This window comes from Chenopodium album, chromosome 22, assembly GCF_948465745.1.
Source record: "Chenopodium album chromosome 22, dcCheAlbu1.1, whole genome shotgun sequence".
Taxonomy (NCBI): Eukaryota; Viridiplantae; Streptophyta; class Magnoliopsida; order Caryophyllales; family Amaranthaceae; genus Chenopodium; species Chenopodium album.
In genome coordinates this window covers 39,482,278-39,626,456 of record NC_137855.1, presented here as the reverse complement: position 1 = coordinate 39,626,456, position 144,179 = coordinate 39,482,278, and the positions used below count along the sequence as shown (strand labels likewise).

The window sequence follows — 144,179 nt, the reverse complement described above, 5'->3', positions numbered from 1 at the left end:
GAAATTCCAAACAAGTTCCATAAATAATTTATAACACAACTAATTGATCTTGTGTAGATCTGAAACATACTTAATAATACCATACCATGTAGATTCAAAAGACTTGATCGAGTTTTTAATACTTTATGGTTAATAACTTGACTTTATTTGATGGCATATCTTTAATCCTCGTTCAACTTAAACAATTTTAGATCTGTACCGTAAGAGAGGTACACGTGCACACAACAAATTATGGTATTTTTAAAGAGCATTAGTTAGCTTGATCTATCTAATGGTAAGAATTGAGCTTTTTAACTCTGAGACTGGGGTCTAATTCCCACTAGTAACACTAGTGGCGGATCTAGAATTTGGGGATTGGGGTATATATTAAATTAAGCTAATAAAAAAATTTACAGAATATAAAGTAGTATTTGGAGTGTAATAATTTTTGTCTAACTAAATTTTGAGTTAATAAACCATTTCACTACTATATTAGTATTTGTGTGTACTATACACCGGCAACAATACTTATATATTTAAATATGTTTGTGATAGGCGTGTCGCGTACCTAACAAAAATAAACCTAACTAGACCACTACTATGTAGACGGGCAAGCAAGGGTCGGATCCCAAGAGACTTATGGTTCAACTAATTAAATAGACTCAAGCAATTACTAAGCAAGTAACCAAATCAAACGAATGACAATCAGTAACTAAAGAACTAATTAAAGCAATTAAACTAAATAATGTGATAAATCAATGCTAAAAACATCCAAGATCAAGCATCACCACAAATACAATTAATGCAATAGTCGTTCTACGTACCCCAAACATATAATTCAATTGATTAATGAGGAAAAGTAATCCCTATATAATACCAATGATCTCTCCCAAGTTATCAATGGCTTCTCTAATCACAATCAAGCCTACTTCCGTGGAATAATGCAAATTAAAGACTTTGAGCACATTACTCTAACTTCCTAATCATCCGTTCACCTACTTCCGTGATGAACTTCAAACCCTTAATTGATTTATTCAAATCCGTCAAAACCCAACTCCCGTTGTGATTAAAACAATGGATTATTAACAATACTAATTATCCCTAATCTAATATCGGCATGAGCACAATCAATTAAGCATATCAATTGCAATTATCATTAGAGAATTTAAAGAATTAAATCATGCATCAATCATATTCGGGTTCCGCTAGATCTTGGAATAAAGAAACTACTCACACATATTAACGAAAGCAAAAACAATATTCAATAAAGTAAACATAATTAATAAGCAATGAAAAGTAAAATATGGAATAAGGATGAATACCAATTACTTGAATGAAGAAAAGTACCAATCGTTGATGAATAAAGATTAAAACTTGAAAATCAAATATAATCTAGAGCTAGAGAGAATATTAGGGTTCTAAAAGTGTTTAAAAGCTGCTAAGATAATAACTAAGTGTTTTAATCGGGGTTTACAAAGGGGTATTTATATCCCTTAAAATAAGAAACCCGAAAAAATGCTGAAAATAGGTTCCGCGAAACTCCGCCCGGTCAGACCGGGCAAAGCCGCCCGGTCGGGCGCGACAACCAACTCGGCACTTCACACGCAATCTTGCTCGCCCGGTCTGCCAGGGCAATGCCGCCCGGTCCGGGCAGACGGAGGCTGAACTTTCCACTTCTTTTCTTCTTCGCTCTGGCTGCCAGGGCAATGTTGCCCTACAGGGCGGACACGGGAAAAATCTCTTCCATCCTACTAGGCTCTCGTGGCAATCCAAAATGCGTCCAAATCATCCGAAAATCTTCATATGCCTGTAAAATCAATCAAATAGACCAAGCCACACTAGAGAAGAGGATATTAGCGAGAAATAGCTCCGTAGAGCTTAGAAATCACACAAAAATAGCTAAAACCGAGGGTAAAATATAGTATAGAATGTGTATATCAGTTTGTTAGTGTAAAAAAAAAAACTAAGAAACCAGTTATTTTTAACAATAGATCTCTTCGATCAAAGTACTAATCTACCGTAGAAAAAACTTAACAATATCACCTAAGAGATTATGTACTTATAATAATAGTTCTCTTTGATAAGTATCAGTCTGGCATGAAAAATATTAAAACCATCACCTGAGAGACTAGTTTTAAAATAGGTGGGTTGATTAGTCGATGTGGCAAAATACATAACATTACCTGAGAGACCGCCTATTAGATACATGTAATCTCTTTTGTTATGAATTTTTTTTTCCGCTTGCTGGGGATATAGTTGTACCTCTGTTGTCCCCCGAGATCCGCTTGAGTAACACTTTGAGGGAAGGAATTTTCTTTAACATGGTCATCCCCCCTATTTTTAAAGTGTCTAGCCATAATTAAGCTTGAATGTTTGACCTATTTATTGGGGTTCAAATCCCCACTAGTGAAACTTTGAGGGTAGAAATTTCCCTTGGCTCGATGTTACTTGTCAGGTTATTTTGTTTTCTTAGGTCATTCTCCTGTTTCATGGAAGACTAAGAAACAACCTACATTAGCCACATCTTCGGCTGAAGCCGAATACATGTCTATGGCTCTCACTACTCGTGAGTTGAAATGGTTGAAGCAGTTATTTTTTGTCCTTGGTGTGAATCATTCAAAGCCTATGCAGTTGTTTTGTGATAGTCAGTCGGCTTTGCATATAACCAAGAATCCAGTGTTTTATGAACGTATGAAGCATATTGAGGTAGACTATCATTTTGTTCGTGATGAGTTGATAAACGATAATATCTCTACCTCCTCTGTTTCGACAGGTAATCAGTTGGCAGATATTATGACCAACGCTCTTGGACGACAGCAGTTTGGTTTTTCTGTTACGCAAGTTGTGCGTTCGCAATTTGCATGCGCCAACTGGAGGGGGAGTATTAGAGTTGGTTTGGTTATATTTATGTTAATATATATTGTACTTATGTTAAGTTTATCTTGTTAGGAGTTTTCGGCTAATTAGGTCCTCTAATGTATTGTGTATATATATATGTGTGTGTGTGTGTGTGTGTGTGTGTGTGTGTGTGTTTATCATCAATGCAAAGGGTAAGCCGTTTTTTCCATATTTCCTTGAGTTTAACAATTATAACAGTTTCACGCATATGGATCCATGTCTACAATAATATTATTGTGTACCAGATGCACAAAAGTTTTTACTACAATTATTATTTGTAACTCAATGTATGAATATATATTTACATTTACTAAAACTTATATAACTCAGAAAATTCTTTTTCAAGGGTGAAATGAGGCACTTAGAAGACATCAGAGTAGAAGATCGTGAAAAAAAACGAATCCAATGCTTGTCGTGGGCAATCCTATCTGCAAATCTACCAACCAAAACCTAATGAGGAATTATAATTAAGAGAGTATAACATATATTTTAGATCTTACAAAAATATAACAAAGACTTATTACAAAAATATGACTTAGATCTTAATACTTAATTGCCTCGCTTATTATTTAGAGTAAGTCACGGATCTTGTCTACCCAAATTCATACAAAAATTTAAATACAGAAATAAACAAACAATTATTTTACGACTTTATAAAATAATTTTAAAAGGATAGTGGGTAATAAATAAAATGGAAAATTAAAATATTTTATATTGTAAATTCTTTTTTTTTTTTTAATTTTATATTGTAAATTCTAATGTATATATACTAAAGAAATGCGACGAAGTAGAGTATATCCAAATAAAGTACCGATTGACGCAATTGAGTGTTCTACCACAAGATGACTGGCCAGAAATACGATGATGATGAGCAAGTCAGTGTTGATCAAGATAACACAGGTACATGTTTTTCTTATTTACAAATTTTTTATGTGGCTGGTTATATGGTGTAGTCGAGGTTACTAGGGTATGTTTTTAGTGTTTTGACGTTATCACCTTGCTGCACAGTATGATTAACCACATCATGAAAGTGTTGTTTGCTTTAATTACTAGTTAAAAAATTTTATTTTATTTTATTCATTTTTTTCCGTTGAAAGATTAATACTAGTAATTGAGGTAAAACTCAAGCTACGTACTCATTGAGAAAATCGGCTCTTTCAGTCTCATACTCTCATGACTCATGTAGTCACGTATATGCACCTTTGACTGAGGAGTCCTGAGTCAGCTCTTGTTTTTGCGAAGTACTAAAGACTTGGAGTTTATACGAGCTAACACAATTTACATACATACATACTATATGCGCGTTTAAATTAGAAATTGTATAAGTAGAAATAATTTTTAAAAAATAATAATTTGGAATGTTGGAAGTTATTTGGAGGTTAATTAAAAAAGAAAAAAAAAACCCCTAGATTTTGAGAATTTCATCATATTGTGGTTTGAAAGCTTAAAATTGAAAACTAGGAAAAAAATTGTTGAATTAATAGATAGATCGCAATACAAACATGAACTTTTGTACTCAATGAGCATAGTAAATCAGTAATCTTCGTTCCTACTTTTAGACTTGCAAAAACTGTTACTCCCACTCTCCCAAAAAAACAAATGTATATACTACCATCATTTTTTTTTATTAGTTTCAATAATGGAACTTCTTATTGTAACTAATAAGAAATGAAGATAATATACTCCCTCCGTTATAAGTTAGTCACAACAAAGGACACTTTTGCGGCTCCAAGTCAAAAGATGTTAAACTTAATTAATGAAAAATAAGGGCATGTACTTAAGCATTAATCTAACCCAAAAAAAAAAAAAAAAAAAATCCAAAATTCATACCATCACAAACCGTCAACCAAGCACCATGAATTCATGAACTACCACCACCTAGCAGCACGAAACCACCCAGCACCACCACCCAGCAACGCGAACCCACCACCACAAGATTCGAACCACAATCCACCACCACCAGATTTGAACCACAATCCATCACCCACAAACCCAAAACAGTACAAACCACAACCCATGAACCCAAATTCAAACCCACAAACCCATAACCTTATACCCACCACCCACAAACCCAGATTCAAACCCAAAAACCCAAAACCAAAACCCCACAAGTCCACAACCCACAAACCTAGAACCCTAACCCACGAACCAGCGAACCCACAGATCTGGAAAACTATGACAATGGGGTTAGAGGAGGAGAGAGAAAAATAATGGGGATGAGGAAGAAGACGGATAAATTTAATGCTGAAGAAAGAAAGAGAAAAATAATGGGGATGAGGAAGAAGATGAATAAATTTAATGATGATGATGAAATTTAACGATGAAGGTGGTTGGGAACTTGGGATGATGATGAATATACAGGGAGCATGAATTCTTTTGGTGGAAATGACTAAGTTAATCAATGTTTGGGTTTAAGTTAATAAGATAAAATCAGTATTTTAATTAGGATGTTTAAAAAAAATTAAGGGTAATTTGGTCAATTTACACACAAAAAACTTACCTAAAAAGGAAAGAAAAAAGTTTGTTGCAAGTAATGTTTATCGGCCATTTTTTAGTAATTGTTGCGAGTAATAAAAAATTTGCACCATTAGGCTATGGTGTTTTTTTTTTTTTTTGGAATAGAATAGAGGCTATGATGTTATTTGTAACTGAATTAGTCACAAATATTAGACTATAATCAATTGACTATGTTTCACTATGCATATTCTTTAATACTCACATATTGATACAAAATTCGGGAAATGGTTGCTAGTTGTCGTAGGTAGTGCAAATGATGTTGGAAAGGTGCCATTGAAATTCGACAATGCAGAACTACCACTTGAAGAAACCAACTACAAATTATTATTGGAGTTTTCGGGACGAGGAGCGAGCAACAGTAGACTAGGAGCTGATATTGTGATGGTGTTAGATGTTAGCGGGAGCATGGCGGGAACAAAGTTGGTAGAAATGAAGCGAGCAATGCAGTTCGTGATCAGGAAACTTAGCCCATCCGAGTATCCGACCGTCTATCGGTTGTAACCTTCGCATCGAATTCTGAAAGGAAATGTAAGTTGCGTCAATTGACTCCAAATGCTCGAGAAGAAATCGATTTTCTTGTCCAGAATCTTGAAGCAAATGGCGGCACAAACATCAGTGCCGGCCTTCAGACGGCTATAAAAATTCTTGGCGATCGTAAGTTTACAACTGGGCGCTCCGGGGCCGTTATGCTGATGTCTGATGGTATGCAAAACGAAGGTGGTGATGCCACCCTCATATCTGTTGATCAATTTCCCATCTTCACTTTCGGTTTTGGATCTGGTGGGGAGTATGACTCAAGGGTACGTTATCCACCTATCTACGAGTAATATTTTTGTAGGATTTTGTGTCAATAACTATGAAAATATAATTTAGATTTTGTGAGAAAAACTACCTATAAAAAAATATGGTAAGAAATTACCTATTAAAATAAAAAAAAAATTTATAAAAGAATATTCTTCGCTGTACACCATTGACTAATTTCACCAGCATTGACTACCCACTTGCCAGTCACTCACAATGACACACATATTCTTTTTATGGTTTAACATACATATAAACTAATAAACATAGTCTTACTAATTGTTTTTTTTTTTTTTTTTTTTTTTTTTTTTTTTTTTTTTTGAAAGGATGCAAGAAAAGAAAAATCAATTATTTTGCATTGCATATTGCGGTTGTTATTAAGTTACTATTGACATGGAATGAATAACTCTGTTATTAAGATATGGATATTGTTTATTTGTTGGATAGGTACTCAACGAAATAGCTAAGAAAAGTAACGGGGGGACATTCTCTTTGGCAAATCCAGGAGATTTGAGCCTTGTGTTCTCCCAATGTGTGGGTGGGCTAGTCAGTGTACTAGTTCAAGATGTGAAGTTGATCCTCATTCCACGCGAAGATAAAGTGAGTAGAAGAGAGAAGGTCAAAACTATAATCAACAAGGTTTATGCAGGAAACTACCCACAATCAACAGATGATTCTACCGGCTCTGTAACTGTCTCATTCGGTGATCTCTACCAAAATGAGATACGCACAGTGTTGGTCGACCTTCTTTCTCCCCAAAGTTAGTAAGGAGGCTGATCTCGATGCACTTGAGATCGTACGTACATACAGGTTTGTCGTAGCATAAATTTCTAATTTTTCTTTAACATGCATATGATACATGAGTTTTATCCCTCGTGAGGTGGGCATCCTGAATTTATTATTATTTTTTAGGATTTTTTTGCAATTTTAAATAATCGATTTTAGGCGAATTTTCTAATTTGAAAACAACAAATGTAGGGGAGAAACTGGGAATTTAACAAGCACCAGTCCGTCTGTGTTCCGTGTAATCCGTTCTAGCACACCAGTAACAAAACAAACCGACGCAACTAAAGCCGAGATAAAACGTGTGGAAATACTGGAATTGATGAAAGAAGCAAGAGCCCTAGCTGACCAAAACAAGTTGGAAGAAGCTTTGAAATAAGGCTGTTAAAGCTAGAAATATGCTCGAGGATATCGACCTTCAAAAGCCGAACTCGGTGATTGAGACACTGAAAAATGAGTTGGATGAAATGGTGAAGTTCCTACAATCAAAAGAAACCTACGACAACAAGGGTCGTTCTTTCACTTATTGCTCTGAGACTTGCCATGAACGACAACGTTTTGCTTCAAGAGGTAGCGCTGAAAATATACGTCCATATGCAACTCCACGTATGGATGCATACTTTGAGCAAGCCAAGGAGTTCGAGAAGGATCCTAGCAAGCCACTTCCAACTGCTGCTGATGATGAGAAGCAAGAGCTCATTGCTGATCCCCTTGCTGGCATCGCGCCTTCTCTTAGCCACTACCTCGAGGTTGCTATTGATGCTCTAAAAAACATCCAGAAAATTGTTAACCAAAGGCCCTAAATTAAATCTACAATGCCCACTTCTCCTTTTGTTCAAGTTACAACATGTTTGTTTGATCTTTTGAAATAAAAAATATCTTATTGCATTTGCATGTATGTGTTTCCATCACATTTACAGACATACACGTACTATATGATCTAATTGTATTCATTCCTGAAATTTATGTACGGGTTAATCCTTCTTATGATCTTTATATAAATATCTATTAATGTTTTCTGTTAATATAATTATTGGTCGCATTTGCATGTTTCTATTTATTTGATTACTCTAATTTTTTCCTCAAATTGATTGTCAAATCATTGAAAAAAATAATTATTATTTTTATCTTTTTTTTTTTTGAAACCTAGAAAAAAAAAATTATTGGTTGAATCATATCAATATCTGATGTACTCTTGTTTTGAATTAGTTTATGGTGTATTATAATATTATATAATTGTTAGACATAAATAACTGAAACCAGAGTGTTGTCCTAATTTTCTGGATAGTTTGATCTATTTCATCATATTATTGAGATGTAAATTTAATTTATTGTGGAAATTAAAATAATTGTTCAAAAATGTTCATTTTCGTTATGATAGATGTTCATTAGCATATTAGTAAATGATCATTCGCATATAGATCCGCCCCTAAATCTGCTTATATCTTACAATAAAATGACACCAAAATCCTTAGAAACTGGTTCGAAGAGAACCACCTTTTGATATGAATTAACCTCATAATTTACAAGCTAATCTATTGTACGATTTGGGAAAATTTCTCTAGAAGGGACTTATATATTCACTACTTTGTCTGCAAGGACCATATATGTTTAAAGTGGTCTAAAAGGACCTTATAAGTTTGTTTTAATTTGTTGTCTAGAGGCTAGGGAGCTTGATGCCGGATTCCGACGTTTGACTTTTTTACTCCGGCGTAGACTAGTCACGTGACTCTCAAATGACTTAAAAATTACCCTCCCTCTTATTTTTTTCTTTTTTCCTCCATTTCCCCTTATTTGCCCAGAATTTTTCCCCAAATTGCTCTCATCTATCTAATTGAATTCAAAAGTGTGAAAATTATGTCCATAATTCATTGCTCTCATCTACCTAATTGAATTCGAATTAGAGAAGAGAGGACTTACTTGGCCCAGGTTTGATACAATGTAGTCAACTTTGTTTAGGATTTAGTCATGAATTTGTCTACTACTATATATGTTTCCAGTTTCATGAATTTGTATACTGTGAATTTGTCTATTGCTATAATAATGTTACAAAATAAAAAACACAACAAATACAAAGCAAATTAATCTTCATTGATTCATTCAAATATTGGAATTATTACATCACATTTTCATTCACTCCCTACTGCAATACAATTACAGAGTCCATGAAGTCCTTTGCGCAAGAGGAAGGCCACAATTGCACTTTGATAACTTCCGTTTAGTCGAAAACATGCTTCAACAGCCAAAACAACATGATTTCAGAACCAATTGAATTATAAACCCTAATTTTGCAAACAACTTAATTTAATCTTTAAAAATTGGGATTGGGGAATAAAACCCGTAAGCAATGCTCTTACCTAATGCGAAAAGGAATTAATTGAAAGATGCTTGCTTGAATTTCTTCAAAAACTTAGGGAACACAATGGATTAAATTGATGAACCCCAGTTCGTAAGGAGTGAGAAGCAATTTGGGGAAAAAATCTAGGCAAATAAGGGGAAATGGAGGGAAAAAGGGGGGGGAAAAATAAGAGGGAGGGTAAGTTTTTAAGTCACGTGAGAGTCACATGACTAGTCAACGCCGGAGTAAAAACAAATCAAACGTCAGAATCTGGCGTCAAGGTCCATCTAGACAACAAAACAAACTTATAAGGTCCTTTTAGACCACTTTGAACATATTAGATCCTTCCAGACAAAATAGTGAATATATAAGTCCCTTCTAGACAAATTTTCCAACGATTTGCTTCTCTAAAACAGCGGTACATAGCAATCTCTCATTCTGGTTCAAAAATAAAAGACTTACATCTACGGCTAATATAAATATATGGAGAGTTAGCAACGAATAGTACAAGCTAAGGCGATTAGTGAAAGATAACAACAATAATCATTGAATTTATCAACCAGCAAAGTCCTCAACAAAAATACATACTAGCTTAGAACAAAAAATAATTGGTACATTAAAGCTTTTATTTTTGATAAAACGGTACTCATTAACAACAATGCTGATCAGGAATGCAAAGGTGTCCATCATGTGAAAGCTTTCAGCCCCGCCTTTATGTATATACGGGCATTCTGGCTTATATCTCTTGGCATCGTCGTTACCGGCTAATTGGACGTTCCATTTTGCAAGCAAGTCCTTAGTCGAGGCCATGGGCCAAGTCGCAGTTGAGTTCTCATATCTACTATGTGTAACGCGGGTGAATTTTTTCAAATTCTCATTTTTATGTATGTCAGTTGGATCGATATCAACAATAAATATATCGCCATAGGGTCTTACAGAGTGAAGAAATATAGGCATCGAAACCGGATCACACGACACAGCAGCAAGATCAGCAGCCACAATGAGACTCTTTCCATCCGGGCTGAAAAATGGATGGTTCACATGTCCTGGAAATAATCCTCCTAAATAAGTATTTCCACTATCTATCACTTTTATGACCACATTGCTATCATTAGCCTTCACCATGTACACCCCAAAGTACCCCGGATCAGGTAGATCATCAGGCTTTTTGGCTGTTGGATTCGAACGATTCGATGAGAATACTATCCAATCTTGTGTAGGAGACCATTGACAATGTGTGTCGGTCCAATCTCCTTCGGTTAGTCTTGTTACTTTAGCTCCGTCGAATTCTCCTAGATTTGCATTTTCCATTATGTATAGATTCTTCGACCCATTCTTTGTAGATCGATAGACTAGTTTTGTCCCTGATTTGAAGTATTTATGTTAGTCTGTTATTGCTATCTATCAAAAAAATTATTAGTTGGTATTAAGATCATATGGTCTTGATATCATATGTTTGTGAGCTGAAACATATAATTTCGATATTATATATCAAGCCTTCTTAACTACGAGTAGTTTCTTTAATATGATATTGTGTTGTGTACAATAGAATTACTACATCCGATAAATATTACTTGCAACTTTGAAATATTTTATATCTCACAAACAATACTTAGAGTTACAACTACTACTTAACGGAGGTAGGATTAGAATATACTAAGTTGTGAGCGTTAGGATTAAGAGCGCAAGCGGAAGCACAAAATGATATAGAGAAATAAATAGATAAGAGATGGACAAGAAGAGTAATAAGAGACACACAAGTTTAATGTGGAAAAACCCTCAAATGAGGTAAACAACCCACCAACAACGAGTACTAATTATACAACATATGAAAAAGGGTATGAGAGTACAACCCCGAAGGGTACAAGAGTATGGTATGACTCTCTAGATTATATTGGATCTAATTCTCAAAGAGAGCTAAGAAACTCACTAATGAGCTAGTAGTTGTGTGTCTTGTGTCATGTCCTCAAAACAAGAGGAATATGATGGATATATATACTACAAATGTAAGCGTTGACCTTGGAGAGCAATTATAATAACCTTGGAGGCCAAGGGTCATCATGCCTTGGAGACCAAGGGTCTTTATGTCTTGGAGACCAAGGATATAGTAAGTAGTAATTATAACTTGCTTGAGACTTAATTTGTGACATGTACCCAACAATGAGTACTTACTGTCTCCATTGGTAGAGGGGAAAGCACTATTGCATCCATTTCCAATTAGAAATTTGAACTTTTTTTAAGATTTTGTGACATTGATAATCGCCAATATTTGATTAGGGTTACATTTGTTTATGGTGAGGGAGAATGGTTTCTAGGGTTCATTCGTGGCTGAGGTAAGTTATACGGGGCTTGAGGGAGGATTTGCGAGGGCGGGGAGAGTTGTGCGAAGGGCGGGGACGGCCGACGAAGGGAGGCGCACGGTGAGGGAGCAGCGGCGGGAGGTTTGGTGGCTGGAAACGGTGGAGAGTGAAAGTGTAGGTGGTTGTATGGTGGTGGGGCTCATTCTCTTTGTTGTAAAACAAACAACATACACAATTTTAGGTGATTTCATTCCATTCCTTATCTTTCCCTTTGTTCATTCCATTCCGATTACCCTGTGCGAACCAAACGGCCGCTTATTAATTTTATATCCACTCTCCTAATTCTCTCTACTCCTTTTGTTTTTTTTTACAATATTTTTATTCTTTCACCTATCCCACTACCTCCATATTTTATAACTTTCTCCAATTTCTCCTAAACCCCACACATGGAAAAATGAAACAAGTACTTAAAAACAATGAGAGTACGACTTAACTTTAGTAGTTAAGGATAATGATTGACCATGTTTCCAGTTTAATTTGCCCAGCTCCAATTTTTGATAGAGAGCTTTCTTTTTTTACCTTGACGTAGCTCCAATTTTTTTTTTTTTTTTTAGAGAGAGCTCCTTTTTTGAGCTCTATCAAAAAAAAAAGAAAAAAAAAGGAACTCTCCAATCTTCATGGCTTCGCGAGCCACAACTCAAGCTCGAGCCTCGAACCCAAACTCACGAGCTTGAGCCGAGCCTATCAGTATTCGGACTTAGCTCGGCTCATTAACAACTCTATATGACACCACGAGAGGTGAGTATTTGGATTATGGATCATTCATCACAATTATGATATTTTCAAATAATAATATAGATTAGAAACTTTGTTTTGCTGAACTCAACTATATTTACTAATATTATTTGGTGAAATGAATGCAAATTTAGCTATTTAAAATACAATAATCTTTCACATTTTAAAATCATGTGTTGACTCGAATGAATAATACAAGAGGGGGGCTGAATTGTATTGTAGAGGAATTTGGGTAATTTTTGCGGATTTCACAAATAAACTAAAACAAAAACTTAAAAGTGCATTTTACGTGAAAAACTTCTTGGCCCTAATCAAGAAGAAAAACCCCGACCATGAGGGATTTTAAACTCAACTCTTAATTATAATAGGGCAAACAACCTATTACAAATTAAGACTATAATCTTAAGTTCCTCAACGAACTTAAATTCCCTTCAACTGATCCCTCAACCAGTTGAACTCTCTAATCTCTCTCTTTCAGTCTTTCTCCTTGCTTCACTTAAAGCAATAAACACTCTTAGAGTTTCCCCAAACTCTAACCCAATACAACTCAAGATTAAACTCTAAATGTAAAGTACTAAGACACTCAAGGATTTAAGTGGATTATGACTCTTTTTCAAAAGCTAGAAGATTGTAAAGCTCAAGTGTGTTTCTATCAACAGAAAACCAAGTCTATTTATAAGAGGAGAAGGAAGTTAAAAATTGTCGTTTTTCTAACCTCCACTAAGCCACAACTTCCATAAAGCTAGGAAGTGCAATTCGTGGGAGCTTGGGAAGCAAACTAAAACGTTTTATCAGGAAGTGGTTTTACTGCTTCCTGATTTTTCTCAACCTCATTGACTAAGTAAAACACGCGTTTGAAAGAATATTTTCCCAAGTCAGATTTTCCAAAAGATAGACTTAGATAAAAATAGAAAATATTTTTAACAAAAAGATATTTTAACTTACAAGATATTTTTCGAAAATAAACAAGTTAAAATATGGAAAATAAAATCTTTATCATATAAAATTAAATCCACTTAAATCCTATCAATTATCATTGTACTTAACATAAATACAAGAAGCCTAAAAATCGAGACATAATAAATTAGAATCCTTGAGAATCTGTGAAGCTTTGACTTTGGAGCTTCAGTTCCTCACTCAAGGAACTGTTGAAGCAATATAATATAGTAGAAAGCAAAAGATGATTTGATTAACTTGAATTGAAAGAAGCAAATTACATCTGTTTAAATAGTGCAGCTTACTAATAAACTAAAAAATAGGAAGCATAATCTCACTTCCTAACTTTACTGCATAAACTTACTAACCCACTAACAACCTCTAAAACAACTTTATTAGCATCCTAAGTTACTGCTAACATTAAACTTAGCTAAATAATAGCAACTAACTTTGAATTAGTCATTTGACAGGAACTTTTCTTTTGATTGTCTTCTTTATCCTTCCATAGCAGATCTTTAGACATTGTTCCATGCTCCATTATTCTTACTCCAGAATTTTGTTGCATAAACCTGTCATCAATCAAAGCTAAAACGAAAGTTAAACTTATTTGGTTTTGCTTAGGTTCCTTGAGTCATCATCAAAGGTCAACATCATGTAATGTGTACAAGAGTTGCCTACCCCAATTAATTTTTGTTACTCTACAAATTTTAGTTTATTATTAAGTACTCTCGTCATGTGCTTACCAGGTCAACTATTCAACTACTTTTTTTTTAAGCTACTATAGAGTATATTAGAGACATTAATTACTAAAATTGTTGTTGTTGTATTAGATTAATTGATTACTTTATAGAGAAGAAATTAAAAAAACGTCACTCGATTTAAATATTTGGAATAAAAGTCTACCAGTGATGTGATGAACAGCTAAATGTATGCAATTCTTATCTGTAGCTTGCATCACAAGTTCCTTATATAAAGCCATCATTTTAAGTTGCAAAGGCCTCACATTATCTCATCATTTTATATAATAATCTTTTTGGGCAAATTAAAATTGCTAAAAATCAAGAAATGGTTGTGGCAAAAAACAAGGCCATGGATGACCTTTTTTCTCCATACCAATTGGGCTCATGCAAGCTCTCCCACAGGTTAGTTCCTTTATATTCAATTCGCGGTAATATAGTAGAGTTTCATAATTGAATTCACTAATGAAGTATGACAAACTATCTCTATTACATAAGACTACAATTTTATGATCGATTTAATTTGGTGTCATGCCAAAACTTTTTACTCTCTCTTTAAAAATGATTGTGGTGTACTCTCTTCATTTCATAATAATTATCACATTTTGATCAAACACACATGTCAATGCATAATAAATGCTAAGCATGTGATTATATAAAAGAGAAAATTTTGAAAAATGACCTTTTAAATGGTCGACTTTTTGGAAAAGGACCTTTCAAGTGAAAACTTGTGAAAAAGGACCTTTTAAGTTTTATTTTGTTTGTATGGGGTACTTGTGTGAACTTGTGAAATGTTCAATGCCGGAGTTCCGGCGTTGACTATCATATGTTAGTCACATGACTTATTTTTCAAAAAATAAATAAATATTTCCCCCTTTCCCGACCTCCGTGAGAATATTATATGAACGGGTTACGTCGAGAAATGAGGGAAATTTGGGGAAGTTTTTTAATCGCGACTAATACGTGATAGTCAATTCCGAAGCTCCGGCGTTGACCACCATGCAAGCTCACCCAAGTACCCCATACAAGCAAAATATAACGTATGGTCATATTTCACAAATTTTCACTTAAAAGGTCCTTATCAAAAAGTCGACCACTTAAAAAGTCCTTTTTCACAATTTCTCTATATAAAATGTACTAATCAGATGATGAACTACTTTTATTATAGGATAGTTTTGCCGTCGATGAGTAGATGTCGGGCCATAAACGGAATACCAAATGAATCACTTGAGAAATATTACACCCAACGATCCACTCCTGGTGGTTTGCTCATTACCGAAGGCACCCTCATCGCCCCAGTACCTGCACGGTAATTACATTAAATTACATGATGATATGCCTACTTCTTTTTTTTTTCGGTTGAATTGCTACATATAAGCTTCGTTTTGTTTTTCATAGATAATCTTGTTGGATTATGAAGCGTAGCGGAAACAAATTAATAGGGAAAAAATAAAGGCATGTAAGATAAATAATAAAAATAAAAAAAAAAAAAGGTACATAATACTTCATATTAAACATGGGAATAATCTTCAATAAAAACAAAAAACTCACAGACGACAAGCAACCTGAAATAATCCACTATATGAATAATAGGGATTTGTATTACAAATACTAACTTTCGCTATATTAGGTAAAAGCTCACAAGGTTGAAATGTATAGGGACTTTTTGTGAAAAACTAGCTTATATATTTTAGTTTTTGTGAATATAATACCTTGTCAAAGTTTCTTATAACATTTTTTTAAGGAAATTTTGACAATTACCACCTTCTGTTATGTCCATTTTAGCAATTACCACCTTCTATTTTTTTATTTGAAAATTACCACCTTCTATTTTCAAAAACATCAAAAATTACCACCTTCTTGCCCCCCAACTACCACGTGACGTCATTTTGGGCCCATTCTTTCCTTTTTCTCCCTATTTCCCTCACATTTCTCATTCTTAACTCGATTCTCATCCCCCCCTCACTTTTTTCCCCCCAAACAATCAAAAACACTTCAATCCACTTCTCCAAATCAAAATTGACGAACAATTATTGGTGGTTTGGGGTAAAAAAAAGTGAGAGGGGAGATGAGAATCCAAATAGGAATGAGAAATGTGAGGGAAATAGGGAGAAAAAGGAAAGAATGGGCCCAAAATGACGTCACGTGGTAGTGGGGGGGGCAAGAAGGTGGTAATTTTTGATGTTTTTGAAAATAGAAGGTGGTAATTTTCAAATAAAAAAATAGAAGGTGGTAATTGCTAAAATGGACATAACAGAAGGTGATAATTGTCAAAATTTCCTTTTTTTAATAAAATAGTTTTTATACAAAATTTGATTTATTAAATAGAACAATAATAGTGGATATATGGATCGTGTGTATTTTAAAATCTTTGATCAATCGAGATCTTTGAGTAAATGATTTTCAAAATGGAATTGAAAAATATTAACTCTCATACATGTCATAGGAAAAAATCTCTATAAAGCCAAAATATTAAGGGTAAAAGAAAAATTAATCATAGAGTGTGTGAGATCATCTCTAATGGTGAGACTTAACTTTGAGTATTGAAATACAAAATGATTTTTTGTTTTTTTTTTTTTTTTGTTTTTTTTTTTTATACTCATTCCATTTCTCAATTTAGACTCATGTGAAGTCTAATTTTCCAATGGTGAGACTCTTTAAAGTATATTAATGTCACTTTCAATTTATGGCCCATCAAATCCATATTGTAAGAACTTAAATAAATTATAAAATATATTATAATATTAATAAAGTTGTTAAGTTTAGATAATCAACTTAATGTTATCCTTTGCAAAAAATACTCTCTCTTCTAAAAAAAACTCCCCCAAATCTCACCATTGGAGATGATCTAAGAGGATTTGAGGTGAGTGAATTACATGCTCCTAAATGATGCTCGACATCTTAATTATATTATATGTGATTGATGAAGTGGTGTAAAATCATCTACACACATGCCTTTTAGATTCCAGATAAATCTTGAATCCTTACGAACTTTCATGATGTTGAATCCCATTGTAACCCACTTATGAGTGTTCCACATTGGAGAAACAGGAGACAAGGTTTCACTTTATAAGGAAGAGAGGTACCTCTTACTATTGCCAATTGGTTTTATTATGGAAGCTCCAAAGCCTTGTTTGTGGGCCTAACTCTCCTCCTCCTTGTTCGGGTTGCCCAAGCCCATTTCACATTGTTTCGAAATTTAATATGGTATCACAGCCCAGGTTACGGGTCTCTTCTACACTGGGTATTTAATCGCTACTGGATAAGGATTTACCTCGACAGGATGTCCAGCCTCTAAGAGGATTATTGATCTGGCCTTATCCAGTTAGCTCTGAAGTTCTAAGGACACTCATAAGTGAGGGGGAGTAGTGTTGAATCCCATTGTGACCCACTTATGAGTGTCCCACATTGAGAAAGAAGATAGAAGGTTTCACTTTATAAGGAAGAGGGGTACCTCCTACTATTGCCAATTGGTTTTAGTATGGAAGCTCCAAAGCCTTGTTTGTGGGCCTAACTCTCCTCCTACTTGTTCAGTTTACCCAGGCCCATTTCACATTGTTTCGAAATTTAACACATGATTTTGTAGTAGGTTCCACATTTTTTTTTGTTAAAATGGCTAGAATTATTGAGACCTACTCCGCATATATGTATGTAGAAACCTTGATAAAATCTACTCGTATCATGAGCAATGGATCCGGATCCGGACCCGGTCCAGATTGGGCAGATCCAGATCCATTTTTATAGGGTGTTGATCTAGATTGATCCAAACTTGTTTTTGACAATTAAATCTGAATCCTATGTAATTTTAAGATTTAGATCAAGTCTAAATCCGACCCGTGAATCATTCTTTTTTTTTTTTATGTAAAATTTGTACACTATTTCATTTGACTTTCCTCACTTCAAAAATAAAACTATTACCTTTATTTCTTTTTTTTTGCAATGAAGTTGAGCCCGGCCTGATTTTTCACGGGCTTTGGACAACTTTTTTCGGCCCGAAATCGGATCGGTTCGGCTCAATTTTTTAAAAAATTTTGGACGGGCTTGTAAAATCAATTTTATGCAATTTTCGTTGATTTTTTTAGCCTGGCCCAAAATTGACTCAAAAAGCCGTATGGCCCACCTAGTTTGGACACACTTTTTCCAGCCAAAAGTTTGGCCCGACCCAACCCGATATATGGGCTAATTTTTTTATCTTGGCCCACCCCGGCCCGCCCATTGATCACCTCTAAAGGTAAATTTTTAGTATTAGGCCCTGTTCTTTCATCTTAAGAAATAATATTAAGTAAAAATAATTTCAGTTTAGTAAAATTAAGTTCAGTTCAGTAAAAAGAATTTCAGTTTATTGAAAATAAGTTCATTTCAGTAATATTCAATTTTCTTAAAGAAAAATTATAATAGAAAATCAGTATAAATAATTTTTATTCAACAAAAAACATTTTTAGTTCAGTAAAATTAATTTAAGTTCAGTAAAAATAATTTAAGTTCAGCAAATATAATTTTGTTTCACTAAAAATAATTTCAGTTCAGCAAATATTAGGTGAAGAGAACGGGGCCTTACTCATGTTGTATATAAACGCGAAATTAATTCTGTTTCAATTATCATTATTTTTTTTTATTTTTTTTATTTGTGATTTACTGCCATTTCGAATAATAAACATGTATGATGAATAAATTTATTTAAAATATTTTTATTTATCGTTTTTTTAAAGTATCAAAAATTCAAATCATATAACTAATATATAAAGTTAAACTATTGTCAGATCACGAGGTAGCGACACTTGGCATTTCAACTTTTTGCCAAGTGTCGTGCCACGTTAGATATATTTAAATAGATTTCATAAGATAAAAAATTTATCTTAGAACTTTATTTGGATATAATTTTAGGATAAATGATTAGTTTAGAATTTTAATTTCGATAAAATACCAATATTTCAGATGTACAAATTGAATTATAATTTTATTCAAAAAAATTATTAGATTATAATTCTCACAAATTCTCATATAAATTTCTTTTATATATCATAATATTTTTTGGAACAAAGGAAGTAGTTCAAGCGTAAAACATACATTTATAATTTATATACTAATCGGTCAAAATAATATACTTCACAATCTAAAAGAATTTTATTACTATGGTCACTTCAGGTTACGAGTAAAAAAATGTTCAACCCTTGCTCAAAGTTTTGGGTTAGGGTCAATGCAACAAATTTGAACATTTATTTTATTTGATTTATTTTTTGCTAATTTTTTATTTTTTAATTTAGTAAATCAAACATTTCCACCAACATTATTATTAGTCATTACATGTCTATTAGATAGTAAATCGTCACAAAAGCATATTAATTCCTAACTAATTTTGTATCAATAATATATTTTTAAATTTGATATATAGATTAAAGATTTATCTTAAAATTAAATAAACGACTCGAGCATCGCACAGGCACAAAACTAATTATTATTTAAAGGTAAATAAAGTTTCACGTGGATCTGAGTTTAAGTCCATATCCACTAATTAAAAACGGATCATGATCTAATAGGATCCGTCTAGAGCCGACTTAGGGCATGTTCGCTTTACCTTAATTTCAGTTCAGTTCAATTCCTAATTTTCTTCTCTTATAAACAATTTAGTTCAGTTCAATTCAATAAATGTGATGAACATACCCTTATTACCGTCTTTACTTATTACAATAACTAAATAATATTTCACTTTGTAAAGAGAGGATATGGATGATATAGATATATTGATTATTAGCATTAAATCAATATTTATTAGTTCAATGTTATTTTAAATTCTTTATTTTCTTTCAATAGATACTCTAAAATGGTTGATATTAAGGGTCGTCAAGCATTATTTTTTATCCTCAATAAATTTGTTCCTCCTCATTGCCCTGGAATCTACACAAACAAACAAGTGGAATCATGGAAGAAAGTGGTAGACTCAGTTCATGGTAAAGGTGCTATCATATTTTGTCAATTGTGGCACGTTGGTCAGGTTTTTAATCAAGGTTCGTATTCAAACCAATAATAGTATTAGGTCATGTTACTATGGATTTATATTTCAGAATTTAAACTCGGTTTAAATTCAGCTCTATATATTACAAGTATAGTTTAGTTCAGCTCAACTCACTTCCATTTATATCATCTCAAATCATAATCATCATCATCATTCAATTTAGTTCATCTTTGTTTAGTTCTGCTTCATCCAATCCAAAAAAAAGCATGTACTTTGTATTATTTACAATATTTTAGCTGTTATATATCAACAACGTACAATGTTAAAGCCTTTGACTATTAATATCTGTAATTATATACTTTCTCCGTTTTTATTTACATGCATCACTTTATATTTTTGGAAGTTTTGATTCAGATGCATCACTTTCCTTTTTGATTATTATGTTATATTATATTTCTCTCTATCATATCACGGGGGCCAACTTTTTTTTCTTTCTCTCTATCTCTTTCCATGATTTTAAAAGTGATGCATCTAATAAAAAACGGATGAAGTATATAGCGTATTAATAATAAATATTTGAAAACATTACTCAACTACTATAAGGGATACAATGTCTAGCTTTACAAATTTCATAGTGAGTACTATATGTAAGACGAATTGTATCAAAAAAATAATAAAAAAATCATAGTTATTACATTAAATAGTACATGAAGATCTTACATTAATGTTGTTAACAATTACGATTGAAGCAGGGAAATGGAGTCCAGAAGATAAAGGCGGCGAACCTGAAACATTATTAGAGGTTATAGAAAATTATCGACAAGCAACTCTCAATGCCATTCGTGCTGGTATGCATATATGCTTTTTTTTTTTTTTTTTTTGAGCGGAGGTATGTAAATATGCTTAATGCTTTACCACTACTAGAAAACAGCTTAATTCCGACGGGAATTTTTCGTCGAAAACACCCTGTTTTCCGTCGGAAATCGGGTTTCCGACGGAATTCCGTCGGAAAGTGTCGTCGGAAAAGTGCTTGTCGGAAAATCGACCCTTTCTGACGGAATTTCCGTCGGAAATACTATTCCGACGGAAATTCCGACGGGTTTCCTGCATCGGAAGAAGTTTTCTGGTACAAAAAAAGTCCGTCGGAAATTTCCGACGGAAAATGATTCCGTCGAAACTTCCGACGGAAAATCCGTTGGAAAATGCTTTAAAAAAAACAAAAAAAAAAGCTACCCCGACCACCAGCCACCACTGCCCCACACCAGCCCACCTAACCCGTACCACCACCCCACCACCAGATCTACAACCCAATTACCTAGCCCGTATCTAACCACCCCACCACCCACCTAAAACCACCAGTGGCCACCGAAAACCACCGTCGCCACCAAAAATTAACAGCCTCCCCCCTCAAACACCAACATCACCATATTCAAACAGAAAAATTAACAGCCCCTTCCCACCTTCTAACACCACCACCACACCAATAAATCCCCCCAAAAACAAAAAACTTAGTAAAAAAAAACCAAAAACTAACCCAAATAATCGAAAATCAACACAAAAATACGAAAATTAAGATAAAAAAAATTGACAAATACCACACAAATAAATAAACCACTAGATCTACATATTTAACAAGAATTTCATAAAGAAAATTGAAAAGAAAAGATAAATAAACAACAAAAATTAGAGGAAGTATATAATTACACAATAATCTAATAAAATTACAAAATAAACATTAGAATTACATAAAAACTAACTAGATCTACAATCTAACCTAAATTAAAACTAGATACAATTGATGTTGGGCGATGTCGGTGTTGTTGCACGGTTGTGGTCGCCGTTGTTGTTGTGGTGTTGTTGTTGTTGTGGTGTTGTTGCACGGTTGTGGTGTTGTTGTTGTGTTGTTGTTGTTGTTGTTGTTGTTGTTGTGGTGTTGTTGTTGGTGGCGGGGATGTTGGTTCTTGATGGCAGAGATATTGGTCGTGGTGGTGATAGAAGAACAAGGGGAAGAAAATGAAGAGGAGAGAAGAAAGAGAAGAAGAAGAAGAAAAGAGAGGAATGGAGTAGTGAAGGGTCGTGGAATAGCAGAAGAAAGGAAAGGAGAAGGAGGAGAGAGAGAGGAGAGAGAAGAGAGAGAATAAGAAAAGGGGCGGAAGAGAAGGGGGGATTAGGGTTAGGAAGTTAACAATTTTTTTTTTCTTTTTTATATGTATATATGCTCCGACGGAAAAATTCGTCGAAAATTTCCGGTCGGAAAAGACCTTTTTCGACGGAAAATTCCGTCGGAAAGTCCAATTATTCCGACGGAATTATTTTCCGTCGGAAATTTCCGACGGAATGTTTTTTTTCGTCGGAAATATCCGATGCAATTTCCGACGGATTTTCAGGTCCGTCGGAACCGTTCCGTCGGTATTTGAGATGATTCTTATAGTGTACTATTTATACGAAGCTAACATTTGTATGCATCTTTCATTGATAATTATATTGTTAGCCCAATTTAGTGTAACTTTTTTGGGATATTAGCCTTGGGAGTTGAGAGTCAAGTTTGAGTAACACACGAGTATTTTTTTTTCAACTTTAATCAACAAACTAAGCAATTAAGCATAACTGGTGGAAGTGTTGGGAAATTCTTTCCTTGTAACGTTGAGGTCACAAGTTTGAATCTCACTATATCCATATTTTCTTTGAAATTGGGGATTCTCTTACCTTCGGAAATTGAAAAAAAACAAAAAAAAAAAAGGGGGGGGGGGGGGGGGGGGGGGAGGACATTTTTGTTTAAAGGAAAATTTGACAATTACCACCTTCTGTTATGTCCATTTTAGAAATTACCACCTTCTATTTTTTTTTTTGAAAATTACCACCTTCTATTTTCAAAAACATCAAAAGTTACCACCTTCTTGCCCCTCTACTACCACGTGACGTCATTTTGGGCTCGTTCTTTTCCTTTCCTCCCTATTTTCCTCACATTTCTCATTCCTAACTCGATTCTCATCCCCCCTTTCGCTTCTTTTCCCCCAAACAATCAAAAACACTTCAATTTACTCCTCCAAATCAAAATTGACGAACAATTATTTGTGGTTTGGGGGAAAATAAGTGAAAGGGGAGATGAGAATCCAAATAGGAATGAGAAATGTGAGGGAAATAGGGAGGAAAGGGAAAGAATGGGCCCAAAATGACGTCACATGGTAGTTGGGGGGCAAGAAGGTGGTAACTTTTGATGTTTGTAAAAATAGAAGGTGGTAATTTTCAAAAAAAAAAAAATAGAAGGTGGTAATTGCTAAAATGAGCATAATAGAAGGTGGTAATTGTCAAAATTTCCTTGTTTAAACTATGAAATACGCTCAACTAGAAAGATCATCTATCCTATGTGTTGAATTCTTAGCTAACTTCTTTTTACAAATCAAATTTATAGGTTTTGATGGAGTGGAGATACATGCGGCTGATGGATACCTAATTGACCAATTTATGAATGCTACATTAAATGATCAATCCGAAAAGCCGAATAAATCATCACTCGAAAGCATAACCAAGTTTCTAATGCAAGTGGTTCAAGCCGTTGTTGGTACCATAGGAGCTGACAAAGTAGGCGTGAGAATCTCTCCTTCCATCGATCGATTTGAAGCCACTGATTTCAACTCACTAGATTTGGGTCTAGCCATCATTGAAGGGCTTAACAAACTACAATTCGACTTGGGATCAAAGCTCGCTTACCTCCATGCTACTCGACCTAGCTTAGCCCTAGGAGTTGCTGAGGAAAAAGCCAAGGATGATGCTCAAATCTCGAAAAAATTGAGGGATGCATATGAAGGGACTTTTATGAGTAGTGGTGGCTATACTAAAGATCAAGGAATGAAAGCTGTGGCTCAAGGGGAGGCTGATTTGGTTGCTTACGGGCGGTCTTTTTTAGCTAATCCTGATTTAGTCCAAAGGTTTAAGGTTAATGCACCTACAAATGACTATGTTAGGGCTACATTCTATACCCAAGATCCTATTTTGGGTTATACTGATTATCCTATCATGGGAAAGGAAGCAATCAAGGGTTACTAAATTTAGCAATAATGACTTACGAAGTATTGGAAGTGTGTGAAATTGTTGTCAATAAAAGAAGAAAGATGGAAGTGTGAAATTGTTGTCAATAAAAGAAGAATGATGGAAGTGTGTGAAACAAAAAAGGAGTGGTAGAAGGTACTCCATGTATGTTTAATTTGTATGTATGTATCGGTGCTCATGTAAAATGTGAAATTTCAAAATTCTCTATTTTTATTTAATTTGATGTATCTATCTGTTATTTCACATATACTTGTTCAACATCAATATATTTAATTTTGTCATATTAAAAAATTATGAAAATTACGCTTTAGGAGTTACATTTTGGGACAAATTTAACAAGACTACCCCACACGATCAACTATGCTTTTCAATTCCTTGCATATTATGGGAATTTATTGTCAAACTTTGAACTCTTTGACCGGTACTATAGTATATAAAATATTGGTTAACTATCAGAATAGTTTAGACATTTGTTTAAAGTTGTAAACATAGAGGTGAACATATCAATACTTAAGTTTATGTTGGTAGCCAGTATCATTCCATATAATATGTATTATACTTTGATAATCAAACCTCAATATCTACTAACATGTTTTTATCTTGAAAGATTAAACAAAGTCAGGAAAGTCTTATCTAGCAGATCAATCAAGACTAATAAAACCTTACTTAACACCTACTAAATAGCAACTAAATATGAAGTATATTGAAATTATGCTTTGGGAGTCGCAGGGAAGGTAAGTAAAGATATAAAACGAAAAATTATTTTAAAACATTTTATATTATATAATCCGTAGAAGTAACTTTTATAAATATATATGCATGATGTTTTGAATTAGTCTTGAGTCAAGGTTCGGTGTATGCTACACAAGAATTTAGAGCGCAAGTCAAAATGTTCACAACTGAGAATTGTGAGAGTAAGATTATTATATTGCTCTATGCATCATGAAAAAACTGTGGAAGGGTCATAGTAAATTATTTTAGAAAATCTATATCTTGGATTCTTATTGTCATAAACAAATACTTATTTCATCTGCTCGCCGGATAAATTCTTTGTTCATGAACAATAATCGTCTCACAAAATTAATTCAAATATTAACAATTTTTAGTGACAGAAGGAGTATGTAGATCTTTTTTTAAGGTTAAAGAGACGGACAAGCCCAAAGAAAAAAGAATAAATTAAAACAAAGACCAAAAGCAACAAAACAGATATAAAAAAATAAATAAATTAAAAAAAAAAATTAAAAAAAAAAACCCTACTCCAAACTCAACCTAAATATATCCAGGGCAACAGGAACAAGTTTAGCTAGAGCCACACCACTTAAATACTCCAATAAAATTGCCGAAAATTTTTTAAGGGCCGCCTCAAAAATAAATTAACCACCATCTAACCAGAGTTGACGTCGTAGTTAGCTATTTTTATTCACTTTTTTCTTGTATGTACTTATCTTTTACTTTGTCTCTCCTATCTATTACACTCACTTGCCATCTAATATAATTAAGTCTTAAACATTTTACTTGTATATGTACTCCATAATGGATTAACTAACATGTAAAAGGAGTTGGTTCAATCTTTAGGATCAATGGAACTATGTAATTGTTTATATGAAGTATAGATTCTTTCCCATTTTCCAAAATTCGTTTCAGGGTTTACTTTTGGAAAGTTGGTTTCCATCTACTCCAACTTGCCCCTTTGTTTTGTTTAAATAGAAATTCTAGAATAAATTTATTGTGCACCCAACAATTAACTATATATAATTTGAAATGTGATTATATCATACAAAATGTGATTATATCATCCAAAAATTGATTATCTAAATGTATTATTCCAAAGTGAATTTGTCATTGAAAAAAAGTATCAAATAGTTATCATTTGAAAAATAATTATTTCATTTGACTAAATTGTTTAAAATACAATTATATCATTTAATTCAAAATATGACTCATAATAAGATAATTATATCATTTAAAAAATTGGTTATATCATCCAGAATGTGACTATATTATTTAACAGTGTCAAATATTAGGTTTATAATAATTTATTGTAAACTGGATTCATACGAGACCTTCTGTTTAAAGAGACAACAAATGGGATAAAGTGTATATAAAGACTACAAGTCAACAACTCAAGGTAGAAAGCAAAAAAGTCAACACCCTCATAATTAAAGAGGAAAACCCAAATTATTGTTTTTATTATACAAGCTCGTTGTTAAATTAAAGGAGTTCGTCACATCATTTGCGCGTAAACGTAACTATCTATGATCAAGGAGTAATTTTTTACACCAATATATTTAATAACTATCTTATTTTTGTATTATTATACAAGCTAGTTGCATCTGCTTTGCCCTTGACTAAGCTAGTGAATTACATTTGGCACGTTGGTATATAAACTAGCCTTCTAGCCCGTGCAATGCACGGGTTGTTTATAGAAAGTTGTATTGAAAGGTAGTGATCGAGGAAATACCAATAAATCATTATGGGGTGTAATGTGTAATCTAAAATATAATTAAAGAAATTAGATTTTTAGGCTCTAATTCAAAACGAGGCTTTAAAAAAAAGAAGGTAAAGGGACTAAAATTAAAGAGAGAAAAGGATGGAAAAGGTTTAATTGAATAGGAGAGATGAATATGAAGCGTGTATGAGAGAGATGAAAAGATAAGTTTAATGAAATAATTAAGATAGTGTAATAAAAAATTTAAAAAAAAAAAAATTAAGAAGACATGTGGCACATCTGGTGTAAAAGAAGCTAGAAAAGTGTAATAGAATGGAGACATTTGTATTTTCCGGTTAGAGTTTTTAAATACGTAGTACTAAGTATAGATATAGATAGATGAAGAGTGCAACTCATCTAAACATCGTAGTCTCACTAGATTTTTTTAAGGTAAAAAAATAGAGAAAAAATGGATCTGAAAATTGTTGTAAAAGAAGAGTTGAAAAAAGGATGGGAAGCAACAAGTCAACTAAGAAGCTTACTTAGTCAACCAGATCAACTAATTAGTGAGGAAGCTAGAAACAAGTAAATTCAAAAATGAAACAAATGTGGCGTGTATGAAAAATTGTTTGATCGCCATTGCTAATTCATTTGATACTTCTATTTCCATTAAATAAGATTGTTCGATCTATGGAAATGGATGCATCATTTGTTGAACAAACAAGTCAACAACCCAACACAAGGTACGTATAATTTTATCATTTTAGCACATTTTGTTGTTATATTATACTATCTCTGATTTTTTTTAGTTGCAACTTTGAGGTATTATTTGTGAGATATAAAATATTCCAAAGTTACAACTAAAAACAAATTGGAGGTAGTATAGATTTAACTAGATCTATTCATTCTATTGCTCTAGTTAGTTGATCGTATTGAGTAAATAGATCTAGCAGGATAGGATATATCTTATATGTATTAATGTATATACAAATTAAACTTCTTAAAGAAAGGACCTCATAATTTATATAGTTTTTTCTTTTAGTACATTTGATAATATTTTTATCCAAACCATAACAAATGTTTGAAAACATACTACTGTACTATATAATGTTAAAATAGGAAAATGTTATACGGGTACATAAATATAAGCGCCATATATTTTGTCATTATTTACACTGGCTTACATGTATTTTGTCATGCATTCATAAATTAATACAAGTATTAAATTAGAAAAGATATTAAATAGAGTACTTATTGTAGTCATTTAGCATTATTCTTAGTATGTAAAACTAACATGAGAACAAAGGGAAGGCGGCTGTTAATGTAATTAATAAAATACACCTGAGTATCATTGATGATTAGGATAAAACGTTGTTAAATCGAACGAGTTTGTCGTTCAGTCATTTGCGCATCTTAATTTAGGCTCACTGACTTATTATCTAATTCTTTAAACCTCTTTTTTTTTATTCATATTAATTTTCTTACTCCGTAGTATTTTTAAATTATTATCATACAATCTAGCTGTATATAATTTGCCAATAATGTTTTTATAATTTATATATACGTCATACACGACGTTTTATTTTTTTGAAACAATATTTATATGTAGATCGATTCATCTCTTCAAATAAATTTCAATCGCACCCTCACTTCCCTCAAAAAAAAAAAAATTTAAAAAAAAAGGTTTTAAGAAACAAAGAAAGAAAATGGATCTAAAAATGGTCGAGGAAGAATTGAAAAAAGGATGGAAAGCAGCAAGTCAACTACGAAGCTTACTTAGTCAACCAGATCAACTAATTACTGAGGAAGAAAAAGAAACAAAAATGGCAAGTATGAAAAATTATTCGACGGATATCATTAATTCATTTAACACTTGTATTTCCACAGTAAAAAAGATTGTTCAATCCGTAGAAAAGGGTGCAAAATCTGTTGAACAAACAGTGATTCCACAAGAGATAAGGTGCGTATAATTTCATCTTTTAGTTTGTCTTGACATGTAGTTAGTTACAAATTTAAAATCTCAACTTTTAATACGAGCTATTTCTAAATAAGTATGTTTATTGAAGATGTCAATGATCATTTATGTATAGAATGAAATTGTAGCAAAAAAATCTATAAATACAAACTAAAATAAACAAATGGGCTACTCAAAATAGCTTAGTTGGTTTGAAAAGATCTATAACTTTTTAATAAGGTGAGTTAAACATGACTTTAGTAGTGTGTGCGAGGTACTATATTGTCATACAGAGAATTGATATACATAATCCTTAGGGCAACATATAAAATGCTTAAAATAGAAAAACAACTGAAAAGTAAACATTAATTATACTGATTTGCGTTGATTATGTCGTACATTCCTAAGTTATTAGAATAGATAATATTAGGGTAAATGTTTTTTTTGTTTTTTTTTTTTTTTTTTTTTTTTTTTTGGTGTAACGCTTAGATTTATGTAAATTATTGATTATAAATTTGTTGGTTCTAATTAATGAAAATAAGTAGCTATTACTCCGTATGTATGATATAAGATAATGATGATTGTTGTGAATTGTGATTGAATGAATATAAATATGTATAGCTTATTACTCCTTCCATTCACAAAAGAAGGTTACATTTGGTGATTTTTACGATTAATGATAGTACTCCCTCCGTCCCCGAAAGAATGACCCATTTGGGTTGATTTCGCAGGTATTAAGAAACTTAATTTGCACGCAAGTACAAATGTATGGGAAAACACAAGTCATCAATAATTTGCAAGTACAAATGTATGGGTAAACCCAAGAAAAATTAACAATGGTAGGATAGAGGAAATAAGTTTAGAAATTAGACAGGAGATGGCACAAAGATCTGAAAAAATACAAGAGTAAAATAGGGAGAATGAGCTATATGAAAAAAAATATTTGAGGATATATTGGTAATTTTGTAATTTTAATAGATGTTGGGAAAAACAAATCGGTCATTCTTTTGGGACTAGAATTAAGCCAAATGGGTCATCCTTTCAGGGACGGAAGTACCAAAAAGAATGACCCAGTAGCATTAAATTACCCACCAATTTGCAACAATATTTGTGCAAAATTAGCTTCTCCATATACGGAGTACTATTTTGTTTTTACATGTACTTTTATTACTATCTCTCTCTAAATTTTTATAAAACTCATGTAAATTTATCTTTCCAATGTACTTTTACTTCTTTTTATTTAATTTTATTAATACACGCGAAATCAATCCAAATGGGTCGTTCTTTCGGGGATGGAGGGAGTATTAGATATCACATGTATAAAGTATTATACTCACTTTTGTATACACCCGGTTTTCAGTAATTCACTGTACATCGGGTTCACTTTTGTTAAATTTAGTGTCACTTTTATCAAATTTAGTGTCACTTTTGTCAAATTTATCAATGAAGCATAAATAACTCTTATATATGTCAGAGTAACTTTTGTGCGTTTTAGTGTAACTTTTTGCACATTTTAATTATTGTCACTTTATAATGGATGTTCTTTTTTTTTTTTTTTTTTTTTTTGCAAGATTATAATGAATGTTCAGTAATTTACTGAACATCTGTTTTATTTAAAAGTTTGTGAAAGTAATAAGTAATTAAATTAACTTTGAAAATTTTACATTGGAAGTACGTGAATATTTTCGTAAATAGGAATAATTGCATTGAAGTACGTAAATATCTTGATAAATGGGATAGTACATGTTGACATAGATATAGATTCATATAGCCTATATAAATATTACTCCGTAATTCATCAATGTGCTTGATTGCCACATTACTCAGTAGTGTTACACAACAAACAATAAAAAAAATAAAATAAAATAAAATAAAAATTAAATACAGAGTAGTAAGAATAATAATCATTATTATTATAAACTCAAACAAATTATTCTCCACGTGATTAAGATTCTTCAATTCATTATATGTTACTCGTATCAACAAACTCAAACCAATTATTAATTGTAAATTAACCTTAATCGTCATCATCTTGGATTCTTCTTGCATACATAAGCATCCTGCGTCATGCTGATGTCCAACTTTTTTTTTTTGTTAAATCGCTAAGGATGACCCTGGCCAGACCCAGTGGCGTATCCAGGAATTCCGAACTGTGGGTTCGAAATCTTAAAAAAAAATGATGATCATATATTGATTAAAAATTCAATACATAAATTCAAATTTTTATTACAAATGGATGGATTACACACTAAAAAAAAAATTAAAAAAAAAAAAAACACTACAAAAGCATTCTTCGAGTTTTCATACTTTGAAAGCGTGCTAATACATCATCATCACTAACTCTTGCAAATAAGTCTCTCTCAAGATAAGTAACTAAACTATCATTCAATAGTTGATCACCCATACTATTCCGCAACTTATTTTTTACATAAGTCATTGATGAAAACACTCGTTCCACGCTTGCAGTCGCCACCGGAAGGATCAATGCTAGTCTTATCAACAAGTAAACTAATTTGTAAGAAGTATGCTTATTTGTTTCAACAAGCATCATAGAAAGCTCATTAATACCCTTCAAGTCTCCAAACCTTGCATCTGTACGCATGTCATTAATATAGAAACCAAGTTCATGACGAAGAGCAGTCATTGTCATGTCATTAGTTGGAAACTCTTCGGGATATAACTCGGCAAGTCTCATCAACTTTTGCTTATCAAATGCCGCAAATGAATTTACCGGATTTAAGCATGACATACAAATAAGCAACTCCATATTTTTCTCATCAAATCTATTATTGAGCTCTTGGAGTTGTAAATCAATGACACTTAAATACATTTCTACCCGAAAACGATGAAGATTTGTCACTTTGGCAAAGAAGCGTTTTGATCTTCCACGAGGAACATACATATCATCCATATTAGGAGCTTCCACATTATGTTTAGCACAAAAAGAAAGCACAAGATGCAAAAATTCTTCCCACCCATGGTCCCTCATTTGTTGCAATTGTTCCTTAGTCAACGTAACAAATGACATGGCATTAACAATATCTTGGTCTCCTCTTTGCAAAGCTTGACACAATTTATCAGTTTGCCCAAATATTTCAGACATCAAATGTATCATGAAAACAAACTCAAAGGATTCAAATGTAGACATAACAGTGATAGCCTTTACACGATCATCCTTATAAAGCTTATTTGATCCAACCTTCTCAAGAACTTTGACAATAGTAGCATATAATGAGGTAACATTTGAAACAGTTTTGTAGTGTGACCCCCACCTAGTATCACCAGGCCTACCTAAACCAAGTTCTTGGTTTAAACCTTGCCCACTTTCAATTTCCCCTAGATCTAATGCTTCTAAAACATGTTGAGATTGTATTTCTCTTATCATTTCCCTTCTCTTACAAGAAACACCAATAATATTCAATAAAATAGCAAGTTGATCAAACAACCAAATACAATCATCATTATCCTTAGCAACAGCAACAAGGGTTAATTGAAGTTGGTGAGCAAAACAATGAATATAATAAGCTTGTTTTGTTTCATTCATGATCAAAGTCTTCAAACCGTTTATCTCACCCCTCATATTACTAGCACCATCGTAACCTTGTCCACGAACTCTAGACAAACTCAATGAATACTCCATAAGCAAAGACTCAATTGCACTCTTTAGTGACAAAGCAGTGGTATCCTTAACATGTACAATTCCAAGAAACCTCTCAGTTATCTTCCCTTTATTATTCACATAACGCAAACAAAGGGCCATTTGTTCCTTTTGAGATACATCACTAGATTCATCTGCTAGTATTCCAAAGTAGTCATCCCCAATATCATCAATGAGAAGTCTAGTGGTTTCTTTGGCACAACAATTAATGAGGTCCTTTTGAATTAAAGGAGAAGTCATTTGATTATTTCCCGGGGCATTACTTAGAACAACCTTTGCAACATCACTATTATTCTCTGAAAGCCATGTTAAGAGTGCAAGAAAATTACCCCTATTCCAAGAGTCTTCACTTTCATCATGCCCACGACAAGCTAAGCCTTGACTTAGAAGAAACTTAATACATTTTAATGAATAAGTCAATCGAGATTTGTATTGAAGTTTAGCTTCTGTGGTGTAAGTGGAAAAAGATTCAGCAACTGATGTTTTTGGGTTAATGAAAAAATTGTATTTTTCATAAGATTGATTATGCAAACTACCAAGACCTCCCACATGAAGATTAAATCTACCAATCTTATTCCATCCTCTAAACCCCCCTTTAATAAAGCAATCATTAGCAGCCATAGAATCAACTTTATCTTTGAACAAGTAGCACACAAAACAAAAAGCCGCATCTTTCTCCACACTATATTCAAGCCAATCATATTTATCAAACCAAGCAACATTAAATCGACGCATACCTCCTATTTGTCTTCGAGGGAAATTATGAGTGCGTGGATCACAACGTTTCATTGTAATATAACCTCTTCTCACAGCATCTCTGTCAGTAGCAGGATATTCCAAAATTGGAATTCTTTTTCCAGGATCATGTGGAAGAAGATGAACATCATAAATGCGAGTATCATCAGACTCAACATCATTATTAGGAGACACGACATTCACATCATCATTAGGAGACTCAATATCCGCATCATCAATAGGAGTTACAACATCTTCTTCTATTGGAGGATTCCTTGAACTAGGTGAAGAACAAGTAGAGGACTTTTGTGACTTCCCGGCGCGTTTCCAAAAAGACTCTAAACTCATGGTAACAAAAGCTCTACAATCTACAATAATACACAAAATACACAATTAATTATCAATTAAAATCACAAGTCCCCAATAAACACAAATTTGACAATATAAACTTCTTCTAATTATCAAATTTCAATTAACAGAACAAGTAAAAATTTATAATTTTAAGTTTCTAACTTCTAACTTTCTACAATTCAATTTCTCAAGTCTCAACAATTCAAGAATTCAACAATATATCAAAACCATAAACCAATTTAAAAAAAAAAAACAAGCAAACCAAGATTAACATTTAATAGGAATAGAGAAATAAGAGATTAAGAGGAGTAGAGGACTCACAATTCACAAAGTCACAAAGACAAAACAGTCGTGAGTCGTCCCTCACTCCCTCGTCCACAGTCCACTCGTCTGTGTCTCCGTGAGGTGGTTGCCGGTCGCCCAGTCGGTGTCTCAGTGTGCGGTGCCGGCGTGCCGCGGCGGCAGGGGCGGATCTTTATGTAAGGAGTTTTTTAAAGTTAGGGTTTTGGTGTTTGGGAATTTGGGGAAAAATGTCTGATGTTTGATTTCTGAAATATGACTTATTGAAATTTGAATGTAAGGAGTTTTTTTTTAAAAAATAAAATAAAAAAATAAAAGTACAAAAAAAGAGGGCAATAGGAGTCGAACCCAAGACCTAAGGTATTAAAGGGGCGTGCTGCTCTATTCTCCAGAGAATTACCAATGCTCCAACCTTACCCGTGTGATAATTGTTCTCACATAAATTTCTTTTAAACCTTTTTTTTTTTTTTTTTAAAAAAAAAAAAAAATTAAAACTTATAATTTTTTTCCAAAAAATCTGTGGGTTCAATGAACCCCCTTGAACCCCCCTAGATCCGCCCCTGGCCAGACCTCACGCTTACAGTTTTTTCTAAGACTGTCTAATTAAAAAAAAAAAATAACCTTATATTACACTATTTATAAGTAAAAAATAATGTATCAAGTCGAGTCTTGATAGATTCATAATGATATGTAATTTATTATTATATATGAAATAAAAAGTTAAAAATATTTAGTAACGAAAACCACGCTAATAAAACAATAAAACATGTCATAACTCATTTTTGTAGATCTGATATTTACTCCATACTTAATTTTTCTGATTCAATCTATCTAAAATAAGTAAAATTAAGATAAACTAAACAAGACCTTAAATAATTGCTTCTATGACGATAATTTGTATTTCTCTATTTTTTTTATGTCCTATATGTTTAAAATAGCTTTATGAGACAAAAAGCTTAAGTATGTATTGAAAAAGGAAAATAGAAGTATATAATTTGACTCTGATCTAATAATAATAATAATAATAATAATAATAATAATAATAATAATGAATATTACTTCACATCTATTCTTGTATGTAATCTCTATTAAAAAGCATTCTCAAAATTGTCTATATACTAGTAGTTCTCTTCATTACAGTGATTACACCGCGCCATACAATCAACTCTTCATTATGACATATCACCAACAGAATCAACAATACTCCATCTTGTCTCAACTATATTTAAAAAAATTATATATAGATAAGAAGGTTTGAACACTTAACCTCTTAAAAGAAACATTAGTGTCTAATTATTAATTATGCTCTAATTTTACATACAAATTAATACAATACAGAGTAATACAAATTGAAGAGTCTGGGCTAGCTACTCACTAGTATAGAATAAAATTTTGCTAGATTTTCCCAACTATAGCTATTGCCTATTGAGTATATAAATATGTACTCCCTCCGTCCCTAAATTATTACATTCCTCTTTCTAGCATTTATTCCTCACATAATAGAGAGAAAGAGGAATGTAATTTAGGGACGGAAGGAGTAATATTTTTCCATCTTGAACCTTATACACTCCAGAGTTATGACATATATGGAGTAATGTATGAACCTTGAATTAATGGTAATTATTAATTTCTATAATAAAAATAATATGAAAGCACTTAACTTTATTTTACTTGTAATTTATAGGTTTCGGACGATTATTGATGCCCCTAATCTTACACCTGATGGTTATACTTGGAGAAAATATGGGAAGAAATCAATTCTTAACACAAATTACCCCAGGTATATATATTTATATATGTCACTCCTTGTATTTTTTTTAGTTTTATTAATATATATATATATATATAGACAATATATGCATACTTATGTACCACGACTACTACCTTCATTTTATTTATGTTAACAGGGAATATTATAGATGTGCATACAAGGACGACCAAGATTGCCAAGCAACCAAACACGTTCAAAAGATAGCAAATAATCCAACAAAATACCGGATCACATACTATGATCGACATACATGCCAAACTATCTTTCACATTACAAACGCCTCAAGAGCTAATTATAAAAATGATTGTACCAATATCATAAGTTTTGAGTCCAAAACCCCTATCATTACTCCAAACCAAGAATACATAGATGATTGTGTTGCCCTTGGTTCGTCATCTTCGTTGGCTACTACCGATCATCTGCCTCTCAAACACGTTGATTCGGTGACAATAATGGAGCCATTACTACTTGATAACATCGCATCCATGGAAAATGACGCGTTGTTTTCACCAGTATTATTAATGAACCAAAATTACTTTGCTAGGGAAGCACAAGACTACAGTTTGATGGCGAGCGATTCTTTGGATTTGAGTAGCACTTTGGTAGATCTCCCTCTTTGGGAATAATCACGATCATTATTATTCCACCCGAAATATATCATCAAATAAAAAATTTTAACGTGCATAAGGTGCATGAAAAGTGAGCATGTGCATGAATTAAGAGAACGAAGGTGTTCTCGTGTGTTTCTAGAGTGAGTTTACTAGTCTCTATGTTTTGTTATTGGTAACACTTTTATCTAAAAGGAATTTTATGTGATTGACTTGAGGCTTTTTTTTTTTTTTTTTTTTTTTAAGGAAAGATTGACTTGAGTTGTTAAAATATTATGTAAGATTGTAAGTGGGTTAATGGGTTTGCTGGGGAATTTAAAATGATGATCGATCTGTTAATGGAAAAAAAAAATGATAGTATCTAAGTGAATAGTTTATGTAAAAGTAAGGTCATGTTCTTTTGGACTTCTCTGCAAAACTGTTCATTTAAGTACAAGTCATTTCAATTCAGTTTGTTTCTGTTCTATTCGATTTAATTTGTTTCAACTTTGTTTAGTTCCAAACGCATTGTAAATGTAAAAAATATGATGATGATCATCGTCATCATCAGATCATATTTATTACTACATCCGTTTCTTATTATGTGAAACAAATAAATAATTTAAATCTCACAAATAATACCCTTATTTTTTCGCAAAGCCGGGGGCAGGAAATTAGATTATAAAGTTTCAAAAGCTACAAGAGAGTTAGGGAGGTTTATCCTCCAAAATTACATCCCGAATAAAGTTTTGTGGATCATTAAAAATTACAAGAGTTATATCCTGATTCGGAGAAATCCTAAAATACTTTGATAATAGATCAACTGCCCTGTTTGCACTTCTGCCTTCAAAATAAAGCTTGACATTCTGCATATCCTCAAGCTGGACCCAGCAACATTTTAGAATATTAGTATTAACATCCTTGACAGTCGTGGCATCTGAGATGAGCTCAATAGCTTGCTTCGAGTCTGAGCACACATCCACTTTCTCCCAGCTTCTTTCTCTGATGAGTTCAAGGCCAGCAGAAATGGCAACCAACTCTCCCAAACAAGCAGACTTTACCTTGCACTTCTGACAGAAACCCTGCACCCAAGCACCTGAATAATCACGAACAACACCAGCTATCCTAGCCCAAGAATCAACATCACTAAATGAGGCATCACAGTTCAGCTTAAGAGAAGAGGCAGCAGGAGGGCTCCAGCTTACAAGGGGTGACAGAGGGAAGCAAACACGAAGAAATCTTCAAAGAGGATTCAAATTCCCTAGCTATAGATAGGGACTCTCTAAGGGATGAATTAGGGGGTTGGTTTGTTTGGTTAAAAATTAGGTCATTTCTCCTAAGCCAAAACTTCCAAATAACAAAAGAAAAAAGGGTCTGCCAAGGAAGTTGGACAAGGGTTGCAGCTGGTGGGTTAAGGGATAGATTAGTGAAGAGCCAAGATTAAAGGTCTTGAAAGTAGAAAGAACTAGGCATGTGGAGTAGATCCCATACCTCTTTTTCTTGGTCACAGTCCCTGAGAATGTGAAGAGCATTTTCAGGGGCATTGTGACAGGATGCACAATGCTCTGAGGTGATGATATTCCTCCTACACAAAGTGACTTTGTGAGGGAGTCTATCTAAGTAACAAAGCCAAATAAAAAACTTTATTTTGGGGGCTGTCTTAACAGACCAAATCCAATTCAAGTTTACATATTGATCAAGACTCACAACATTAGCACACCCCAACAATTAAACAGTTTTAGAAAAATCAAATTTGCCATTTGAACTAAGGGTAGAGAAGATGAAGTCATGACAGTTGCTGCTAGCTTTTGGGATAGGAACACTCAAGCATGCATTAATAATATGGTTAGGCAACTCAAAAGAAAGCTTGGAAAAATTCCATTTACAATTTGACACAAAATCCTCAAGCATGATATTCTCCTCCTCTCTCTGTAAAGGGCCATGGATTAAACTTCTAATGGACCCTATACCAAACCTATAATCTCCCCAAGTGAAAATATCTACACCATTACCTACCCCCACTGGATATTTGCCTTAAAAATATCCCAAACCCTTCCTAAACTCTTCCAAAGATGGGAACCAGCAAAAAAGGACCTAAACAAGTTATTTGGTTTAGAATACTTATCCTTTAAAACTAGAACAGCCAGATTGTGCTCATGGTTAAGCATTCTCCACCACAATTTTAACATGTGGGCTTTGTTAAGAGCTTTAAAACATCTTATTTCAAGCCCACCCTCACTCATAGGGGTGATCAGTTTCTCCCATCCCACAAGGCGTAAACCTCTAGTGTCATCCCTTTTCCCCCAAAGAAACTTTGCTAAATGGCTATTCAACTTGTTTAGAGTAGACATATGAAGCATCATACATTGGAAGTAGTAATTTGGGAGGGTGTTAAGAGTAGAGGTCACAAGGCATAATCTACCGGCTTTAGAGAGCATAGAAGATTTGCAAAGCTCTAGTTTCTGAGTGATTTTATCATAAATGAATCCCACCTTATTTTTGGAAGGCCTACTAGCAGAGATAGAAAAACCTAGGTAGGGACTAAGATCCTCAGTTTCACTAAAACCCACAAAACAAGTCTCACAAAACAAGTCTCTATCACTTTAGGAGGTATTCCTAGAGAAAAACACCTTACTCTTAGAAGCACTGATGGATTGACCCGAGAAGGAGCAAAAGGTATCAAGGGATTCCTTTAGGGAAAGGACATTCTCAATGGAGGTTTCACCAAAAAGGAGGATGTCATCGGCAAAAAAAAGGTGAGAAATTGGAACTTGTTTCCTACCCATGCTAAAAGGAACTCAAACCCCCTTCTCCACTTCCTTATGAATGAGTTGGGAATGGATTTCCATACAAATGATAAAAATGTAGGGGGAAAGGGGGTCACCTTGACGGATACTCCTCGAGGGCTTAAAGCTATCAGAAATAATACCCTTTTGTTGCACATAATAAGAAATAGAGGTAATATATTTACCATGCGTTTTCTGTGGGTTGTCCTCACCGTGTGAACAGATGACCAAGCCAGTAATCCCTGACAAGTGAGTAACATATGATGAAATATCCCTATCAAGTAACCCCTGATCGAGTATCATCTAAACGATCGAGTATCATCTAAAATATCCCTCCCTTAGCCCCGCGACTGTGCCCGCTCCCTTCCCCTAATCCAGGCCACCATATCCAAATTCTCACCCTTTCTCTCCACCTAAAACCCCTCCCATACTAGCCCTTCCACCTTAGCAAAAACCAAAACCCGAAACCCCGTTCCGGGGACCCAAAACACCCTTCCTTAGGTCGCTCGCCCCTGCCACTTTAGTTGAAAACAACCACTCCAAAATCAAAATTAGATTTCTGTTTTAGGGTTTCGGCGTGATAATTTAAGGGGAGAAAGAGGGTGGATGGACATAGTAGCAGATGGAGGGACTACTTGGTTTCGCCGGCACTAGAGAGAGAGTTTGCGGCGCACAAAAGAGAGTTTTGGCAGTCGACGATAGTGATTCATCTTGGGTTTCAAGGCAGGGAGGGGGTTTTAAGGTGAGGGGAGTGTGGTACATGGGAAGGGGAGGGGTGCTTGTAGGGGGTGGGGGTGGGAGTTGCCTGTGGCGGAGCCAAAATTTCTAAGTGAGGGGGGCCAAAATTATAAAAAAAATAATTAAAAAATAATAATAATAAAAAAAAAAAAAAAAACAAACAAACAAACAAACAATCAAACAAACAAATTTTGTTAGTTTCAAGATTTGACCCCTTGACACCTTACATACTATCACATGGAAAAAATCAACTCCTCTATACCAATATCAATGATAATTAAGAGTAAATATCTTGAGCCAAGGGAGAGGCCAAGGCCCCCACCAGCCCCCCTTGGCTCCGACCCTGGGAGTTGAGCTGAAATGTGAGTGGATAGGTGGGTTTTTAATTTATTTATTTTATTTATTTTTTAACCAAATAAGTGAAAGTTAAATAATTTGGAAGATGGCCAATGATATGTTGTCATATGGCATTATTAGCCTTAATTATTTATAGCAGAATTAATGTTTGTTTGTCATTTTTGCATTTGATGACATTTTTGTTAATCTCGTGGTATGAAAAATTTAGAAATCTTTATAATTATATAGTGAATAAAGTTAAAACTCAGGAATATACGGAGAAAAAAACGTTTTTCATATACTTCGTATATTACTCTTTTGATGTTTGAATGAACAATTTACTTTTGGCATTAATGCTTCATTTTCTAAAAGGGACCGACAATTATTGCAAGTGCCGAGTGGGTAGTTATAAATAGTACACTTGTATAAATAAATACGTATCTCGAATTATTCTATTAAGAATTTAAGATAACATTGTTTAGAAAGTAAAGAGTAGGCCGCCCCGCCAGCGGTAGCTGATTATAAATTTATAATCCTGTAAATTTATTTAATAATTAATTTTAAAATAGAAAGTTAATGTTTTATTTTAATTTCAATTTTGTTTACCAAATTAAGCAAGTTGCATGCCATTTGCTGTTACTTGCCTCGTTGACCATATTTTCGGAGAAAGAACGAGTACAGTCAACATATCTTTATTGTGAGATCTCAATACTTTCTCTTATTGGATATTTACATTGGATGGCTATATGTACCTCTTAGGATTAAGAATAAGCATTTAACTTTCTTTATAATATGATACGGATTACGAATTTAGAAATACATGATAAAATCATACGTAAATAGTGTAATTAATGTTATATTTTCATTTATTTTTCCCATTTTTAATTAACTCCTTAATTAAATAAAACCCTTAGGGCTATAACTTAGGTATAACATTTTTCATTACTCCGTAACATTTTCTATTATTGGATATTAGCATTTAATATCTTGATGATATCCATTATTCTCTTTGTTAAAATATTAGGCGTTCTTGTTAAATTGTTGTTGAGATATAAGTTACTGGTGTCAATTGGGTGTAGTGCTCCGGTTGTTATTAAAGTCGGATCGAGTCTATTTTAAGATTTGAGCCATGATAAATTACTGTGTCCAAATAAGTTGATATATAAACTTATTTTTTATAGGTTGGGTCAATCGAGTAGGTTTTAACACTTCTAGATAGATATAACTTTGGGTTATCTTAGCTAGAGTAACTTTATATATGACGTAAACTAATATTTTTGGGTCAGGTCAATAGAGTAGGTTCTTGGGAGTGAGTCTGGGCGCATAGCACCTATGGGCGAGCTATGTAAATAGGAGGGTAAGGAAGTAGTTTTTGCTGATTCAATTTTTGCTTCTAGAAAAAGCTGACTCTCTAGTGGTACATTATAATGTACCATTATGTACCATTATGCATGTATAATGTACCACTAAAATATAATTTGTTTGAATAGTATGGTTTGTGGACTATTACGAGAGTAGTGGTACTTTTTATCATCCTAAAAGTTTCAACTTCTGGAAAAAGCTGACTCTCTAATTATGCAGTGGCGGAGCCAGAATTTTTTTGTTAGGGGGGGCAAATCTTATATATTTATTTGAGGAAGCCCCAGTTTCTCACCGTGAGAAACGAATTCGTTTCTCATTGGGGCATTTTTGTGAATAAATCAACAACTTTTTCAACTTTATTCAACTGTGGAGCCCACAATATTGAAAAAGTTGTTGATTTATTCACGAAAATGCCATCATGAAAAACAAATTTTGTTTCTCACCATGAGAAACAGGGAATTTCCCTATTTACTCATATCTCATTTTCATACACACACAAAATATATTAGATGAGTAAACCCAATTATTTTTAATAAAGTAAAACTTTGAGTTAAATTTGGAAATAGTTAAGGGAGACAAGTGCCCAAAGACAAAGACCACAAACTAGACACCACTCTTATTTACTATAGCTACAACCTACAACTAGGCTACAAGTAGTGAGTGCACTAAAGCAAAAATAAACAAAAAATATGCAAGACATAGGACTCAAAGCAAAAATAAACAAAAAATATGCAAGACATAGGACTCGAACCCAGGATGAGGAAGAGAAAATGAATAATGCAACCTAACTAAACCATCTCCTCTACAACTTAACATATGAAAATTATTGCTACTGTTAATAATTATTTATAGCCATGGCGTAGGCCATGGCCCACGCCAGCCCCCCCTTGGCTCCGCCACTGTAATTATGCATGTATAATGTACCACTAAAGTATAAGTTATTTGAATAGTACTTTTTAATTTGTAAAATCGTCATCCTATATGCACTGAAATCAATAGGCGCTATGCGCCAAGACTTAACCGGTTCTTGGCACCTCTCGATAGATACAGATTGTAACTTTGGGTTATCTTAGAGTAACTTTATGTCTGATGTATGTACTAGTGCATTACTCCTTTCGTCCCAAAATATCTAACACGTTTGATTTTTTCACTATTCATATATTAATTTTGAAGATAGTTTTCTATTAACATAATAACATATTTTAATCATAAAATGTGTTGTTAAATATGTATTAATATAAAGTTTTATGATATAACCTTTCAAATAATTTTTATAGATATTTACTTATGTAAAAGTAAGGTTAAGCAATTTTTTGAAATTGCTACCCACCTATTGTAGGTGGGCAAGGTTAAGCTTATTGAATAGGAGTAATTAAGGATCCTGTTAACGACTTAAAATATAATATAAGGGTTGAATTTACTTATTATTTCACTTTAAGAAAGTAAGGAGATGTTCGCTTGCTTTTGGCTTCAAACCCGTCTTCTATAAATTTAGTTCTTTCTGTCTTATACAAAGTTAGTAATTTGTTTCAAAAAAAAAAAAGTTTGTAATTTAACAATACGTGCCAAAATTGCAAGGAAATTTAAATAATTAATGATTTATTTCGTTTAACCTTTTCATGTTTGACCTTAATTATTTCGAGCTCCATTGGCTGTATGTATCTTTTACCTTTTTTTTTTTCCTGACAAACAAAAATCTATATATATATAAGAACCCTCCTCTATATAAGAACCCAATCTTATATAAGAACCAATCTCAACCCTTTATTAGTTTTGATCTAACCATCTAAAATGATTCTTTAGTAATGGCATTTCTGTAATTTTGAGAATTTCGTATTTATAGAAAAAAAATTTAGAACATAGAAAAAAATTTAGAACATAGGTAAAATTTTAGAACATAAGCAGAAAAAATTTAGAACATAAATAGAATTTTAAAACATAAGAATAATAATTTAGAAGATAGCAAAAATTAAGGACGTAAGCAAACAAAAAATTTATAACATAAGATAGAAAAATAATTTAGAACATAACTTGGAAAAATAATTTGTAGCATATGTAAAAATTAATAACATAAGCAGAAAAAATAATTTAGAACATAGGAAAAAATTTAGAAGATAAGGTGATAAAATAATTTAGAACAAATGAACAAATTTGGAACATAATCTAAAAAAGAATTTAGAACATTGAAATAATTTGGAACATAAGTAGAAAAAATTTAGAATATAGGAAAAACTTTAGAACATAAGCTGAAAAAATAATTTTAAATATAGGAAAAAATTTTAGAACATAAGCAGAAAAAAATAATTTAGAACATAGGAACAAATTTAGAACATAATTAATCTAAAAAACAATTTAGAACATTGGAAAAAATTTTGGAACATAAGTTGAAAAATTTTAAAATATAGTACAAACTTTAGAACATAAGTAGAAAAAACTTTAGAACATAAGCAGAAAAAAATTTAAAATATAGGAAAAAGTTTAGAACATAAGGGGTTCTTATATAAGGAGGAGCTCTTATCGGATCCCTCCCCTATTACATTTTTTTAGTTTTTATTATAAATATATTTTTTTACATATAACCGTTAATACAAGTATTTATATGCGGCTTGCTGTATCGTACTACAAGGGGTTACTTGAGTTTCTCGATAAGGGGTTATTTGAGTTTTTGGGATTACTTGAGTTTCTCGATCAAGGATTATTTGAGTTTTCTAAGATTACTTGAGTTTCTCGGTCAGGGATTACTCGAGTTGCCGGGTTACTCGAGTTTCTCGGTCAGGGGCTACTCGATTCACAATTTTTTGTATGCGGCCTGACCGAGTAACTCGAGTAACTCCTGATTTTGAAACTTGAAAAAACCCTGACTGAGTAACCTTTAATCAAGTGAGCCCCTCGAATAACCCCTATCTGAACCCTTCAAATAATCCCTGATTGAGTAACTCAAGTAACGTAACCCCTGATTGAAAAACTCAGGTAATCCTTAGCAAATAAACTCGGTTAATCCCTGCCGCATGGTGTAACCTGCTGAACCAAAAAGTTCCTTAATCGTTAAATAGTTAATGAATTTGAGGCGGGGGAAGTTCGTCATTTGCGCGTAATATACAAATATATAATGCTTTAGCAAAGTATATATCTTTTCTAGTCTTATTAAATTAAATTCAAAAAGTCGCTTGCTTGCATCGTTCCATTAGATTGAACAACTTGCTAATTATGGCACGTTACGACCTACTCGATCCGACATATTCTATTTTCTATTTATAGATAGTAGCTCCTTTCTTCCCTTTCACCATCCCACTAGTTTTTTCAAATTAGGAATTGAGAGAGAATTGAAGATGAATTTGAAGGTTGTGGAAGAAGAATTGAGAAAAGGGTTAGAAGCTACAAGTCATTTTAGGAGTATGCTAATAGGGAAAGAGAGAGGTGATGAATTTAGTGAAGAGAAAAAGATTGAATTTTTGAATAATTATTCAACTACTATGCTCAATTCATTTGATAATTCTATTAACATCTTGAATAAGATTATTCATTCTAAGAAATGGGTAGCTTCTTCATCACTTGCCCAAACATCGGCAAATGTGGATCCTCCCAAAAATAGGTATTATCTCTGTCTCATTTAAGTTTTAGGTCATAAATTATACTCCCATGTGTCTAAGTAAGTGAAACGTTTTGATTTATTTATATTATTGAATTATACTTTGGGAAAAACATAGTCAAGTGGAGGTTTATTACATCCATCTCAATCAACATACACTTTCATTATTTTAACATTTATTTTTATTTTTTTCCAAAAAGCATGATTAAATATAATAATAGAATCAAATGTTCATTGACAAGCGTAATATTCAACCGTTACATCAAAAAAGAATATAGAATATTTAACTACCTTCATCAAATGTCATGTGCAACTTTAAAATATTTTATATCTTACAAATAATACCCCAAAATTACACATAATATTTAACGGAGGTAGTATAAAAAAATCTAAATGCCATCCGTTAAACTATGCACAATTTATTTCCGTTGTACAATACGAGTATCATTTGTATTCATGTCTTATAAAAGATTGAGCTATAACTTGTACTCCATCTGATACTTTTATCTTTAAAAAAATAAATAAATACACAAGATAGAGTTTTCTTGTATTCATGTTTGTCCATTCGATATATACATGATCAGAGTGGTCTAAATCTAAGTATTTTTATGTCAAATGATTAACAAAAAATCATACTCGATAATATAAATCTGCTGAAAGAAATGCTTTAATATGGCAGCTAATCACCTTTTGTTTCTTTGACTTTTCTAGTTGCATTTTTGTATAGCATGTGTATCGAGCATGCAATATAATGTTACCCCTATTCTTTATTTGCATTATTTGCTATTTTTATACTTGTACTTCGTATTACTTTGCAGTATTAATTTAATTTAATCTTCTTTATGCACTACTAGGACTACTATTATCATTTTTAATGTCTGTCAAAAATAATTAACAACCAAATATATACAGGTAAGATAGACTCGTTGTGTCTAACTACTACTCAATTCTTCGTATTACTTTAATCATTGAATTTTAAGTTGTATTCTTGTATTAATCTACTGATAAAAAAAATCACAAGGATTGATATCTGGTCATGATCCTTCATTTTCTTATCATTAGAAAAATAATATCTATCGATAACATGTTAATTTAATTTTCTGAAGTAATTAGGTTGAATTATATACTCCAATAATCCATATTTATTTACTCTGTAGGTTTCTAATCAGTTGTCTAACAATTTAATGCATTAACCTATTTACAATTCTGTAGCTGGGGCGTGAGAAAAGGGTGGTTTTGAGGGTGGGGGTGGGGAAGGCGATGGTTTCAAGGGCAGGGGTTTTGGTTAATAATGGCTAGGGGTGGGGGTTTTGTGGACGGGGGTTTGATTATGGGTTGTTTGGGGGTGGGGGTTGGCCACTGTGGTGGTTGTGGGCTGTGCTTTGAATATATTTTTTAATTTTTTTGAACCAATCATGCCAAAATACGTGTTACCGAGGTCGTTGACTTTTGTTGATCGATTCAGAATTAAAGAAAAGAAAAGGCAAGTGAAATATGAGGGAGCCCCCATTCATCTTGATGATAAACAAAATTTGTTTATCTAATGGCATTTTCGTAAATATATCAACAAATCATCCAAGTCAGTATGACATTTTCGTAAATAAGTGAACAACTTTTATTAATATGCGGTGTTGACTTATTTACGAAAATGTCATGCTGACTAGGATTTTTTGTTGATTTATTTACGAAAATGCCATTAGATAAACAAAATTTGTTTATCTTCAAAATGAACTTGTATTTTCTCGTGATATATAGGGTTATCGTAAAAGCTTATATTATTTAAAGTATATTTGATAAAGTTGAAATTATTAAAGTGTAATTTCATTTTTTTTTTTCCATATATATATTATTAACTCATTAGACTTTTTGGGTGTAAACACCCAAAATTATTAACTCATTAGACTTTTTGGGTGTAAACACCCAAAATTATTGATTTACGATTAGTTTTTTTGGTTGTAATTGAACCACCAAAATTATTCATTCTTGATTTTACAGGCAACGGAAGGTGATAGAAGCCTCTTCTCTAACACCGGATGGCCACACATGGAGAAAATATGGGCAGAAGTTGATTAGCAAAAATAAGCACCCTAGGTATGTACGTATTTCTTATGATAATTCGTTTTGGTAATACGTGATTTTTTTTGTTTTCTTTTTCTCTTTGGTAAACCATAACACACACACACACAAAAGTTATCTTTAGTAATCAACTATTATTGTTACTAAGGGCTTGTTCCGATTTACTGAAAACAACTTATTTGAAGTGATTGGGGCTGAATTGAATTGATTGGGGCTGAATTGAATTAAACTGAACTGAAGTGAATGTAGCTGAAATAAATTGTTTATGAGAGAAGGAAAATAGGAGCTGAAGGAAAGGATTTGATTGCTTTGTTTAGAAATAGAAATTACTTATTATAAACTTATTAAGGCTTTAATCTCTTTCTCTGATAAGGGGGTGGGTGGGGTTTTATAGGTTTATCAATCAATCAAAGCCTTAATCTCATAAGTTGGATCTGTTATATGAACCAAAAGCGATTATTTCATATAGTCATTGATAAAAACTTCATCCTCCATCCTTTACGGTCCAATGCCTTATCCTCATGCAATCTGTGTATATGTGGGGAAAATTGGATTAGGAGGGAAAGGAGCAGCAAAACTACAAAAGCTTCGAGAAATGATTTTTAAGGGTATTAATGTTAATCTACCTTTAGTTAACCATGATTTTTTGTTAGTCTTATAATTGCGTTATATTATCATTAATTAATGTCACCATTTGCTTAGTAATTATAAGGTATTTATTACCAATGATAATACTCGTATTTTCTTACATTTTACTAAAGAGAAAAAGGAAAAATAGAGTGTTATCAATGAGATTTTACTTCGTATTATAAAGCTAATCATTATAATTAATCACTAATAATGGTTTTTCTTTTCTAATGATCGTTCATAGGGAATATTATAGGTGTGCATATAGAGAAGAGCAGGATTGCCAAGCAACCAAACAAGTCCAAATGATATCAGATATTCCATCGAAATATAGGATCATTTACTTTGCTCACCATACATGCCAACCTCTTCTCAATAACAACTATATCATCACTAAATATCATATGTTGGATCCTGTTGAACAAGATTTAACCAATAACATATGCTTTGAGTTTAAAAAACCCGCCCCTCCCCCTAAACAAGACCTTAATAATCTTGTTATCCTTAATTCGTCGTCTTTTTCCAATAATCTTGTCCTAGATCCTTTATCTACATATACACATGAAGGTTGTAGTACTAGTCCTTCATTGTCTACAATGGCGATTTATCCTCCTATGACATCCCTTGATTTAACGACGGTGAAGGCATCATCACTTGCTAATGAAATTGCCTCTTTGAACCTTCAAGACGAGGTGTTGAATTCACCAAGAGTATTCATGAACCAAAATTACTTGGCTAGTTCGAATTTGGAGGCCAAAGATGACTACAATGTGATGATTTTGGATGATTCTTTTGATATGGAATATATGGATAATTCTTTGTTCGACCTTCCACTTTGGGATTGAGTCGAAGATATGAAAACATTAATTAAGCCAAGTGAAGTGTGTGAAATGTACGTAGTATAAGCGAAAAGGAGGTGGTTCATTTTATTTTCAAAAATATGTAGTCATTTAATTACGTGTTTTTCTTGTTGGTGTATCTAAAATTCTAAACAAATTAAAGTTTATAGCAATCAATTTCAAGCAAGGGAGATTTTTGTTTGTCCAAGGTTCTTTGATTCTTGATTAATTGATTCTTTCAAATATTTCACCAAATCAGCTAAAAAATCATTACTTGACCATGAGTGTTAAAAAACATTAGAGATACATATAAGTACATACACATTAGTATATAATTATACATGTAAATAGATAGTTTGCTTCATTACTTGATACAAAGTACAATATACATCCATTTGATTGTTTTATTCTTAGTTACTTGCACAGGATAAAACTTAAGTACTAGAAGAAATAAGATATACTAGTTACTACACAGGTACACACCATTGGTAACCATCTAAAACATATTATAATCTTAGTGGCCATTAGATTTACTAGTGGTTCCTTGTGCATTATTTTCAGTTTTTGGTGGGTTTTTTGGACCATGTTGTCCTCCATGATTATTTACATTCACAACATTCTTCTCTGCCTCGGCAGCATTCTTAATCGGAGGGTGAGGGTTGTTATATCCACCACGACCGTTGAGACCTACATCACCCTCCGTGTCGTGAGGTGGCCGGTGCTCTCCACCACGTCCACAACAACCTCCACCGTAACCATCGGTCTTTTGGAGTGATTCTTCTATTGGTGGCCAATGGCCGCCACCTCCACCTTTGCCACCCCAACCTCCTCCACCTTTGCCACCCCAGCCACCACCGCCGTATCCACCATGGCCACCCCAACCACCACCATAACCATCGGTCTTATGAAGAGAATCCTCTTCTGGTGGCCAATGGCCGTGACCTCCACCTTTGCCACCCCAACCACCACCGCCGTATCCACCATGGCCACCCCAACCACCACCACCGTATCCACCATGGCCACCCCAACCACCACCATAACCATCGGTCTTATGAAGAGATTCTTCATTTGGTGGCCAATGGCCGCGACCTCCACCTTTGCCACCCCAACCACCACCGCCATATCCTCCATGGCCACCCCAACCACCACCATAACCATCTGTTTTATGAAGAGATTCTTCTACCGGTGGCCAATGACCACCATGTCCACCACCTTTGCCTCCCCAACCTCCTCCACCATGTCCATAACCATCGGTCTTGTGAAGCGATTCTTCTTGTGGAGGCTTGTTATATCCTCCACGTCCATCTTGGCTAACGACGACCTTTTCTGCCTCTACAAAATCAATCCAATATCAAAATAGAGAATTGACATAACTTGTAAATATTATTTTTTTTGGGAAAAAACAAAATTTGTACATGTTAAAGGACATTATGCATGATAAAATTATTGCTAAAAAAATTAATTTAATCATCCATCAAGTATATTTGGCTAGACGATAGCTAAATTAATAAAGCTCGTATACTTATAATCGACACTATTATATTTTCTAACCTACGCTTGTATATTTCTTGGAAAAACTAATATAGATTAGTACAATTATAGAAATTTATCTAGACATATTTTCTAGCTATACTTACATTAATTTGTTTGATTCACTTGTTTACCGTTTAACCGTCAAATGAGGAAAAAAACGTAACATTTAGATCCAAAAATACACACTATCTAATGCTTTTAAGTTTTTTATATTGATATTTAAACATATTGTTAACAGCTCCAAATTCCAAAATAACACACTAGCTATTAAAAACATGTAAATTGGTAGTGTATGTATAGATGGTGAAAACTATGAAGTACTTCGTATACAGAATAAGAAACTTACGTGTTTGGTCACTTGCTATGTCACGAGCCGAGACAACAAGAACAAAGGTGGCCAAGAGTAGGCCAAGCATGCATAAGTGTTGTTTAGAGTACGCCATTATGATATATTGTAAGATTATGTAACTACCTAGTACAGTGAGTCCTGCCTATTCTTGTTGAGCCAAGGATCACTTATTTATAGGTCATATTTTGAGAGAAAAAGAAGATATTCCATTATTTTTTTAAAAGTGGTCCAATTTGTTCTGTATATTTGTCAATACGGAACTTTGACCAATAATATCATTAATTATCAATAAGTATAAACTATGAACACAAATTTTTGTATGCGGCTGGCCACATGGTGCGGCAGGGGTTACTTGTATGTAGGGGTGAGCATGGGACGGGTACCCGTACCGTTAGTACTAACGGTTCGGGTACCCGATAACCAAAATCACTAAAAGTGATACCCATAACCGGAACCGATAAGTTCGGGTACCCGGACTTCGGGTACCCGGATTTTCGGATCGGTTATCGGGTACCCAATAAGATATCCAATAATGATAATTATACTTAATTACGTAGTTACTATGATATAATTTACAACTAATTAACAACAATACCATATGATCTTGACTAAATTATTAATAATATTACTAATCATTGATATAATAAAGTGATTATGAAGTAAAGTGAAAATTTAGATTTATATTAATAGATTTAAGTAGGGACAACAAGCAAAAAAAAATGCTTATCGGATCGGATCGGGTAACCGTTAATTTTAAAATGATACCCATAACCATACCCGATAACAAATTATCGGAACGGGTACCCGAACCGTTATGGTTATTGGATCGGGTACCCTAATTTTCGGAACGGTTACGGGTCGGTTTTTCGGGTTTTCGGTTTTTTGGGTAGTTTTGCTCAGCCCTACTTGTATGGTGTTACTATAGGTGTTACTTGTTTCTGGGATTACTTGTATGGGTGTTACTGGTTTTGTCAGGAATTATTTGTAGGTGTTACCTGTATTCAGGGGTTACTTGTATGGGTGTTACTAGTTTTGGTCAGGAGTTACTTGTAGGTATTACTTGTATTATGGGGGTACTTGTATTGGTGTTACTAGTTTTGGTCAGGGGTTACTTGTAGGGTGTTATTGGTTTGGTACGAGATTTTGGTCTGGGGTTACTCAACCCATTCAAGTGTTCCATACAAGTAACCCCAGAATACAAGTAACATTCTACAAGTAACACCTACAAGTAATTCCAGAAACAAGTAACCCAGAATACAATTTTTTTCTCAAGAGTTACTTGTACGATGTTACTGGTTTTGGTCATGGGTTATTTGTAGGGTGTTACTAATTTTGGTCGGGGTTGCTTGTAGGGTGTTACTGGTTTGGTATAGGGCATACGTACAAGCAACCCTTGAACAAGTAACCTTGAATAAGTAACTCATACAAGTAACCCATGCATACAAGTAACCCTTAAATAAGCTAGTAACTCATATAAGTAACCCTTGAATAATTAATCATACAAGTAACTCTTGAATTAACTCATACAAGTAACCCCGGAATAAGTAATCCATACAAATAACCCCTTAAAAAAAACAAGTAACCCCTAAAAAATACAAGTAATCAGTAACTCATGAAAAAAATAAAACAAGTAACCCCTAAATAAGTAATCCATACAAGTAGCTCTTGAAAAAAAAAATATAAGTAACCCCTAAATAAGTAATCATACAAGTAACTCCTGAAAAAAAAAAATACAAGTAACACTTGAAAAATACAAGTAACCCAGACAATACCAGTAACTCCCATTATTTTTGCTGACTTGGCAGTAGGCCACACCATGTGGCCTGCTGCACCAAAAAGGCACTGAACTATGAAAGGCTGGTTTTTGAAACAATATATATTGGTGTTTAGAGAGCCACAAGGGCAGGGGTGAAAATCAATCCCATAATCTCCTGAAAACGGGATAAAAGCTCTTACCACTTGAGTTATCCATCACTCCCATATCAAGTACTTATATGACTTTATTTAATTTGATGCTATGTACTTCTAATTAATCATGCGAAAACATTAGTCTAAGTGATATATTTATATATATAATACTCCATACAAAACACAAAATATATACCCCAATCATGTGGGTTATTTGTTGTCAATGTGTAGTTTCCAAATATCAAGTCTTTAATATATATACTTATTTATAATTAAAGATATTATTGATTAAAAATCCTAATTGATTAAAAAAAAAAGTATTTGTTTTAAAATTAATTGAGTATTTAGAAGGGAGGAGCTCGTTAAAAGTTTATTAAGCCCTTTTTAGCAAAATATTCAAATATTAATATGGACATATATATTCATGATGTTGGATTGTTGTCATAAGGCTTTGGATAAGGTTTGAAGATACAAATTGATGGAACGTCGGTTGATATCTTCTTGTTGTTATTAAAGGGAGTAATATTATAAAGCAACATTTATTTATAGTACGGACCAAAATAAGTACAATAGGTCAATAGTAGTAATAGTGGAAGGCTAATTTGTCGAATTTTATTCGGCTCGAGCAACCCTTGTTTTACTCCTCGCATCGATTGATGAGAATGTGTGTGTGTGTCATTCCCTAATGTTATCTTTGTGTCATTCTTTGCATGTTTGTTTGACACATGCATACAAGAATACTAGATCGATACTACTCTCTCTGAAGATTTTAAGTTCAACTAAGTCAATTCTTGTTGAAATGTGCCGCCTTGAAGCAGTATGTTGTTTCGAGTGATCCAGCAGTCAACATAGGAGTCTCACTCTTCTATCATTGATACTGTCTCCACGTCTTATTATTTGCAACAAAAGAATATTTTATCGAGTAATTTAAAATTGTTCGCTACTGATTTAAATCAGTCCAACATAAACCGAATAAATTAAAACCCATCATCAGCCAACTTGGCCCAAAAGTCAAACTTACAAAATATACTACGTATGTAAGATCTTTAATGATCCATATCCAATTTTGAACCGAACCTTAACAACCCGACCCAAAACTAAACACCACCGATAATAATCTAACTGATGATTCTACCCATTTCAATCAAAGGAAAATCCATTCAATTTGGACCGCCGTTCCAACTCGCTACCCACTGTACTAGAAGAATTAACAACACACGGCCCGTTTGACCTGAATCATTTTAACTAGTGACTTTTTATGCCTAAATTGTTTACAACATGTAATCAATTTAACCTGAATTATTAATTTTCAACTTGTGACCTGTTTCAACGAACTGATCTAGTGATCTACTTACAACTCGTGAATTTACATTCTATTACTAGGATAAATCAATTTATACAACTTCTACTTCGTATTACATTCTCTCAAATATCGGAATATTGACACGTAAACTACCATATATTTTAAGGGACCATCATTAATCATTATACATATCATACTCACCGGCTTGGACTACAACTAATTAAAATATTGTACATAAGTACCCCACATGAAGGTTTATTTGTTTTTTTTAAAGTGACACACTAGCTTTCGCATGTTAACTACTTGATATTAAAAAGAAGATGAAATAAATTATTCAATAATTTATAATTTACACTTGTATATTTAAATAAGATAAAAATAAAATAAAAATTTATAATTTTTTTTGACAAGATAAATTCATCAATTTGAATAAGTTCCACAATATCATTTCTTAAAAAAAATAAATTACTCAATAAAAAATAAAGAGTTTTTTGTGTCCAAAAAAAATATAAAGAGTTTTATATGAACCAATAAATCAAACAGTTATCAAATTTTTAATAGATTGTACTCCGTAGTTTTTACCCCAACAAATTAAAACTTATTGAACCTTAATAATTTATATAGTTATGAATTGAGTTTATGGAAACTTATTTTAATATCTAATTAGAATTTATTTGCGAAGAACAATTAATTATTGAAATATTTTTCAATCACTTTGAGCGAACAATTTTTTATTTTTATTTTTTCATTTGCTTAATTCTTTTTAGGAATAAATTAGTCCAAAATTAAGATACTAGTGTTCAAATTTATCCAACATGTTATGCTTCATATATTACGTTACTTTACATCTTATTATATGTTACATGATGCAATGACATAAAGGAAATCATAGACATACATATAATTCACTTATTCTAGCTTAGCTACCAGCCAGAATTTCACATTCTGTTTACCTTATTTTAAGCTACTTTCTACTTGCTTAGGATACAAGTCGAACACTAGTACGTAGAAATAACAACGGTAGCATTGCATGTTGGACATACATTATCTAGTGGCCTTAGATTCACTTGTAGTCTTATGCATTTTCCTCTACCTTGACCACCTCTCTAGCTGGAGGACGAGGCTTGTTGTACCCTCCACGCCCATCTAGGCTTACATCACTTTCTTCTACCGGTGGATGGGGCTTGTTATACCCTCCACGCCCATCCAGGCTCACAAAGCTTTCTTCTACTGGTGGATGGGGCTTGTTATATCCTCCACGCCCATCCAGGCTCACAAAGCTTTCTTCTACTGGTGGATGAGGCTTGTTATAACCCCCACGCCCATCTAAGCTAACAAAGCTTTCTTCTAGTGGTGGATGAGGCTTGTTATAACCTCCACGCCCATCTAAGCTCACAAAGCTTTCTTCTACTGGTGGATGAGGCTTGTTATATCCTCCACGCCCATCCAGGCTCACAAAGCTTTCTTCTACTGGTGGATGAGGCTTGTTATATCCTCCACGTCCATCCAAACTCACAAAACTTTCTTCTTGTGGTGGATGAGGCTTGTTATATCCTCCTCGCCCAAAAAGGCCTACATTGTCTTCTTCTACCGGTGGATGAGGCTTGTTATATTCTCCACGCCCATTAGTACTTACAACTCCTTCTTGAATAGGAGGATGAGGTTTGTTGTATCCTCCTCGTCCATCAAGACTTACAGTACTTTCTTCAACGGGTGGATGAGGCTTGTTGTATCCACCACGTCCATTGAGGCCAACAACATTTCCTGCTCCTACATACGTAAACAACGCATGCAAGAAAGAATGACAATTAGTCAAGGACATATATGCATGAAAATAATGCGCGTACAACTTACACTCTTAAGGAAAAAAAAAAATCTAGTTATAATTTAATTTTACCATTATTAACCCTTTTGACTTTTACAAGAGTGAAAAATAATATAGTTAACAAAAAAAAAAAAAAGACGAATGGATTTATTGGATTATATAATTATTATAAAAACACACTATACTATGTCATTGCATGTACCAATTAATAAGTACATATATAAAAAAATGAAAATTACGTGTTTTTTCAGTCGATATGTCACGAGCTGAGGTAACAAAAGAACTTAGTAAAAAAGTGGCAACGAGTAGGCTAAGCAAGGGGAGGGGCTTTGAGTATGCCATTTTATGGTTATTTAGCTACTGAATCCTGTCAATTTCTTGGAGCCAAAGACCACTTATTTATAGGCTAAAAATGCCATTAAAAAATTAATATTCTTGAAATAATTATAAAATATAACATATAATCTTATCAATTTTTGTCAAACTATGATATGATAAGGTTTGCAGATACAAAAGTCATGGTACGTCGGTTAATTATTAGGTAATTTGCAACTAATGCAAATAATAAAGTAAAAGCAATTGTTTGTACATTTATCCAAATTAAATTTAAATGAATAGTAAAAATAAAAATAAAAAATTGACGGCTAATTTGTCTAAATTAATTTATCTACCTCGAGCAACCCTTGTTGTTTTCTTTGCACCGATATGATTGTGTTTGTATCATGTCAAAAGTAGCGGAAGAACAAGCACAAGGAAGAATCCAAAACATGCAGAAGCAGAACATCAAGAACAGAACACACGCATTTTCTGCCTTCACAGCTGCATCCGTAGAAGTTCAGCTCAGGACCTTAAAACTAAGCTTCATTAATGGAGTTTATGAGGTTTATTACAGAGAGAATTCTCAGAGAAGAAAAGTAGAAGAAGATAGAAAAGAAAATGAAATGAAAAATGAATGAATAGAAAAATACAAGTTGCACAGCATATTTATTGCTGGCTTTTATTACAACTAATTAAGAAAGTTGTTATAACAAACTTGTGCTGAGCTGGCAAGTTTGTTATTAGCTTAAGTTGGGCTGGGCTGACCCTTCACAGTATCCACGTATCCAACACCCCCCCCCCCCTCAAACTTGGCAGGGAAGAAGTCATGCCAAGTTTGGAAAGCAACTCATTGAACTTAGTAGAAGGCAAAACTTTTGTCAAGACATCAGCTAATTGAGAGGAAGTAGGTAAGTAAGTAAGCTGAATAAGACCCTCCAAAACCTTCTCTCGAGTAAAGTGACAGTCAATGTCAATATGTTTCGTGCGCTCATGAAAAACGGGGTTCTTAGCAATGTGAATTGCAGACTGATTATCGCAGTGTAAAACCACAGGTAACAAATCTGAAACACCAAGTTCAGTCAGTAACCTCACCATCCAAGTCACTTCCCCAGCTGCACTAGCCATAGCACGATATTCTGATTCAGAAGAAGAAGTTGAAACAGTTGGTTGTTTCTTCGATTTCCAACTGATGGGTGAATTACCAAGCTGCAGAACATAACCTGTTACTGATCTTCGAGAATCAAGACAAGAACCCCAATCTGCATCTGAGAATGCCTGTAAGGTAATAGTATCACCAGCCCTCATCAATATACCCTGACCAGCAGTGTGATGAACATAACTAAGAGCATGATGCAGGGCAGACAAGTGAGTACATCTCGGCTTCTGCATGAACTGGCTCAGAAGCTGCACAGTATAACTGAGATCTGGCCTGGTGTTGGTTAAAAAATTTAATTTGCCAACCATGCTTCTGTAATAAGTAGGATCAGGCAACAAAATACCATCAGCAGCTTGAAGCTTGAGGTTTACAGGAAGAGGAGTCACAGCAGACTTGAAAGTAACTAAGCCACACTCTGATAATAATTCTTTGGTGAATTTCTGTTGTGTAAGAACAATACCATCAGAATGATAACCAACTTCAATGCCCAAGAAAAAATTAAGCTTGCCTAGATCCTTTATACTGAAAGTCTTGTGCAGATGCTCCTTCAGATGATTTATAGCATAGATATCATTGCCAGTAAGGATGATATCATCCACATAGACAGCAGCTATAGTGATTGTTTTGACCCCCTTTTTGAGAAATAGAGAAGAATCACTTGCACACTGTGTGAAACCTTGGTTTACTAACTCAGAGGTGAGTTTTGCAAACCATTGTCTTGATGCTTGCTTTAACCCATAGAGAGACTTGTTAAGTTTGCAAACCTTATTAGGACCAACATCAAAACCTTCTGGAACCTTCATATAAACCTCCTCATACAAATCACCATGCAAAAATGCATTATTGACATCAAGTTGAAACAAATCCCATCCTTTGCAAGCTGCTAAGGCAATGACAGTTCTGACAGTGGCCATCTTAACCACAGGGGAAAAAGTTTCTTCATAATCTATGCCAAATTGTTGAGTGTAACCCTTGGCCACAAGCCTTGCTTTGAACCTTTCAATTGTCCCATCTGCCCTAAGTTTGATTTTGAAAACCCACTTGCAACCAATAGGCTTTTTACCAGGAGGAAGATCCACTATATCCCAAGTGTGATTAACCATCAAGGCATCCAATTCTTTTTGCATAGCAGAAATCCAATTAGGATCTTTACTAGCTTCAGCATAAGACTTAGGCTCAGAAAGAGATGAGCAATGAGCAAAAAAAGCTTTATGTTTCTGAGAAATATCATTGAACTTCACCAAGTTACACCAGTGATCACAGGAAGAAGAAACAGCAGCAAAACAAAAATAGTCACCCATCCATTTGGGTGGTTTTCTGACTCTGGGTGGTATATCAGTCGGATTACTGCTTTCTGGATTTAAAACAGATTGAATATCCATGACAGTAGAAGAATTGGTATCCAAAGATGTGTGAGACAGAATTGGATTAGATATTTGACTAGAGGAACCATGAGAAGAATGATGATCTGAGGGTGGAGTATGTGGAGGAGATTGTGGTGGTGTGAAATGTGGTGGTGTGGACTGAGAATTAGACTGTTGAGATGTGGATACAGAGGAAGAAGTAGATGGATAATCTTCAACAAAAGGATCAGAAAAGATATGAGAACTATTGACAGTGGGGACAAAGAACTGGAAAGGTTCATGAGAAGAATGAGCAATGTGTAAGGGGAAATGTTGCTCATAAAATTTTACATCCCTACTAATGGAAATAGTATTATCTTTAAGGTGAAGAACCTTATAGCCTTTTTGAGAGGTGTTGTATCCAATGAATATACATGCATCAGCCCTAGGGTCAAACTTGGTTCTATGAATCTTTGAGGTAGAAGAATAACAAAGACAGCCAAATGTCCTAATGTGATCCAAATTAGGGGGTTGCTTATAAAGAATTTGGTAAGGAGAAGTGTTCTGTAAAACGGGTAAAGCCATTCTATTTACCAAATGAGCAGCACAAAGAATACACTCTCCCCAAAACCTCTCTGGGAGTTTGGACTGGAAAAACAATGCTCTTGCAGTTTCCAAAAGATGTTTATGTTTTCTTTCCACAACTCCATTTTGTTGTGGAGTTCCACTACAACTAGATTGATGTTCTATGCCTTTCCCCTTGTATAGATCCATAATCTTCCCTTCACACAACTCCTTGGCATTATCAGTTCTAATGCACTTCACATGGCAGTCAAATTGTTTCTCAGCAAAAACAACAAAATCATTCAAAATTGCAACAGCATCAGATTTGAACTTAATAAGAAACACCCAAGTGAATCTACTGAAATCATCAACAATGGTCAAAAACATCTTATATCCATTGTAAGTCTTATGTTTGTATGGCCCCCAAGTATCCACATGAATCATTTGAAAAGGCTTAACAGTCTTCATTTCACTATGAGGAAAAGGAAGTCTACATTGCTTAGCCTGAGGACATATCTGACAAATAGTATCAGGTATTCCTTTATGGCTTAGAGAAGAAATTACATGCTTCAACTGACTAAAGGGAGCATGTCCTAACCTTAAGTGCCACAACTTGGCATTATTATCAACAAAATTACCAGAACCATTAGCAAAAGAAGAAGTCTCATTACTCACTGCAGTGGCTAAATGCAGAACAGAATCTGAAACCAAACTAGTGTTCTGATTAGGGGTGTACATAAACAGGACCGGACCTGAAAACCGACCTGACCCGGACCTGTTGGGACCGGACCTGACCCGGACCTGTAGATTCAGGTCCGGTCCCGGTCCTTGAAATTCAAGCTTTCCGGTCCCGGTCCGGATCAGGTCCAAACCCGGGGTTTTCAGGTCTGGACCTGAAAACCGGTATAGATGTTTTTTTTTTTTTTTTTTTTTTTTTTTTTTTTTTTTTTTTATATAAAATATGAAGTAAATATTATCCTATTATTTCAACCCTAAATCTCAATCTCTATTGTTTATCTCTGCCTCTCTCTCTCCCATGGTCTCATTTCCTTCAATCTGACCACCTCTCTCCTCACCAAGTCACTGGTCACCAAGTGACCACCATGAAGACTCCGACGAACTGCAGGTCCGTAGCAAGCCAACAACCTCGCGCGACACAAGAGACCATGACCACCGGATCGCGCGACTCCGATCCAGCAGCCGCAGCCACCAGAACGCGCGACTCTAGCGGCCGCAACCACCAGATCGCGCGAATCCCAGCGACCGCAGCCACCCAAAACGCGCGACACCAGAGGCTACAACCACCAGATCGAGCGACTACTCCAGCAATTGATAATTATTGGTAGATCTGCCCGACCTTCCTATGCGACCACCTAGTTTGAAGGTGGTAGATCTGGTGGTTGCGGTTGCGATTGTTTAGTATTTTTGGTGCTTGGGAATTGGGACTTTAGTCAATTTATACAAATTATGTAGTATTTCTGTATTTGTGAATTGTGATTGATAATTTCAGATTTTATGTTATTATTCAGGTTTTTTTTCTTTAAAAAAAAAAAAAATCAGAACACAGGTCTATTCAGGTCCAAACCCGGACCGGACCTGATTGTTCAGGTCTAACCCGGAACCGGACCTGTTGAATCAGGTCCGGTCTCCGGTCCTCAAAATTCCCTAATTCAGGTCCCGGTCCCAACAGGTCCGGTCCAGGTCCGGTCCGGTTTTGGACCGGTGTACAGCCCTAGTTCTGATTATCCTTGTCCAAAGCATAGTATAAGCCAGAATGTAATCTACCAAGAACAATCTCCTGTCCCAAAACATGATCCTGTACCAGACACTCATTAGCAGAGAAAATCACACGACTGTTCATGTCCTCAGATAGTTTATGAACTGAGATAAGGTTGAATTGGAAGTCAGGCACATATAAGACATTGTTCAATGTGATTTGTGCATTCAACCTTACTGTGCCTATGTGTGTTACCTGAACCTTACTGCCATCAGGTATAGTAATTGTGTTATCAATACTATCAAGCAAATCACAAGATATAAACAGCTTCTTATCATGGCAAATGTGGTCAGTTGCACCACTATCTATAATCCAACCAGAATTATTTGAATGAGATAAGAGGCAAAGTTTACCTGCAAAGTTGGCACTGCTGTTATTGTTTTGATTGTTATCTTGAGGAGAAACTGTAGCATTCTGATAACCAATCACATTCAGAATTCTTGAATACTCAGCTCTTGTGAAAGTAGCAGTAACTGTATCTCCATTCTCAGAACACTCATTTTCTTGACCACTCATATGAGCAAACCTTTTCTGATTTCCTGACTTGAAATCTGGTGGGTAACCATTGAGTTTGAAACATCTATCTACATTGTGACCATTCATTTTGCAATGAGTACAGAAAAGATTCAAATTCCTCTTGTAACCAATGTTCTGCTTCCCATTAAACTGAATATTACCACCTCCTGAGAATCTATTTCCCTGGTAAGACTGATTGTTATCTTGATAATAACCTCCTCTATTGTTCTGTCCTGAAGAGAAACGAGGTCTGTTATCATAAAATCTTCTCCTATCTGCACCAAAAGCCATAGAATCATGACTAGAGCCTAGTTCACTGATCTGTTTGTGCTTTTGCTCCTGTAATAGCATTCTATATGCTACAGTCATCTGAGGAAGAGGATGCATCATTAAGATGTTACTCCTAACTTGCTTATAGCCATCCTTTAACTTCATCAAGAAACGTAGAAGTCTCTGGTCTTGCTGTATCTTAAGAAACTTTCCAGTCAAATTGCACCTACAACCAGCACACTCACAAACAGGAAGAGGATTAACTTCATCTAACTCATCCCAGAGAACCTTCAATTTTGCAAAATATTCAGCAATATCATCAGAATCTTGTTGAACTTCATTGATTTCTTCTTGAAGAGCATACATCTGAGTAGAAGAAATATGTCCATACCGTTCCTCCAAATCCTTCCACATTTCTCTTGTTGTCTTATAGAAAAACACTGATTTCTTAGTAGTAGAACCAAGAACACCTAAGATCCATCCTGCTACAAGATCATTACAACGAATCCAAGCTTTGTAGGTATCATCATCTGATGCAGGTTTAGGCAAACTACCATCCACAAAACACATCTTATTCTTTGTAGACAGACCTATCACCATTGATCTCTTCCAGGAACTATAATTTTCTCCATCAAACACCTCAGAAATGAACTTGTAATTGTTGTTATCAGAAGGATGAATGTAATAAACTGTACTAGGATCCTGAGTTAACTCCAAAACTCGTGTAGAACTTTCTGGCGCCATTACTAATTACCTCAGAAAGATCTAGAGCAAAAAACTCAAAGAAGAACCCTAGAAATATCCAGATAACAATCCTCAACAAAAATTGGAGCAAAAAACAATCTAAATCAACAGATATCAACCAAAAACTCCACGGAAAAACAATATCTCCATAAATCAATATCAATAAACTCCAAAAAACACAATTAAGATTACTTCAATTAACAATTCCAGATTTCACAAGAAAAATCGCAATCAACCACAACCTCAAACAATCCTCCAATCAATCACCAAACAAAATATCCAATAACATCAACTGAAACGCAGAAAGAACAAGATCAGAAATACCAGAAATGAGCGAATCAATCGTAACTACTCAGCTCTGATACCATGTCAAAAGTAGCGGAAGAACAAGCACAAGGAAGAATCCAAAACATGCAGAAGCAGAACAGCAAGAACAGAACACACGCATTTTCTGCCTTCACAGCTGCATCCGTAGAAGTTCAGCTCAGGACCTTAAAACTAAGCTTCATTAATGGAGTTTATGAGGTTTATTACAGAGAGAATTCTCAGAGAAGAAAAGTAGAAGAAGATAGAAAAGAAAATGAAATGAAAAATGAATGAATAGAAAAATACAAGTTGCACAACATATTTATTGCTGGCTTTTATTACAACTAATTAAGAAAGTTGTTATAACAAACTTGTGCTGAGCTGGCAAGTTTGTTATTAGCTTAAGTTGGGTTGGGCTGACCCTTCACAGTATCCACGTATCCAACATATCATCCTCTATTTCTCTGTTGGTCAATACTTGTTTTTGAAGGACTCTGCTGGTCAATATTAGTAAACGTTTCATAACTTTTCTCGTTCTCTTTTACGATCTTACACCCTTTGTACACTTTCGAGTCTTCATACACTTCAAAGCTCAAACGAGCTACCATTAAAATTGTCAAATCAAGTACACAAATATATGTGGCTGGCCACATTGTGTGACCATCCATCATGAGCATTACTTCGTTAGTGTTATAGGGGTTACTCGTTCAGTTTTACAGAAGTTACTTCGTCAGTGTTACATAGGATACTTAGGGGTTACTTGGTCAATATTACGGGGGTTACTGGGTCAGTGTTATAGGAGTTACTTTGTTCTTTTACAAGTGGCCACATGGTGTGACCAGCCGCACACAAGACATACTATTGTTTCATTTGACTCGAGTAGTAGATTTATCGTTCGCACACATTGTGATTAGATAGAGAGTGGGGATAGCTCAAGTGTTTAGATCTTCCTTCCCGAGTACAAGAGATCCTAGGATTGTTTCTCATCATCCCCGCCCTTGTGGCTCTCTAAACACCAAAAAAAACTAAACATTGTTATCATATAAGTTTAATAAATTAATTAAGTTAAAAATAAGTTAAAAAGAGTTTTGATAAGAGTTAACAAAGGTTATCCCGATTTAAATATGTCCAATCTAATTGGTCCTTGCATTAAAAAAAAAAAGCTAAAAAAAGTTTTGATAAGGGTTAACAAGGGTTATCCAGATTCAAGCATGTCCAATCTAATTGATTATTTCATTGTGAAATACAGGTTGTAGTATACTATTGTCACGTTCGGAAAAAATTATAGTCGTGGAGATAGTTGTCAACCGTATTAGTAACTAATGTTGTTAACAAGCTTTTTTTTGGTGTTTAGAGAGTCACAAGGGTATGTGATGAGAATCAATCTCATGATCCCCTAAAATCAGAAGGAAAGTTATTAGATATGAAGATTAGTTACTGAAGTATGAGATCGAATTCAATAAAGTAGCTAGAAAAAAAAAAAAAAACATTTTTTTTGTTCCCTAAAAGTATAGAAAAAATTATCAATCAAGAAGTACTTTAAATTTTATTATATTGTTTTTTTTTTTCCTTAACAGAGGTACTTTAAATTTCAAAAGATACTAATTTTAGCTTTTGTACTTGCACCATTAAAAATAACCCCCACAACCATATTGTCGAATGCTCGTTGCTTGAAAACTAAGGAGTATTTAAAAGCTTATGTCGAACACACCCTACATGACTAATTTGAGTAATTCAAATTACATCAAATCAAGATAGATAGATAGATAGATAGATAGATAGATAGGGTAACCATCTATATCTATATCTATATCTATATCTATATCTATACTTAGTATTTAAAAACACAAACCATAATTTTACATATGACACATGTCATCACAAGTCACTCAATACCACATATGACACATGTCACCCCTTTTAATCTTTTTGTTTAAGTCTTAATGTATTCCATAACTTGCAAATTCAATTAAGAAAATGAAGTGTTTCATTTCAATCATAATAAAATGAAGTTGAACCAATTAATATACTTCACATAAACATATGAATTGAATTATATAAAAATTGTCTTTTTAATTCCTAGACTTAAAACATAACTTAAACTAATATGTCATTTCATATCCTACAATTTTCATGTATATATACGTAACTAAATTTCATTATCTTTTTCCATAGTTCTACCCTCATTCTTTTTTTCCCTTTAAGTTTTAGCAGTGAAACAATTACTTCGTATTTCATATCAAAAGTTCAACTATTGAAAAACATACATACATACGAAATAACTTAGGTAAGAACCCGTGCATCGAACGGGCCAAAAGGCTAGTTCAAAATAACATAGCTATTACGTTGTTTTAGTAGCTTCCATGAAAAATAAAAATCTAGGCCTTATTTTAATTGAAGCTCAACCCATCAAAAATTACATAAAAGCCACTAAGCCAGCCCAAATAAAATAAAAATTAAAGTGACAAAATAAGCCCAAAAATCAAATACAGTAACAATTTTGTGATCAATACGACGAAGCTTCGAACTAGAGGACATTGATCGTAGATCACCAGGTTAGCATTCTCTTTCTCTCTCATCCTCAATTCCTCAACGCTTTCCTGCTTAATCCTATCTTCAATCAAGTTTTTCATCGATTAATCCTGACTTTCAATTCGCTAATTTTGCAGAAATCAAAATCAAGTTTAAAATCGATTTGGGGTTTTCGAGTATTTTTCTGGGGTTTAATTTGATTGTATCCTCTCTATTCGATCGAAATCAAAGCGAAAGAGAGGATTTTTAGTGCAGAAAATAAATGGGGTTTCTTGTTACATCCCTAATTTTCTTGGTGATTGGAGTTATTGCTTCTCTTTGTACCAGAATTTGCTTCAATCGTGGTTCTTCTACTAATCTGTAATTTCTCTTTCTCTCTCCTATTTTTGGATCTTTGAATCTGAATTTGCTCGTTTTTAGCTCTACATTGTTGTTTGATGATTATATGTTGTTGGCGTTTTTCTGTTTTGTTGATTGACTTGATGAAATTGGGATTTGGGGCTTAATTTTAATAATTTGGGATTGATTAGAACTGATTATTATGTTTAGTAGAGTGTTGAAATTATTCGATACATTGAAGAATGATGAGTTTTATGGTGAAATTATTGTTCATAAACTTTGATTTATATGATAAGAAATAAATGGTTTATATGTTGTTGAAATGGATCACGTTTGCTGGAGAGGGTTTGAGTTCACGGAGTAAATAAAAGGGAGTGATCTTCATCCGGTGTATAATCGTATAAGATAGCACAGGCCTTGGTTGGTGTTAAGGTTGTAGACTGTAAACGAAAGGGAGTGATCTTCAGCCGGTGTATAACACTATAAGATAGTTTAAGCCTTTGTTAGAGTTGTGGTTGTAGCACAAGGCCAGATAACGCGCCACATTATATGCATAGGTTTAGCACAAGGATAATGTACCACTTCATAGGATAGGCGGTGTTGAGGGGATTCTGTTCAAGGTACCACCTTCTAAGGTGAAAAGAATATAAATGTCTTTCTAAATGAAACCGAAATATGAGGAAGGAATCTCCAATTTCTACCAGTGGAAAGTCTACCTTGTGTTGGAGTGTATTATAATAGTCAAGGCGAAGAGCAATGCTCTGCCTGTAATCTGCTATGATTGGCAGGGTCTATAGAGGTCCCCTTGTACATAAATATTTCCTTAACTATCCAAACTTGTAAAAGTTTGTTTCTTAGGAAAATAAAGAGGAGAACTGGTATACTAGAATTTAGAAATTGCGGTAAGTTTATTTGGTTCTTCTAATGTGTGAATTGGCCAAATTGGTCTATGAGTACAAAGCTAAGTCTGCATCAATTTTTTTACTAGCAGTCGTGCCAATTTCTTCTAAAATTTTATAAATTCCGGACTTGTTTTGGTACAATGATCAAAATAAAATGATAGAGCTAGTGAGTCAATAGGTTAGAGATTTGTTTTTTGAAAACTAAGAGTCCTTGTTGGAATTATGATGGAGAGCTTACATATTGCAATTGACTTTCCTGTCATTGCCATGTTTTGTTGCAACTCGCAGTTGTACAGGTGCCAAACACTCTTATGTATCATGTGTTTTTTTTCTTCTTTTTTTTCGCAAAAAAAGGAAAGAAATTGACCAACTTTTGAGTTTTGACCGTCGATTCCTACTTTCCTAGCTCATCGCCATTCACCGTGCCAATTGTGGATACTATGATATTGGTCAATTGACAAAGCAATTCATATTCACTTTGTCGTGATCAAAGCTGCTAGTATGCATTTTTCTTAAAATGAAAAAAAAGTGTATTAATTTGTTCTACATTTAAAGGGCAAGGATCTGTGTGTAAAATTGATTACGATTCTAATGGGTGCCTATGTGGTATCTACCTAATTATTGTATCCCTAAGCTTTTTTTTATTTTTTTATTTTTATAATCTCAGTGTACCCAATTATTTTTACTTGCTAATGTTATTAATTTAGTGACTAAATAAAGTATTTTCTTAATTGCAGGTTCCACTTAACTTTGGTTATTACAGCAACAGTTTGCTGCTGGATGATGTAAGTCTTTTACCTTCCTTAAATATTTATCAAGTGAAACAAAAATAGTGTAATGGCTATGTAAACTATGTAAAAGCATAAAATGTTGTGCCATGCATGTAATACATTAGCTTTTTCCTCTGTCTTATGCAAAGTACTTAATTCGATGCTTGGAAAATTGAGACAAATGCATTAGAAACTATAAATCACTTGTAGACCTCCATTTGTTTCATGTTGTTTGGAGATGAAATTTTCATTTTTAGGAGAGTTGCTAGTTGTTCTCAGTGGCGTATCCAGGACTTTTGAACCGTGGGTTCGAAATCTAAAAAAAAAAACCGATGATAATATTTTAGTTAAATATTCAATACATAAGTTCAAATTTTGCGACTCAATATCCGCATCATCAATAGGAGACAAAATATCTTCTTCTATCGGAGGATTCCTTGAACTAGGTGAAGAACTAGTAGTGGACTTTTGCAAATTCTCGGAACGTCTCAAAAAAGATTTTTTTTTTTTTTTAATTTTTTTGAAAACAACCAAAAAGACTCTAAGTTGGTAACAAAAGCTCTACAATCTACAATAATACACAAAATAAACAATATAATAATTGTTATTTTCAATTTTAAAGTCTATACTAGTTACAACATTACTACTTTTATAAATCTACTACTTTTAAAGTATAATTCTATTGCAAAAATTATACTTCACATGAAACAAAAATCCCAAGTCCCCAATAAACATTTTTTTTTTAATGTTATTTTGTTTGAAATCTGAAAAAAAAAAAAAAAAAAAAAAGGGGGATAGTAAGAATCGAACCTAGGACTTATAAGTATCTCGCTGCTCTAACTTTTAGCTCTAACCAATGCGCCAAACTTACTCAACAAATTATTTACCTCACAAAATCTCTTTTAACCCTGTTTTTTTTTGTTAAAGAAAAAAAAATTAAAACTTATAATTTTTTTCCAAAAAATCTGTGGGTTCAATGAACCCCCTTGAACCCCCCCTAGATCCGCCCATGGTTGTTCTCTAGACTTACAGATGGAATGACCATAAACTGTCTTCTCATGTCACTACTTCAAATCTCATCTTATTTTCCGTTGGAGAACAACTATAGCTGCTTTGTTTTTTTTGTTGAACGGTTGGGATAGACAAAGCCAGGACTATGCCTGGAATGGCTTCAACTCAGTGAGAAAAATCTGCAGTAGTGGGGTTTTGTATGGCTAGTTTTTGGTTTCTGGGGAAGGAGAGAAGGGAAGAAACCCTGGGAGGTAATATAGTGATTCAAATTTCATGACAAATATGGTTCCCTTCTTCCTGGTGTAAGCACTATGGAGTGATTCCAGATTTCCAGGTTTGGTGCATAGTTTCGTTGATAAAGGGTGACTTACTTTTATATTTTAGTCAATTGCTGACTCCTCGCAAAAAACTTTACTTCCGTGGGAAGAGGAAATACATCTCTGATGAAGTGCATGCTGCGAGAAGCATGTTCAACTATCCCCACTTTTATTGAGAAAGATGATTAGTCCAGTTTCTGAGTGATCTTATCCAATAGTCTGTTTGAGAGGTGTCTCTGCTTCTGGGTATTTTCTTTTGTAGACCCGTTCTTGGATCAGATTCTCACTAAATTTTGAGCTCTATAGAATATACCAACTCTACTACTTGAGAGAATGATCAATGATGATTACCGTCTTTACTGGCTCGAATGCAATTTGAACAAAAATTAGTGTCATGAAAATTAGGCAGGAATAATGGTTGATCTCGCTTAATAATCATTTCTGTTGATCTCTATCGTACTCTGCATACCGTTTAGTCAGTTACAGAACATTTTTGCCTAGGTTTGTTTGACAATGTATTAGCTTTATTGTGTATTCCATTCAAACTAGAGATGCTACAAAACTAGGAATGACTGTTGACTGTGCTTGTGGTTTTATATTTATCTCTGCCTTTCTATTCTGTTAATTTCAACCATGCTAAATATTTGTTGTTCATATAAATCTTTATTTGTGTAGGTGGGCTATTGTATATCTTGCGCAGATGAAGCCCCTCATTAACCCTATACTGAATGAAGCAGAGTAAATCGGGTTTGTGGGCGAAAATTAGAAAGAGTGCTTCTCTAGATACCAAATGTTACCATTTTGCAGATTTTCAGAGGAACTGAGAGCGATGCCATGGCAGCGATTTCTCATGTGGATTTGTATGTAATTCATTATTGCAGAGAATAAAAATATTCCTTCTTTTTTGGCTTTGAATATCCCCTTGTATTTTTAAGCAATCTATTTGTTTGAATTGATGAATCTTCTTTGTGGATGAAATAAATTCAGTTGGTGGAACACAACTATAGGCACGAAAAATAGTTGTTGATGTGCCTCGTTAGATATTGTTTGGCTCAAATGTCAAATTCTTAATTCATTATTCATTTGACTGTAAATGAAAATCAGTTAATTTGTGTTTCAAAAAAAAAAAACAAAAAAAAAAAAACACATTTAATTTGGGTGCGAATATTGATTTAGCTAATTTTATTTATTTTAATTTTATTATTAATTGGTTGTGCTTTAACGTTGAATTCAAATAGCACAATACATAAATAAACCATAGAATTCACTTTGATATACGAGTATAGAGACTTATGCTTATATATTTTCCTAGAAATTGGAAGATAAGTTGAAGAGCTAGCCAACTACTAAAAACATCCTAATTACGAGTATTACATATTAATTACTTTACTTTAGTCAAAAGATTAAGCTAATACACACTCATACTTAGTCAGTAGACACTCCAAAAATTGAAAAGAGCAAAGCATTGTTTTACAATTATAAGAGGAAATATTCGTACTGAAATTAGTCCCAATTCTTAACACACAATTTCTAATTGCTTCTCAGAATATCATCTTGCATATAATAGGTAAGTGACTAGAGTTTATTAAAACTCTATAGTTGTTAATGACATAACATACATTAACCGCCATTTCCACTTCTTGAAAATTTGCTCTCTCTGATTTATAAATATGCATTATCACCTTTTTTATAGCCAATGATAAAAAAAAAAAAGCAAAACTTACGAAATAACCCAATTATACCTATAAAATCTTCTATCATGTTCACCTTATTTTAACTTAATTTAGGTGTAATAAGTTCTGATAAGTTCAATTAAATTCAGATAAGTTCAGTTCAGGTTTAATAAATTCTAATAAAGGTTACCCAAGTTCAAATTACAACTAGAATAAATTTTAATAAGGTCTAATAAGTTCAGATCAGTAAAAATCAAGTGAATATAACACACTCAAAGACACCTTTTTAATTTCATATATGCAAAATTTACAAAATTGTAAAAGTTAGGCAGAGATCGAATATGTGTAATTGTGTAAATGAGATCGAATTATAATAGTCTTATTAAGAAAACTAACCACAGTATTAATTTTTTTTTTTTTTTTTGGTGTTTAGAGAGCCACAAGGACGGGGGTGAGAATCGATCTCAGGATCTCCTAGAACCGAGAGGGAGCTCTAACCACTTGAGCTATCCCTCACTCTCAACCACACTATTAATGATGCAGTTGAAAAAAAAAAAGTTACTCCACCAAAAATCTTTTAATGCCTACCGCCTACTGGCAATTCTTTTATGATGAATACGGAGTAATCAAAGATGAGTCCCTAAATAAATGATAATTATCAAAGGCAAAAATGTATTTTTCTCCCAAATAAAAGCAATTAAATTTGGTGTAAAAAAAAATTAAAAAAAAAATATAAATTGAATTTGAAATCATTTCCTACTCAAATGCCAATGAGATAAAAAAAAAAGGGGAAAAATAACAAAGATTAAGGGCTAGTTGAATTTCAATTCAATTCAGTTCAATTCAGCTCCTAATTTCCTTTTCTATAAAATATTCAGTTCAGTTCAGTTCAGTTCACTTCAGCTGAGTTCGGTCAATGAGAACAGGCCATAAATAGAAAAAAGTGAAAAAAGGAATGAAAAAAAACTCTAAAACCCTAAAACATTTGTCTCCTCTCACACTCTTCCCCAATTTCCCCCCATCACTCACTTCCTTCCATTCCAGGATAATAATTCCTATAAAAGCCCTTTATTTTTGTTTTTTTCTCACTGCTCTTTCTTCACTCTCAAATTTTGCATCAAATCAAAGAAAAAAATATGGCAACTCTTGGATTTACAAATGCCAATGAATTAATGTACTCCCATCCAATTTCAACCCAATTTTCTCATACCAAAAAAAGTTTCAATTTTAATTCCAAAAATTTCTTCTTTCCCAAATATTCAAAATCAAGAAAAAATAATGGGCGAAATTATGCAAGCTTTTCTACTTCTTGCTCATTTACTCCAATGGAAACTGCTAAGATTAAGGTTGTGGGTGTTGGTGGGGGTGGCAATAATGCTGTTAATCGCATGATTGGTAGTGGTTTGCAGGTATATTTTCTTCCAAGTTTCAATTTTTATTTATTAAAATCCAATTTTATTGTGTTTGGGGTATTTTTGAATGAAATTGGGGCACATTTCTATAATTCCATTGTCAAATTTTGAATTTTGGGTATTTGTTAATGAAAATTTTGGTTTATTTTTATGCTGAATTGTTATGCTCGCCTTAGTTAGATTTAGTTGAATTTACATTGCTGTGAATTGTGATTGAAACCCTTCAATTCCACTGTTGAATTGAGCATTTGGGTATCCTACAATATAATTAATAAAAGTTACTGTTTTGGAGCTTCGATTTGTTGCATCTTTCGCCAGTAATGTGATGCCCTTTGCTTGTTAAATGGTTTTGGGCTGTATAATATTGTTGCATTTTTGCTCTTTAGTGTCTAATTTTGTCAAACTGCTGTTTTCTAAGGTCCGCCAATGTGTTTGTAGGCGAATTTCAGTCCTTTGTAGTATAATTTGATTTGGATTTATATTGATGAAGGTGAGTTTGTATCTCTGCAATACACCCGTTGTTTTGGAGTTCTGGTTTGCTGATAAATTATGTTGTATGATATTCGAATAATTTGTGATAGAAATCGATAAGTAGCATAATTTGTAATGAGGTCCCAAAAATACACACACACACCACGGTAATTGGTCTTGGAGAGTTTCTTAGTGCGGAGTAAAACTTTGTGCTTGCTGTAACTTCTTGCCTCTTACGGGTTCTTAGCTGTTGTAACTTCTCAGCTTTTTGATCTTCGCTTTTCACCCATGGCCACTCTTGGGTTTGTAAAGATTGTCATACTATTTGTACTTCCTCACTTTGTTCTTTGTGGTTGCTTGATGATATGATGATTTCAGTGGGTTTGTGTAGAACTTCCCTAAAATTTGCACTTCACATACTCATTTTGTCCTGTTAGATGTTTGGCTTTTTGGAACGTGTTTTCAAAGGAAGCTCATTTCTCATATTTGTTCTTAGCGCTCAATACTTGCCTAATTGGATGTTAGTAATACAAGTCCTAGTTGGCTTTTTGTAAAAAAATTTGTTAATCAACATTTGACCATAATTGGTTATTAACTCTCGTTATGGGATTTTTTTTCACAACTGGATATTCTACCCACTCCTAAATTACCACATGTGGCCATTTGCAGAACTTTTGTGCTAGGCAGTGGGAAAACTACTATAGATTTATTACAGATATATTGCTATATCAGAAATTGCCAAATGATGAGAGTCATGAGACTCCCTGCACCCAATTTGATATATGTATGCCTTTGCTGTCAGGGTGTTGATTTCTATGCCATAAACACAGATGCTCAGGCGTTATTGCAATCAGCTGCTGAGCACCCAATTCAAATTGGAGAGCTTTTGACACGTGGACTAGGTCTGGCATTTTTTACATTGTTCAGAATAATGGACCTTATTTCTTGTTTATTAATTTTGATGTTCATAATATAATCACATATTAGTTTGCCCTGTCCCTAATTGAGCATCTTTTTTAATATTCATATCACAACCAGTTTTTGACCGCCTTAATTATTATTCTCAATTTATTATGTCTTCTGTATTGATTGTACGGAGTAATAAGTAGTAGTGATGTAGGTACTGGTGGGAATCCATCACTTGGGGAGCAGGCTGCTCAAGAATCAAAAGAAGCTATTGCAACTGCACTTGCAGGATCAGACCTCGTGTTTGTAACAGCAGGAATGGGTGGGGGCACTGGATCAGGTGCTGCTCCGGTCATCGCTCAAATAGCCAAGGATGCAGGTTACCTCACTGTGGGTGTGGTCACATATCCTTTCAGCTTTGAGGGTCGCAAAAGGTCATTGCAGGCAGGTGCCTCTGTAGCTTTCATTAAATAATGTTTGAAAAAGTTTGTGCCTTGATAAAATATGTTGTTTGTTGGTTCCATTTGATGAATAACTTGTTCATCTTGTATTTCTTGTTTTCTAATCATGATTATAATTTCTTTTTTAATGAAGCTCATATTGAGTAGTTTTTTAAAATATGAAATTCAGGTTATTGGCATTACTTCATCTTTTCGTTTCTAATCTCATCAGGCACTGGAAGCTATTGAAAAGCTGCAAAATAATGTTGATACCCTCATAGTGATACCAAATGACCGTCTCTTGGACATTGCCGATGAACAAACTCCTCTTCAGGATGCTTTTCAGCTGGCTGACGATGTTCTTCGCCAGGGTGTTCAAGGAATTTCAGACATAATTACGGTATGTCAATTGATATATAATCTTCTGACTCTGTTGCATTGACTGAAGCCTCTCTGTTGAGAGGCTGCACTTGTGTAATAGTAAATGTGAATTGTGAAATATTGAAAATGTTTATTCAATTAGAGTCTTTTGAGGATGTTATAACTGTATGAGACCATTATGTTTTTTCAAGGACATTTTATTTCAATTAATGTGGCAGATGGTAAGCTGTTAATGGCCACAATTAACATATTGGTGGTGGTGTAGAGCCTAGATATTTGAGGGGCATGTACATACTAGCAGAAAGGAGAGTTTGGTTTTAGGCAATATCCTGAGTATAAGCTCTTCTTATCTTGTAGAGTTTAAAATTCTTCTTTTTTGCTCCTTAGATTCCAGGACTTGTAAACGTGGACTTTGCTGACGTCAAGGCAGTCATGAAGGATTCTGGAACGGCGATGCTTGGGGTGGGTGTTTCCTCTAGTAAAAACCGTGCTGAAGAAGCAGCTGAGCAAGCAACTTTGGCACCTCTTATTGGGTCATCCATACAATCTGCAACTGGTGTTGTATACAATATAACCGGTGGAAAGGATATAACATTACAGGAAGTTAATAGAGTATCACAGGTACAGTTATAGATTAGTCTGCCCCTTTATCTGAATAAATTTTGTTCAAAAATCTCTTGGAAACAACAGGGAACGGACGAAAGAAATAATCGCAGAAAAACAGGCTATGTAGCTATATAAGTCATATGCCAACAAATATGAACAACTGACTAAATTCGAATGCTTCCAAAATTGCTACAAAATAAGTCTGAATAAGGGCAAATGAAACTATTAAACTAGTTGAATTCTGAGTTCAGTTAGTAAATTTTTCAGCATGCTTGACTGGCCGACCGTACTAATATTATAAATTCGACATTTTTCAGGTAGTTACAAGTTTAGCAGATCCGTCAGCTAACATAATATTTGGGGCTGTTGTGGATGATCGCTACAATGGAGAGATTCATGTGACCATCATTGCCACAGGCTTCTCCCAGTCATTTCAAAAGACACTATTAACAGATCCCAAAGCTTCAAGGCTTTTCGATAAAGTAACCCAGGAAAGCAAAGGATCTACTGGTCTTCCCAACTCATCCTCTCTCTCTCCAAACTCCGTACCACCACGACAACCTCCAAGAAAGTTGTTCTTCTAGAGTCTGAAACATAACTCCTTTTGCCATGCCATTGTTTGATCTCTTGGTCATGGTTTATTATGATCTTGGAAAAAAAATCAATGTTACATCTTGCTTATTCCTACCTCGTATCTCCCTTCACGCGTTATTTTATTTTATTTTTTTAACTAGGATTTGCTTGATTCTTTGATATTTCCAACGCAAATCCTTCAGTATGAAACATGCTAATGTAAATCTTTTCAATTTCATGGCTGAAAGTATATGGATGGTAAACTCTAGTAGAGCTTAACTTTGACCCGATTCAATTAATTTTTTTACGATGTTGAAGCTTGTGTATCAGAATTTATAATTGTACAAAAAAGCATCAAAGTATTCGGGTTGAGTGATTATAATTGTTATCCAATTAATTTCTTGATTGCCAAAACTATTAATTGAAGGAGATGGGTGTGGGGAAGAGTGGAGAGGGATAGAGAATGAACGGTCGGAGGAGATCAGGAGGAACACGCTGTCGTCTCGACCTGAGATATGTTCCATCCTTTTTTTCCTACCCTAGAAAGGGTTGCCGGAGATAAATTGGTAGTTTTGATATGAAACCTTTTAATTAAGGAAGGTGGGTTCATCATTGTTTATTTTTAGAAATTTTTTTTATATTGATTTATGATACTATTATTACAGTATTAATTTTTTTTTTTTTTTTTAATTGTTATTAGTTTTTATTTATTGGGATTCAGGATTCTAGTAAGTTTACTAGATCAAGTCCATACAATAGCACATATTCGTTAGATATATACGAAGTATTAGATTCCTATAACTAGTTTAGATATTATTTAAAATTCTTTGTTAATTATCATTAGGGTTTTTGTATGAATTAGGCTTGAATTCAGTTACTCTTACTATTATATGCGCATAAATTTATAGTTTTATTCGGCTGCTCAAAATTCAGACTTTGTTGTATCATGAAGATGAGAAAAACTTGTACACTTCCTATGGATATTATAGAAACAGATATACTCCCTAGATTACCCGTTAAGTCTCTTTTTCGTTTCAAATGCGTTTCCAAATCTTTTTTAGCTCTAATTTCCTCCCCAGAATTTGTCGATCTCCATCTTCGACATTCTCTAGCTTTCGATGAAGGCAAACGCTGCCTCTTTATGTCCGGGAATGATTGTTACCTTAGCTCCTTAAACCTTAATGCCCCTGAACTCCCCCAAGTGAAGTTTTCGCTTTCCCGGGTTATTAACTGGAGGAAGGGCAATATTTTCGTGGTTGGATCATGCAATGGTTTGGTATGTCTTATATTGGGAGACTTTAAACACATTATATTGCTCAACCCGTTTACTAGATTTCTCAAAGAAATACCCTCTCGTCGTATCAAGAAAAATAGAGATGATAATTTGTGTTTAGGGTTTGGGTTTGATGAAGTTTGTCGAGATTATAAGATCATTAGTGTTATGAGATCATCCATCGTCGATGGTGTACCAAAAAGCAATGTTATGGTTTATAGTCTGAAGGGCAATAAATGGAAACATGTCGAAAGTAATGCATATAGTCCCTCTATATCGAGGGAGTGGATGGGAACTAGGTGTGTCGTCGTAAACAACCATTTACTGCATTGGATCTCCCAAGACCTTTCTTTGGATCCTTGTTATCGGATTGACTGCTTTGATCTCTGGACGGAGCAATGGACTCGAGTGCCATTGCCTAGGAAGTACGGTACTAGGGTTGCCCATCTAGATTTGGAGATTCTTGACGGGTGTTTGTTTTTGTTGGTTGAATGGGGGGGTCACTTTTACGATATATGGATCATGAAAGAATACGGAGTGAAACATTCTTGGGTGAAATTATGTTGCACTCCGAGCTTTCGTTATCATTGGGTAACTGGTTGGAGTACTCCTATTGCTATTTGTAATCTAAAATTGATGTTCTTCTCCAAAAATCACTCAAGGTTATATTGGTACAACATTAGAGATAAATCCTATTCCGAGGTTCAACTTCATGGAGGCACTCCTAAGTTGTTGTTACAAGCTCATGTGTGCGTAGAAAGCCTTGTCGCCATTCCCGGAAGTAGACAAATCTACGCAGCAAGCAACTAAACCAAGCACATATGATCCTTCCTGATAAGTAGCCAAATCCCAGCAACAAACAACTAAAGAAAACACATTAGTATGTATGCACTTGCGGTTAACTTAATGTTATTAGAAACAAGATTATGGCTTTTATCGTTTACAGTGTTTACTTCCTGATATCGTACGATGTTATCAAACATAAATGCATATTAGACCATTTTAATTTTTAAATAAGGGGACTGTAAACTAGGATTGTTTTTGTGTGTTGACATTTTAAATAATATGCACTGAATGACTAATATCAATTAATTTACACTTTCGAATACAATCTTCGAAGTATCGTGTTGAGCAACTACAAAAATAACGATAGTTCAGGGGATGGAGTGAAAGAAAACATGCTAATGCCAAAATGTTCAAAGAGGGATGATAACAAATGACCACCGTCTGTCTCTTCCTTCCAAGCCAGAGCAAGGGCTGATGCCTTTTTAGCATGAACGTCTGTTTTCTCTCGTCTACCACTGCTTCCTGAGACATTTTCATTTTGCAATTGCTGGCTAATTGCTGAAAGGCCAGCATCAGGTCCCCCAACGGCTGCAGCAAATCCTCCAGCAATCCCTTGTATGTTGGCTTGCATGGAGTTCACTGGCATCACTCCCATTGCACCATTGGTTGATAATTTCTTCAGTGGCGGCTGTTGTAGCAGGTTGTCCGTGCTAGCTTTTCGCTTGCCTGGAAAAGTAACAAAAAGATAAAGGCAGAACCCAGGGATTGACACAAATCCAAAGGATGAGGTGCAATCTTCTCACAAGAATTTTAAGACTTCATACATTCTATTGAGGGGGGTGGGGAAGCCATGGTCAAGTAAAAACCCATATTCATGTCTCTCATGGGACCGCCCACCTGGTGTTTGCACTGCCTTGTCCGACTGAATAATAAAACTTAGCCCAACAGGGTATACGGGAACAATTTAAAAACTTTTTAAGGACTACGATATGTAATAAATTTCTTTTTACAAGTAATTCTCCCCATTGAGAATAAAAGATGACAGTGTAAAAGTCAAAGGTCCAAGGGAACCCATATTTGGCTTTGAAAGTTATATACTTATATTGCCTGCTTTGATAGCAGGATTAAAATTCAACATTGTCAGTTTGTTGCGATGGTTCGAAAAAAAAACTCATTTTAATATCAACCTCATATTCACATTTCATCAAAGTGCAATACTCTAGATGCCTTCATTGCATAAAATAGAAATTAGACTGCAGAACCTCCCCACTCCTTAGTATCCCAGACCTTGCCGATGGCAGCTTACATGTTAGCATATTGTGTCACATAGGATGATTACTTTTTTTTCCTTTATAATGAATATGTGGGCTGAGGTTGCCTATCTCTCACAGAACCAAGGAGAACCCAAAAATGTGCCCCCCTAGAACTACAAACTTAACCAAGCGAGCATCTATACTGTGTACACAAGATAAGAGCTGGCTTGCTGCAAGTCACTTCACTATATAAAGCATACGCCTAACCACCAAACCAACCCCTCACCCTGTTCTTAAAAAAACTAGGAAAGAACGCAAAAGAGATTAAATACTTACTAGGTAGCATGGTCACAATCTTCTTATTGGACTTCAAGATAGGTCTTGCCAACGGAAGTGGTAAGCTTGGAAATTTCTTCAGCTGATCATGCATGCATTTGCCAGATGCAAACTGGAACATGTAATATTGTGTCAGTTCAAAACAAATTGAAGAACATAGTAATACTAGATATTTGGTACTAAAAGCTCACCAATAAGGCCCCATAGACCCGCCAAGCTTCTTGCCTTCTAATCTCATTCTTCTGCCCTTCTAGTTTCATCTCTGGCCCCAGAAGCTGCATATATGGCTCTAGATTTGGAAGTATCAGCAGACGAACCTAAAGTCATAAGACATTGATCAAGCTCTTAATGGAAAAATCAATATCCTCTCTTTTGCCTCTGTTTTATAGAATTACCACTATAATTGATAATTGGTATACAAAATTAAAAATGTATAGCAGCATAGATAAATAAAAGTATTAATGTTTACTTTTAATTCCTTTAAACTCTTTGCTTATGAAACATACCACACTAGGTCCAAGGGCAGCGAGCCCTTGAATAGCACCATAATGTTGAGGCAGTGCTTTTTTTGGGTCCAAAAAAGCATGGAGCAGTGTCCTGGTGACTCGAGGCTGGAGGTTGTGATAAATATGCCCAAATCTGTTGAAGGTTTTTTAACCAATTAGACAAACAGCCAAGAAGAGAGACAAAGATCTGGTTAACAAAAGGGCAGCCAAGAGCAGAGCAAGATAATAGTATGTGATATAACCTACTGCAGATTGCATTGTTTGTTCACCTAAGTAATTATATAGTTATACACCATAACTGCATAACCACAACAAAAATAGCATAGTTTCTACATTATTTTTCTTTAGGATAATTCATCCTGTAATACAGACCATACCTTTGACATACTCGGGCAACCAGGTTTGCGCTAAGGTTTCTCAGCTCCCAATGATTGTCAGAATATCTGTTCCCTAGCCTCTTCGCTACCAAACAGGTAATGACAGAAGGCATAAGTTGGTGCACCTACAAAAAAGGTCATGATTACAAGTTCAGGTGTAATGAGAAGAAAACATTCAGATGATTATATAGTCAGCAAGTCTTAGGCAACAAGTACGTTGAGCAAACCGGATCTTTATAATTGGTATACAAAGTACACAGATGGGATTTACACTGAAAAATAGATTACAAGATAGGATAATATTTAAGTCGAAAAAATGCCATGACAAATTTCATTTCAGGCCAAGAACATGTACCAAAAATAAGTAAATACCAACTAGCTATGTTAATTAGAGTCTTGGGGGTGGTACTACCGTTGCCTAAGGCCTAGAATTGAATATTGTCTACTTCATTTCTCTTCGTGGTTCTCTCTTAGGGCAAAAAAAACAAAAAAACAAAAAAACAAAAAAAAAGCCTTTGCGCTAAAGAAGCTATGACAATCAATCATAATATATATTAAAGTAAACAAATACTAGTTATAGCACCTTAGTTAGAAACTTAAAAAAACTTATCAAAGCCAATAGACTCAGCAAATGGAACAATTTGGCAAATGAAAGGGACAAGTAAGCTGATGCCCAACCATACCAGTGTAAAGTAGAGTTGGACTTACATAAGGCTCTACATGTATATGTGGGTTCTGGAGAAGGCTCCAAACAAGACGCATCAATCCAGTTAAGAGACTTAATTTATTTAGATTCCGAGAAACCTGTAGTCATTTGACTCAATTCAGATCGTCAATCACCTAAAAAAAATAGAAGGTATGATACAAATTAAATCAAGGATTGTAGACAAAAGAGCATCACAAATTACCTCATCACCAATGAAGCATGCGAAGTAAGGTACCAAAGGATGAAGTCCAGAATCAGTTGCCAAGCTCCGCAAAGCTTCTTTGAAGAGAACGGTATCAGACTTGCATGTAGTAAGCTCAATAACTTTGTCAAAATAAAGCTACATTCAGAATGGAAGAAAGGCTTGGGTCAACGTTAGGCAATCATAAATCAGTGAAAGTTTAAGGCAAAAAACGTTGAATTTATAAACCTGAAGCTCTCTAGATAAGACATGTTTGACCGGTAATTTAATGTCAATAGGGATTCCTTCTTCTTTGAACTCTAATTTATTTCCATCAGATGAAGCTGCAAGAGCTGTAAACATAGATCAGCATCAGAATTTTGCATCAGTGACTCATATATTAATTTCTAGGCATATGTTGCAAAATCAAATCACTAAACACCATGCAATATCAAGGTTTGATACCTTCAACTGGAGGATTCTCAGGAATGGCAGGCTGTACGCCTTCAATAGCCAGCCAGTGCACCGAAAGAGAGGTATCAAGGGGTGCTCTTGGCACGGGTACTTCAGTTACCTATGTCGATTAGAAAGATTATGGGTATAAATAGGATGAGAACTGAAGTTAATTAAAATAAGAATTAGTTAGACCTTACATTTTTTAAATCTAGATCGATGTCATTAACATAAAACAAATCCTTCTGTCCAGCAGCTCTCTTGAAACGCAAAGGATCATTGGAGGCAAAACCATAGATCGGCTGATGCACAGACAACAAGAATCAATATAGGTCAAAGAATCAGCTTAAGCACCAAAAAATCCGAATAACCGATAACATCAACAACTATGATTGTAAACAGGCTCCCACTTTGGGTAACGGGTAGCATAGAGGAGACCATGTATGCACAGCCATACCTAATCAAAAAAGGCTATATGGGTTGTTTCCAAAAGCCCCTTGATTCAAAATGCTATAGCTGTTTGCTGCTTCATAATAATAAGCGCAAATAGTTTGATAAGCTACGCCCATGGTAACCCAAAACAAAAGAGTTATCTTTGGTTCCGTTGGAATGAAGTGCAAAATAGTTATCCAATAGCCAAACCACACATATGTTTGAAAGAAACAAGCTTCATTATGTCATCAAAGTACCTTTTTAGCTCTATAGAAACTACTAAGTATAGTTTTACTCTTACCTCTACATTTCTCAAGTTGAGAGCAGCATCAACATCATCTGCTGTTAAAATTGTGCGCTTAGAGTGTCGCATGCATTTGATTGCCTCCTATAAAATTAAAAATCTCAATTCAGTTTCTTCTAACCATACATTCCACAGCATTGTGATATGAGAAAATAAATTCATATTTCATACAATTCAAGTAAGAAAGACCCTCGAAGCTATCCAATGTTTCGATTTCAGCAAGATCACAGGGCAAGTAGTTACTTTAAATCAACTAGATTAACACAAATCACCCAAAAACTTAGTATTATAAAAACTCAATTAATGGAGCAAGTAGAAATAGACATCCGTATAATTTCTACACATAAACTTAATCAAAATTTGGACATTCAATTAAATAAATACATATAGGTAAACACAAGCCAAATAGATCACCAGCAACACGAAAGCGATCAATTGAGTAGACAAGCCAATACTTTATGCTTCTCGATCATCTCTTTGACAAACTCCACCACCCATCACTCCAATGCAACCAAAAACACCAAACAAGGCTCGAATCAATATCGATTACATAGTAGTAGACAGTCATATCTCAGCCCATCTATCCAATTCAACATCCTAATCTCAAATGTGACCTCAATTTTGAACCACTGATTGAACCAACAACAAAACCCCAAAGAATTTTCCTCAAATTCTACTCATTCACACAGTATAACCCACAATACACCCTCACATGCCAAACATTGCTGACATTGGAGGCCAACTAGCTTAGTTCTTTAAAATCTTGGTGTAAAATCCAAGACATCGGATCGAATCTCGTACTCAAAAATTTAAACATTGCTTACAAACTATCCATAGAACTTCCTAAATTTTCTTCAAAATCAACAGTAATCCAAAATTCCCAAAAGGGTTTAATTTGCATACAATTTAATACTAAAATAAAACACAAACAAAATAAATTAAGGGTTTAATTGAAAATTACCTGCATAATTTCTCGAACGCGATATTCAACATCAGGGGCAAGAGCAAGAGCAACATCTGGGGATAAATTATTGATGCCAATGCTTTGAGCTATCACCTCAATCGTCTCCTTTTGAATTACGCTCATCCCTTATTTTAATCAATCAAAAGAAACAATTTTTGGGTGATTTTAACGAAATTAATTGGAAAGAATTGATGGGTGTAGTCAATTTTGGATTAATTTACGTGTATCACAAAACCCCACTTCTTATTTTCCCCAAAAACCTCAATTTTCTGTCTTTTTTTCGCTGGGTTTTCAGCAATTGAGGAGAGAGAAAGATGGAAATTGATAATGTGCAGGATTTTTCGAATTTAAGTTCGTGTGCATAAGTAAAGATTGAAGCTTGACTTGTTAGCGGGAATTAACAAGATTTTGGGTGTAAGAGAAGACGAAGAAGTTATACGGAGTAATATATACCAACCTACCATGGATTGAACTCTTTGAACTTTTAAAGTGTCGTAAATCTTGTAATGTTAATTTAAGGTTTATTTTTGATTTTTTGTCACATAATTAAATGTTGGGTTAATTGTGTAATACTCTGTATTTTATTTTATTTTGTATTTGTACTTGCTCTTGCTCTCAAGTAAATTGACATGAACTTATTAAGTAAAGCTAAAAACATCATTATAGTGGTTTTTTTCATTGACACATCGTAGCTCATTAGCTCATGTCATTGGATGTGTTGAGTACATTATTGTATAACTCATATGTTATTGTGCGTCTTATTCTTTAATGTTACTCCGTAATTAGATTGTATAGTTAAGTTTTGTCAACGGTTATAATTAGGTTGTTTAATGTTAATTTGATTTTAAAGACAAGTTCATGTCAATGGTTGTAGTTGGGTCATATTTCATGTCAATGAGTATAAATTTGCTAATTTCTAATACATGTGATTTGTTATGAAGTACATGTACTTCAATTGGTCGTCTTTTCCTTGCCTAATAAATATTGGGAGCCTCGGGCTCCTTCGGACCTAGCAAGTACCAATGCCATGAGTCTGTAAATCACCAATTATTGTCCTTGTACAATGGTGTTAAACATGTTTCTCTATTAACTACATCATATGTAGCCTTGTCTTCAAAGACCATAGTATCACACCAAGCCAAAATATAGGACCTAAAACTAACTACTCAAGTAACAAGCACCTCTTTTGTTACGAGTGCTTGCTAGGAGGCCACATGGTGTATACATTGCATACACAACAAACCTTACTACACACAATGGCATGAAATCATCTCACTTAGTCACTTATGAATCCATATTACGAACAACATTCACTATTAAATGGCACGCTTTTAGTAGACTACAAATTGGTTTCTTTCGTGTACTAGCCCTTCAATAGTATGAGTAACGTTACTTCATTTAATTTTCGTGCTTCGATCTTCACTCAGTTGTGATAATCACCTTGTTTAGCACCCACATAATTACTTCATAGTAAATCCCTCCCTAAAGAAGGTTGAGAATTAGCGTTGTGTTGTGGCCATTGGCGGTTCTATCATGTCATTAGTTGTATAGCACATGTTGGCTCTCTACTGATTTCATGTCCTGCCTCCGATCTTTCTTCCAATAGGTAAAGACCATAAGAACGTAGTGATCCTAATTCGTGTTATCATTACCTGACTAAGGAAAGGCAACACTCATATTGGCTCTCTGCTGTAGCCTCTCGCGTCAAATTGTATGACTAAAATTAGATTATTGACATTATCTTACCCGGAAACTGAATCACCTTAGTCCACTATTAATGGGAACTTGAATGTAATATTTTCTCCCCACTTATCTTGTTTTGATCAAATATCCCTTGCATTCTTAGAAGCTTTTCGAACACTCAAATTGCTTTAATCTTGTAGTTTAAGCATCGCATACAGCAGGGCAAACCAATCCATGACTTGACTTCACAAGAAGCAGGCAACAAAAAGGAAAAACAAAAAAAAGAAAATAGAAGAATTCTCACAACATTACATTATACACACACACACACACTTAATACATACTATCATAAATACTTTATCAACACAAAGATAGCAAGGATTAAAACTATAATCCCAGCAACTGACAGCAGTAGGCACAAGCAGGAACAACTACCCTTGGTTTTCTTGTTCAGAATTGCAAGACTCCTCGATATACGCTGTTTTCGTGATAACAAACCATCACAACAATACAGAGGTTCACTGGAGTTAGTATCTAGCAATGAAACCAAATAATTTAAAACATTCATAGAAGACTGCCATCATGCTCATTGCAAAATCAAAGAGATATAGTCTATGAAAACTAACACCTATTCCTTTCTTATCCAAAACGCTTAAATCTAACTTTTAATTACTCCCTGCATCCAAAATAATAGTAACATTTACTATTTTTGGATGCCTAGAGCAAACTGTAAGTGTTTGTAGTGTGGTGATAGTTTGTCATTGGTCTTCACAAAATATCTTAAGATTAAATCTGCCGATTATATACCTATGAAGGCTATGATAAAGGGTCTTTAGAAAATTTAAGGCAGGTTTATTTACAAGGGATTGAGATAATGTTACAACGTTCCAAACCAAAGGAGCATTAAGTAATCCAATTTGCCATAAGAAAAATTGGCAGAATGAGCCCAAGCCAGTGAGATGTAACATGGGGTTTCCCAACATTGCTATAAGATACAGATACAAACTCTTGCATCTCCGTGAATAAAATGGATTGGGCAAGAATAATGAAGGGAATACTAATGTAGTCTCAGTTAACACACAATGGTGACCCAGCAAACTACAAGTAACCTAATGAGCTGTAAGTCCTGTCCACAAGAATTAATTTCACACTTGAAAAATTTTGTCAAAACAAATGAATAAAACAGACATCTAAATATAAGAAAGTTTCCACCGTATATTATTAATCTGTATGTAAGACAAGGTAAAACCGTACTAAGAGTTCAGACACATAAATAATTATACCTATGCACTAGAGCACATGGAATGGATCTAATCTATAGAAAATCACAGTAGCTAAGCTGGAAAGAGAACTGAAAGCTTTATAACAATTGGTTAGGAGAAACAATTCTAAGTTTACAGTGTTCAGAACAAGCATATCATGGATATCCTACATGGGGGCGAAGATATCAAAAATGTGTCAATGAATGACCAAGGACAAACACTGCCTGAACCCTTAAACACAACTCGGTAGCACCACATTAATTTGATGCTAAACATCGTTCAAATCAGAAAAGGGAACAGGAATTTAAATTAAGGGGAGATCACTACCTGCATTCGAGAGCCTGTAAATTCAACATGTTGATCCAGGTTATCCTGCCAGGATGACAATCACATAAATAATCAAATTATGCTAGCATCAGTACATAACTACATACTCCATAGTCCATAGTTGAACACTTGGAGTTCAAGAAACATTAAATAGGGGTTCTACAACAATCTAACTCAAAGGTAGAAACTGTACAATGAGTCTTGTGTGTAGCTCAAGTTCTTCATTCACAGCGAGTGCAATATGTTTTGTACTCATAACAGTCTCCTCCAACTGTTCAAGCCCTTCATCTTGCTCTGTCCAAATGCAAATTCAACATAAAAATTAAAATAGATAAATAATACACAGTAATAAAAGTATAAAACTTGTCCCAGGAACCAATGGAAGCAGGGAAAAAAAAAAATAATAACTAAAACAAGTTCCAGTTGAACAAGATTAAACAACTCACCCTTCATGATTTGCCTTTGAAGACTAACAATGCCTTGATTATCCATCTCAGAAGCTCTAGTCACGGCATCAACAGACTTTGTCTCCGGCCCAAGTAAGCTGTCTCTGTTGGCAAAATTTGACATGTTCAAAGTGGTTGCCATTTGATTCGTCTTCGTTCTCAAGTTTGAAAGCATGTCCTTGCGGCGATTCAACTCTTTCTCTGTTCTGCAATGTCACAAGAAAGCACAATCTCCATGAGAAAATCTCTTGAATATCAATGTGTAAAGCAGAACCCAGTCACCCACCAGGCCACCATGCAATTTGTCATACTTTAAAATACAATAGCTCCACCAACAGGGACCATAGGCGCTGAGAGGCACGAATCATATAATTCCAGCATTTAAATCGTAATGCATCTTACTGGCACAGGGGAAAACAGCACATTACAGAAGGAATGCACCAAGCCACCAACAAACCTCATTCGTGACTCAAATTTACAAGGTCCTAAACCACATGTATTGACTGAAGACCTGCATGGTATTAATTTTGTTCCTCAAAAACTCTCTATCAAACGAAATCCCAACTGTTGTTTACATCGGCTAAATCACACTTCCTTTCAGACCCTACTCCCTATTAAAACATAGCCACAAGACTTACATGAGCCAGAAAGCCATTCTCCCTCCAATAACACTATATTGTATGACATTTGAAGAAGCCAATATCTTAAAGGGAGAGATGTCAACTTAAGTTGAGCTCAATGAGAGTTAACAACACAAAAGGATAAAATAAAATACAAGTTGATAGATAATAAGTGGTAACAGAGAGATTGATAGAAGGTAAAGGCAAACGAGCATTAGCCTATTATTACCCGGGGGGGGGGGGGGGGGATCCCTTCAGATAAAACCTACAAAAGCTAATCTCTATCTCCTACAGCAAAGGACAATAAATCCATAACTTATCAACTTGAAAATGACAACTCTAGATGAACCGAGACAGATCAGATACAGAGGAAAAAAAGGACATTAAATGAGCCACATGCCACATATGTTAGACGTATTAAGTACTTCGCATACAAAATTCAGCAATTTCACACATCTAAAGCACTAATTTAAGCTTTAAGATAAGTTGATCATAAATATCCTGAGATATAGACTCACATAGTCTTCTTACTAGGAAGCTTAGATAACAGGGATTCTAAACTATCAAGTCTAGTCCCAAGGATTGTGATCTTTCGCCGTACTGATGAAAAATGACGCTGTGAATCTGGTCCTGAACCTGACATTGCTGTTTTCTCTGATATCATGCCATTAATATCATCAGCTAATTTGGTCGCTTCATTGTACTCCTTCATCCAAGAGTCCCCAGATGTCGAAGCCATCAAACCTTATAAGAAAACAAAAGTTTATTGAGTATATTGTAATAAGAATGGCATTAGCTACTCTTCCAACAAAACAGCCTCAACACCCCCCCCCCCCAACCACCACAAAACAACACAAGACACAGAAACGGGAAAACCAACTTAAACATTTCGAGTAATTAATAAAAATTTCCTCAAAAAATAAAATGCAAGTTAAAAATTGTGTCCTACCCCAAGACAAGGATATATGCATTCATAAACAAAAATAATGTCATGAACAACGAAGTGAAATAATATTCTTAACAAAACAACATCAAATTTTGCCGAAATTCCCTCAAGAAAAATGTTATCAACCTATAGATAAAACTAATCTAAACAACAACAACAACAAAGCCTTAGTCCGAAAATGGTTTGGGGTCGGCTAACATCACAAGAAACTCCCGGTTGATCTCCTCAATACAAACGGGGAGTATATCGAGTGGCAATTTCTTAATAAAAATGAAATAATTTATCATACCGTCTACATAAAGTTCATGTTATATTTGTACAGTTGTAGTTAAGTATACAATCGTGAAATCTTGATGCCCACCATCTTAGACAGATTATGATAAATAAAATAATTTTTTCTAAAAAAAAAAAAATCCAAGCATCATGAATTCAACTTCACAATCCTACCCGTAAATCCATAATCCAAAGAGGGTTTTCCAGCAGTACTAATCAACAATTCAAATCAACCCAGATAAAATAAAATGATCACGATACAATTAAAAAAATGGCAATAAATTAAAAATGAAATCTTGAACAATGCAAGTTGAAATTGAGCTAACAAAATCGAACTTATAGAAGCTAAATTGATATAAACAAATCAAATGTAAAAATGAACTGGGATCAAACAACAACAACAACAGAGTAACAACAGAATTAACAAAAATTAAAAAGTTGGAATTTTTAAAAAGGGGTTTACCTTCTTATAGATTGAATTTGGGGAATTGAGTGATTAATTGAAGAGAGAAAAAGTGGAGACAGCGTCTTTTAAGAAGCAGATGAAAATGATGATGAAAGAAGTTTGGAGGAGAGAGAAAGGCTGGTGGGGTGAAGGGGAAAGCGAGGCACGTCGTGACTCGCCACCGCTTTGAGCACAGTTTTCTTTAATTTAGTCTAATCATACGAGTTTAGTGGCTCTTCGCTGCCTTAAACGACGTCGTTTTACGGTTTTTTTTTCAAATTATTTATAAAAAAAAAAAAAAAATTGGAAAAATGGTCACATAAGGTCAACGGATAATTGTCAAAGCTTAGATTTTTTTAAAATTATTGACAAGAAGCAAACACACAAAAACTAAAAGACCAACAAAGCAATTGTCAACGACGAGCTTGAATAGCCAACCAGTGAGCCGGGGCAAACCCACTAACGTGAACCTTGCGAAGCTTACAGACAGAGAACCGCAAGAGAGAAACACGGATATCATGAAGCGACAGGCAAGACATATCGACGAGTCGACGTCACCACCATCCCGAATAAAGATTCGAACAGTCGGATTAGATAAGAAGACGACGAAAGCCTTGATGACCAGCGGCCTGAAGAGCCCACAAACACGCCTATAACTCAGACTGAAGGGCCGAATTGAAGAGGAGTGACATGCTCTCGAGTAACCACTCAACACAGAATCTAAAAACTTCCATAAAAATCCAACATGCTCCTGCGCTAAGATCTCGAACACTCCAAGCCCCATAAAAAAGAATTGAAGGCAATGTCAAAGTAAGAGGAGTCACCTTGATAGCAAGAATCAGAAGTTGCGGAAGTAGGGGAAGAACCCGACTCGGTTACAATTTTGACTACCCAAGGTTTCCCTAACGGGCGGACGAAGGACTTAAACCCTTGCGCTGAAACACTCTTAGAGATCCAACCCTGCACTAAATGGAAAATCGCGGCAGGAGATAACACTGCGTGTCTAAAAATCTTATGGTGATGTGACTGCCCAATAGAAGGAGACAAAGGAGACCAAACTGTCCCAATCCGAGAGGAACGAAACTCAGAGAGACAGAGACTGTGTCTACGAACCAATCAGTAAAAGCTAATGTTTCTGAGATCATGCAAAAGAATATGAGAGAATGCAATTAGAGCATAAGCCCAAAGATGAGAAGTGAAAAAACAATCACGAAAGTGGTATGACGTTTCACATTCTAGGTTGTTGGATCTATTGAGATCCCCCGAAGCAACAGATTCTTAGAGAGTGGCAGAGCATTGTGAAGTAATTTCCAACAAAAACACTAGAGTTTTGGTAGAAGAGACAACCCCAAAAATGCTTCCTCCAAGAGGCTAGAAATTGCACCCGAGAATCCAGAAGCCACCTGAGGGTTGAGGCAAAAGCTTAGATGCTAAATTTTAAGAGTATGATGCATAGTGCATAACATACAATTTATATGACATACAAATTATACAATTTAATCTAAAAGAATGTTCAATTCAATATAATATAACATGGATCAATAATTATGATCAATGCAATATAAAATGACATGTTTCAAATAAAAAGTATATATAAGCTTATTTAGAAATGCTTTTCAAATAATAGACTTGCTTGGGAAAATTGCTACATAAGATAGCAGTTATATCTATCTTAAGTATCGGTTAATGCAAGTAAAACTTGTATCTCAAATTAAAGTAACAATTTTAATTGGAATGAAAACATAACAAGTCTCTTATATATGTACGTGTTACCAAGTTTTATTCTCCATTTGGTCAATACTCAATAATACTACGTATAAGTAAAGAAACAACCTTTCTTTTTAGTTGACACGTTTCTTTAGTCACGTTTGTCAATGCACTTATTCAATCATTAATATATTTAATTCTCGATAAGCAAAAATTATGAAAAATTGATATTTTGAAAGTATATAACGTGATGAATCTAACAAGATCCCACATGACTATATTTTTCATTACGTATAAAGCACAAAACACGGTCAAAGGGAGGTGTGTGAATAGAGTTAAAGTCAAAACGTGTCAACTAAATAAAAACGGAGGTAGTATTAATTTAATTAAAAATTATTGAATTTTAGGTAATAATGCTACTTAATGTAGTAGTTTTACCTAATAAAATCATGACCTTGAATATCAATCCTAGTAGAGATGGCACTAGCTGCACTAACATGAGGCAAAACTAAACCAAGCTTGGACGAAAAAGCATGGTATGAAATGTTATTATTATGGGTGATGGGTTGTGCTCTGACTTAGGGCCTGTTCTCTTATGTTGAAGTTCAGTTCAGTTTAGTTCAACTCAGTTCAAGTTCAGTTCAGTTCAGCTCCTAAATTCCTTCTCTTATAAAATATTCAGTTCAATTCAGTTCAGTTGAGTTCAGTCAATGAGAACAAGCCCTTAATTTGGACAAGAAATACTAATAGACCATCTCAATCAAAAGTTTAAGTATATGTTGAAACTCAATAATAGGTTTTATTCACACATCTGCATATGGCAGGGTCCCAACTTATCAAACGATTAAGATGCCACATTGAAAGGAGAGGTCTTGTTGTCACGCTGGCGTTAGTTTGAGATCAAATGAAAGGACCAATTCAACTCAAATGTTAAGTAGATTTTATACTATATCAAGAAGTATGACAGGACACAACATGACTCAACATGAAAAAAGCACGACAAGTTATGTTACTATGCTTGCTAAGTCATGGGGTGTCTATTGGAAGAAACACGATTAAGCTAGACACAAAATGACATGTCCCAACTTAAAATGACAAAGCATATTAATATTGGACCAGCATGGAAAATTTGGTTTTTTTATTTTTTTTTATTTTTTTTATCTTTTATTTATTTAATGTGTAATTCTCTTTTTATTGAATATGAATAATTAATAATACAATTTGTTTGATCCACATCTTATACTACATATTATATTTTGTCATAGGCAACTTAATTACAAAATACCTTATTTATCAAATTAAATCCCTTGAAAATATAAAAAGGAAGAAGAAGAAACAAATCCAAGAAAAAGAAAACAAAAAACATAATAAAAGAATCAAGAAAAATAAAAATAAAATTATAAACTACAAATAAAAGAGAGTGCTTGTTTCACTAAAAAAGAGCGTATTTTCTCTCTCTTCCCAAATCTGCTCCTCCTCTCCTCCATTGTTACACAGAGGAGAGAGAAAATCGAGAGTTTTTAGATAGAGAAAGTGAAGAGGTGGATGGGAAGATGTCAGACCTTGACAGGCAAATTGAGCAGCTAAAAAGGTGCGAACCCTTGAAAGAATCCGAAGTGAAAGCACTTTGCCTTAAAGCCATGGAAATTTTAGTCGAAGAAAGTAATGTTCAAAGGGTTGATGCTCCTGTCACTGTTAGTCTCTCTCCTCTTTTCAATTTCTATTTTAAATGTTCAATTCTTTTGGGTTTTGTTTGTTTTTTGCTCATCTTTTCTGGGGTGGATTTCTGGTGTTTTTTGTTTGATTATTGGATTTGTATATTTATTGCTGTAATTCTAGTTGTTTTGCCACTAAATTTTTCTGGGTTTTGTTTATTTTGGCTCATATTGGGTGAATTTTATATGATTGGAATTGTATGAGCATGGTTGCAATTTTGAGTGGAGCTTTATTTTATGATTAATTAGGGTAAATAGGAGAGAAAAGAGCTGATTTTGCAGTAAGGGTTTTAATGGGGATTAAGTTTAGTTTCTTGTTTGAGTTGATAGATTGATGATTGGCAAATTTATAGTGACAAATTTTGATGGTTGGATAACATAGTGAAGTATTAATAATCTATTGGGGACTGAATATTTTGGTTTGACTCTTGGCCTGGTCTATTTTTTTCACCTCCGGCTTGGATTGCGGGGTTGTGATAGAGATCATAAAAAGTTAATGTATACAGTGTCATTTTCTTTCTACCGCAAAAGTTAGAGTTAGGGGAATGTAGGAGATAGAGAGTGATAGTGTTTTGAATTCGAAGCTGAGGTTTAGTACTTGAACATGATGGGAAAGGCCGAAAGAAGAAAAAATAGACAAATCCTGATGCTCTTTAATTGTATAGAACTTTAAGCTGGATTTTGGTAGAAGTTGAGAAGTTGATTTGGAGTGGTTAATGTTCTTATAAATATCTCTCAGGGGTCTTAGTAAGATGGATTTTGGTCCAATAAGATATTGGCTTGGTACTTTAGATTGAGGTTTAGGTATATTAAGCTCTCTGGATTATGATACTTTTTTGTGTCTATGATAGATTGGCGGCACCCATCATATAGCTTTAGGGGAGATAAGTATCTATAGACAATTTCTTCCATAACACTTGGAGGTAATCCAACTGGTTGAAAATTTGGAATTGGGACTTTGAACCCGGAGCCCAAAAATCATGAAGTAGCCCAAAGCAAGTCAGCATTTAGTTCAGGTCACTTGCAGTGCCTTGCACACATTGAGTAGTTAGTCTACAGCTAGAATTGAGGTCAACATTGTGTAGCATGCCTAGAATGTAGCAACAAACTTTGGATGGCCCTATGATAGCCAATACCATCATTAGTGTAGTTCATGGCTAGTGTCTAAACAAGCTTAGCTGAGTAGGGACATTTATTCATGTCAAGCTCATGATGGTGAGGCTAGTTAGTGTTCTTGCTGACAAGCTCACACATATTATGCCACATGCAAAGTCTGATGCATGCGAATCTTTGTTGCATGAAGGTTGAACTTCTGCCTTTCTGGCATCTATGCTTTGTTACTTCTAGTAAAAGCCATTATTTGTGCAAATGAAGCTTGCATATATCTTGTGAGGCTGGAGGCTGATTAATTCAGCTCTAGGTCAGTGCTAGAAGCAGGCCAAGGAGTATCACGGTGCTGACTTATTGCCTTATCTCATTTTCCACACTGTGGGCCAAAATATATATGACCTTCATCTAATGATAATCTAGCCTCATTAATGGCAATCATTTTGCACCAATCAATCAACTCTTGCAGAACCTCTTGGAAATTTCCCCTAAAACACCATAATTACACCACATAAGGTACAATCAATTGCAAAAGCTTAAGAATTAGATTACTGACCTATTAACAACAGTCTTCTCAGGACGGCGGTAAACCTAGGCTCATGTCCAACTTCATTCCCCTCTACTATCCTTCTTTTAATTGAAGTCGATTATAATAATTGCTTGGTTGTATTTAAAAAATTACATGTACGTAGCATTGTGGTCGCTTAATGATTTTGTTTGTATTGTGAAGCAGATTATATAATTGGCTCCTTGCCTTGTAAATTTGCTTGTATTAACATTTGTAGTTTCAGCACTTTCAATTTTATTGTAAAAGGGTTTGGCTAAATTAAGAATTGTGGGGTTGTTCAAATTGAACCTATTTGTGTGATTACTTGAATTATAATGTTTCTACCCAGGATTTCTAGTTGGTATGTTGGACATTTCATCAACCTGGAAATCTTCCTTTGACTTGAGAATAATTGAGTAGCACTGTAGGAATTAGAATCAAAGTTGTAATGTCCTAATATTTGATAGTGCCTTAGGTGTCCCTAAGCCTTAATCCTATTATGATGCTAATTAAGATTTATGGGTTTTCCCTTTCATCCCTTTTTTTTTTTTTTTTTTTTTTTTTTCATCTCGTTATGAATCTCATAAAGGCCTAGTGGACCCTCCATGGTCTAAAACAATGCTATTAAAATGTTATTGCACGGTATTGCTATGCTGTTACCAGTAAATTACACTATGCGATTTATAGTCAAGCATTATTAGAGTAGCTTGTAATCATCTTGATTTATGAGAAGAGCTCAAATGAGCTAATTGAGATTAATAAGGCTTTTTTTGGACTACAACAAGTGTTTATGCTGTTGTTCTTTTCCAAGCCATGTGTAGGGGTGTGTAATTTGAAATAAGTTTTCTTGTATATATTTTCTTCTCATTCATCAGCTGGCAGCCTGTATTTGATTTTTCATTTTTTGTATGATTTGTTAGCATGAGAAGTACATTAGAGTAATTGGTGATTCAATGCTTTCACAGATATGTGGTGACATTCATGGACAGTTTTATGATATGAAAGAACTGTTCAAGGTGGGTGGTGATTGTCCAAAGACAAACTACTTATTTCTTGGAGATTTTGTGGACAGAGGATTTTACTCCGTGGAGACTTTTCTACTCCTTCTTGCCCTTAAGGTATGTTATAACCTTGATTTTCTGGCCTTGGTTTTTTGCTAACTTAGTAGTCAGATGAATATTATTGTTAACTAAAATGTGCGAGATGTTAGCTCATTTCTGAATGTACATAATGGTGTTGATGAGCTGATACCCATTGATTTTTTTTTATTTTTTATTTTTTCATAGTATATGCAAATCAACATTTCAAATAGTCCAGTTTAACAAATGCCCTGGGGAAAAGTACTCATACTCCAGTTGCTTCTTACTTCATGATGTAAGTTTAGTTTCTTGCTGTTAGTGAGCCAATTCAAGAAAATTAAAACCCAGCGACAACTGGTGCTGTGATTTTACAAATCACTTAAATGTTAGTAAAAAAAACAGTTAGACAGGATTTGATCCCTCCTATGCAGTAGCAGAACTTGGGGAAATAACTTATAAATTTTATTTTTGGGGTGGGTGTGTGGTTTTGAGTGCCTGACCTCTTGATTTTAACAAAGTTCATTATACTTGTTTTCTTTCTTACGTTTTTAAAGGGTAATATATTATTCATATTATATGATAACTCCAGGCTGGCCACCCTGGTCCCCCCATCTGCCATAATGCCCATAAGGAGTTTTGGCATTCCTATTTAATTATGTACCAAGACATATTACAGTGCTTACCAATCTGATGCGCTTCCCACAATGAACCAAGGTCCATATATGTCTAGCATATCTGTATATGCGATTGCAGAGGTGGTCGTTCTTGAATCTGCTGAGACCTGGCCTTCGGTGTGACCCTTTTTATGTTAGGATTGATGTTGCAGTGACTAAAAACGGTTAATGTAAGCCATTGTTGTTTCAGTTCTTCTGGATGATTTGCACTCCTAGAAAGCAAAGAGAGCAGGGTGCTATGCTGGATACTTTTTTTTCAGTCATTGTTCTTATGTCTCCTCAAGTTAAAATTACATGGCCACTAATATGAGTATTAGGTCTGCTGGAACATTTAAAAACAAACGTCTGTATTATGTCATCAATTTTTGTGCAAGAACTGGCTTGGTTTTTTAGCCATGCTCTGCATTTGGGTTCTCTTTATTTGTATGTAGTCAGCGTCATTTATATATAAATCCTTTAGCTTTTGAAGAACTGCTCATTTCCAATGCAATACATGTTTAAAATGAATGAGTGTAATTTTTATGGGTCAGTTGGCTGAGAAAAATTCGTATTAGGAAGCACAAGCACCCAAGAAGAAGCTGCTTTCTATCATTCTATGCTCATTTGTTTGACGAGCAAGAAACTAATGTCTTGGTTGAGATTCTAGTCATATTGCGAGATTATTTTAAAGGTTCAGAATTTTCCAGGGTGATAACCTTGACCAAATCAAGCTAGATATGAAGCACTTTGTATGTCGTGATTGAAAAACCTTGGAAAAATGTCCTGTAGGATTAGATAAAGCTGTCTGCTACAAAAAAATATTATTGATCTAATGATTTAGGGGTTCATGTTAAGTTTGTTGTCTTAGGATTCAGCATCGTATTAGATCATACCTCTGAACTGTTTTTATGCCCCAAAATACAAGCCTTCTCCTGCCTAGACCTGCAACTTGAGTTTGAGTTGACAATCTGTCTTTCATGCAACTGTAACATCAACTACTTAATGGAAATTTCTGTCAACTTTTTGCTGACTATTATAGGATCAAATCCTGTCCCCATCTTTTTTTAGATTGTTTTATTATGATGTAACGGAAAATCATGTTGTGTTTTGCTCAATAATTAAAGTCTACAGTCTATAATATGACTTCTTAGTCGTAGCCCTCATAGGCGAGTGATTTGGCCCATAGAAACAAGGAGTTGTAAAAAATTGTTGATCTATGTCAGCGCCTATATTCAGGGGAACCAAAAATTCACTATCTCTGGTTTAGTTTACTAAATCAAAGCAGATTATTAAAAAATGCTTAAGCTTCTTTTTATAAAATAGCAAGACAGCTGTTATGTACTTTGTATCAGATAAGGATCCTTCCCAACCTTTAGAGGCCCAGAGTAATGTTGATGTTAACTAATATTTGGCCAATATGGCAATTTCTTTCTTTGTTTAAAACTTGAGATTGCTAGAAGCAGGACTTTTTGACTTCAATAAATATAGTTGTCTAATGAAGAAAGTGTATTGAATAGAAAGTGGAAAATAAATACCAAAGGGGACTCAATAAAGATGTTGTGGTTTTAGGAGAAATAAGGCTTCTTCACTGAAGAGTATTGGATCCTCTTATCTCCTTATGTCTCAATCATTATAAACATTATAAATATTTAGTGGAAGCCAGGGAAACAGGAATGTGCTTTTATTTCTATTGCACATCTTAATTTCATTGTATAAAATTAATTGTTTATTAAGTAAGGTTCTTCTGTCATTTTCTTACTATTTAGTTTGGAAACTAATCGTTTGTGTAATTGTAGGTGAGATATCCAGATCGGATTACTCTAATTAGAGGGAACCATGAAAGTCGTCAAATTACTCAGGTTGTTTTTGTGTCACACCTTATTTCTGGTTCATTTCAGAAAGTGATGTCTGGTGACTGATTATCCTTTGCTTCCCAGGTTTATGGTTTCTACGATGAGTGCCTCCGTAAATATGGCTCTGTGAATGTTTGGAGATATTGCACTGATATATTCGATTACCTAAGGTTTGATTTCCTTGTTAAATTTATACGTAAATCAAGATTGCACAATGATTTGAGTCAATTGAGAATGTGCAATGATGTATTGATGTCAAGAGTCAAAGTGTTGTTTATTTATTATTTATTTCCGCTTGTATATCTGAGTAACTCTACTATATGACAGTCTATCAGCTCTCATTGAGAATAAGATCTTTGGTGTTCATGGTGGTCTATCTCCATCCATAACAACGTTAGACCAGGTTAGAAAATAAATTCATATTATTTTTCATTTTTTTGGGTCTCCTGCTGGATCTTCACACTGATGTATTGCTCAGATACGGACAATTGACAGAAAGCAAGAAGTACCACATGATGGTGCTATGTGCGACCTCCTGTGGTCTGACCCTGAAGATGCAGTTGATGGTTGGGGAATGAGTCCTCGTGGGGCTGGTTACCTTTTCGGTGGCAGTGTCGTTACCTCATTCAACCACACTAATAACATTGATTATATATGTCGTGCGCATCAATTGGTAATGGAAGGTTTCAAATGGATGTTTAACCATCAGATCGTTACAGTTTGGTCTGCTCCAAATTATTGTTATAGGTAATTTTGAGATCTATAATCATGTTCCCATCCATTAATAGCTATTCAGGCCATGATATATATAACTAACACTTTGTTCTTTGGTGGGGACATTCTAGATGTGGTAATGTTGCTGCAATACTTGAGCTTGATGAGAATCTTAATAAAGAGTTCCGAGTTTTTCAAGCTGCTCCACAGGTTTGTATATCTGAATATCTGATCCTGCTTTTTCTTGTTCACTGTATAGGCTGTTTGGTGACAGTAGTCGCTACTGTTGACTCCTGGCCAGAAGCCAGGGACTTAAGTTTGACTTTTAGGTTGTGTTATGAACTTTGGCTTCAGCATTAAAGAGCTATAGTTTCTGGCTCTCATGGGGAAGAGCACCAGTTGAAACCAATCATGAGAAGATAGCTGGCAGACCTTTAAGCTCACTTCCCATGTTCATTTTCATTATGTTGATGGTAGAAAAGTTATATGTTATTCTTCACAACTTGCTGAGCTATTTTCCTGGGATTTACTGATGAATTTGATGAACCTTTACTGGTTAAGGATTTAGCTATGAGAAAACTTGACCTTGAAAGTTGCAAACATGTTATGATATCTTGGCCCTTCAGTTTCTGAAACTGCTTCCTCATGACCTATCAATGTGGAGTGCCTGATAAACATAGGCTTGTTAGTCCCAATAAAAAAATCTTTAGAATTCTGCTCTCTTTAACATCCTTTTAAGGAAATGATAAGATCTCACTGTTTTGTGCTATGATACAGGAAGCAAGAGGAACTCCTGCTAAAAAGCCTGCACCAGATTACTTTCTCTAAAGATGTTGCAGGTCATGGTATACTCTGGTCAATCAGCGATCATTTAATTGTGGTTGTGAAGCTGGTACATACAAAGCGAATGAAACAATGGCTTTTTCAAGGAGCTGAGCTGTCAACCTGGGTTACGTGCGAATTTTGGGCAGTACTCGGAGCCTATTCTGCATCTGTACTGTCTGTCAGTTATCGCATGTACTTGTAGTTATGTATTGTGGAATCAAATATGGAGCTGCCCAACTCCTGAAAATCCACAACTTGGTAAAGAGGAGGGGTGGTTATGGTGTGTTAATGATTTATAGTTTGAAATAGGTTTCATTGAGATACTTAGGTGGAAAATTACACAGCAATTTCCAATGTCATTTTTGATTATTTTGGGGAAACATTTGAAGCAAATTGGCAGTACAACAAAATGCATCATTCATTTCTGTTATACCTTTTATAACCAATTCATCTTTTACAATGGTAACTTGACATATATCTCAACATTTTAATGTCCTCAGACCCTGCATCTATGAGAATTTTTACTGATCAAGTATGTTCGGTCTAGTGGTAAGAGATTGGCTTTGTGACCCAGGTCACAGGGTTGACTCTCACCTGTGGCTCTTGGGGGTGGATCCCTTTCTTCCCCCACGCTCAAGAGTATGGGTTTTGACAGGCGAGGGTTGTTATTCATGATATAACTTATACTGCACATTATTCTTGCAAGTTATAAGAAATGAACCACGAAGCATTGATACATTGAAATTTTTTTCCAATGTCGAGTTTACCTCTTGCATAATACGAGTATCATACATATCACAAATTCTTTTGGTGCTTATAAAAGAATGTTTTGCCTATTAATATCCACTTTCTTTGAATACATCCAGTCTAATATAATGACCTAATTGAATGATTAGTAATTTTATCAAGAGTAAAACAATTTGATCGCGAAATAATGTTGTTATGAATAAACTACATTGTCCACCGAAGTAAGACTACTTTAACATATTTGCCAATCAAATTCTTGATAGAAATGAAATCCCCAGTCTGATATACTGACCTAATTGAATGATTAGTAATTTTATCAAGAGTAAAACAATTTGATCGCGAAATAATGTTATGAATAAACTACATTGTCCACCGAAGTAAGACTACTTTAACATATTTGCCAATCGAATTCTTGATAGAAATGAAATCCAAAGTAAAATCTTCTAGGATGAGAAGCAATGTCAATCATAAACCATATCTTTTTCTAATAACTTTTGCATACATCCGGTGTACAGTAATTTACTGTACATCGGGGGTCACTTTTTATCAAATTTAGGGTCACTTTTACAATTTTTTGGGTAACTTTTATCAATAAAGTATAAATACTTTGTAACATTTATTTATGTTAGGGTAACATTTATCCATATTAGGGTAACTTTTGCTTATTTTAGGGGTAACTTTATAACGGATGTACAATATTTATTGTACATCCGATTTATTTAAAAGTTTGTGATCTTTTTCCAACTTATTACGAAATTCAAATACGAAGAATCATCTAATACAATATTCATCACACTTTCAAAACATCCATTGACCTATACTCAAGTACGACACTCATTAAGAGTGAGTGAGTCATATAATGAACCACCAATAAACCATATGGCCCTCTCTACGAGTCGAATCAACTTGCCCATGAACCATAACAATCACAGTCTAAATAGAAGTTAGGTTTACAAACTAAGAAAGCCATAAATCTGGACCCCATAATTCAAACATTCCAACATCCCAACCAGAAGGCCAGGAAAAGGAAGTGTCGTTAAAATTAGTGTAAAATGCATGTGAATGCTCTTCTGGCCACGACCAGGAAACATCACGAGAAGCCGGAGATCTGAATTTTGGTTCTCTTTTTCAAAAAGAATATTTGCATTCCATCTTACTTCTAATTCAAGGTTAATACACTTCACTAATATTTTCCCATTTGAGGTCAGTCTTTTTCTATTCCAAGCCCCAATCTTTTGGCAATTTTCTTGGTAAATCTTTCTATTGGAGTTCAATTTAGGGTCTTTTGAGATCTGGGTATTGGTTAATTGTTGCTAAATTGGTCAATTGAAAGCAAGATTGAAGTGGGTTTGTTGATTATTATTTGCTGGAAAGTTGATTTTTGTTATTGTTGCTTGTAGAGTTTTCTGGGGTTTTGTGGTTTAGATGAAAAAATCTTGGAGATCATATGCATGTGTTTTGGGGTTTTGAAGAATCCCAATAATGTTTGATGTTTGGGTTATTTTGAGACCTGGGATTTGTCTTTAGTTGATGCTTTTGAGAAAGTAATTTGGAATTTTTGCCTTAACTCATGAATTTGTGGGATTTCAAGGTTTGGAAATTATCTCATTCCCCTTTAAATTCCTTGCTTTGTAAGTGTCTTGCTTTGGTTGTTGCTGCTTTGGTGTTGAGAGCTGTTTTGTTCCCCAGTTTTTCTGGGGTTGATGTGAGAGGGAAGCTGGTTGTGAGTGATATTCGTGCTCGGCCATTAGAAAAGGATACGGATTATGGGATTCGTCGAGGCAAGTATGTGGAGGTTCCACAAATTGTTTGGGGGTTAAACAATCAGAAGATAGCATTTGCTAGGGCGTGCCTCACTGCTCGAATGCTAAACCGGACCCTTCTGATGCCGAGTCTGAGTGCTTCATTGTTCTATAAGGAAATAGATCAGTTGCAGCCCATTTCATTTGATAAGGTGTTCCAATTTAGGAAGTTTAATTCTCTCTGCAATGGGTTTGTTCGGTTGGGCCGGTACTCAGAGCTATTGAATCAGACTGAAGTTCTAGAGCTGCAGAAAGGGAGTGGAAGAAAGTGGACATTGGTGAGAGACTTTGATCAATTAAAGGAATTCAGCAGAGACCCGTATGATCAGTATGAAGTCATACGCATTGTTGGGAAGAACCCATTTCTCTGGCATGATCATTGGCCTGTGATGGACTATGCTAAGGTTTTTGAGTGCTTAGCTTTAGTTGATGAGTTTGCAAAAGAAGCAGATCGAGTTGTTTCTAAGATTAGAGCTGTAGGGGCTGAAGCAATAGGTGATCAATTGGCGCCTGAGCTAGGTCAGGGTGCTAATAGGGACAGATCCAAGTTGCAGCCTATGCCTTATATGGCTGTTCATATGAGGATAGAGAAAGACTGGATGATTCATTGTAAGAAGCTAGAGCAAAGAGCCAATATCAATGAAATTTGTAGCAGCAAGGAAGAAATTATCGAACGAGTAGGGAACATTAAGGAGCTGAGCACACCAACAGTTGTTTATCTAGCTGTTGCAGATAGTCTGTTGGAAGACAAGACAATATTGAATGGCTGGCAAGAAGGCTTGCTTCCTTTCGAGAAAAAGAAGCTCGGTGTTAATCAGATTTATGACAAATACCCATATCTTATCAAGTCAGCAATCGACTATGAAGTATGCTTAAGAGCAGATGTTTTTGTGGGGAACAGCTTTTCTACTTTCTCTAGTCTCATAGCACTTGAGAGGACACAGAAGATGATCCGTATGGGAGCTTCAAGTTCTTGTAATAACAGCATAAGTTGGCCTTCATATGCCTACAATATAATGGGGGACTTTGGTGGTCCAAGAAAGTGGCTGACAAATATGTCAGACACAAGCCTTCAAGCTATTAGCTATGGTTCCAATCATGTCACATTCTTGCCACACTGTTCTTGAACGTACATTATGATTTGTGCACAACATTCTTGGTATACTGATTGCTGGTATGTTCGAAAATCTTAATTTGATTCATATTGAGAGGAGCAGATAGCTTGGGGCATAACATACTACTGTGTACTCGAGCTATCATTTAGGATATGCTCTGCGAGCAGCTTGTTATTGATGAGGTCACCAAAGGAATTCTGTTCCCAGCTTCATGGAATTTACAGGTTTTACTGTTGGGAATAGATATTATTTTATTGCATTTCCATTCTTTGATACTGTTTTTTTTTTTGGAAGATGTACGTAAAACAGTAGTACTTGAAAGTTACCTTTGTATATCCAGGATTAGATATATTTTCTTGTTTTTCCATTCTTTGAGGCTGTTTTTTGTTGAAAGATGTACCTAGAACCTGAAATATTACCTTTGTATATCCTGTACACTTTACTTATACTGGCATGCTGCAATGGCATTATAATAAAAAAGATTTGCTATGCTGCATTGAAAAATTAATGCTCTTTTATTCTATAAGGGCTTGAAGATTAAACTTAATTTTCTCCATGTTAAAACCTGTTGACTGCCTTCAAAGTCTTCAGGTTTGTGCACATTGATTCTGCTGTCATATCATTTGATTGCTGATTGTGCCTAAAAAATTCTCTGCTTTTATTGATTGTAGTTCAATCCTTTTATTCCCCTCTGAGCAGGATTTCTGTAGCCTTCAAAGTCTTCAGGTTTTTTCTGTGAAATTTCTATGTTGTTTTGTTAATGTTCAGTTGGTTGTGAATAATTGAATGTAACTAATAGTTTAATGTTAGGCATATCATCCATTGATTTGGAGCTTAGTTTGTTGTATCATGGGGTATTCAGGTAAGATCTCAAGATAGATTCATGGTTTCTATTTTCTAACTCTCTATACCACATAGAAAAATGCTGACTTCATATATATTTTTTTTCCATTTTATTTATACAAAACTGTACCTTTTCAAGTAGGTAGAGAAGCTGTTTAAACTTTTAGGAACCTTTTTTGATTTTTTATAGTTCATGATCTTGCTTTAGAAGAAATTGGTAACGCTGAATTGAAGTGCATTATGCATGATTAGTGGTAAATTATCTCTCATGTTCCTTACCCCTAAAAGAAATTGGTAGTTTTGACTATTGATATACCCAGCGACGTGCCATTTAATATTAATTGATCATGGCATACTGAAAGAACAATTGCTAAGTTGGATCTATGAGAAATTTATTCTTTTCTTGACTTAATATACTCTGTACTTGTTTTGAATGGTTAGGTCTATAGGGGTGAGTCGGCATACATCTCAACTTTTTAAGCCCTGCTGGTGGCAGGGGCTGTGTTGGGAATTGGGATAATAGGATTCTAGTTGTTGTTGCTGCTGCTGCTCTTTTTTTTTTTTTTTCTTTTTTTTTTCTTTTTGTTTCTTTTTTTTTTTCTATGTTTTTTATGTTTTTTTCCTTCTATGTTTTATTTATTTATGATAATATATATTGTTTGTCTGTTTTAGATGCATCTTTGTGTGGGTGTATATATTTTCCAAAGGGGGAGGCAGGGTAACATTTTTATGGTGTTTCAACTTTCAAACTAATTAATGGAACATCTAGTTTGGCATTGTTTGGTCGCTGGCTTTGATTGTTTTGTTTCTTCAGGACTTCATGTGAGCAAGCAGCCTAAAAAGATGTTTAGTATTTTTTATATTTCCCCAGTTGCTTTAAAGCTAGCTTTTAAGCTGACTGATATAGCTGTAAATAAGTAAATTCTTTTGTGTATAAATTTTAAAGTTTAAATCGGCTAACATCTAATAGCTGGCTTCATCAAACATAATCATAGCTAAAGCTACCAGCAGACTAAAAGAATAGATGTAGCTACTAACAGCTGGTCAAGCAAGCCAACTGCCAAAAATTAACAAACTGCAAACCAAGGCCTTTGTCTGATTACTGTGATATAGTACATCAGTTATTGATCTTCAGTTTCAGTTTGTGTGGCTTTTATGTTTTAGTTTAAACTATAAACCATGGATATATTTCTGTGCAACTGAGGTATCATGCTGTTTACGTCAAAATTTCGATACTGTATTCCATATATATTTGTTTCTGCTGTTTTGGTTCAAGATATTGGCTTACAGGCTCTTGAAGCCATCTGTTGTTTATTGTGATTTTATTGTTTACAGGATTTTAGAACTGCGCATTGTTTCAATCACTCCACTCAAACTGGCTTTTAATAGACTCAACTTGGTGAAAGCTGTGTTAATCCTGGATAGCAAGCAACAGGTCTAAGAGTTTGCATCGGACTTAAAGTGTTCCCCTTGTATGATAACTTGGTTATTTGGAGCCATCTTTAATTCAGATAAGTTTTGTTTACTTCTTTCTGTATTATGCACCTATATTGAACATACTGAGAATATTTCGTAGTACATATTATTTATACAAAGTTATGAACTAGTACGTAGTGTAATTTGTAGCCAACTCATGTAAGCCAAGTTTCTATTTTCTGATGAGTAGTCAAGTCCCGTGAAATTTGGTCTATAATGTGCTGCAGGCCTGCAGCTCTGCTGCTAACCTAAGCAGTAGTTTCTTTTGTTTAGAAGTTTAAATCCTCTCTTAAACTGAAAGAGACAGCTTATGCCTGATTGACTCTTTAGAATGATACAAATTTTTATGTAACTTATGCTTAAATGATTTTTTAGAATGCAATGGAAATTTTCATGAATTGATATGCACTACGAGGGTAGAGGGATTGATTCTGGATAGGAGAGCATCTTAATTTTTTTTTTCTTTGAAAGGAATATAAAGGAAAACAGAAAGAAGATAAAAAGGTGGATTCTTGTGTATATAGTTCTGCCAACCTCAAAATGTCGAGATTCTGCGTAATTTGCAAGTTGTGTATTAAAAGTTTGACATTACGTTTTCTAACGCAAAACTTTGACCATTGATATCTTTAATGATCAATTACAAAAGTTTGATATGTTTAGACTAATCTCACATCATTAAAAAAAAAAAAATTATACTTCGTTTCAAAAAAAAAAAAAAAATTATACTTCCTTTGTTCTTAATTAATAAAGGAGTAACAATTAACAACAATGCTATTTTGGGAAGTTTCAATTATTGCAACAATTTTATTTTGGGGATAATGAGTTAAGGGGGTAATAAAAGTCAAACTAGAAAAAACATAAGTGATTACCAGTGGTATTATAGGAGATAAGGTGTTTACAAATGAAATATGGTAGTTGTGTCATGAACTAAAGAGAGAGATGGAGGAATCATTATGATGGTAATAGTTCCCCACCCTCCCCCTGGTATAACTATTACCCCCGTAATGAGGGGTTATAGTTCTCTTTTTATTTTTTTTTTTAATTTTTTTTATTGGTGCTTAGAGAGCCACAAGGATATCCCTCACTCTCTTATAGTACTCTTTTCTTCACCTCTCACCACACCATTACTACACAAACTCTCTTACAATCACACCATCACTATCTCATCCTTCCTTAAATTCTCTTTTATTTTATATTGTTTGACTTTTATTACCCTAGTAATACATCACTCTCAATCCAAGCATGCCCAAAAAGTTAAAACCTTACCCTTGCTAAAACCCACATGTTTACCTTTTGTTTCTCTATCTTCTATTTCTCATCACATGAAGTTCAATATAGAATCAACTCAACTTGAGGAATTAAATTTTTTTTTATCTACTTTGGAGTTTTACTTACGTCTTTTTTTTTTCCGAAGCATTTACTTATGTCTTTGCTTGTGTGTGTGTGTGTGCGTTCGCGCGTATATATTACAACAAAGTGTGAAGTTTATTAAGAATTTACTGGCTGCATTTATTTTGAAACACTGTAGTTGCATCTTGCATCATTATTGACAGTTACAGTAAAATAGGAAAAGTATTCTACTGTGGAATTGGCCTTGCAGAGCAGTAAAATAATTTGAACCAAAAGAAAGCTTTGAAAATGACTCTTGTTTAGGGATGGAGAGATAGCATGTATATAATTCAAACTTGAATATCAATGCAAACACTAATGATTATATGAGGTTAATCTCTATTTAGAACATGTACTGAGTAACAAGAAACTAATCATGTAGAACATCAAAGGTCTGATCAATAGCAGCTTACAGATCTGTATCATTATGCCTATCATTATGCCTATCATAATAATGATACATCTGATTTTTGTTTTTCTTAATGCTACTATTTTTCATTTTGTTATAAAATAATATACAAAGTACTAGAAATTTAAAATTGCAAATTATATTCTTGCATAAATCTTGTAGGTATAATTTTACGTGTTTACAGGTGTCAAAAACAATTTTTTTTTTTTTTTGAAGTGTTTACTTGTTTATGAATAGAAATGCAATAATTTGCTCTCATTTCCTACATTTTTTTTAGTTTTTAAAATCTGTGACTTGCAATTTTTAACATTTGAAGTACTGTGGGACAAAGGGAATAATTTGATTATACTAGTTTATGATCTTGTACTGTTGTATGAATCAGAAGAGGGGGGAGGGGGGTATCCATACTTGGGTTTATTTCTGCACGTGTGGAAATCCTTGGCCTATAAAAAGAGGGCAGTGGGTTTATCTACTGCATGTGTGGAAAGACCTGGGCTGGAGACCAGAGGAAAACAAACTCTTGAAGCTGCTATTCTACTTAAGGTATGTAATCCCTTCTATTTATTTATCTTCATTGCAATGAATATATAATTTTAGAGTGATGAAGAACAAACCTTGCTATTTGGCTACCACTGATCTCCATTACCATGTCTATTGTGGCCACTAGTTTCAAAGTTGATGATTGTCACGAGTATATGAGTTAATGGGGTGTTAGCAAGGTGTAGCTGCAAAGCCAAAGTAGTGGGGCTCTGGGGTGATTGGCTGATCCTTACCTTGGTGTGTGTTTGATGTTGTGATGGTTTAGTTTTGATTGTTTCTTGTTTGCTATCCTATATTTATGTTGATTAATGAGGAAAATTCATTTGTCCCAGAAGCATTATTTTTCAATTTTTTTTTTTTCCTCCCTCTGAATCAGTTCAAATTCTTCTACCATTTATCAAATATGATTATAAGAATATACTATGTAAATACGTAATTATTTAAGGTATTGTTGCAACCCCAAAGAAAAATTGAGTGGGAGCTGAATGGTTGAGCTCCCACCTCACAAATCCCAACCATGAGGTTTTGGACTTTTGGGGTTCAATTCTTATCACCTCAATTTCATAGTTGGGTCATTGTGGTGGCTTCCTTCTGGATAATTTTACCTTTTTAGTGTTTACTCATCCAAGTGGCTGGGTTTTCTTGTGGATTGAGATCTGGTTATCAACCCAATCTAACAGGCTTTGCTTATCTGGCCAGTAAATCTTTGAATCTAAAAACGAGAGATACAAAAAACTCAATTAGATCTCAAACTCTCCCAAATCCTGACGCCACCTTCCTAAAACCAGATCACCTGGATTCCTGGAGCCTAAGCGCATTTAAATTTGCTAGCAGTTTACTTCATAGCAACCAAACCTTTTATAAGAATCTAGTAGAACACATAAATTTGGCTAGGAAGGGCATGTTGGTCTTATCTTCATCCTGTAAGTATTGATAATTGAATTTCTTTCCCTCCAAAATCATGAACATAGCTAGAAATGCTGATCTGTTCTATCAAACTGTTGGATTCTTCTTTGATTTGCTAAATGTCAAAGTAAAATTGCTAAAAAAACCTTTTCATTTATTTTTACAAATTAACCTCACTGTTTCTCTTTCTCAACACCTATCACAAGGGTCTCAGCGCCTGTCATTCATGTGGCACTGAGCCCTCTGTAAACATCAGAAAATGGTGGCAGAAACTATAAGATTTAACTTTTTGTAAAGTAGCTGTGTAGATTTTATGCCTGACAATTGAGCCAGGTTTGTAAAAAGTACGCTTTGAGCCTTGGTTAGGTGTGATGAAAGCCTAATAGTGTTGACAAAAGTGTCCATGTCTCGAACTGGACAATTTAATATAAGATGCCAAGGTGTCCAAGCCCATGTCAGACTGTTGAGCTCCGACAAGGGTGCTGCCAGAGTGCCAGTACATGAAATTTGAGTAACGCGTGAAATCATGTTTGGACATCTGTATTTAGGCTTGATTTTGCATTCTTATTTAGTTAAAGAGTAAAATTATCTCACCTTGTCATATAGATGGCTAATCATTGCTGAAATACCTAGGCTTTTGAGTATTGAGCCACCTTGAAATGCCTGCCTAAATATTTCATGAGAAGATGAGAAAACAGGTTGGATGTCATCTGTTCTGTTCACATTGCTGCTGAATGTAACATCCGGTAATGCTGTTAAGCTGTTGAAAAAGCTTGTGCATGCTTGTGAATTACGCACACAACCAATTTAATAACTAGATGACCCGCTTTATGTGGGAGTATTCTTTTATCCTTTTTATAAACCTCTTCAATAAGGTAATAGGGAAGAAGATGAAGGAAAGTTTTGAGAACTTCGTACCTTTACTTTTATTGTTTGGAACTGAAATTTCTGATTTGGTAGAACAATGTAAAAATGTGTTTTCAATTGTTCTTAAATTTACTTCTCCTTTCCTTATATTTATCTGAACCAAATGTGACTGTGAAAAGCTTACTATTATGGTGTATTTATGGGTAAAAACTTTTTGTTATTGTAAAATCTCCATAAACTTCCTTCTTACAGGGGCTTGACAAGGATGATCAAATTCAACATATCAACTGACAATTACATGACATTCATCCAACAAGTACGAGACTGGGCAAAGGATCCAAATAGGTTTTCCCATGGTCGTCCTGTCCTTCCGCATCCACCTCCAACTATGAAAGAAGCACAATATATGGACATTGAATTACGAGCAAAAGATGTTAAACAAATAGAACGAGTTCTGACTGTGAAAATAAGACGGCATGACCTATACATTATTGGCTATCGGATGGATGGAGCTACCAACTGGCTTGAGTTTAAGTGGGACACTGCCAAATTAAAGTTAATTCCTCATTCTGAATCTCTTGGCTTTGGTGAGAACTATGATAACCTTGGTAAGCTAGAGAATCTTGAGAAGGTGGGCTACAGCACACTCAAACAAACCATCATTGACCTTGCTTTAACCACAGACAGCAAAACCAGGAAGTCCTCATTGCGTGCTTTAGCTGTTATGATATCGGAGACAGTTAGATTTCAGAAGCTGTCTGATACTTTCGCCCCAGTGATGCAGGGACTTAAAGATATTAAATTCGATGAGACTTGGATGGAGCCTCTGATTAAAAATTGGGGCGATCTTTCAGACATGTTACTACGTGAGGACCAATTCGCCATTTACTTCCGCCTACCTCGAGATAAAGAGACTAATCAGCCTAATATCCTCACAAGGACAAAGGAGTTGGGAATAGTCACTTCAGCAGATGCAGCCAAGTGTATTGCTGTCTTGAAAGGAAACTATCCAACTCGTAAATTGCAACTCATGGGAATTCCTGCTGCAGCTAATTCAGGTACCTCCATTCAGGGCAAAGGGTTACCTCTTCTCCAGGTGTTCTCTGTTCATATCAATAACATTGCTGGTGAAATCTATGGAACAATTCAAGTTGATGATGGCTTAGGTACCCTTCATCTCTACAACCGACAGAGGACTGATTACGAGTCCATTAAAACTAATGAGGCTCTGACTCTCACTGGGCCCTTTCGCTGCACATCAGTTAGTCAATACTTTAAAGTGAGTCTTGATCTCAAGAAGCGGGGCAATAACCCTAGTTCAGATGTTGAAGTAAGCAATGACTTGTTCTTATGGGATATTTGTCAACTCAGCAATGATGATTACTATGACAAGCGTCTATCTAATGTTGTGAATGGCAGAAGTGGGTCTGCAACAGTGTACTACACCCCATTTCGAGATGCAGTGCAGGCTAATGTGGAAGTGGTGCTCATTAATGGGGATGGTAAAAACCCAGCTGAAGTGTATGGAAGCCTGGTTGCTCGTTATAGCAACTATAATTTTTCCACTGGTGATGAGCAAGCTAAATACCAAAGTACTCTGTTTAACAAGCCAAGCAAGGAGTTTGTGAAGGTGAACCCTGGTAAACCCATCCCATTGTCGAGAGCTGTGATCAGTGTGCCTACTACGGGATCCCTTATAACTGAAGCTAACATTTTTGTTAGTTCTAATAAAGAAATAGCCAAGGGGACAGCTGAATTTCCTCCTCAGTTGGATGGTAAAACTGTGAAAGACATTAAGGGAAAATTTGGTCTTGTTCGAGTGACAGTAGCATGGAATGGTCGGATTTCTGACGACTGATTGACCACTAAAATATGGTTCCTGCACTCGATCAATGAACCAAATAATCTGTTTGGCCCTGGTAATCCTCTAATGTCTTCTTTGTGTTGTAATGGCCTTTAGGCTTTAATAATGTATAATTATGTGTGTGTGTGTGTGTGTGTGTGTGTTTGTGTGTTGGCACATCTTGTAATAATGGTTTCCACTTCTAATCTGGGCGATTGCCATTTTCTTCTCAAACTGAGAAAGGAACCTTTTACAAACTTTAATAAGCCAAGTGACGAGTGGACCGATGGAAGCTATCAGATTATGTAAAATAATACTAGCAACTGAAGTAGGCTAGCAGCCTGTGTTGCACTTGTATTTTAATGTATACTGTGATCAAGGTTATATTACTTTGCAACTATGGTATCTTTTTTCTAATGCATGTGCTGATATTTTGTTACTGTACTGTACATCCATATTCTATTTCTTCTGCTGTACTGGCTAGCCAGTGGCCATAGCCGTTTTTTACAATCTTATTGTCTACATGATTTCAGAACTGGGTGTTGTTTCCATCACTCTACTCCAACTTTATTTGAGTATACTCGATATGGTCAATGTCGTGCAATCCTGGAGAGCAACTAACTGGTGTTAACATTTTGCAATGAAGTTGAAGTGTTTCCCTGTTATGTGGAATCACCTTACATCCAGATAAGCTTTATCTTACTGTTTTCTGTTTTATACTTTGCAATAGATTGACAGAACCATATGTATGAACTTCAACTGTAATCTGTAGCCCACCTCTGTAAACCATGCGATTTTTACAAGCATTTTCTACCCAGCAGTCAAGTCCTGTGGGGCTGTGCAATTTCTTTTGGAAACGTGCTGCGTCTCTGTGGCTTTCCTAAGAAGTAGTTCCTTGTCTTATGTGAGAAAGCTGAATGAGATAGTTTATGCTATAACGACTCTTTAGGAGACACACGTACTTGAATTATAGCTTATGCTAAAAGATGCTTAGGGATAAGGAGAATTTCATGAATTGACATTCACTAAAAGGATTTATTGATTCTGGATAGTATAGCACCCTAATGTTTCCTTCGTGTCATTTTCGAAGAACAAGGAAAGAAGATAAAAGGTGGATTCTTTTTTTTTTCCTAAAGCTAAACTTTCTGCTCATCTTTTCAGCAAAACTTCAGTGTGATATTCTGAGTACCAAAAAGATCTGAGAATGTGGGCATAATTTCAGTATTGAATGAGAATTGTATCTTTTAGCATTAGAGCAACAAAAGTATCCTCCTTTATTTCTAGTCACTGCCACTTGTACCTTTTATTATACTTAAGTTGATTAGTTCATCTACAATGAGCAAGTAGAGTATTATCAACTCACTCTTGTCAAGCTATGCCAAAACTTGAGAATTTCAAATTGGATGTGATGCAATCTGTGTTATAACTGGTTTTCAAAGCTCAGTATAAAATCAGCTCAACTTCCAGTGTGATTTTTGTTTCTAATTTTGATCATTAAGTGTTTATTGTGTATTTATGTGTTTGCTATATATTCCACAAAAGGGGTGAAGTTTATTAAAAATATACGAGTTGTATTATGCTCCCTGATGATGAAAACCCTGCAAAGCCTCATCTTATGACACAGGAGCTGGGAATAGTAACCTCGGCAGATGCAGCTCAATGTACACATAAAGATTACAAGTACATTTAACTCCAGAAGACTTGCATCAAACTTAACCTGGCTCCATTCGATGGAAAGGATATCTTCTCCTCCAGCCTTCAGGTGTACTAAATACTCGGTACATATCAACAACCTTGCTGGTAAAATTTAAGAAAGATTATTAATTTCAAAGATGACTTGGGTATATGAGATTACAAGTACATGGAAGTGAATTCCATTATTAATCTCAGACTCTGACTCTCACTAGACCTGTCACAGTTTGAAGTGAATTCCATTCTTAAGAAGCAAGGCATTAACCATTCTTCAGAGATGAAATCAGCAGATGGAACTTCGTTTGCAGGCTAGTACATTGCAGACGTCTGTGGAAGCCTGATAGCAGCTCGTTATATCAACTATAATTTATTCCAGTGCCACTGGGATGAGCGAACTAAATCTTACTTTCGAAGTACACATATTAAGAAGATAGATGAACTGATGTGAAGGTGAAGGTGAAGTGTCGGACAGGGAATCTCATCCCATTGTTGAGATCTGTGATACCTTTGCCTACTATGTAACTATGGAATCCCTTGGAAGTTATTAAGGGAAGTGAAGGGAAGCATGGCCATGTTCGAGTGACAGTTCATGAAAAATGGACTCCCTTAATCCGAAAAAGTAACCTGGTTCCTGTGATAAAATTGCTGCTGCGCGCTGAACCAGTTAGTGCTCTGTTTCCGCTATACATTTTTGAATTGTTATACGATCTGAGATATTGCGTACAAAGTATATGCCATTAGGCATTATAATCGAGTCTTGATCGAGTACAAAGGATAATCAACAACAACAATATCAAAACCATAATCGCAATTGGATCAGCACTTCTCAACTCTAGATTAAAAGTAAATTATTCATACTCACAAAAACTTCCATAAGGTAATACAGTAATTATCTTGATTGACTTGGTAAAGTAAGTAAAAGTGGCCATTTCAAAATCAATATACTTCGTATTATAAGATTGTAACGTAACACAACAAATCACCCAGTTGTCTCTATCTTAAATTCCATAGCCAATTCTGTACAACATTTATTTCATTAAATATAACATTACCAATTCCTCACGTGTTGACCAATTACAACCACCAAATCAATGAAAGCAATCAAATCAATTCTACAAAATTCACAAAATATAAATTATTCTTCTTGAACATTATTCTTCTTGAACATTATTATTATAGAATATGAATATAGGAGAATGAGTATAATTACAATAAGTTAATTAAAAAATAATTAACATAATCAAATCTTATCATCTCCAACAATAGACCAACCTTCATCTTCATCATCATCCACATGATTAAGCACGTATGCAACATCATAAAATCCCATGTACCCATCATCCCCATCATCCGTTACACCCGCATGTATAATAACATCATCATCACCATCATCTTTATCCACCATAACATCTTCATCATCATCATCATTCTTAACAACATCATGAACATGAACATCATCATTAACATCACTATGAGTCGAAGTCGTTTCGATTAAAACCTGTCTTATCCCTACCTTCTCATCATCATCACCATCATCGTTGTCGTCATTATCATCATAATAATAATAATTATCATGATCATCGTAACGAAGATCATGATTATGATGATAATGAATATTCAATTCATCAAGAATACCCGAAGCAGAATAACCATTATCACGTAACTTATTCGAACCCATAACACGAAAAGTAACCTGGCGGTAATCCAGCTCAGCATCAGCGTTTTTAAGCTTTAAAGCACCCTTAGACTTAACCTTAGACTTCCAAGACGGGTGTAGATGGCACCCGGCACACCGCGATTTTTCACATTTTCCAGTGAATTTAGAGTGGTTGGTAGGCTTGTTAGTGACCTTGGCGAAAAGGCCGGCAGTAGGGGGTGTATTAACCGGGTTTACGACTCGAGAGGCGGGTCTCGGGTTCAATGGTGATGGTAATATTTGATATGTGCGTACCATACCATGTGGACGCCCTTCTCTTCTCATTTTGATTTACAAAGATTTTTTCTAGGGTTTGTTTTTTGGGATTTTTGAGAGAATTGAAAAAGGGATAAAAAAAAAAAAAATGGAAGGGATAAAAAGATGTGAACGTTGAAAGCACAATGAGGGTGTTTTTAGGGTGAGAGTTGTGGGGTTATTTATAGGAGGAGATAGATTTTGACTTTGAAAGAGGCCTTTTTTTTTGTGTGTGTTTTTTTATTTGCTTGGAGAGCAAGGATTATGCGTGGAGAGAAAGGTAACCGACGTGTTTGATGGGAGGATATTTAAATAATTAATATTTAATATGAGTACTTTTTTTGACGTGTAATTAATTAATAATTTTTTTTTTTTTGAAATATATTAATACTTTAACTGAGATATAATGATATGCGATTATGGATTTTTTTTTTTTTTTTTTTCACACAAATTATCGAATTCAAACTTGATTAGTAAATGAAATTATATTTTATTCAAAAAATAAGTAAATGAAATTAAATGATTTGATTTGGCATGAATTGTTATTGACCACCAACTCGAAATCAAAAGATTATTTATGAAGGCCGGATATCATTTATGAGACTAATTCAAAGATTTTTTTAAAGCTACGCTTATTTAAATGGAAAATGCTTAAGGATTAAAGTTACACTAGAAAATCATATAAATTTAGTAAATCAAAAAAATGAAAAATTTTTGTATACACCCGGTTTACACTAATATTGTGTAAATTGAGTAGTACAAAGGTAATTTTAAGCTAATTTTTGGGTAAAATTTTTGCCTATTTTTGGGTAGCTTTAAACCTAATACAATTTTTTATATAAATAGACAACAAGAAAAGTTTTATAAAAGTAATTTAATTACATTCAATCACTAATAATTGATTTTTAGTCATTCAATATAATCACTAATTAAGCATAGATAATTTTTATTTGTAAAGGGTTACTTTTATCGGTACGTGGTTCCTACAGGCACCTGTATCGTGCACTGTACAGACGTTTCTCGCGGAAAGAACCTATTATACAAATATAAAGAACATACAACTATAGTGAAATGTACATACTATTAAATTGTAATGAACATATACCTAAAGGAAAAGGAACATATATGCACTAAAAAAAAAAGTGAAAAGAACATATGTTTATGTTCTTTGATTGTCAGTATGATGTACTTTTATATGTGATATAATGTTCGTTGCTTATTGCAAAATGTTCTTTGAACTTTGTCTTTAAATTATACTCCCTTTGTTTTTAAATACTTGCCGCTCCATTTCTCCATACTCGGAGTTTTAGGAGAAAGTAATAAAATATAGAGGTAGTGGGGTTAATGGAAGGTAAATTGGAGGAGAGAGAAGCTAAAAGTCATAAAATTGGGTCCCATTAGTTGAGATGAATGAATTAAATATTATAAAAGATTTCCAAATAAAGAAATGTAGCAAGTATTTAAAAACGGCCGCAAAAAGAAAGTGGAGGAAGTATTTAAAAACGGAGGGAGTAATGGGTATATATTAATAATGTTCATTACATAATATTATCATGTTCTTTATAAATATTGCAGATGCTGTTTAGATAAAAAAAAACATTAAATTAGGTGTTCTTTACAAAACAGTTACTCCCTTCGTATTTTTTTAAGTGATACACATTGACCGACACATAGTTTTAGGCAATTTAATTGACTTAAATAAAATAAGAGGTAAGTGGGGTAGTGGAGTATTAAAAAATTGTTAAAGAAAATAGTGAGGTTAATAATTTATTGAAAACTAACATATGTGAGAGAAAAGATATAATAAAAAAGTAGTAGTGGGTTTGGGTGGGGACCATGAGAGGAGAGAGATATAATATTTTAATGTATTGTTTTGCTAAAAAAGAAAATGTATCATTTAAAAAAACACGGCCAGAAATGGAAAATGTATCACTTAAAAAAACACGGAGGGAGTATATGTTCTATACAAAATAATTGTATGTTCTTTAAAAAATAGCTACATGTTCTTTTCGCATTTTTTGTTTGTACCAGCATGGTACCACCGCCTGTACCTTAAAATTTTCATACTTTTATGCATATTGAGGGTAACTTTTATTCATTTTAGGGGTAACTTTATAATGGATGTAAAAAAAAATTCGCTCAAAAAAATCTTTATTTGGGGATCTTTAACAAAAGTTGAAGTTATATTGCTAGAAATTGGGAGACTTTCTTTGATAAATTTTCAACTAAACCCCATGCGGAGGATGGTCTTTCCACACCCCCAAATTTTTTTTTATCCATCCCCGCCCACCACTCATTAGATATTCATATCCATCTCAAATTCGCCTCATACCCGCCCCGCCCAAACTTGCTAGTGTAATGCCATATTATATCACAATAATATAAAGAATTATCTTATTGAGAAAATGAAAATAAAAAATAAAAGCGATACCGATACATAACAACAAGGTCACCAATGGTTACTAGAGGGTTATTTTAAGTAAATAGTAGAGGGTTATTACGTAGAAAAACCCTTAATTATATTCTGGATCTTGCAACACGTTGATTGTTGTATACTTGTATTTAAATGTTTAATTTATTTCTATATATATTCCCTCTTTAACGAGTGTTTGTTAGCTTTCGATTTGTAATTTTTAAAATACAAGACAAAATTTGGACATCCTAAAAAACGGGCACGCATTGTGTTTATAAAAAGATAGTACACCATAGCGTATATAATAACTGAAGATTCAAGATACAACAACAAACACAGGCCACTTGGTAGTGATACATGATATGTGGCTTATTGAAAACAAAGAAATTCCACGGCACATATATTATAGATCATCGTGGAAGACCTTATTTATACATACGAAATACATAGTAATATAATTGCATTATATTATAGCAACGAGAGAGTTGAACAACACCCTCAGCTCATAAAGAGGTTGAGGCCCTTGAGCGTATTAGCAGTCCTGATTGATTACTGAAGATGACATAAACCAATGAAAAAGGTATTAGTTGCATATAAATGTGTAGTAATATAGATTGTTATTATTAATATATAAATGTAGTTGCATATTATTGTGATATATAGTACCTGTTTGACGTAGAGTCCAATAGACTCAACATAGTTTTTGTGTAAAGTTCCGAAAAATCCAACAACACGACCACCTGATGGTACTTGTGAGCGAAATTCGGACAAATAGTTCGTATACGGTCCACCTCCAAATGGTCCGTAACCATCCACACGAAAGTTAGTATGTAACTTAAGCTTCGTTAAGCAACGGTTTGTTTGCCATTCTCCGATCCACCCACTTACATTTGTTATAAACTCGCCAGATTGGAGTGTAATCTGTATAAATAGCATGTATGTAACACCTAAATCATGGACTAGATTTGACAAGACATAAGGTTTAATTTTTTTTTTTCGAATACAAGATAATTTTTTATGTTTATGTAATAATCATATTTAAAATGACTACATTGAATAAAATTGGGATTGATTGATTAAGTTTTTCTGGTCAAACTCAATTAATTTTTTTTTTCTTAAAAAAACTCATAATTAATCATGAAAAAGTACAAAAGTTGTAATAAATGACATTTGAAATTCAAAAATGAACTTAAAAAGGTTTTTTTTTTAAACAAGTTTGACCAAATAAATCATTAATCAATCGATCAAAATTGATTATAGTGGTAATCTTTTTAAAAAGGACTATAGTAGAATTTTCAAACTTTTAAAACACTGGTTAAAGGATTGGAAGAGGTTGTAACCTTGTCTTCAGTGTTTCCACCATCACCACCGAACTTACGACGACTCTTTGTTGTGACAAATGTGAATGAATCAACAATTGCACCAGTCTTCACAATTATCTCTTTCAAATTTTCACAAGGTTCAAGCATTATAGACCATTGTTGTCCTGTTTGATAGCCAAAAGGCCCGACTTTCACAACAGTCTCGCTTTGCTGCAATCAAAATCAATACCCATTTTAATTTTATTGAATAAAAAAATATTACAATTTTTTTTGGGTTTCAACAAAAGTCAAATTGCTGTAACTAAACTGCAAAATAGCCTTTTATTTTTGAGGGAAGGGTCTAAGATAGCAAAAAACTAGAAAATTGTTTAGTTTGTAATGTGTAAATATCAAAGTATTATAACGGTACCTTATGAGCATATAATCAATGAATAAAATGTTATAACACCAACTCAATTAAAATTTTAAGCTTAAAGTAAAAATTAGGATAGATTTATACTCTATCGAACCCTCTCACATGACTACATGAGAGTCTATGGAGCATAAGATCTCTTACCTAGTGCTATATTTTTCACTTGAAAAGAGATGTACATGAGATTTAAATCCGTGACCTTTATGTCATGCAGGCTCTTGATACCATGTTATAAAACTTACTAATCAACTAAAAATTTTAAGCTAATGGCTAAAAATCAAAATTGGTTAATATACTTTATTATAAAAACTATAGTTGCATTGATATTTAACCCTCAAAATATCACATAAATATAAATTGATTAATAGCTTAGCAACTACGCGTAACTCCTGACCGAAAAACTCGAGTAATCCCGGCCTGACCAAGAAACTCGAGAAATCCCAGAAAACTCAAATAATCCTTGATCTAGAAACCCAAGTAACCCCGAAAACTCAAGTAACCCATGACCCAGAAACTCAAGTAACCCGTGACGCACGGTACAACATGCCGCATGTAAAAAATTGTGAATAAATGAAGTTTAATTTGTTATTAGCAATCATGAGGCTTTAAGTTAACCATTAAGTTAACTTGATCATGTGACATATGCATGGTATCAAGAATCAAACAACGAGTGAAACGTAGATGTTACCATTGTAGCATAGAGTCCAATGGAAGCAACGCTGTCTTGAGCAGATCCAAAGAATCCAATGACTTGTTGATTGTCACACAATGGCATTGGAGATTGGAAGTCGCTGCCGCCTTTAAGCTCATCATATCCATAAGGCCCGTGTCCACGGGGTACCAAATCAGTATGTATCCTCAGTTGGGACATCTTTGAACCTTTAGACCTCCCACTTATTCCAATTATATTTTCACCAAGTTGGAGCTTGATCTTCATGCATGATACAAAGAATAACAAATTAAATTTTAGAGAATTCATCATTATAAATTTAAATGAAGCTTTATCTATGTATACGATGATTCTATATATGGTTTATTGAATGATGAATTTTAACATTATAGATACAAGTATATGATTTATTGTTAATTTTGACATTATAAAATATATCATAATCAGCCAATAAAAAAAATAGTGTAGTTTATTTTAAGGACGACTACCATAAAATTTTCATATCTATATATGTGCATGAACGCATATTTAAGTACTATACGTATGAGTAATGAAGTATGAGGTATGACCTTGTTTTCATTTCCACCATTGCCTCCATACATGCTGGTACTGCTAACACCATCATCACCGGTAATGGTGAACCCGATAGCATCCACCATGAAGCCCGACCTTACTATTACTTCTGTTATTGTTTCATCGTCCTTGATTTGGAAGGAATAGTTTTCCTTGGCTTTGTCGTTACCATATGGTCCGAACCTCTGAAACGATAATGATATATATGAAATAAATAGTTTATATAATGTTAATTAATGTTAATATGTAACACATACATATGAACTATGAAATGCAAATAAAAATTACACATACCTGGACTTGAGCCATATTCTTATTAGCTTATGTAGACTTGTAAGTATTTCAATTCACAAGTTTATTAAGAGTATAGTATGTAATTGTATTTGTTATGTTGTAGATTATTGTGGATGTAGCAATGATGTATATAGTGTAATAAAAAGACCAAGAATATATTCTGCCCTCCCTAAACAGTGCGCGCGCCCGATCACAACCAAATCCATCCTGTACTGTCGACGATTCGGATAAGTCTATCTATAGTTATCTAAACTTGAACGATTTGTTATGTTGGTGTGCAAAAATAAATAATAGATTCTTAAAATTGTGTTATTGGCATCAATTTAGACTATTTCTCATACTGATGTCCACATAGAACTAAATTCGTGCTATAAAGCTGAATTTTTATCTTAGCCTTCAATTATAAGTCTCAAAAAATAAAAATAAGATACTATCGCGGTTGATTACAAAATGAGGTTGATGAGGGTGATCAAGCAAAGGTAGCACGTATAGAGGCAAAATTTACTAGCGTAATTTTATTTTTCATTTTTTTAATAATTATTCCAAAGGTATTAATTTTCTTACTAATGATCTTGCAAGTCAATTGTTAACAAATTTGAAGCATGAGCACATACATTCCTGAAGGTTTAATTCATACATACGAATCAAATAAATAATTAAACAAGTGGCAAGCATGTTGGACCATTGGAATATGTTCAAAGTGATCTGCAAAATTAAATGTTTATATAGATAGATACATATTCTCCTCAACCAAAGCACACCAGAACTCACTTGCTTCTACTACTACTACAACTCAATGGCTCAAATAGGCCCCCAGCAGGCAAGGTGTAGGTTTGATTTGATTTGATTGTCTTTGTAAAAGAGTTGTAAATGATCCGAGTCAAGTTGAGTTTTAGTCCGTTCGAACTAAGCATGGTAAGAAATATCATTGTTCAAGCTATCTTGAGATTACTAGCAGTTAAAAATCTTGTTTGGGCTTGACTAGTTAAGGATTTGGCTTGTTCAAGCTTTGTTCACGAACATGCTTCGTTTGTATTTCGGGTTTAAACTTGAGCCTGAACAAGCTTAATTAAATCAAATTAGCCCTGATTTATCAAAAAAAAAAAAAAAGATTTCTTTTAAATTTTAATGGTCCACTAAAACTTTGATGCATTAGGAACAAATTATGTGGCACCTTCAAAAAACGCCAATGTTGTTATCAACATTTACAGGTCAAAAGCCAGCATCTTTGGATGCAATGCAAGATTAAATCAACATCAAGACCTACCCTAGTTGATGAGCATATATGATGTGAAATATAATGAGCACCATCATCCATGTAACGACAATATAAATTATTGATGACTTTAATTAATACCCCGAAAATTTTCTTTCTTTGAAACACCTTCTAAATCCAAATAAAACTCATTTTTAGGAAATTTCCAAAATATTACCGCCACTGTGATAACAGCTAAGGATATTTTCAAAGTTACACAGCGGAAAACTAACTTTTAAAAACTCAAATAAAATAAAGTTTAATAAAACCAAACTCAACTTTTAAAACAACTTACATAATTAAACCAATAAATTGGAATCATCAAAGGCCCTTTTTAAAATCAAACTAAAATATAAACAATAATTAATAACAATTACATAAATAATTCAATACATTAAATAATAACAAATAAACATATAACTCTATTCGCTCAATCTCATCAGGCTTGATATGGTCATTCTACCTGTACTTTTCTTTATTTCAACCTCACTACTCGCCATAAAAAAATGGCTCATAGTAGGGACAATACAAAGAAAAGCCAAACACAAGTCAACTTACATTTGACTCATGGCAAAAGCTGAGTACATATGCACCAACAGGAATAATCACACAAGTCAACTTACCTTTGACTCATGGCAATAGGCAATACATATGCTGAGTACAAAAACTGAGTACATGAATATCCTAGCAATAGACAATACATAAATAAATAAATGAACAAATAAAGAAAAAAATGATAATGATAATGATAATAATAATAATGATAATGATAATAATGATGATGATGATGATGATAATAGTAATAGTAATAGTAATACTAATAGTAATAATAATAATAATAGTAATAATAGTAGTAAGAGTAGTAGTAGTAATAATAATAATAATAATAATAATAATAATAATAATAATAATAATATTTACAAGTATTATTATTTAATAAGATGAAGCAAGATCAATGTTTAATTTCTTAAAATGGCCTAACCACGCCTAAGTAATATAATACTACGTATAAAAGGACCTTTTGTGAAAAACTACCTTATATACATCAAATTTTGTGAAAAACTACCTTATAAAAATTTGTTGTAAGAAACTATCTTATAATAACTAAATGTTGTAAGTTGCTACCATGTGCTTAATTTAACAATAAATAGAAGGGGAATCAGGGGTTGTAAGGGGGCTATGGAGAAAATGGGTGGAAAAAGGAGAAAAAATGGTTGAAAATGGGTCATTAAAAGTCTTATTCAATGCAATAATTCGGCAATAGGTAGCTTTTTACAAAATAAATTGTTTTATAAGGTAATTTAATTTCTTACAGCATCTATTATTTAAAAGGTAGTTTCTTCCAATATTTTTTTAATAAGGTAGTTTTTCACAAAAACTGACTTGTATATGGTAGCTTTTCAAATAAAAAGTCTTATAACGTATTTCTATATTTACCCCTTCTCCATCTATCTTGGCCCATATTACAAAATAAACAACAATGTAATCTATACTACTCCTTTATTAAAAGTCATTTCGAATAAACGTCATTTGCGGACCTACGTTGGAGAGGGGTAGCACGTGTTACTCCTTAAATAAAAAAAAAAAAAAATTAAAAAAAATTAAAAAAAATCTGGAAAATGTTAAAAAATGCTATAGAAGTGATATGTACATAAATTTTTCCTTTGGATAAAAATTCTATATAATGTGTGTTGCTTTGGTGGAGCGTTATATACTTATATGTGATGTGATTTAAATTGATATATGACTTTTGCAGGTCAGGAGTTCGAGACTACCAGGCTACAATTTACCCAAACAAGAGAGTTTGTCTCCCTCCTATTTTTTTCCTTGTATTTTCTTCTATCTAAACGAAGTGTTAATGTTTTATTTATTTATTTATTATATTTTTATATTCCTTATTGTTTTTTTTTAAAAAAAATTTAAACTATGCGGGCTTGGCCTAAAACAAAAATATTGTACTAGTATGTGTATAAACATGCATTGGAGGCCCAACAGGTTTCCTAGTTAAATTTTCCTAAAGTAGTGAAGTTTTACTTTTTATAGTTTTTGAACGAAATGTGTATTCTTCCATTTATAAAGGCCTGGATTTTATATTTTAATTAATTAGATAGGTCTCGTGCCATACATGGTAATTTTTGATAAATATTATTTAATTATATCAAAAAATATGTCTAGGCTACTACTTTGTGTATTGAATTTGGTATGAAAGAGTCTATTATCAGCAAAAATAAATATTTTAAAATTAAAACATGTATGTAAATTTATATACGAAGTACTATATAGTTTTGTATAATTTTCTTCTTATTAATCGGATGATTGAATATCTTAACAATATGTATTCCACTTGAAAATAGATTTCTTTTTTACACACTATTATTTATTCTATCTTATGCAATATTTTTTTTCAATAATCACATGAATTAAAATATTCTTTATATCTTTTTTGGTAAGCTTTTCATACATAAATACAATAATCTTGATAAAAAATTGTTTATTGTAATAATTGAAGAGTATTACATAATATTATGTATGTCACAAATTATGTTAAGAATTTGATTTTTTTTTCCCCTGAACTTAAGGTTATGGAATCAATATGAAGGATATATTAAATCTATTTATTCTTCTATTTAAAAATTAGATTAAGATGACACGTGTCATTTTTTTTTTGACGAAAAGAAAAAGTATTTCATTAATGAAAAATAGCCAAACGACACAAACAATTACTAGGAAATCTAAAATTCCAACACAAGTATAAATCTCCTTAAAACCAGTTACATCACAAATTCGATCAACGGTCGCCTTAATAAAAAACTTCATCCGAAGCAATACAATCTGTGAGTTAGCACTAATTCAGCTTGACATCCACGGATGAGTAGTTGTTTGGGCGGAAAAACTCATATGGCCTTCTAGATACTTTCGAACACGATAAAACCCTAAAACTTCAAACTTTAGCACATGAACTGTTGAAGCTAATAAAACAAATCAAGAAGAGAAAATGGTTCTAGAGAAACCAAAATAAAATGATGGTCATATTCCACACACTTGCATAAACAGATACATTACATGATTTATATAAAATGAAAATAACAAACTAGGCCTACAAATATGGAACTATCCCATGATCAGAATGCATAAACATAGCCTACCTAACCTCCCACTAGCAACATACTCCTAATTAATTTATCCTTTATTGATGACTAAATACAAGTAACAACTAATCTTAATAACCAGCCATAATTGATTTGAATCAGTCATCCAACACTCCCCCTTGATTCAAAATCACATATGATAACATTGATGCTAATTTCAACAACCCTTGCGACAGTGGACCAACGACTTGAGCTCGACTTTTTAATCTCGACACGAACATGTAACCATGCACTTGAATTTAGAAGAGTCTGCTCTCTTCCTCGACCTTTTGAGCAAAATTGTTTTGTTCACCACTTTGCTCATCGTCTCTTTGTTTATCCCAAGACCATTCTTCTTTGTAACCATACCTCTTGCAATAGTAGCATTGAACGCTACTCATTGATGAACAACCCCGACCACTACCACGACCACCACTTTCTTCACAACCTTGACCACGACCACGACTACCTCAACCACGACCTCCACCATTATAACGACCATCCGACATTTGCCCTTTAACTTGAAAGGCTTTTTCCTCTACATCTTCATCCGTAGACTTATCCATCCTCTCTTCATGAGCCAGCAAATAACTCATCAACTCATCAAATGTATAGGTTGATAAATGCTTTCTATAAAATTGCGGTAACAACATGTTTATAGTCTTTCATCTTGTGAAGACATCTTAATACCTTACTAACAATAGTCTCGTTAGTAATAGTATCACCATAGATTTTCATTTGACTCACAATATCAGATACTCTAGACAAAAAACTTTGGATTGTTTATTTGTCTTACATTCTCATATTCTCAAAACTACTATGTAAAGTTTGTAGTTTAACGGCAATTACCTTCTTATCACCAAAATATTCTTTCTTCAAAATTTCCCACGCTTGTTTAGATGTTGACGTAGCGGAAATTCGTGGGAAAACGTTATCATCCATTGCCGATTGGATGTACAATAGAGCCTTTGCATCCTTCTTACGATTTTTTCGCAATTGTTGATCAGGAATAGCCGGTGCTGGATTCGGCTCACTATAACCGTTCTCCATCAAGTCCCATAACTCTTGAGACTTAAACAAGGTCTTCATCTTGAGACTCCATAGGTGATAATTTTCACCCTTAAACATTGGAATTAAGGCCTGCGACGATGAGTTTATACCGCCATCTGACATGAATACTGATTCACAAAAAAAAGAGCGACTACTATTTTTATAAAACTCACAACCCTTTTTTTCCTCACGACTCTTCTTTGTTTCACTCACGACTTTTTTAATAAGGCCTAGGATCGAACCATCAGCTCTGATACCATGTTGAAGTAAATAAAATAAATAAAGAAGAGAAAATGGTTTTAGAGAAACCAAAATAAAATGATGGTCATATTCCACACACTTGCATAAACGGATACATTACATAGTTTATAGCAAATGAAAATAACAAACTAGCTAGCCATACAAGTATGGAACCATCCCATGATCAGAATGCATAAACATAGCCTACCTATCCTCCCACTAACAACATACTCCTAATTAATTTATCCTTTATTGATGACTAATTACACGTAACAACTAATCCTAATAACTAGCCATAATTGATTTGAATTAATCATCCAACATGAACAAATTAACAAAGAAAATTACCCTAATTGAATAGACACCATCATAAAGATGGAATCCATTTATTGAAAGCAATTAAAAGTTTTTTGGGGTTTACCACCAGTAAAAACATCGGTGAAAGCCCTAAAAAAAATTTACAATTGAGATCAGAAGAAAAAATATGAAAGAGAAAGAGAGAAAAGGAAAAGAGTGAAGGAAAGCATTCAAAAAAGCAGAAAAAAATCTAATAATGGAGGCCAGAAAAACCCTCTCAAGTGGAAACTCTAGAGGGAACCAAAAAACCCTCCCAAGGAGAAAGCCTAGAGGGAATAGAAAAATTCACAACAAACTAGGATGACACGTGCCATTACTGGTGTGTCATTTAGTATATATATGGATATAGTTATTGATGATTGATTTGTACAAGACCATCTTATATATATAATCTCTTTAGTTATAATAGGTTTTTAAAAACACATGTTAATTATTGTCCAGTAAAAAGTAAATATATTATATTGATCTCAAACACAGATATATTATAGATGACAATAATAACACATGAAGTCAAGGGTACATATACATGAACACTTGACGCATGTGCCACTTAGACCGAGTACAATACATGTGGCTTATTCAACGCAACATAAACTTGAAAGATAAAGAAAACATTGCTTGATGACGATGTCCTAGGTATAGCAGCATCCACAACCGTCATAAGCTCCAAGTCTCCAACTTCATTCCTAAAATCAAATGAAGTTTAATTTGTTATTAGCAATCATGATAACCAATTTGATCATTTGACATGGTATTAAGAATCAAACAACGAGTGAAACGTAGATGTTACATTTTTAACAAAGAGTCCAATGGAAGCAACGCTATCTTGAGCAGATCCGAAGAATCCAATGACTTCTTGGTTGTCACATAACGGCATTGGAGATTGGAAGTCGCTGCCGCCTTTAAGCTCATCATCTCCATAAGGCCCGTGTCCACGGGGTACCAAATCAGTATGTATCCTCAGTTGGGACATCTTTGAACCTTTAGACCTCCCACTTATTCCAGTTATGTTTTCACCAAGTTGGAGCTTAATCTTCATGCATGATACAAAGAATAACAAATTAAATCCTAGAGAATTCATCATTATAAGTTTAAATGAAGCTTTATCTACATATAGGATGATTCTATTTATGGTTTATTGAATGAAATTTTAAAAATTAGATACAAGTATATGATTTATAGTTAAATTTGACATTATAAAATATATCATAATCAGCCAATAAAAAAAATAGTATAGTTTATTTTAAGGACGACTACCTTAAAATTTTCAAATCTATAAATGTGCATGCATGCATATTTAAGTGCTATACGTATGAGTATGAGTAATGAAGTATGACCTTGTTTGCATTTCCACCTTTGCCTCCATACATGTTGGTACTGGTAACACCATCATCACCGGTAATGGTGAACCCGATAGCATCCACCATGAAGCCCGACCTTACTATTACTTCTGTTATTGTTTCATCGTCCTTGATTTGGAAGGAATAGTTTTCTTTGGCTTTGTCGTTACCATATGGTCCATACCTTTGCACCTATATTTGAAGTAAACCGAACAAATAATATATATATGAATTATGACAGACAAATTAAAATTACACATTGAGCCATATTCTTATTAGCTTTTGCAGACTTGTATTTATTTCCATTCACAAGTTTATAAAGAATGTATGTGTTCTGATGTAGGTCATTGTGGATGTAGCAATGATACATTTAGTGTAACAAAATGACCAAGAACTGAAAAATATGTAACTTATAACACCATTCTTTAATAAATACTACCTCCGTTTTTTAATCTGATACATTTGACTTAACACTATTCAAACACTCTCCTTTGACCGTGTTTTATAATTTATATGTAATTAAAAATAAAGTCTTGTTGGATCTTGTTAGATTCGTCACAAGATATATTTTTAAAATATCAAGTTTTCATAATTTTTGCTTATGAATAATTATAGATATGAATGGTCGAAGAAGTACAATTTTTTACAAACAACAGTTACAATTTCCATATTATTATATAGAAAAAATTGGTAAAAATAATTTCAACTTTCACGTATTTGCTTAAAATAATCCCAATTTTGGACTATAATTAAATCATCCAAACTTTGGGGTGTACTCGCTTTCTTTTGATTTTTCATGTTTTTTCTTTTTTATTATTATTTTTGTAACATATAATAATTATTTTAATTTATTTAAAAAGTATATAAATATTAAAATACGATTTAATACTGGTTTACGGTTTGATTTTGTTTATATTTTTTGAAAAACCAAACCAAACCGCAAAACCGTATTTACAAAAAAATCGAAACCAAACCGTATTGTTACAAATCGTAAACCAAACAAAACCGCTACAATGCGGTTTGGTCTGGTCTGATCTGTTTACGATCCTGACCAAACTGTGTACATCCCTTGTGGTGATGGTGGCAACAGGTGATGGTGGTTACTAATAATGGTGGTGATTGTGGTTACAGGTGATGGTGGGGGGTGACTATTTTTTTTCTTCTAAGTTTTACTTTATTTTACTTTTTTATTTCTACATTTCAACCAAACATGTGGTGATACGTTTCGCTTAAATTTAAAAAAAATTACCTCATTAACAGGTTACCGGCCACTTGGGACCAAAGAAAGCAAATACACCCCAAAGTTGGGATTATTAATAATAATAATAATCTAAAGTTGAGATTATTTAATAATAATAATACACCAAAGTTGGGATTATTTAATACAAATGCATGCGTGAAAGTTGAGATTATTTTTTACCAATTTTTTCTACGACGTATTACATATTCATACAACAAATATATTCACTGCAAAGAATATAAATAAAAGGCAAAACATGCATATATATATATGTATATATGAAAGACTCGTTAAGTTTTACATTGGTTCTTTTATATTGTGCTAGTAAAAATAAGATACCAGTATCATTAATATTTTTTTTTTGGGTTTTACCTGATTCACCTTTTCGGCTAATCCAGATTCGGGGGTCAGTTATGAGCTAATCCCGTATCATTAATACTAGATACCTTACATCAAAATAACCCGTTAGTTAAATAACGGTCTCTTTTTAGGGATTTCTTTTCTAAATTTTGTAGTAGTGTGAGTTTGAGGAATAAAAAATTAAATTTAGTTGAATCATAAGAAATCATAATATAGGAAGACTAAATTGTGTAATTAAAATTTGATGTAGCATGAGAGTCTTAAGACTAGATAGAGGCAATTTTGCTTTTATAAGGGTACTAAATTTTTTACCAACATTGGCAAAGAGAGAGGGGTAAAAGATGGGACAGTTGCCCCCTCACTTAGAGAAAAAAAAAAGATTTTTCTTTTTCAAAAATAAAATGTTAGTAATGTTAGACATTTTCATCTTGAAGTTTAATGGTTTATATCCCAATACTCAATTTTTTGAATGATAGTATTTTATATGTAAGTTGGATTACTTGACTTGTTTTATTAAAATTAAAACCTCACGTACACACTTATTCCTTATTGAACTATAGGAATTGAAATTTTGTTAGAATGTTAGGAATTGTTCAGTTGCTATAAATTTGTTAACTTGTCTGACAATTTTGATATCGTAGCTAAATTATTGATTCATATTGTTAATTCAATTAGGCCAAGCTATGCATGTCAAATATTCACCTACATCAAACAAGTCCAAGGCAACTAGAAATTAAAATTACCCTTCGGCAAGTTTAACAGTTGAAATCCCATGGTCTAATAAAAAAAAAAAAAAAGTTGAAATCCCAATGTATAATTAAATTTGGGAAAATTCAAGTTTATCAATTTGATAAACAAAATTTGTTTATCAAATGACACAATTGTAAATAAATCAACAACTTTTTATTAAATATGGGTCCACTGTTGTTGATATATTTACGAAAATGCCATGATAACTGTGCATTTATGTTGTTTTATTTACCATTTTGCCATTTGATAAACAAAATTTTGTTTATCAAATTGATTAACTGGAACTTCCTCATTAAATTTAAATAATTTTGGTGTTTTTAATTAAATTTAAATAATTTTGGTGTTCTTAAGAGTTACAAATGTATAATCATGTCTCACCTTCTTCTTCTCGACGAAAATTCCAACAGATTCGAGATAGTTGTTGTGCCTTCCAAAAACTCCGACAATAGGGCCATTGAGTGTACTGGGAGAAGAAAAATCCTTTGCGGTGCATTCAATACCCTTTCCTTGTCCGAATGGTCCGTATCCATTTGGACATAAGTTGGTGTGGATCTTTATTGTGCCAATCAAGCATTGACCACCTTGGTATATGTAATTACCATAGGTGCCGCTAATTCGAGTTATATTTTCACCACTCTTGAGCACAATCTATATTTATACATGTATAGAAAGTGGAATTAAAAGGAAAAAAAAATGTTAGAAGTTAGAACTAAAAAATAAACACAAAAAATTATTAATTTGTTCATGTATATGTATTGTATTTGTATTACTAACCTTGGACTCATTTCCACAAGTTCCACCAAACATCTTGGTGTAGGTACCACCACATGGATTAGCTACGACGAACCCAATGGCATCGACAATGAACCCATGCCTTACAATCACTTCCTTGATGCTCTCACCTTCTTGAAGTTGAAAGCTGTAGTTTTTGGGGCATTGTGAACCATAAGGTCCGTATTGTTCAATCATACGCTTCTATTAAAAAAAAAAAAGTTGATGTCAACATACAAAATGATAATCAAATAATCATTGGAGCTCTGCTCGAAGAAATTAAATGGATTATAAATATCGAATCAAAGCAAGCTAACTCCAAACCTGGGCGATTGCTTGAGCCATTTTGTTAAGAGCGAGGTGATCGAAGAAGCTTGAAAATTACTAAGTTGTAGGAGTAACTAAGTGTATGATTTGTTATAAATGAAGAGGATATCTATATATATACAAATAACATGTTAGCACACATTTAGATCACTTTGAATATATTCTAGTGGTCCATATATGAGATATAATTCTTTATGCCTGCCATTTATTTATTTATTCGTTTTGATTATTAACAATATCAATATTTATACATGCATGTGAGCATATAGAAAATATAGTGTAAAATTTAATCTATATACGCATGTGTATGTATACATATTCCCGCTCGTTCGATAGTGATGGATTGATTGAATTGATGAATTCTCCATTATATGTGAAGCTACTTAGTTATTCTTTGCGTCCAAAGTACGCAGAGTGTGCCACATCCGGAGCTTAGTAATCGATCTATAGATTTATTGTATGGTTGAGGTCCAAAAAAAAATTTATATCCTATCTTTTTAGAAAAATTTAATTAAGAAATATGAATCCCTACTCCCCTACACAGGTGTCAATTCGGATAACCGGATGGAGTTTGGGTCGGGTCTATTCAGGTCGGATCTGTTCGGGTCGGATATGATCGGATCAAAATTATCCTTATAACTCGAATCGGGTTAAATTCGGGTCGGGTCAAATTCGGGTCATGGTCTATCGAGTCCGGGTCGGATATGGGTCGGGACAACTCCAGATCGGTTCACTTTCGGTTCGGATAAATTTGGATCGTGTTTAAAACGGGTTTAACCGGATAACTTCGGGGCGGATGAATTCGGGTCAGGTTGATTACGGTTCGGATGATTTCGGTTCGGTCAAGTTCGGTTTGATTAAGATAAGGTTGAACGTTGATTCATTAAATGGTCAGTTTCAATTCAATTCCTTTTTGTGTTTGGCTGAATTTTGGTCGAGCTGACCAAGTTCATATCCAAATAAGGTTATTTTTAATCTAGAGATATTATTGGGTTTTTACCTTATTATTGGTTCAATATGATTATCAATTACGAAGCACGAAGTTTTAGTTTTCTCATTTGATCAAGTTATGTATAATTTTTATCTTAAAGGAAAATTGAGATTGAATAATTATCGATAACTTATCATACCTATATAAGTGAGACCGAGCTAGTGATATATTGACGAGTAATAGTTACATATGGTGATATAAACAAAAAAGAATATCAATTTTATAAGGTTATTACAAGGTTACAACTCTTCATCAATTGTACAATCTTACGAGGTTATGAGTTCTATACTATTAGTTTAGTTTATTACTAATTCAAGTTGTATAAGATATTTGTTAGAGTTGTTAGAATTACTTTTATATTAAAAACTTGACATTATACATATTGATAATTAATTGTTACTATGTACATTCTTTTTATTTGAGCATAAATTATTGCATATGTATGTAGTGTGTATATAACCGTACGATGTATAATGCCTATAATTCTAGGATAATGCAGAGTTGTAGAGGAAGTAATAATGAAAGAATGTTATGTATTTGTAAATACATAATAATGATTAAAATGTTCTATAAAAACATGGTAGAGAGAGAAAAAAGGAGAGAGATAGGAAGAGAGAGCTCTTTATATGGACCCCACCCACTTTTTGGTCAGATTGTCTCACGTGATGGGTTTGTAGTAAACTTAAAACTCCAGACTATTTTGTTGTAATAAAAAAGTTAACTTATTAATAATTAGTAAATATATAGTATAAGAACTTGAATAAAAAGGTCAATAATCAATTATGGTCAGGTTAAATTCGGATCGGGTAAAAGTCAAATCGAGTTAAAATTGGGTCGGGTTAATATCAGTTCGGGTCAAAACAGATCGGATCTGAGCGGTTATTTGTCGGGTCAATTTCGGACCGGGTTGAGCTCAGGTCGGGTCAAATCGGTTCGGGTTGAGTTCAGGTCGGGTCAAATCGGTTCGGGTTGAGTTCAGGTCGGGTCAAATCGGAGCCGGGTTGAGTTCAGATCGGGTCAAATTCGAATTCGGGTTGAGTTCAGTTCGGTTACAGTTCGGGTTTGGGTCTTGAATTTCTAGGATCAAATCGGATCGGTTACAGTTCGAAACGGATAATTTTTTTCGGGTCGGTTCGGGTTTGACACCTCTACACACATGTGTCTTAATATTTTAAGGCCGACAATCAACTCAGTCAGAATATATGCTTTTAACGGACTAAGTTATTAAAGTATGGGATTAAGTTTTGTTTTTTTTTTTTAATCAACTTTTTAGAGGACCATATTTTTTAGGAGACTATTATTTATTTTTTTTTAACTAAGGAACTAAGTTTTTAAGCCAACCTAATTAAATTTTGACCGGAATTTGCATGTGAGGTCCCAAACGGTGAAAAAAAAACAGGTCCCAAAAGGTAAAAAAAAAAAAAAATTTTAAAAACATAGACCCCAACAATGTACTTAACTCGTTAAAATGTCACCAAGTTCAGTTTTATAATAACTAGAATGGTTAACGCGTGCTATATATATATATATATATATATATATATGAAGCTTTTTCAGTTGTTGATAAAATAATGAGGGAAATTATTTAAACAAATATTTTAAGGGTATAAATGTCCGCACATTATTTTTAAGAGTTAAAAAAATAATTTAAATTAATGAGGATAAATAATTAAATAAAATTTTTGAATGGTATAGTTGTCTAAACACTATATACAAGAGTTATGAATAACTTATTCAATAAGGCAGGAATTTTTAAAAGGAAAATTTAATTTTAATAATCCAACCTTCGACCGATTCATTTTTTATAATCCAACTTTTTGATTATTATACAATAATCCAAGCTTTACATCCCATTCTATTTTATCAGGCCAAAATCACCACTTACCTGATGAACCGTGTTTTTTTTTTTTAAAACAAAAACCTCTTTTTTTTTTTTTTTTAATTTTTATTTTTTTTAATTTTTTTTTTTATAATTCAATCAAAAAAATTACAGAAAAAAACCTTCATTTCTCCCTTCCCCAGCCTTGCCCATTTCCCCACGGCCGTCAGGCCCATCACCCTCCTCTCTTTTGTCTTAGCCCATAGCCGCCACCACCGCAGCAGCACCAACGCTAGTTTGTTGCCCACTCAACGACCCCCGGATACCAAAACACCACCACTAATCCACTGCAAGCATCCACCAATTACAACAACATCGACATAAATTGGGGGTAAATTCTAGGGTTTTGAAGATCGAAGATTTCCGGCAAATATAAATGGAGGGAAATTGAAATAAAGAGAGAAATAAAAAAAGAAGAGGGATTTAGGGGGAGAGAGTATTAAAAAAAAAAGGCGGTGGGGTAAGGGCTTTCAATAGTTACTATGATGGTTGGGTGAATCTGGGTTCAAGGGTCGGGTTTCTAGGTTTAGGGTGTCGTGTTTCTGGGTTTCGACGACCAAGGTGGATGCTAGTGTAGTGGGGTTCCTTGCTGCTAGCTAGAGGTGAGGTTAAGGTGTGGCTGGCGAAGGTCGGGTCGGAAATAGGGAGCCATTCATGGAGGTGTGGAAAGGAGGAAGATGATGAAGAAGAAAGAAAAAACAAGTTCTATACAAATAAAAAAAAAATTCTATACAAATAAAAATGCGACATTTGGCAGGTGACCTATTATATATTATAGGTTAAGTGACATGTTTGGCCTAATAGAATAGAACACCGCTCAAAGATTGAATTATTGTGGAATAATGAAAAGGTCGGATTAATAAAAATAATGACCGTGCAAAGGTTGGATTATTAGAATCAAATTTTTCTTTTTTTAAAAAAGGCAATTAGAGCGAGGGACCCCAATGGTTATTTCTAGAGACTTGCTTTGCAATTTTTTATAATCCCCAACTACTAGCTCAACCATTAGAGTTAGAATATGCAACTGTCTTAGCCAAACTAATGTTAGAAAAGCTTGAAAATCACTAGCTAGTTTTAAAGTTGAAAATAATAAATTAATAATTTAAATAATAAGTTAATAGTCGGTCATTGAGATTCAAGCTAGCTAGAAAGATAATTAGCTTAAAAGCTTTTGTGAAATGGCAAGCTAATTAGAGTTGTTGGAGTTGCTTTTAACATGAATGAGACAAATAACTTAGAGAGTACTCCCTCCGTTAGACAATAATGTTCCTTTTAGGAATCTTTGACTTTTAAAAAAATAAGAGAATATTCTAAATTTCACTCAACATAAGAATAATAATAGTTATGTGGGATCTAGTTTGATTCGTCTTGGTGAGTACATTATTATTATTATTTAACTTTTATAATTTTTGCTAGTGTGAGATTAAAGATATTTACGGTCAAGAATAAGTAAAAACTTATATAGATTTACGTAAGCAGAAACATTATTATTGTGGAACGGAGCGAGTATTATTGTGTAAAAACTATTTATATATCTCAAACTGATAGAGTATTTAATAATATTCTCTAGTATATAATGTTTATGACAGAGTATATGATAAGATTCTCTAGTACAATGTCATATATATATCTGTGTTTGAGATCAATATAATATATTTACTTTTTACCTAACAATCAACTTGTGTTTTTCTTTGTATATGTAATTTAAACAGATAATCTAAGTCCATCTTATACAAATTAAAGGCCTTGATTTAAAGATAAAATTGAGGCCTTTAAAATGGAGAATACACATTAGGTTCAAAACTATAAAAGGTACACAAAGTCTTATATGCGGTCGGCCACACCGTGTGGCCAGTCACTATAGGGGTTACTTCGGTAGTGCAATGGGGGTTACTTGGTCAATTTTAAAGGGGTTACTTCATTATTGTTATAGAGTTACTCGGTCAGTGTTATATGGGTTACTCGATCGGTATTATAAGGGTTACTTAATCAATGTTATAGAGGTTACTTTAAGTGGCCACACACAAGACGAGCTGTAAAAGGTAACACTATTAACTACTCCGTACGGCAGAGCTACATTGATGCATACTGGTGCACGTGCACAGTAGCCCCCTCACAAAAAAAAAATGGAGTTGAATTCTTTTTTTTTTTAAAAAAAATCTATCAAAGAGACCCATTATAATTAAGGGTCAAAGAGACCAGTTATTAAAAAAACAGGTCTCTAGGATCAATTTACTTTTTTTTTTTTTTTTTTTTTTTTTGGCTACTATTAAAAAAATGGATGGGTACTATTTGTTTGTTAGATGTTATGTGTTGTAACTTTGGGCCTTTGGCTTCTAAGATGAATTTTGTAAGTATGGATTTATGAACTAGACCCGATTTTATTTATTTTTTGTATTTTAATATGTGATTAATTTATAATGGTGACTCACCAACTCGAAAATCCTAGATTCGTTACTGTCTGTACTTTAGGAAAATTTAACTGAATGGGGCCTAAGTTTGAATCAATCAACCAAAAAGTATTACATGATTCTCCTATCCATATCGAATTGTTATGATTCTCCTATCCAAAGAGAATTATCCAATTGCGTTTATTTCACGAAAAATTCTTATTCCATATACTTCCATGGCTTTCATCTACATATTTCTTTGATTTTACTCCACTCACTTGATTCTCGCAAAATTACCTTTCTTTTGACATTAATTCATATGTCAAATCATGTGTTAAAATTTGAGATAATACATATGAAATCAGTCTGAGAACTCAAATGAGGAAAAAAGTTTTGTTCACAAACGAGGCCTAAGGTGGTTCCACAAGAAAATCATTCGGTGAGAATAGGAGTAACTCATGCACCTTATAAAGTAGAATCATCTTTCATCTTTTTTCAATGTAAAAAGCTCATAAATGGGTTTACAATGGATATGTACGTATATAATCCCTCCTATATATTTATTTTAATTATAACACTTAAACTAGCACGACGTGTTTTGAGGACAGAGGAGGGACTTTCCACCGGGGTCATTTGGAGATTGCTCCTAGTATAGTATTACAATTATTTAGTTAATGGACTTACATAAACTTATTTTACTTATAAAATATTAGAACCTAGTGATTAGTTTTAAGCAATAGGTAAGAGATTCAAATCTTGGCCCCTTTAATATTTTTGGCCGAGATTTACCATTGTATGGGGAGATTAATACAATTAAGGAAAAATTAGAAAAAAAAAAAATCCCAACTTTCACTAATTTAGGTAGAATAATCCCAACTTTCGATTATATTGGGATAATCCGAACTTTAGGAGGTCTTCTTTTTTTCAATCCCACTTGACTTGGTACCGGCTACTTAGGTCAACATGACCCTTTGAAGTCAATAAGACCCTTTTGTTGACTTGAGAGCTTCATTTCCCTCCCAAAATAAAAGCTAACATGGAACACTCAACCACCCCTTTGCTTCATCATTAAACCCGCCATCAGTTCTCTATAAAAGAGAGTTTAAACCTCGTACTCTCCACCATAATTGAACATAACTAGACCTGGCAAATGGGTCATTCGGGACGGGTCTGGGTCGTGTCATTTCGGGTGAACTAACATTCGGGTCGGGTATGGGTCGGGTTGCGTCAATTCGGGTTTCGGGTCAGGTATCGGGTCGAGTTTAGGTCGCACTACAAAAATTTGGCCTTTTAGCAACAGGTGAAATCCGTTGCTAATTGCTAAAAATCCGTCGCTGGACATAGCTAGCTACGGATATATCGACGGAATCACTCCGTTGGCAAAAACCTTGTCGCTAAATGAATTTAGAGACGGAAAAAAAAAAATCCGTCGCTGGACTTAGCAACGGAAAAAAAAAACCGTCGCTGGATTTAGCAATGGAAAAAATAAATCCGTCGCTGGATTTAGCAACGGAAAAATAAATCTGTCGCTAGCTTTAGCAACGGATTAAAAAAATCCGTTGCTAGATTCAGCAACGGAAAAAAAAATCCGTTGCTAGATTCAGCAACGGTAAAAAACTTTTTGAATCTAAAAAAGAGTTGCTATTTAGGTCGACCTCACTCGGGTCAAGGTCAATCCAACTTGGCTTTCCACGTAGCGCTCCTTGAATCTCTAATCGCAAGATTGTTGTTGGTAGGAGTCGAACCCGTGACCTCAATGTCAAATAGTGAAACTCTTACCAACTATACCAAATATTATTTGTTTACTTTTACACACATAATTGATAATAAATGAAAGAAATATTAGAGACGGAATTTAAAATCCGTCTCTAGTTTAGAAACAGAATTTAAAATCCGTCTCTAATTTAGAAACGGATTTTCAAATCCGTTGCTAATTTAGAGACGGATTAAAAAATCTGTTTCTAAACTAGAGACGGATTGAAAATCCGTTTCTAGTTTAGAAATGAATTTAACTTACATAATTCGCCTCTAATGTAATATTTTACATAATTAGTTTCAAAAATTATCTAGAGACGGAATCAAAAATCCGTCGCTCATATTAGCAACGGAAAAAAAAAATCCGTTGCTAACTTAGCAACGGAAAAAAAAATCCGTCTCTAAATTTAGCAACGGAAAATAAATCCGTTGCTATATTCAGCAACGGAAAAATATCCGTTGCTATATTCAACAACGGAAAAATATCCGTTGCTAATTTAGCAACGAAAAAAAATCCGTTTCTAATTTAGAGATGGATTTTCAATTCCGTTGCTAATTTAGCGACGGAATTAAAAATTCCGTCTCTAATTTAGAAACGGATTTTTAAATTCCGTCTCTAAATTAATTTAGAGACGGATTTTTGGATTCCGTCTCTAATTTAGAAACGGATAAAATTCCGTTGCTAGAATTCCGTTTCTATATGGACATTTTTTTGTAGTGTCGGGTCAATTTCGGGTCGGGTATGTTTGGGTCGGATCAATTTCGGGTCAAGTATGTTTGGGTCATATTTGGGTCGGTGAAAATGTGGTCGGGTCATATTCGGGTTGTTTCATTTATGGATCAAGCTCAAATTAATAATTTTATATAGAGTATATATATTTATGGTTATGAGCTTAGCTAAGGTTGAAGATGAATAATTTGAGTTTTATTTGACACAAGACATTTTTTGTTCAATTAAAAGGTTATTTTAGTTCGGGACATTTTGAGTATTGGGTCTATTCGGGTCATTATCAAGTCTGTACGGGTCAATTTCAGGTATTGTGTTTGTTCGGGTCAAACACTTCGGGTCAATTTCGGGTCAGGTTGCATATTAGTAAATACTATATCAATTGAATATTAATAAACTATTCATTGACACAAATAAAATAAGATCCAACATGACTATGTAATATTTTATGTATTGAGAGTAATTTAGAAGATTCTCTTATCACATGTATAATATATATATATATATATATATATATATATATATATATATATATATATATATATATATATATATATATATATATATATATATATATATATATTTATATTGCCAAGATTCTCTTAATAGGAATATCATTGTAAAACGTAGGGAGTACTTTCTCCATTCCCAAATAATTGACACCATAGGTCCTAAAATAGTTTGGGGTCGACTAACATGAACCCTCATAAGGAATCATATGATATAAAGAAGAGGACTACGTCAAATTTTCAAATATCAACTTTTTAATAATTTTTAATCAGTTACTGCTAGGAAATAAACTAAACTTACCAAATATCAACGAGATTTGTTAAGAAAAAGATATGAAGTATCTTTTATTACGCTTTCCTAGTTCGATGAGGATATTAATTAGGAAACTAGATAGATTTTAGGAATATAACCAACGTCTATTTCACCAAATGTCACTGAGCATTTTAAAAATTAACCTTATACCATCAACCTTTTCAAAATTCACCAAATGCCACTGATAAAAAGTACATTGACACCTCATGCCATCAATGAGGTTTGGACGTTAGTTGTCCGTTACCGCGAAACTTATTTCATGAAATGTCACTGAGCCGTTTACATATTTTACCAAATGCCATTACTGTAAAAATTTTACACGATATAACTCTGAATTACTAAGTTGCAACAGCTAGTTAGTTTCACCATTTTTGAATTTTTTTTGGGGTAAACTAGTCGTTACACCTAATTTGTTGTATAAATTTGACACTTAGAACACACATATTAGCCATTTGTTGTATAATCATGAGTTTGATATCAAACACATCCTCCTCAATACATGATTATGCATATGTTAGAGTTCAAAATAAATTTTGCAAGTGCGATAGAAAAATTACAATTAGAAGCTCGGAGTCAACATCTAATTCACGAAGGTTGTATTATAAGTGTAATTCATGTAATAGCTTTAAATGGTGCAAATTTCAGATGCGAGAAGAAGGTCAGAATAGGGGAAGCTGTTATGCAAGATGGCTCGGGACAAAGCAATTTGTATGAAAATTGAAACAATTAAAGAACAAAATCAAGCAACAACAAAAAGTTCTCAATTGTATAATGAAATTAGGGGCACTGATTTTACATAATAGCTTCCTGTTCAAATCATGTGCTCAAAAGCTTGCTTCTTGTTTGTATAAGTTACCCAAAAAAATTACAATTGTATGATGAAATTAGGGGCACTGATGTGTGTTCTAGTTTTGATTGTAATGATGAAATGAAGTATTGTAATTAATAAACAGGGAAATTAAATCATGTGCATAGTATATAATAGCTTCCTGTTCAAGTCATGTGCTAAAAAACTTGCTTCTTGTTTGCATAAGTTACCCAAAAAATTACAAGAATATGTCAAAATAAACTAGACAACACAGCACACACTACACTGTTAATGTTCAAAAAATTACATGGATAAACTAGTTACGCATTGAAAAGCTGAGTGGTTGTGCATTCATACTGCTCTCTTTGTTTTCTTCATGAGCTGAGAGGAGGTGTTTGATGTGCTTGCTTCAGTTGCACATCTTTTTTTCCTCGATGCACAAGTCAACATATTGTGCCCCAACTCATTCCATAAGATGCACTTAACTGTTAAATGCCTCTTCCCTTTCCTTGCTTAATTTGGCCTTCTTCTTCTTTACTTTAATTTCTTGGTCTTCCAGCAGATCTGTTCACCACTGGCGGTAGTATGTTAGGCGGGTTGATTGATGGCCATTAACCTTGGTTCAGGCATTGGGTGTATGTGCTTGAAAAAGTTAGCTTGCATGCCTTACTTGTGAAACAAGGGGCTACAAAGTCTGCAGGTTATAACCTTTGGTGGTAAATAACCCTCAGTACATGTTTGCATGGGATTCCTGAATGTTGCCACTTCCCAAAACCACAAGTGCTAGTGTTCAGCTTAATGGGAAAATGCACAAGTTGGTCTCTTACCTCAAACTCATCACCACCACAAAGGGTTGCATAGCATAACCTAGACTCATCTAATCTTGTTTGTAGAATCTTTGCTGCATATTCAGTCATCTTCATATCCCCCATGCCTATAACTTTGTTCAACCTTGAGTTAATCCTCTTCGTGGCCCACAACCTTATAGCTACAAAACAACATGCACAAAAAATGTAAGACAAAGGAATGCAGGGCACCTGTGTTAATGCAAGTAGTTTTGTCATTTAATTGGTGGATGTAAATACCTTTATGGAGCTAGTTCACCCCAAGTCACAATAGCATAACTACATGGGCTAGTCTCTTTCACCATCTCCGCATACTTAGGCAATAATGAGTATGCCTCTCCATAACCACCATGAATGATCTCCTTGCACATTTCCTTGACCTTGTAAAACAACCTTATTTAACATGAATCTTAAACCTTTCCATAAAGAGTCTCTGTAAAGACTCAACTAGAATGTCAGGATTGACTTGAATTTTATATTGCAGATGTCTACACAGCCACTCAGAACTTACAACTGGGTTTATCTCATGCCTACCACGTAAAGACTCAACTGGAATGTCAGGATTGACTTGAATTTTATATTGCAGATGTCTACACAGCCACTCAGAACTTACAACTGGGTTTATCTCCTGCCTACCACAACTTCTATGCTCCACTATCAAAGTCTTGATTGCCCAGCTAACCTTGTCTGTCATGGTGGAAGCATGAATCCTCTAGTTGCATGAATTTATAGCGCAGCACACCTTTCTATCAATCTTGTTGTGTCACTCTTTTCAGCATAAACACCGAATCCTTCCTGTATACAATAGTCTTTGAACACCTCAAGACTACAAATATCAACCATTGCTCTAATCTGATGGCTCCAAACTCTTGATATGTCCAAATTTTACCATTTTTATAGGTCTTATCTATGGTTGAATTGCCATCAAGATAATCCTCAAATTTCTTTTCAGGAATGTCATCATAAAGGCAATCTGTTTTTTGTCTCATCCTCTATGAAGTCACCAATATCCGCTTCATCTATCATCATCTTCATCTTCTTCACTACCTAATTGTATGTAATCATCATTTTTATTGTCACTAACAGACTCATCAGACCTCTCCTCTCTTATATCATCAGTAGGTGCTCTGTTTCCATTTCTATTTCTCTTTGATCTCCTGAAAGTAACACCTTGCCCCTCAGCATTAACCTTCTTTGCTACACTCTTCTTGGACCTAAATCCCTCAGGTTTTGATGATCTGCCTCCCTTTTTAGGTTTAGGACATGTAGCTGCTAAAGATTTTGGTGGTTGGGTTAGGCTTGTTCCTAGTTAAGGAAAGGGTGTTGGTCTTGGTGGTTGAGAAGATATCGGTGCAGTATGTGGTTGAGGTGAAAGTGGTGGTGTTTGTGGTTTGGGAAAAATTGGGATGTGTGTGGGATCTGGAGAAGGTTGGGATCTTTGATTTGTTGGCCTCTTTTTTTGGTGTGATTTTCCTTATTCTAGGTGTCATTTTCTTCCTAGGACATATGGGTTTGGGAGAAGTTGGTTGAGGGTGTTTAGGTGGAGTTGAGGGTTGAGTATTTTGTTCAGGATGAGGCTAAGATGCCCTAGGAAAACCTCATCAGCTACTGGAGTGTGAAATACTCTAACATACTCAAAACCTGAGTCCTCAGCATTAACCACATGAACCTTACAACAACAGTGTAAGGTTGTGGTTTATCATGCTCCCTCTTCTTCAGCTTACCTCTTCTTTTTTTCCATGTCTATCCTATCCCTCTCAACTTTATGTTTTGTCCTTCTATTCTAACTATCCTTAAACACCAAACCATGTCTATCCCTATCCTCTAACCATACATCTATTGTTTCCCCCATATTCCACTCCCACATTTTCAACATATCACCATCAACATTTAACTCCAGTACTTAGGGAGGAAAACTTTTTGCTTGACAGAGTCCTCAAACATAAACTCAAACAAATCCATTCTAATAGTCTGGTATGTATCATCAACCAACACTTCAAAACCACCATCTTTATAATGGACATTCAGCCACACTTGACTCATCCTATCAACAAAAATTACCAAGTTACACTACACACACACAATTCACATCCACATACACACACACATGCCAAACCACATAATATTCTAAAAATTCATAAAATTGTATTTTAATGAATCAAATTCACAGAAAAGTGTAACCTAAGATACAAAAAAATTCGTTTGCCATAGTCAAACCCATAATTCAATAAAAAAATAACATGATTTTAAACATAAAATCACAACATTTAACTTAAACAACCATTCCATATTGATCATGTCAAAATAAAACCTAACCCTAATTCGATTATCAGGAAAAATTGACAAATTATCGGTACTCGAATTGAAGATCGATGGACAAAGTGTTACCTTGCGTGCTAGTTTGGAAGCGTAAGAACACTTTTCAAGCTTCTACTGACTACCACTGCTACTCCTCCTTGCGAACAATGACTGCAGTTCCCCCAAATACAAGCGCAGTTACTAATTCGTGCTACTAGCGATTGCTGATCAAATTTTAGACTTAGAAAACTTCCTCCTTAATCGAATTGAAAGGTTGACTGATGAAGACTTTGCATGAAGAACAAAGAAGGGTGAGAGGATGAAGACTTCGACTCCTCAACTTTTTTTTAAGCTATTAGGTCAATTCAAGGAGTCATAAGGCTTTATGGCACCATTAAACACAAGAAAGGCAAAAACGTCAATTCACATTAACTGAGAACTAACGACCATACCTCAATAATGGCACGAGGTGTCAATGTATTATTTGTTAGTGGCATTTGGTGAATTTTGAAAAGGTTGATGGTATTTGGAGAACTGTTAAAATGATCAGTAACATTTGGTGAAATAGCCGTATAATCAATGTAGGATTATTCAGGCATGAGGAGCAAGCTAAGTAAAGTATCCTAATTAGTGTGGATTTCTAGGTTAACCTATATAAGAGGGTTTAGGCTTAGTAGAAGATCATGATGGTTTAACTGATGATCTATTGAGGAGGAAAATCATTAATAGGGTTATAGTCTTGTTTTGTAGCAACACAATAAAACAATATTTTGGTTTGTGGGGAGGAAAGATTTCTTCATAAACAGTCTCTTTTATTATCGTATTTTTGCTATTTATTTTACATTGTGTTAGAAGGTGAGCTTCCAAATCGTTCCATGAACACTTCTTTTATAACAGTTATATATATTTAAGGTCAAACTAATGTATTAATACATGTGTCAACTTTGACTGTGTCTATTATTCATAAAAGAAATAAATGAATAATAAAGGTATTGTTCCTTTAGCATTGTTCATTTGGTAGCAAGGGCGGAGCCATTGGTTTGGGGGGGGGGGGGGGGGGGGGGGGGCTTGGGGGCCCATGGCCTAAATTAGTGGGTTAATATGTTATATAAGTTGGCACCCATAGTTTTAGTATAAAAGTGTTTTATTTAACTCTAATTTATGTATTCTCCTTAATTAGCTTAGTTGGTCATGATCATATGCCAATGTTCTTTTTTTAGGAGCCCAGTGTTAAGGGATCGAATCCTTGTTCAAGCATATTTATAATTTTTTTTTACACTAATTTCCTATTCTTTTTAACATTTTCGACTTTTATATCTTTGTTTCTATAATAATTTGCT

General features: G+C 34.1%; 13 protein-coding genes and 1 pseudogene across 18 annotated transcripts; 7 read left to right on the top strand and 7 right to left on the bottom strand.

The window, feature by feature from the left end:
* Positions 1-14,412: 14,412 nt before the first annotated feature.
* LOC145604414 (12-oxophytodienoate reductase 3-like) lies at positions 14,413-24,084 on the top strand. Its single transcript, XM_081660321.1, has 5 exons — positions 14,413-14,489; positions 15,253-15,393; positions 19,896-20,089; positions 20,790-20,885; positions 23,450-24,084. The coding sequence occupies exons 1-5, from the start codon at positions 14,413-14,415 to the stop codon at positions 24,082-24,084; spliced, it is 1,143 nt and encodes a 380-aa protein (XP_081516447.1).
* A 4,137-nt stretch (positions 24,085-28,221) lies between these two features.
* Positions 28,222-35,910, top strand: LOC145604413 (WRKY DNA-binding transcription factor 70-like). Its single transcript, XM_081660320.1, has 3 exons — positions 28,222-28,475; positions 35,198-35,293; positions 35,421-35,910. The coding sequence occupies exons 1-3, from the start codon at positions 28,222-28,224 to the stop codon at positions 35,908-35,910; spliced, it is 840 nt and encodes a 279-aa protein (XP_081516446.1).
* A 668-nt stretch (positions 35,911-36,578) lies between these two features.
* On the bottom strand, positions 36,579-38,657 carry LOC145604412 (uncharacterized). The gene is made up of 5 exons (XM_081660319.1): positions 38,507-38,657; positions 37,905-38,401; positions 37,606-37,800; positions 37,363-37,487; positions 36,579-37,110 (listed from the first exon to the last, which is right to left on the bottom strand). The coding sequence occupies exons 1-5, from the start codon at positions 38,655-38,657 to the stop codon at positions 36,579-36,581; spliced, it is 1,500 nt and encodes a 499-aa protein (XP_081516445.1).
* A 21,598-nt stretch (positions 38,658-60,255) lies between these two features.
* LOC145604411 (uncharacterized) lies at positions 60,256-61,830 on the bottom strand. The gene has a single exon (XM_081660318.1). It carries the CDS (start codon positions 61,828-61,830, stop codon positions 60,256-60,258), a length of 1,575 nt encoding a protein of 524 aa, XP_081516444.1.
* Positions 61,831-70,681: 8,851 nt separating this feature from the next.
* Positions 70,682-74,754, top strand: LOC145603652 (cell division protein FtsZ homolog 1, chloroplastic-like). The gene is made up of 6 exons (XM_081659600.1): positions 70,682-71,089; positions 72,366-72,465; positions 72,684-72,913; positions 73,142-73,309; positions 73,678-73,911; positions 74,214-74,754. Exons 1-6 carry the CDS (start codon positions 70,817-70,819, stop codon positions 74,478-74,480), a joined length of 1,272 nt encoding a protein of 423 aa, XP_081515726.1. The 5' UTR covers positions 70,682-70,816; the 3' UTR covers positions 74,481-74,754.
* Positions 74,755-75,910: 1,156 nt separating this feature from the next.
* On the top strand, positions 75,911-76,552 carry LOC145604410 (F-box protein CPR1-like). The gene has a single exon (XM_081660316.1). The coding sequence runs from the start codon at positions 75,911-75,913 to the stop codon at positions 76,550-76,552; it is 642 nt and encodes a 213-aa protein (XP_081516442.1).
* A 269-nt stretch (positions 76,553-76,821) lies between these two features.
* LOC145603706 (transcription initiation factor TFIID subunit 6-like) lies at positions 76,822-82,501 on the bottom strand. Its single transcript, XM_081659666.1, has 12 exons — positions 82,038-82,501; positions 81,074-81,160; positions 80,541-80,642; positions 80,353-80,461; positions 80,137-80,240; positions 79,909-80,046; positions 79,709-79,804; positions 79,001-79,125; positions 78,624-78,756; positions 78,309-78,434; positions 78,118-78,229; positions 76,822-77,254 (listed from the first exon to the last, which is right to left on the bottom strand). Exons 1-12 carry the CDS (start codon positions 82,161-82,163, stop codon positions 76,878-76,880), a joined length of 1,635 nt encoding a protein of 544 aa, XP_081515792.1. The 5' UTR covers positions 82,164-82,501; the 3' UTR covers positions 76,822-76,877.
* A 1,519-nt stretch (positions 82,502-84,020) lies between these two features.
* LOC145605162 (syntaxin-52-like) lies at positions 84,021-88,221 on the bottom strand. The gene is made up of 6 exons (XM_081661191.1): positions 88,061-88,221; positions 86,897-87,122; positions 85,759-85,964; positions 85,506-85,606; positions 85,313-85,357; positions 84,021-84,201 (listed from the first exon to the last, which is right to left on the bottom strand). The coding sequence occupies exons 2-6, from the start codon at positions 87,115-87,117 to the stop codon at positions 84,070-84,072; spliced, it is 705 nt and encodes a 234-aa protein (XP_081517317.1). The 5' UTR covers positions 87,118-87,122; positions 88,061-88,221; the 3' UTR covers positions 84,021-84,069.
* A 2,880-nt stretch (positions 88,222-91,101) lies between these two features.
* Positions 91,102-98,674, top strand: LOC145606324 (serine/threonine-protein phosphatase PP-X isozyme 2). The gene is made up of 8 exons (XM_081662337.1): positions 91,102-91,443; positions 94,084-94,236; positions 96,647-96,709; positions 96,788-96,873; positions 97,031-97,106; positions 97,182-97,450; positions 97,549-97,627; positions 98,195-98,674. Exons 1-8 carry the CDS (start codon positions 91,303-91,305, stop codon positions 98,243-98,245), a joined length of 918 nt encoding a protein of 305 aa, XP_081518463.1. The 5' UTR covers positions 91,102-91,302; the 3' UTR covers positions 98,246-98,674.
* A 1,302-nt stretch (positions 98,675-99,976) lies between these two features.
* LOC145605347 (O-fucosyltransferase 23 pseudogene) lies at positions 99,977-102,402 on the top strand (annotated as a pseudogene).
* Positions 102,403-106,420: 4,018 nt separating this feature from the next.
* LOC145605992 (60 kDa jasmonate-induced protein-like) lies at positions 106,421-112,853 on the top strand. Of its 6 annotated transcripts, none has more exons than XR_014105182.1 (4): positions 106,421-106,566; positions 108,589-110,255; positions 110,713-111,957; positions 112,098-112,853. XR_014105182.1 is itself a non-coding variant. In XM_081662058.1 (2 exons), exon 2 carries the CDS (start codon positions 108,602-108,604, stop codon positions 110,192-110,194), a length of 1,593 nt encoding a protein of 530 aa, XP_081518184.1. In that variant the 5' UTR covers positions 106,421-106,566; positions 108,589-108,601; the 3' UTR covers positions 110,195-110,689. The 6 variants fall into 6 exon arrangements, 1 of the variants encoding a protein (XP_081518184.1); XR_014105184.1 differs by having other exon boundaries at positions 112,087-112,853; XR_014105185.1 differs by having other exon boundaries at positions 110,713-111,979.
* Positions 112,854-113,029: 176 nt separating this feature from the next.
* Positions 113,030-113,954, bottom strand: LOC145605993 (uncharacterized). The gene has a single exon (XM_081662059.1). The coding sequence runs from the start codon at positions 113,850-113,852 to the stop codon at positions 113,112-113,114; it is 741 nt and encodes a 246-aa protein (XP_081518185.1). The 5' UTR covers positions 113,853-113,954; the 3' UTR covers positions 113,030-113,111.
* A 2,527-nt stretch (positions 113,955-116,481) lies between these two features.
* Positions 116,482-119,664, bottom strand: LOC145604587 (mannose/glucose-specific lectin-like). The gene is made up of 6 exons (XM_081660475.1): positions 119,507-119,664; positions 119,209-119,397; positions 118,658-118,900; positions 117,576-117,767; positions 116,902-117,156; positions 116,482-116,787 (listed from the first exon to the last, which is right to left on the bottom strand). Exons 1-6 carry the CDS (start codon positions 119,519-119,521, stop codon positions 116,785-116,787), a joined length of 897 nt encoding a protein of 298 aa, XP_081516601.1. The 5' UTR covers positions 119,522-119,664; the 3' UTR covers positions 116,482-116,784.
* Positions 119,665-125,966: 6,302 nt separating this feature from the next.
* Positions 125,967-130,479, bottom strand: LOC145605957 (mannose/glucose-specific lectin-like). Its single transcript, XM_081662023.1, has 6 exons — positions 130,322-130,479; positions 130,001-130,201; positions 129,605-129,874; positions 126,874-127,068; positions 126,327-126,569; positions 125,967-126,222 (listed from the first exon to the last, which is right to left on the bottom strand). The coding sequence occupies exons 1-6, from the start codon at positions 130,340-130,342 to the stop codon at positions 126,217-126,219; spliced, it is 936 nt and encodes a 311-aa protein (XP_081518149.1). The 5' UTR covers positions 130,343-130,479; the 3' UTR covers positions 125,967-126,216.
* Positions 130,480-144,179: the final 13,700 nt, after the last annotated feature.

Bases quoted from the DNA above. Each gene is read 5' to 3' on its own strand.
- LOC145605957 (XM_081662023.1), bottom strand. From the start codon at position 130,342: ATGGCTCAAGCAATCGCCCAG. The intron at 129,875-130,000 runs GTTAGTAATACA...GTATAAATATAG, and splicing joins CTTGTGGAAATGAGTCCAAG to ATTGTGCTCAAGAGTGGTGA. The intron at 127,069-129,604 runs GTGAGACATGAT...CTTCAAATATAG, and splicing joins TTTTCGTCGAGAAGAAGAAG to GTGCAAAGGTATGGACCATA.
- LOC145605992 (XM_081662058.1), top strand. From the start codon at position 108,602: ATGATCAAATTCAACATATCAACTGACAATTACATGACATTCATCCAA.
- LOC145603652 (XM_081659600.1), top strand. From the start codon at position 70,817: ATGGCAACTCTTGGATTTACAAATGCCAATGAATTAATGTACTCCCAT. The intron at 73,310-73,677 runs GTATGTCAATTG...TTTGCTCCTTAG, and splicing joins GAATTTCAGACATAATTACG to ATTCCAGGACTTGTAAACGT. The intron at 73,912-74,213 runs GTACAGTTATAG...GACATTTTTCAG, and splicing joins AAGTTAATAGAGTATCACAG to GTAGTTACAAGTTTAGCAGA.
- LOC145604587 (XM_081660475.1), bottom strand. The intron at 118,901-119,208 runs GTCATACCTCAT...TCATGCATGAAG, and splicing joins ATGGTGGAAATGAAAACAAG to ATCAAGCTCCAACTTGGTGA. The intron at 117,157-117,575 runs GTTACAACCTCT...CTATTTATACAG, and splicing joins GTGGAAACACTGAAGACAAG to ATTACACTCCAATCTGGCGA.
- LOC145604413 (XM_081660320.1), top strand. From the start codon at position 28,222: ATGGATCTAAAAATGGTCGAGGAAGAATTGAAAAAAGGATGGAAAGCA. The intron at 28,476-35,197 runs GTGCGTATAATT...TGTAATTTATAG, and splicing joins GTGATTCCACAAGAGATAAG to GTTTCGGACGATTATTGATG. The intron at 35,294-35,420 runs GTATATATATTT...TTATGTTAACAG, and splicing joins CTTAACACAAATTACCCCAG to GGAATATTATAGATGTGCAT.
- LOC145606324 (XM_081662337.1), top strand. From the start codon at position 91,303: ATGTCAGACCTTGACAGGCAAATTGAGCAGCTAAAAAGGTGCGAACCC. The intron at 97,107-97,181 runs GTTAGAAAATAA...TGTATTGCTCAG, and splicing joins CCATAACAACGTTAGACCAG to ATACGGACAATTGACAGAAA. The intron at 97,628-98,194 runs GTTTGTATATCT...GCTATGATACAG, and splicing joins TTTTTCAAGCTGCTCCACAG to GAAGCAAGAGGAACTCCTGC.
- LOC145605993 (XM_081662059.1), bottom strand. From the start codon at position 113,852: ATGAGAAGAGAAGGGCGTCCACATGGTATGGTACGCACATATCAAATA.
- LOC145603706 (XM_081659666.1), bottom strand. From the start codon at position 82,163: ATGAGCGTAATTCAAAAGGAGACGATTGAGGTGATAGCTCAAAGCATT. The intron at 80,047-80,136 runs GTTTATAAATTC...TTCTGAATGTAG, and splicing joins TCTTATCTAGAGAGCTTCAG to CTTTATTTTGACAAAGTTAT. The intron at 78,230-78,308 runs GTGAGCTTTTAG...TACATGTTCCAG, and splicing joins GGGTCTATGGGGCCTTATTG to TTTGCATCTGGCAAATGCAT.
- LOC145604412 (XM_081660319.1), bottom strand. From the start codon at position 38,657: ATGGGTAGGAAACAAGTTCCAATTTCTCACCTTTTTTTTGCCGATGAC. The intron at 37,801-37,904 runs GCAAATATCCAG...GGCCCTTTACAG, and splicing joins GGGTTTGGGATATTTTTAAG to AGAGAGGAGGAGAATATCAT. The intron at 37,111-37,362 runs GTATGGGATCTA...TCCTCTTTGAAG, and splicing joins ACTGTGACCAAGAAAAAGAG to ATTTCTTCGTGTTTGCTTCC.
- LOC145604411 (XM_081660318.1), bottom strand. From the start codon at position 61,830: ATGGCGCCAGAAAGTTCTACACGAGTTTTGGAGTTAACTCAGGATCCT.
- LOC145605162 (XM_081661191.1), bottom strand. From the start codon at position 87,117: ATGGCTTCGACATCTGGGGACTCTTGGATGAAGGAGTACAATGAAGCG. The intron at 85,965-86,896 runs GTGAGTCTATAT...GTGACATTGCAG, and splicing joins CTTCCTAGTAAGAAGACTAT to AACAGAGAAAGAGTTGAATC. The intron at 84,202-85,312 runs GTAGTGATCTCC...TCACGAAAACAG, and splicing joins TTACAGGCTCTCGAATGCAG to CGTATATCGAGGAGTCTTGC.
- LOC145604410 (XM_081660316.1), top strand. From the start codon at position 75,911: ATGAGATCATCCATCGTCGATGGTGTACCAAAAAGCAATGTTATGGTT.
- LOC145604414 (XM_081660321.1), top strand. From the start codon at position 14,413: ATGGTTGTGGCAAAAAACAAGGCCATGGATGACCTTTTTTCTCCATAC. The intron at 20,090-20,789 runs GTTCGTATTCAA...CGATTGAAGCAG, and splicing joins TGGTCAGGTTTTTAATCAAG to GGAAATGGAGTCCAGAAGAT. The intron at 20,886-23,449 runs GTATGCATATAT...TCAAATTTATAG, and splicing joins TCTCAATGCCATTCGTGCTG to GTTTTGATGGAGTGGAGATA.